The sequence below is a fragment of the Desmodus rotundus genome, chromosome 6, assembly GCF_022682495.2.
Source record: "Desmodus rotundus isolate HL8 chromosome 6, HLdesRot8A.1, whole genome shotgun sequence".
Lineage (NCBI taxonomy): Eukaryota > Metazoa > Chordata > Mammalia > Chiroptera > Phyllostomidae > Desmodus > Desmodus rotundus.
Genome location: NC_071392.1, coordinates 81,570,173 through 81,692,068, shown reverse-complemented (window position 1 = coordinate 81,692,068; position 121,896 = coordinate 81,570,173). Strand labels below are relative to the sequence as shown.

At 42.8% G+C, this 121,896-nt stretch overlaps 1 protein-coding gene and 1 long non-coding RNA gene across 5 annotated transcripts; one reads left to right on the top strand and one right to left on the bottom strand.

Moving 5' to 3' along the window:
* The first annotated feature begins 463 nt into the window (after positions 1–463).
* On the top strand, positions 464–97,664 carry PTN (pleiotrophin). Of its 2 annotated transcripts, XM_024555006.3 has the most exons (5): positions 464–837; positions 73,136–73,251; positions 74,105–74,278; positions 76,502–76,663; positions 96,920–97,664. In XM_024555006.3, exons 2-5 carry the CDS (start codon positions 73,137–73,139, stop codon positions 96,973–96,975), a joined length of 507 nt encoding a protein of 168 aa, XP_024410774.1. In that variant the 5' UTR covers positions 464–837; position 73,136; the 3' UTR covers positions 96,976–97,664. The 2 variants fall into 2 exon arrangements, with proteins under 2 accessions (XP_024410774.1, XP_053782689.1); XM_053926714.1 differs by lacking the exon at positions 464–837 and having other exon boundaries at positions 73,132–73,251.
* LOC139440983 (uncharacterized) lies at positions 16,405–26,440 on the bottom strand. 3 transcript variants are annotated; one of them, XR_011651346.1, is made up of 4 exons: positions 26,232–26,440; positions 22,690–22,925; positions 18,434–18,544; positions 16,405–16,589 (listed from the first exon to the last, which is right to left on the bottom strand). It is a non-coding gene; the product is annotated as an uncharacterized lncRNA (long non-coding RNA). The 3 variants fall into 3 exon arrangements; XR_011651345.1 differs by lacking the exon at positions 16,405–16,589 and having other exon boundaries at positions 18,301–18,549; XR_011651344.1 differs by lacking the exon at positions 16,405–16,589 and having other exon boundaries at positions 18,301–18,544.
* Positions 97,665–121,896: the final 24,232 nt, after the last annotated feature.

The window sequence follows — 121,896 nt, the reverse complement described above, 5'->3', positions numbered from 1 at the left end:
CCTAAAGGAAAATGGCATTTAATTGGGAACTCAGAGACATCTGTCACTCTTTGTGACAAGCGCAAAAAAAAAAAAAAAATCCTTCGCACATTTTGTGATGCACAGGTGGTAGGGACCAACAGCTGAAGTTACCCGGCGCTGTGTGTAGGCAGGGCCTTCGGGGGTGGGAAGGATTGAGAGGCTGATTTTGCAGGGTGTGCTTTTTCGTTCTGAATATCATTAGAAAAATGTCTGGGGCCAAAATGGTAACCTAAATGCCATCAGTGCAGCATTTAGGATGTCCACCTTGATGACCTGGGGTATGCAGCCACCTAAAGAACAGGTCGTGCGTAAAGTTGGGAAAAGCAATACTGTGTGGGTCTCGCTGCTAAAAACAAAGCAGAGTGCCACCTCTGGCCTCTAGGTTCAAGCCGGTGTGCTCGCCCCTGCGGGGAGGGCCTGCCCCTGGAGCATTCGGCTTTAATGAGCTTCCCAATCAGCTCGCGAGGGGCAGGCGCGCTCCCTCCCCGGCGGGTCTGCGTCCTCCCCCTTCCCGCGCGCGCAGCACCCCATCCTCCACTTCCCTTCCGTTCCCTCCCTGCCGCGGCGGAATTGAGTCCAAGGCAGGATCAGGTTCCCCGCCTTCCAGTCCGAAAATCCCGCCAAGGGAGCCGCCGCGCAGAGGAAACCCCGAACTGAAGCCAGGGGAAGAAAGAGACCAGTGAGTCAGTCGCCCGCCGGGAGGGAGGGAGCGAGCAGCAGACCCAGCGACTCGGGTACCTGGATCCCGAGCAGCCGCAAATCTCGCCCCTTTCAACAAAGGCAGCCTGAGCGCAGACGGCACGTTTGCAACTCAAAGTAAGTGAAAAGGGGTGCGCCATGCTCGCAGGTGTCTCCAGTCGAGTTTCCTGCGCCTCCTGCCACTTTTCGGGGCACCAGCAGGTGATGATGGAAGGAGTGGGAGAGAGCAGAGGTTGCCTCGGTGGCTTTCCTGGTGGGGCTGCTTTCAAAACTGATCTGCTCCAGAGGCAAACCGAGGTGTGTTTGGGGGAGGGGGGCTCAGGTCAGGATAGTCAGGGTGCCCAGAAATCAGTGGAAGGCAAGCAGCCTTGTGATCCCATGCGTGCGTGCATTTGGACAGTGTTTCTGCTACCGGCTGGAGGACACCGCGGGGGCTTTGCTCTTTGTAAAACATGCCCGACTAGGTGTGTCTGTGGCGGGGTAGGGAAGAGAAAGTAAGGAACCTGAGCCGGCAGGCCTCCTTTGTCACCCTTTCTCTCGGCGCCCCGGGACTTGCCCGCTGATGACTCGTAGCTGGCATTTCTAGATTGGATGCGGGGGCTGGTTCTTCCCAGTGCCGGCTGACAGTAAGCATCTCTCCCAGAGCATCCAGTACTCCCTGTCCTGCCTACCAGCCCAGGGATGGTTCTAGAAAGGGTTAAGTCCAAAGTTTAATAGACACACCTTTACCCCTTTCTCTCATTTGATCGCTAATTTGAATAACTGGCCCTGTACTCTGGCACTTTAACTTCGAATTTCACCCACACAAGGCTAGGTATACTTATTACTAATTTGCCAGAGTCTTAGTTTTTGAGTTGATGTTTCTAGTAAGTTCACAAAGTAATTTTAAAGGGAGGAATGTATTTAACTCCCTCCCTACTTAACACATCTAGCACAAAGCTGAAGACACACACACACACACCCCGTTGTCCTTAACACAACACACAGACAAACTCAAGAACACACAACCAGTTTCTCTGCGCTCTGTTGTTCACTCCCCCCTATCTCTGGTAACACCGCTTTGCAAATTTGGGGATGCATTGAAAGACTAGGAGTGGCTTGTTGGGGGAGGGGTGGGGATGAGGGAGGAGAATGAACAATGTGAGGGACCTCTTGGAGCATCTTTTATCTTAGGCATCGTGCTTTGGCCGCTTGAGAAAGGCGGCTCTGTGTGTGTGTGTGTGTGTGTGTGTGCGCGCGCGTGCGCGTGTGAGTGTGCTGGAGGAAAGGGCCTGGGAGGAGATTCAGGAACTACCGCGAAGAGCTCTTGAACATCATGAAGCGATTTCATGGTCTTGGTGACTTGATGAAGCAGTGGAGACCCATGGCCCCTCGGTCAGCTGGGGGATGGAGAATATGTGGAAATCCTGCGGGGCACCGGGAGGGTCTCCCAGCACAGAAAATCAGGCTTGTATTCCCCCTCTCCATCACGCTTCTTTTTAGGTAAATTGTGCATTTTAAAGACCAAGTCGCTGTTAAAAATAAAAACAAAAATCTTTTACAGTCCAGTGAAATTCAAAGGAAATGAGAGCGGATGTTAGATACCGCTTTTATCCTCCTGGGGACATGAGTGTTTCCGAGTGGTGATGTTTGTGCTTGTACCCATTGTACTCTCTCACTGTACTTTACAGTTCTAGGGGGTGATCTTTTCTCTCCTGCCATTCCAGGCCTCCTTTAGGACGTTTTTCTCCTCATGTAGTGAATGAAAATCCTCTGTAGTAAGCACTGCCCACCTGAAGCCATGTGTGTGTCACTAGGTGCTGTAATCCAGCTGTCCCCGTGTAGACACGATTGCATTATGTGTCCAAAGCTGGAGCTGTGAGAGGCCTGGAACTACTGTTGATGTATAACTATCTTTTAAATGAGGCATTTGAATAAGAATGCTACCTTTAAGAGTGTATACAGTATAGCATGCGTTATACAATCATACATACTTCTGTGGTTTCCTAGACCTCTTTCCATAATATTTGGAGCGATCCATTGACTTAATTTGTTGAAAGTTTCCATGTACCTTATTTGGCCTTTATAAATCGCAATATGTTGCAGTCCTCACATTTCTTTATGGGCATTTTTGTTTCACTCCAGTAAAACCAATGCCCTGGTTTGCATTTTCACAAAACCTGATTATTAGCAATAACCTGAAAGAAATAAGGTCTCCAAATAGTGTGTTTTATCAATAAAATCAATCTTAGAGATTAAATATTTTAAGTTTCAATGTTTTTTCCCCCATTGAAGATACGCTTGCTTTCTCACATGCATTTGGATCATATTCCTATTTGCCAGATGGTGGTTTTGTTACTATTCAAAAATTTTCTGCCCTGGCTGGGTTGCTCCATGGATTGGAGCATCGTCCCGCACACCAAAAGGTTGTGGGTTTGATTCCCAGTCGAGGCACATACCTAGGTTGCTGGTTCAACTCTTGGTCAGAGTGTGTACAGGTGGCAACCAATCAATGCTTCTCTCTCACATCGATGTTTCTCTCTTTCACTCTCTCTCTCCCCCCTACCTCTCTCTCTCCTTCCCTCCCTTCCTCTCTCTTTAAAATCAGTTAAAAATATCCGCAGGAAAGGATTAAAAAAGTAAATTCTTTTCCTAAGGAGACTGAGTTTTATTGGCTAACTCAAAATGGTGTATGTAGTCAGACAACCATAGATTGAGGGCCAGAAGTTAGAATTCAGAATATAAATTCCAGTTTTCCCAACATGTATGCACCGTGATAAGGAAAGTTGTTACTGACCCCTCTCCCGAAGGTAATGTCCACACTGAGACCACCCAGGGTGGCCAGTGAGCAAATGTGGTTCACACCTGCATGCCCGCAGCCCACTGTAAGGCGTGGTTCACTCCGGAGCATCGGCAGAGTCAGGGCTACCCACCTGCCCTTGTTCGGCTGCTTGCATGCTGAGCTCCTCTGGCTGCTATTCTAATGAATGATCAGGAGAACTTTTGCCTCCTCTTGGCACAAGGCCATGCCATTGCCCTGGGGTAAAATAATATTCAGATTTGGACCTTCTCTTTATGAGGTGGGCCTGCTTTTTTCCACCCAGAGTCAATTGGCTTGACTGCAATTTGGGCCATGGCCTCCCTTTGGAAAGTTGTTCTCCATTTCTGATGTTTTTGGACAATTCTAGTTTCCATCCACGGGGCCATTTTTTTCCATGCATTTCATGCCAAGCTGCTACGTGGCATAGTTTTCCAGGTGTCATACGCTCTTTCTAGATTGTAAAATATAACAAGCCTTTTGTTCCTCCTTATTTTAGCACTTGGTGAAAACCCAGACGTCGTTTTTCAATACAAAGAGAGTGCTGCCTTTTCCAACCTTTTGTTCCCACTTCTTCCAGCTCTTCTGCTCACCTGTTCCCCCTCTTCTGGCTCTCCTTTCTCTTCTTTCTGATCCAGTTGCCATCACTTCCCATCCAACAAGCCCCGTGATGACTTGCCTAATTCCTTTCCCCGATCTGGGATGGCAAATCTCCATGTGTATACATGTGTATCAGGGATGGTTGCCCATATCTTGGATTACATGGGAGGTTGACCCTGTAATTAATAACCCTAGATTGAAATTAAGGTTGAACTTGACTCCATTCGATTTTATTTTTTTTTTGACTCAGGCTCTGGCTAAGATCATCTGACACTTGCATCCCTACATTAAATGTTGCCTTTATTCTCTCCGCGTCTCAACTACAGTGAAGGTGCGGAGCCAGGATGACTCACCTGCGTGGCTTTCTCCCTGAGCCTGCCTCAGCCGTACAAAGTTTCTTGCTGCAAGGGCAAGTCAGTTCAATAGTGAACAATATTCACTAGATGGGTGCAAGAGGCCTGCTACTGTGCTGGACAACATAGCACATTTAAGAACTGTTTAAGTCCTAGGTTTTTTTTTTTCTCTAGGGCTCACAATTCCAAATACTTTGTGTTTGGCAAATGGGGCTAACTTGTGAAATCCTGCATTGGAAATCTATTTGAAAGACATCTCAAACAAAGAAAATCCGCTACATACCCACCCATCTCAGAGAGAAACACTTCAAGGGTCACATTCATTTTGTTGAAGCAGTCAGTGGCTTTTGCATTTCTTCCTTTCCTTTCTCACACAGTCCGTGGCCTGCTAACATCGCCTTCTTAACCTCCGTGATTTATTACAATCTTAATTTTTTCCAACGTCTTTGGTCACTCCTCTCATTTTTTTTTTTTTTTTTTGCTCCTCCCACCCACCTCAATTTCCAAATGTGGACATTTCTTTTTGTTTTCTCCCGCTCTCTCCCAGGTCCTCTCCCCTTCCCCGCTCTCTCCCCAAATGCTTCATTGCCCATCAGGACCCATCTTTGAGTTTCTTCTCCAATTTTCGTTGAGAAAACTCTCCAATCTCTCCATTCTCTATGGAGTTTTGCTCTCACATTTTTAATTGTTTTTTTGGATGAATACTGAAGGAAATAATTTGAGCACGATCCTGTTCAGAGAAGGAGGCTGAAGGAAAGGACTGCTTATTATTTTATTTGTATCCCTAACAGACCCCTACACATATCGACTGCCCTACAACTGTGTCGGGCTGGGTGCCAGGGCATTGGGAGGTAAATCAGTATGCCTTTAAGCAGCTCCCTGTCTAGCAATGTAAGTGTGGATACTAAGATTAAAACATGAATTAACACAAGTTAGAGTAAAATATGTACACACCAGATTTTTGTCTTAAGCAGTTCCAGTGACAGAGATAAAAATAAAACATTTTTTTTTCCAATGAGAAAAAGGAAAGTAACTCCTAAATGGCTACATGGGGAGAAGGTGATAATATTTATTTCAAAAGCATCACTGTCTTTTTGTTGCTTTCATGGCGTTTATTCTGGAAGAGCAATTGAGCTCTCCATTCCTCTGTGTTTTCGTTTCACATTTGCCACGTAATAGAGCAGAACAACAAGGATTGAAAGTGACATCTTAAGAAATCAGTCTGGTGGTTTAGAATAAACATAATTTTAAAGGCATGGCACCTCCCCCTAGATGTTCAGGAAAATTTACACCAGACGTAAGACGACTGACTGTTCTTCAGTGAAACTAGAGACGTGGAGGCGAAGGACGCAAATCCTCCAACGTCAGCTGCGGAACGCGCAGGAAACTGTAAATGGGCGGAGGTGCAGCAGGGAAGGTTTTCCCCGGCAAATCCCCCCTCTAGGGGGCGCTCTCATTCTCCCTGCCTCTTTTTTTTTCACCCTCTCCCCAACCCTCCCAGTGACGTCAATCCCTGCTTTCCCAGCAGAGTTGACATTGGAAGAATACACCTTTTACTCACCATTATCACTGGCTCTGCTCCATCCACACCACGCACCCCTTGAAGGCAGGGACCTCTCATTCATCTCAAGAACCTTAGAATATCCAGCATAGACCCTTGGAATGCCCCCTCCATGTCTGGCATCTAAGTGAAAAACATGAGTAAATGACTCTGAATACCATTCTTTCTGCCCCTCCTGCTCCAAAGGCCTTGACTGTCTGTCCTCAATACCTAATCCCCCTAAATATCACCTGGTGCCCATTTCCAGTGTACACCTGAGCACCCCCATCTCAGTCCTCACACCTCTAGAAGAAGCCTCTCCAGCTCCCCTTTCTTCATCTCCTTCATCCCAAAGCTCATGCATACCTGCCAGCTCTCTGGAGTGTCTTCCTAATCATATCCCACCTCCTTCACCTTAAGGCTGCAAAGCTTGTGCGGCCTCTGATAGAGAGAGAGAAATCCAGCCTCCCTCTGTGCCCAACCCTTGAATTCCAAGCTGGCAAGACTTGGAAGCCTGCTCACTGGAAGCATGCTCATCGTAGCTCCCATGTGGCTATAAAACATTGGCTTTTAGAACTTTTCACGTTTTTTTTCTCATTGCTTTGTTGTATCAATTCTGTTTAGGCTGGGCAAGATTTTTTAATTGATAGGGACACATAAGCTTAGAGAGGTTAAGGTGAACCCATTAAATGCCATTGAAACGAAGGTCTGACAATTCTTAATTTGGGGTTTTTTTCTTCTCTGTAATATAATGCCATCTCTTTTTTGGCCAGTTAATTTTTTTGTTCCAGTTGCTTTATGGGGAGACGCTAAACTCCAAGGTATGCTCAGGAAGAGCCCAAATAACCTAGGGTGGTGGTTCCCTGTCTTCAGTGTATATCAGAACAACCGGGGTCATGTCGAAGCATCCAGACTGATGCCTAGCACCCATCCCCAGAGATACTGATTCGAGAGGTGGAATCAAGGAACCTGGACATGTGACATCAGGATGCAGGTGACACATTAGGAACTTTAGCCCTGACACCCCAATATCTGAGCTTCAGGGCCCAAGTAATTGAAGTACAAACCGCAGCTACACTACTTCCTAGCTGTGTGACCATCAGCAAATATCATGGTCTTTCTTCAAGTTTCTTCTCTCTGAAGTGAGGTCGCTAGGGCTTACCTTCTGGGGTTGACATGAGCGTTAATTTGGAAAATGAATGTGAAATACGGACCCCAGTCTGATTGCTAGGGCGGCTTTGATGAACATGGTGAATATGCTGGTTATGGGGACCCAGCACCTGAGGAAAGTCCACCTTGCTCTGCTTCCCTCCCCCACTGCCTTGTTTCTCAAGCCCCTGTTGGTTCCCTAACAGACTGAGGGTCAAGGTTTGGATGCGGGAACCTGCCTTTATTTCACCAAAGTTCTGACTGTTGTTTGGTATGGGATGCAGAATATGTCACTGAACCTTCTGGAACCTCAGGTGGTCCACTGTGAGATGATGATGATGCTGATGGCACTTCCTGCTTTGCTTGCCTCACAGGTTGGTGGTAAAGGTAAATCGTGATGATGCACTGTTTATAAACCATAACCTGTTACCCTAAATGTGGCTATTATTAATAAAGTCAGTAGGGCCAGTTCTTCTTCCTTTTTTCCCAATTCTGCTGCTTGTCATTGTCATTTTTGCAGGACACCCAGAGATTGTTGGAGATGCTGGAAGGTAAGTTTGAGTAGGAGGGAAGAATTGGGACAGGGGTGAAGAAAAGGAAATCTGGGTCATAGTGAAAAATCAAGTGAGTAGACGATCCTAAAAATGATCTTTTGCTAAATATTATGTTATTGTTCTTCCTAAGAGTTGCAAAGATACATACCAAATTTTTCAGTTGGTTCTTTTCAGTAAATTTAGGCCTTCACAGTTGATTAGTAGCGCTTTGTTTATACTGTGAGCTGTGATTCTCACACTTTGACGAGCATCAGAAGTTACCTGGAGATCTGGATTCTGAGTCATAGGTCTCCTGTGGATTTCTAAGAGTCTGCATTTCTAACAAGCTCCCTGGTGACGGAGCCGCTGGCCTAGGGACCTCACTTGGAGTAGCCAAGTCCAACAGACCTGAGAGGATGGGAGAGAGATCAGAACTCTCTGATTATAAAATCCATCGCTTAATAAAAACAATGAAGGTCATGCACAATAACACTTCCTGCTATAAGCAAAAGCTGCTTACGCCTATGTCTTCGTGTCTGAATAATATTCACAGTGGTTGGTTCTTATAAAAGAAATTTGCAGTCACCATCTGAATTGCTGTTCACTCATTTGAAGCTTCTCAAGAGTAAAAGGCCCCTTCCCTGCCAGACATTGGGTCCTGGCCGAAAGTGCGGTCTTAGAAAATGCCCCTCAGGTCAAATAGCCCGTGATGCTTACCTGTGCTTTTGGTTTACAGGATTGCTACATAATAAATACTATCATGTTTTACTGGTCCAGTCAACAAGTGTGTTGTGGCTGTGTTGCCAATAATAAGCCTTCTTGCCTTGGTAGCCTAGCTGGTATCAGGTAGGCTACCAAGGACCAAATGCCAGGGGCCTTTTGGTGTGGACCAAAGGTCTCAGGACCAGATGTCCACTAATTGGCTTCTCGTGAAGTGTGAACTCAGCTTCCTTACTGGTACTTCCGCCAGAGCCCTTGCCTGTAGCGGGTGAATAAGTGATCCAAATGCTGCCTTCTTAATTTGCCCCACAAGCTAGTGAGAAATGTTTAGGAAACTCCATTCTTAATACAAAAGAGATACAATGCAGTATGTTTTCTTTGTGCCGGAGTATCCTCTTCTTTAGGTTTTTAACATCTATTACTCCCTTCGATTGTTTCCTTCCAAACTCGAATGGAAGTGGAGCAAGCATCATCTGTTCACGTGACTTCCTGGGGGACATTGGGCTGCTGGAAAGGAGCCAGAGCTTTTTGGATTCTGGATTTAATCAAGAAGGAACATACCTTGGTAGCAAGCTTGGAGACAATCTTTACTCTGACTAAAACAATGGGGGACCAAAGAAAACTTCAATACAATGCTTTCACAAGGGCCTTCCTAATTGGCTGATAGTAAGGCCTTTTCTAAACCTAGCTACCAGGCTCTAACTCCCAATAGCAGAGAAGCATCTCTGAGGTTTTAGCATGGAATGGTCTTGAATTCTGAGTGGGCGTCTGTCAGCCAGCCAGATGGGGTCCCTGTTAAGCTAAGAAATTGGATCTTTGGCTTAAAATAAAAGAATACCCTGCAGCTTTGGAGACTCTTATGCAAGGATCCATTTAGTTCTCCAAAAAATATTTTCTTTAAAAAAGAAGTTGCCTGCTGTGTGCACTGTATTTCTTTAGACATAGTCCAAGGGGTTCAAATGAAAAAGCCTGAAGCTGCTACGGGAAAGAAAGCAGGTAGCTTATTAAAATTTTTTAGTAGGTAGTTAAATTTTGAAACAGTAAAATAAAGCCTCTTTTCCCCATATTCTATTCTTGGTTATAATATCCATTTAACTATTAAATTCAGTGTTTCTGGCAGTGTGCAGAAATGTCCAATATAGCTCCATGCACGTCAGATTTGTGAGAGGTTAATTTTAGTCATGTAAAAATCATGAACGGGGGTTTTTCATTGTTGTGTTCGTTGTTAGGAAAACACAAATATGAGCACATTATTTTATCTCATTCTAAAGAAAAACAAGATTGAGGGTTTTTTTAAAGAAAAAGAAAGAAAGAAAGAAAGAAAAAACTCCTCATCCTGCTCAAAATAGACACCGCTATTAACATTCTGATACACTTTTACAGTTTTTCTGATGCAACTTTCAAAAATAGCTGTTTCAGTAATTGTGTCCTGCTTTTTCAGTCAACATGATAACTCATGCGTGCTGTATTTTTAATAGCTGCACACGCGTTAACATGTGCGCTGGTTTCTATTAAGGGGCCACTTAAGGTGTTAAGTCCATTTATTTTGCTTGACATGTCTAAATTTAAATCATTTTAAAAAATTGTAGTAAATTAATATTATGGACTCATAAAAAATGTTGGAAATAGAAGAATGCAAACAAACTTAATCCCATGAATCAAACAACCAAACAAAAAGCCCCTTTGTCTCAGCAAAGGATGTGCTGTTTTGATGGGAACAGATAATCCTGGGGAGCTTCACTTGTGCCAACTGGAGGTCAGGCTGAGTAAACATTGTCTTCCACTCTTAGCCTTGAGGACCCTCCCAGATACATCTCAGGGGTAAAAGTCTCCCCAGGGAAGCCACAGCTGCCTGAATCCACCCAGGTCCAATCTGACCCCGTGAGCAGGTCCCACGAGACTGGGGACCCTCTGAGCAACTCTGGGCTAGGAGGAGTGGGCCTAATGCAGGACAGGTGGGCACGCTGTGGGAGCAGTGGACCTCTTTGATTCATGTCCCTCCAGGGCTTGGAACCCTTTGGGTGGTGATTTATTTACTGTATTATCTGGAATGACTAGTGTACAGCTTGGCTCTAGTTTAAAGTGAGCCTGAGCAAATCTGGGTTTGTCAACCGCATTCCTGTTTGTAGAGGAGGGATGATTAAACTTAACTGCTGGTGTCTTCGAGGCCATGTTGGAACTCCCACGAACTTGAGCCCAAATGGTTTTGAGCCTTTTTTAATTGTTCTTCTATTACAGCTGCCCCAATTTTCCCCTGGTGCTCTCCCCTGATCCTCCCCCTACCCACCTCCCATAGATAATCCGCACTCTGTTGTCCATGTCCATGGGTCATTAGTACCTGTTCTTTGAATAGACCCTTCCCCTTCTTTAATAGCTGTGTTAGTCTGATGGTTGGGATCACCGACTTTGCCCTCTGATCTGCGATATCTGGGGATCTGAAGATGCACCTCAAGTTTGTCATCAAGGAATTGGGCTCAGAGAAATAGATCCAAAGCAATTCAGTAGGAATAAGTGGGCAGAGGTGAATTTCTCCCAGTTTCTCTCCAACCAGACCCACATTTCCTAACAGCAAGCTAAGTGTGGGTTTCTAACATCATACCCAGCGCTGTTCTCTTGCAGGAAATTAAAATGAGAGTGGTCAGCTTCAAAGGCTGCAGAGCCGAAGGTGAAAGAAACAGAAGTACACTTGAACTTAGACCTTAGGGAGATCCTCCAAAAATCTGATAGAAGCCCTGTGCTTGGAGAGAGGAACGTCAGACCTCGCAGGGAATTGTCTTAGACAGGGTTGAGGTGCCTTCACTGCAGGTGAACTTTGGGTCCTTGGGGCCTGTCTGGCTCTCATGGGGTTTGCTAGGAGATTTCTCTGGGGTGGACTTGTCTTGTTTGCTTTCCAGATCTGGATGCCTCAGTCCAGCCCTGGCTCCTTCTTGTTCTCCTCAGAGGAAACCTTTGAAGACAAAACACTATCGGTTGTTCCCGGCAAGTGTTCCTGCCTCAAAACAGGAACTCCTTCTAACCCATTGCTTCCCCATGTCTTCCCCACTTTGGGGGTGGGTGGTTAGGAAAGAGGGCCAAGGAGGAGACTGGGAGACTCCTTTTTAAGGGCTGGAGCATGACAAGAGTCCCTGTTGGCTGCACAAATGCCAGTGAGCTTCCTGAGTTAGTCTTCTACTGTGACATCTGTTTACCAGCTGCAAAGTGTCCCATTAAGCATCTTGTTTAAATCAGAAAAAGTTTAGGGTTGGACTTTTCTATCGAGAAGTTCAACTTCATTTTGAAGAACTAATATTTTGCCCTTGTCTGCTTCCTATCTCATGTTGACCCCTTCCTTATCTGATGTCCAGTTCCATACCAAGATGTAGCCAAGTTTATCATCCATTGAAACCTGAGCAAAAATAGCAAGTACAGGACAGGGGAAGGTGTGACCACTCTTCTTAAGGTGATTTAATGTTTCTTTGGTCAGATTAGCTTAAGTATTAGAAGGTATCTTCCTCAGAAGGGAATGGATTTCATTGCTTATCTACCCTGACATTGGATTGCTTATCTCCATTTTAGTTGACTTAGTAGGCAAAATCACACTTTGTTCCTTGAAAATGTCCTTATGTTTGTATCTGTCACGACTTATAATGTTGTAGTGAGACTGGAGTGTCCTTTGGACCTGCAGAAAGGCCAAGGACGTCTGAACTGGAAATGGTGAGAAATACAACCGCGAAGTGTAGACCGATTAGTACGGCTTTAAGAAGTAAGTAACCCAATTCTCCCAGAGGGTGGAAACGGAGAAACTAGGGGACAGTGGCTCATCAGATAGTTTGATTTTTACCAAAATGAGGACGAGGAAACACCCAATGAAGGAGGACCGTGTATAACTGAGGGTCATTAAGGTACATACTAGAAAGGATAAAACACGGAAATATGGAAGCAAATCTGCAGGCACAATAAATTCTTCAAGATGGCATGTAATGGACGTCATTTCCAATGGCGGTCTCCCAATGAAGACACTTCAGTTGTTAAATCATCTTGGATCATTGGTCCTTGACATGTAAGGGAAGTCGCAATATTAATTCTGAGTTTCAGCAGTGATGCATCTTGCCCTGGATCTCATTGTTCCTACTAGACTGCTAGATAATTGGTTCTAGTTCTTTTACTTCATCCCCTCCCAAATAGCAACTGGCACATAATAGGTGCTCAATTCATGCTTTTTGTTGCATAGAATTAGGATAACTTTTTACCTAGTTTCTACTTTTTCCCTCATCACCCCCTCCCCCCCTGCCAACCCTCCCGCCACCCACCCCTGGGAAGATTTCATATTAACTGGCTGCCCGAGCCAAACTCTGTGACACGAATGACTATTTTCTTTGGCGTCTTCAGGTTTTCTTTGCTGCTCTATCCTTCATACTCAGGATATTCCCCTTATCAATGTTCAGACACCCAGACGCCTGCCTACTGCAGTTTACTGTGTGACGACATCTTATATGCAGGCTTCCTGGTGGCCACTGGCATTGTTCCCGTCCCTTGAGGTACCCTGGGGACACATCGCGATAAGTCAAAGTTCAGGAACCCCCAGCATCCCCGAGGTTCTGAAGTTCCCGGGAACTTCTCGGGCCAAGGAGGAGCCTCCATCTCTTCTCACCGCTACTTCTAGAAGCTGAAGACTTGGCTTTGTTTTCACTGTTTCCTGTCCTTTTATCTGTGCACCATTTGTGAACTTTAATAATAATATCTAACATTCACTGAGTGCTTTCTAAAAAATGATGGGTTAAATGTTCCCCAGAACCCCGTGGGATAAAGACAATTTTCATCCTTAGTTTAAAAATGAGGCGGTGGGGTCTCAGAATGGTTAAGTAACTTGTCCAGGATCGCACGCTAATGAGAGAAACAACTGATACTGTAGTTCTGATTTGTCTAACCGCAAAGCTCTTAAACATCATGCTCTCCTACCTCCATCTCCCTGTTCCAGGACAAGGGCCCAGTGAGTATCTGAAGATGTTGTGGTTCCAAATTCCCTTCTTCCCCCAGCCAGTGTCCAGGAATACACCCTCTCGTGCACAAAGAGTCCCATCGTTAGATTTCTTTGATTGCATATTATTGTATGTCGTTTCATTCTCCATTGTTCTCTCAAGCATCAGTTGGCCTGGCCTGGTCAGTGCTGAAGAAGGGGCGGGTGGGGATATAGGCCGGAGGGTGTCTGGGAGATGCTCTGTCTGTTGGTCCAGCCTGCTAGCACCTGACTGAATTGTTTGTTGGACTGCTGTGTTCCAGCCCTGGGGAGGGGCTGGGGATGGGGGGCCCACAATGCTGTGCTTGTTGGCGTATGAGAGTCTCTGGCTTTGATTAGCAGCTAGCTCCAGTGCAGCTGAACATACAATAGGGAGCAAAGAATGGGAAAAAAGTCCTGCTGCAGTTTCCCACTGGAAAGCTTTCACTGAGGAGCTTGGGCAACCAGCCGCGGGGCACAGGTGGGAGAGGCTGGGAAAGGGTAGGTGACGGATCCTCCATGCCCCACAGCCTGTCGTGCATGATGAAGTCACTCCTTTGTGTGAAGGGTGGAGCCTCTGTTCCTCTAGATGTCTTTTATGATTAAGACTGATACTGATGTGGTTTGATGAGGGGCAATGGCTGGAAGGCTGAAGAGCGTGAAGGAGCGCCATGATGAGGAGATCCAGGGTCAGCACAGTGAAAAGGATGTGCCTCTCTTACAGGACTAGTCTCACAGTGAAAACCGCCTCATTACTTTGGGTGCATGAAAGAGGTAAAAATAACGGTGACAATAGTTCTATCAACTATAAAAAAGAGGGAAGTAGGAAGTTTTATTTCATAACAGGCTAAGTTAGTGATTTCATAACACAGACAAGCTGATCATAGAATTTTCTTTCTCCTCATCACATTAAATCTATGTATTATAAGCACCCCCATCTGCTGGTAGCTGAATAACAGGGTGCTTGCCTAAAGTAAAGCTCTCAACTTTTTCTTACAGGAGTGCTTAATTTTTTGAGAATTTTAAGCAATAGACTACTTGTCTGAGGTAAAGACAAACAAACAAAAAAAGCACCACGATCATCTTAGGCAGTGGGTACCTGATGTGGGTCTTCATAAGGGGGACAAAGCAGATTTATAGTTAGAAAACCATATAACGTAGTAGATGATTAATTGGTAAATGAGTGGTCCAAACAAGTTCTAGAAGCAGGCATTCTGGTCCAAGGGGAAAGATATACTGTGTAGAGGGCTAGGATTTCCAGAGACAGAGTGGTTTTGTGTACGGCTGGGAGGCAGGGGGAAAGCGCCCCAGGTGAGGGATGGAGAAAGAGGAACACCAAAGAGATGATGGAAATCAAGATGCTGGGGGTCAGAGGGCAGATGGGCCCGATTTGTGCAGAGAGTGGTTGGCCAGAGAGTGAAAGTTAGGAGTAGAAAGGAGTGTTGGGTAATAATAGCAAGACCTTTGAAGTGTAAGCTACTCTGAATTGTATCATTTTAGGTAGTGTGGAATCCTTGAAGGTTCTCCACAGCAAGGAAGGAAAGAAAAACTTGGTAGATTAAAGGATAACTTAAAAAAAAAAGATTTTATTTATTTATTTTTAGAGAGGGGGAGGGGAGGGAGAAAGAGAGGGAGAGAAACATCAATGTGTGGTTGCCTCTCATGTGGCCCCCACTGGGACCTGGCCCTCAACCCAGGCATATGCCCTAACTGGGAATTGAACTGGCGACCCTTTGGTTCACAGCCCGTGCTCAATCCACTGAGCCACACTAGCCAGGAGGAAAAATTGTTTTTAGAAAAGTAACAGATTAGGAGAGACTCCATTAGATTTTAATAAGTAATCCTTCTTTAACCAACCCCTTGATCTTTTCAAATTCTAGAAACGCCGTTCATGCTTCAGTGCTTTGCTTAGATACCATCTCCTCCATAAAAATTGTCTTTATTCTCCTAGTTAAAATGAATACTTACTCCTTTTACTGTTTCAAAATTTTCCATATTTTTGCTTTCAAAATTTTCATTCATTCATTCATTCATTCACTCATTCATTCAAAGAAACAGCATGAACCCAGTACGCTGTGTCTGTGGGCAGTGCTGGGAATATAGAGATGAAGACTGTCTTTGACGCTCACAGTGTTGCTGGGGGGCAGGCACATAAACAGCTGGTCCCCATAAAGTCCACGCAAGGATCTAGATTGGCACTTTGGAAAACCCTTAGGAGTGATAGCTTATTTAGCTCGGAGTGGATTCAGGGCAGGCTTCCAGGAGGAAGTGTCTCCCGACTTGGGTTTAAAGGCAGAGGAAGAAAAGGGAGAAAGTGGGAGTTCTGGGTAGAGTCAGTGCTGCGAGTCCTGATTTCCTTGTCATAAAACAATTACTTTAAATGACTTTATCTTTCCTACTTAACTCTGGAGTTCTTAGCCTGATAGTTTGCACAGGAAGGAAGTGTAGGAAGGAAAGAAGGAAAGGAAGAAAGAGAAAAAGAAAGGAAAAGGAAAAAAGAAAGGAAGAAAAAGAAAAAAAGATTAATTTCAAATGCCTTGGTGAAAGTAAATACTTAGGAGGAATCCTTTCTGGAGACACTACGAAGGAGAATAAAAGCTATTTGAAGTCTAGACATTTAGGGTAGAAGCTGGGTACATGGAGGGTGAGTGAAAAATGGGATGCCGGAGCAGGTGAGTTGGGGGGCGTACTAGTGCCATTGATAGAAGAAACTTAGAGAAAGAGCTGATTTGGGGAAAGAGGTGAGTGCCCTGAGTCTGAAGGGATTGTGGAGACAGGATTACCCTCGGAGCTGAGCACGGGCTGGACCCAGATTCTCGGGCATGTCTGACTCTGGGCAAAGTCCATGTCTGGGGCGGGGGGGAGTGTTTGATGAGAACAAGCCTCAGGCTAGTAGCATTTGGATGGTGGTGACCAGGCTTCCATGGAAACTCTGATTCCCTGCTCATTACTGTACCTTTCTCCCCAGGAGATCTTGCAACATACTTAGCTAGAATGAGGTAAGACTATGTGAACAGTTTTATTTTCTGGGAATATTTTTTATTACTTTGCTTCTTATTTTAAAGGTTCCTTGGAGGCGTCAGCTTTCAAGAAAACTCTCCATTCAGGTCTGATCATTTCACAAGCGAGTGGAACGGTTGAGGCCACATTTTCCAAACGAGATCAGTGGGCCGCCTGCGAGAACCTTCTGTAATTTGAGTGACTGCATTTTTAAAAAGATTTTATTTAACTTTTAGAGAGAGGGAAAGGGAGGGAGAGAGGGAGAGAAACATCAACGTGTGAGGGAAACATGGATCAGCCGCCTCTCGCACGCCCCCAACTGGAGACGTGGCCCGCAAACCAGGCATGTGCCATGACCGGGAATGAAACCGGCGACCTTTGGGTTTGCAGGCCTGCGCTCAGTCCCCTGAGCCACACCAGCCAGGGCTTGAGTGACTGCATTTTGGATGTCCACTGATCGTCCACACTGAGATGCCTGCTCATTCCTTGAAAGGGCTCATTTTTCTTTGCTCAAATGAATGATCTGCCCCTCGTGAATGTGTCTATCCCTCACTTCTGCAACCAGTGGCAAGTGTAGCTCCTTGTGAAGGCGAACAGCAGAGCAACAGTGAAAGCCGGGTTGGTAGGGCTCCACAAAAATGCTGATTAAAATATGTGGGGAGAAACAAGTACTGGGCCCTCAAAGCGAGAGTGTCTCTGAGGTACTTTGTTGAAAAGGCCTCTGTCCTAGGAGGATATTTTGTGAGGTGGTTGGTTTATTCTTTGCTGACCCTAGGAGTCACCTGCTTGTCACTCCCTGCTCTGGGACACACAGACTCTCTCTTCCCTTTTGGCATTGTTTTTAATCCAGCTCTAGGAATCCCCCATCACAGAGAGGGCAGAGTCGAGGGAAACGAACCACTTTTATTCTCCTTCCTTAAAAATTATTTTCGCAGCTTTGCTGAAAGGGAAGAAAGCTCAGGCAGTCCAACTGGTTTAGTTTCCATCCCCAATTCCATCGTGAATCAGCTATGTCCTAGGGACTGAGGGCAGACAACGTAATTTCTAAGAAAGCTTTTAGCCAGACTCTATTGTATTTACCACTGTTAATTTGTGGTCTGAAGGGGGCAGTCGTATGGTTTCAGGAAGGTTTTGCCTCTTCTGATTTCCTGTGACCAAGCAGTAAGCTTCTGCCGGGCTGAGCCGGTGATAATACAAGTGAGACTCTTGGGTGTGAATGACCCACTTGATACGAAAAAAAAATCATACTCTGTTTTGTAGAATAAGCTAACAACTAACATCCACGTAATGATTTTACTAGTTGCACATTGCTTTCACATGTCTTATTTTATCTCAGAATAATTGTATGAGATCAGTTTAAAATTGTGGCTCTTTGTGCAGGTGTGGAATGAGAAGTCTCTGAGAAAGGGAACTTGTGTAAGGTTTCTCCGAGGTGAAAGAATGATAATGGCCTTTTCCACCTCATGGAAATTTCTGGGAGTGTTCACAGTCTGTGGAAGTATCTGGTACAAAATTCAAAGAAAATTTGGTATTCTATTTCTCCTGTGTATAGATTCTCTGGCTTAAAACTTGAGCACTTTCTTCAAGGACAGCCACCTGCGTTTGAATCTCAAGGGAATGTTATCCAACAGTTCCTCTTCCTCCACCTGTGAAACCAGAGCCTTTGGTGAGGGGTGGTAATCTGTAATGGGGCCACAGGACTGTTTTTATATGCAGTAATGTTTGAGAACCCGTGTGTGTGTGTGTGTGTGTGAGAGAGAGAGAGAGAGAAACCTATTCGGCATGGATCTATTGTCTATTCAGATGCTAGTTGTCTTCCAGAAGTTACTGAAAAAAGTGATTCTAGGTTCTAGACCAGACTCTTAAGACTGGCTGACTTTACATATTAGTTAAATTCCTTGAGTTTGGCAGCCTTCTGTCCCCTTAACTATAAAACAAGGGGCCCAAACCGATAGATCTCTAAGATCCTGTGAGGCACTTTGAGTCATTGTCTGTGAACTTGCCAGGTGCTGGTCTCCTGGTTCCTTCCTCTCCCCCATGGCGTACCTTTCTGATTGTGCTGTCAGCGGTTCTCCAAATGTGGTTCCTGACTCTGTAGCACCGGCTTCACCTGGTTACTCCTTAGAAAGGCAAATTCTCAGCTACACCCCGTACCTGCTAAACTGGAAGAGAGATTCTCTAGGTGAATTCAATAAATGGCAATGTTTGAGAACCACTGGTTTAAGCATTTCTGATCCTGGCTAATAATGCAAATATATAACTATACAATTATAACTTTTTATTTCATAGACTTAGGCTATGTAAAAATCCACTATTTCTCAGTGAAAGACATTTTTAAAAGTATAATCTCTTTGTTTTTAATACAAGACTTCCAAGGTTAAGAACCCAGTTTTTCATATTTCTAAAGTAGCCTCCCAACATAAAGATACTTAAAGGCCATATGAAAGTTGGGCAAAGAAATTAAATTTTCAATTATAGGCATTGTTTGCTTTGCCTAGTTCCAAAATGAATGGATTTTGGTTACCACAGTTTAGTTAATTTGTACCAGTTCCCCCGACAACATGGTGCACATTTTATTGTGTGTGGGTATTTAATTTTTAAAATTTCTTCAATTATAGTTTACATTTAATATTATTTGATATTAGTTTCAGGTGTCCAGCATAGTGATTAGAAAATCATATACTTTACAAACTGTTCTCCCCAATAGTTCAAGTACCCACCTGGCACCATACATAGTTATTACAATATTATTGACTGTATTTCCTATGCTGTAATTTACATCCCCGTGACTACTTTGTGATTACCAATTTGTACCTTTTTCACCCAGTCCCCCCAACCCTCCTCCCTCTGGCAACATATTTTAGTATATTAACCATAAATAATTGCATAAAATACAAATTTTACTGCTAGCTACTCAGTCCACAAATCATTAAATAAATAAAAGATGTGCTTTATAACTACTGACCAGTTACATCAGTTCTTTCATAGTCTGTCCATAGTTGATCACTTTGCATCCGTTGTTCATTTTATGTACAGACGGTAAAGCATGTAGTTTTGTTGCCTCATCTCAGTATAAGCCTACATGGCATTTTTCAAAAGTGGATAATTAAAAAAAAAGAAATTGGCCAACCAAGATGCAAGTGCAGGTTATAAATGAGAAGTGGTTTAAAAGTGGAGTGAAACTCAGATCAAACACAAATGGAGTTAGAAGAAATAACTGAAGGTGGGAACATCAACACTGCTGCCTTCTGGGAGAATCTGAGTATGCAGCCAAAGACACTTAGAGAAGGCAAACTCGTAGCTATAAATGATGAAGGCAGGGAACGCAAAGCTGTCCCAGAGGAAATGATGCTGGCAAACCTCTCACTTTAATGGAATTCTTGGGTATATCCTACAACATTGAAAGCATGAAGCATAAAATACTGGAGGCTGATCCAAATCCAGAAAGGTGTATGACCGGTTGCCAAGGCAGAGTAAAGATGGCCGCTCTCACTGTAATGCACGCAGTGAGAAAAAAGAAAGTAAGCTCTTCAAAGTACCCCCGATGAATACTTTCCCCAAAATGAAGCACTTTAAATCTCAGTATTTTTAATGTTTTAAATTACAGTATACCAAAAAATCCCAGTTCTGTTGTGATTTTAAACTTTCCTATATATAACTGGTAGTGAGTTTTTAATGAATTGGCAAACCTTTGAAAGTTCTAGGAAAAAAATCATAATTTTTCTCATTGATTATTAAGGTTGTTTTCCATGGTTTCAGTTTACACGATCATTTTTTTGAACCCACACTATGTGAGAAGTGAGGACTGCTGGTGTTCTCGTGTATCCGTCCTGAAAAACAACTACGTGAGATTATATATTTTGAACTTTTAAAATAAATAGAGATGTCACCACTTGAAAGTACCCATCTGTTTTTTTTTCTTAATTTTTAAATTACTTTTATTTTAGGCTTATGAATTTATTGGTAACTATAGAGTTTTTTTTTCAGTACATGAACAATACTGAAAATAAGCAAATTTAAATTCTTATGGTAACACAGTTTCACTCCTCAGTGTACTTATTCCTTGCTGGCACTAAAGTCAGATGATGAGTTTAGTGGTTCATTTTTTAAGAATTTTTCTTTCTTTTTAAAGACTTTAAAAGAAAGCCATTTTAGGTTTGCTACCAGCAAAATTAAGAGGAAGGCACAGAGATTTCCTACATAGCCCTGTCCCTCTACAGGCTCCCCTGTAACGAAGGAGAGTTCCTGCCACTCCACATCCTTGTCAGCACTGGCGTCACCTTCCTGGATTTGGGGAATTCTAATAGGTGGGTCACTGTCCATTTTTTTCACTCATTAAATATTTATGGCATGCCCACATAGTATTCTTCTAAGCCCTGCTACACATGGGCAAACATATAAATGGTGCCTACTTTCACTGAGCTTTGGCTCTTGGTAAATGAAGAACCAAATAAATAGACACAATTTCAGTTGGTGGTAAAGGTTATAGGGAAATAAAAGGGGACCAAGAGATGGAGAAGGACTGCACATGTGCGAGGAAGGGAGAGGTGGCTGGGAAGGAGGGTGTCAGGAGAGGCTCCTGAGCTCCTACCAGACCCAAGGCTGGCCCGGGACAGGGGTAAAACAGCTGTTAAATCTTATCTCACACAACCTTGATGATGATGCCCAACCTTCTAACTGTGCAACTCCTGGTGATATATTTGACGCTAAATAGTTATTAACATTACACATAGTGTTTTATTCACCCAAGTCACATATGGCCTAGTTTAATAAAACAAATTTAAAAACCTAATAATGTTTATAAGTAGAATCTAAACTTAAGATGACAAAGCTTTTCTTCCATAACTTCAGCATTAAACGGTATTTTATTTCTACTGATCACATATAATTAAATCTGGGCTCATGTGCTTGAATTTTAAAGTCTGTGGTCATAGCACAGCTGAAAAATGAATTTTGGACAAGAATAGGAAACCACAAAAAAGTCACTCAAACATTAGACCCTGTCTAGCAAAAATAATATTGTCATGGAGAAATTATAAATCCACATGTAAAATGTCTTTTATCACCTATCATCTGAAAATTTGGCATCAATATTGAACACTATTAATGGCAAGAGATATTGCCACTGTTGCCATGTAAATTTTGTGGTTAGCACGCGGGCTTGAAAAAGGATGGTGAAATATGAACCTGTGAATATATATATGAATAGGAAGTATGTATGTTGTGTAAATACATTTCCTGTATATAAAATATTTCCCCCTATATAAACATATATATATAGGGTTGGCCAAAAAGTTCATTTTTTGGTAAGATGGCTCTAGTAGCGCTAAGTTGTCTTTAACTTCCTTTGAAACAATTTTGTTAGATTGCATTGTGACAGCTGTCACATCAGTGTGCATCTAAAAAATCTTATCAAAATTGGTGAATTTTTGTGTAACCACTTTAATATTGAAGGTGGAAGAAAATATGCAACATTTTTGGCATATCATGCTTTATTATTTCAAGAAAGCTAAAAACACAACTGAAACACAAGAAAAGATTTGCGCAGAGTACGGAGAAGGTGCTCTGACTGGTCGAATGTGTCAAAAAGTGGTTTGCGAAGTTTCGTGCTGGGGATTTCTCGCTGGATGATGCTCCAAGGTTGGGTAGATCCTTGAAGTTGATAGCTGTAAAATCGAGGTATTAATTGAGAACAATCGACAGTAGACCACATAGGAGGTGGCTGACATACTCAAAATATCCAAATCCATAAAGTTATTGGTGAAAATGAAAAATGTCTTTTATTTTATGGAAAAAACTGAAACAGACTTTTTGGCCAGCCCAATATTATATATAAAAGTATCTCTATCAGGTTGGAGAGAGAGAGAGGGAGAGAGAAAGAGAGAGAGACAAAGAGAAATCTATATAAATGTATCTGGTTAAAAACTACCTTAAAGCCAAACAAATCCGAAACATATTTGGTTTAAAAGGTTGTCTTCTCACAAGGCAAACCTCTCTTCCATTCTTAGCCAAGTTGCCAGCAGGTATAAAGCCTGCCCTGGAATTAGTTTGATAAGTACTATTAACCTTCCAGTTTGGAGGAGAGAGTGGGGGACTTGGCGCTTTGCTTGTTTAGCTGTGCATGTGTTAGAGAACCCATAATGCCTGGAGCAGGGTAACAGGGTTGGCCCACGCAGGGGGGGCCTTCCAGCTCTCAGGTCGTTTCCCTAACTGCCCATTGGCTTGGATGTTGTGAATGGCACACCTGTGAACACAAAGAGCGTTGAATACTCACGATGAAGGCACCGCACAGAACAGCTCACCTCAAAGCTTGCTTTGAGTCTGGGAAGAGTAAAGCCAGGGGCTCTAACACAGAGGATTCTCCCAGTCCCAGCCTGCTCTGCGAGATGAATAGGCTGCACGTCCAGCGGGGCGGAAGAGGAATAACGAGGTCTCCTGTGGGGCAGGCGGACAGGGAGCTTGGGACCAGAGAAGCCAGAGTGCCAGTTTGTGGAAGGCCACTGCTGTGGGGAAGGACATTCAATCGGCAAGCTGATGTCTGAAAACCAGCACAAAGAGGATAATGCCAACTGGAACCAATCCCCGAAGTGTCACGAAAGTTTATTTATTTTTCTCTATTCAGGGCCCAGCGTCGTATTTCTTTCTATAGTACTTCTCACGTTAGCTCTTTTTATTCTATCTGAACATCTTCCAGGTTTTTTTTTTCTTTTCTTTCTTTCTCCCAATGATAGGTTCACGTTTCCAATGGAGTACCAGTGTTCTGATCTTTATAATAAATGATATTTATGAATGTAAGGGTGGGCAGTAAAGTCGAACAGGAAAACAGAACTGCAAACTTTCCTAGAAGGGGGAAGCGATCCATTTACAATTGAATATAGTGCTAGCTGGAGAATATAGTCCACATTGCAGGTTTGACATGAAAATGTTCTTCTTTAAAGAAAGATTTTATCCCCCACATGTGACTCGTTCTTTGTGTCAGGTGAAGGAAGGAGCGAGTGTGAGCGTGGGGGAAGGTGTCTGTTCGTGTGAGTGTGTGTATGTGAATTGAAAGATGAGCAGGAAAAGAAAAAAAATAGACTATTTTGTTTCCCCATGGCATGGAATAATAACAATAATTAATAACAACAATAATGTAAAAACTAGGAGTGCTCATTGGTTGTCATTTAAATGCATGTATTTGTGCCCTCTAAACCAGCGAGCACAAATGGAGCATACACGTAGAGTGCGAGGGAAAGAGGGAGGGATTTGTTTTCTGCCGTTTAGAATGTCCCGGGAAGGCAGACGTGTGGATTTGTAACTAGTGGAATATGTGTCCAGGCCACATCAAGGAGGGCGTGGTATTGACCATGGACCGAAGATATGACCTTAGACTGTCTTACCATCCCCGTCGACACTGATGTCACTTAAATGTAGGAAAATGCAATGTCAATGAATCCTAGCAAAGCTGTGAGCGGTTGGGGGACAGGCATCCTCTGCGGCGGGAAGTCTTGGCAGTTTGTCCTTCTCATCTGGGCAGGTTTGAATACCCTTTGTGGAGGCCCCCAGACAGCCTGAGATCTCAGGCAGATTCTGATGAGACGGAAAACAAAACCCTACGGGGGAGAAGTTCTGCGTTTCCATTTCAATGACTTCAGACGCAGCTGAACAGCCAAAAAAGAAAAAGAAAAAAAAAAACCAACCCACCAAAGCCCAATCCTGGGCTGTGCAAGGAACATTGCTGGCTTGCTGAAATGACAAGGAGTGACAAGGAGGTGTCTGCTTTCAGTCCCTTGGAGTGTCTTGATTCATGTCGAGTTTTAAGGAAATCCTCAAAAAAGAACTCTCAGGTTAGGGGTAAAGTCATGCCCTCTCTGGAGACTGAAACTTCCAGAGAGGAAATGGAAGGGAAAAAAAGCTGAGCTTTGTAATATCTAACATTTTTGCCCGCTAGGAACTCTGGAAGATGCTTTATGTATGGGACCACAGTTAATTCTCACAATAATTCCATCACTAATTAATGCCATTTTACAGATGAGAAAACACTGAGGCTGCTGAGAGTTGTTAAGCAGCCTGCATGAGTCTAGGGTTAGCTGGTGAGCTTTGAAAGCAAGTGTGTGTGTTACTGCAGTTAATGCAAATCCGTAGAAATACACAGCCTGGGTGTTAGTAAGGTGGACTGATGAGAAATAGATGGATCGGTAGGCAGATGGGTCAGAAAGATTCTACCTTTAGTAATGTAAGAATGGAGAGACAGATGACACTAGTTAGAAACACAAAAAGAGAACAAACAAGGAAATGGGTGCTGGGGTGGGGGGAGTTACTTCTGTGTACGGGGTGCTATGCTTACTGCATCCACATACCTTATTTCACTGGAAATGTTATTGCCCTACTTTAAAAATCAGGAAACAAGTCTCAGAAAGGTTAGGTGGATTTCACAAGTCATCATCCAGTAATTAGCAAAGGCTAGATTCGAACTCGGATTGTCTGACTCCAAAGTCCGCACTCTGTAACCTCATGGCGAATGAAAGCAAACACCCTGGAGGGGGGCGGAATGGTAGCACACTGTGCAGAGAAAGCCCGGGGCCGTTTGTTCATCCACAACACACGCATTTATGTGTCAGGTCTCTGAGATCACTGGGGACACAATTACACGAAAGTTAGAGCCTATCATGTATCGTCTTAAAATTATACCTAATGAGCCCGAAGGATGTAACAGTTACTATTTCATGTGGAGCCATACATGCTGAAATGCTATATAAAAGGACCTGTGGAATTCTACCTGTCTTTCCCACTCTTTGAAATCTCTGCAGTTGCTGGGATTCTTATCAGGGCTGGCGTGGGAATGACACGGTGCTGAAATCCTTCATCCATTTCAAAGCCTCATTTCCAGTGGGCTCTCTGCCACTCCTTACTTCCTGTGGCGAAAGGTTCAAGTCCATCCCATCCAGGAACTCTTCTTTAAACCCGCCTGCCAACCTGACCATGCACACTCCTTGAGCTTCCAGGGTGCTTATTCACATGTCCTCTGCCCCTCAGCTTCTCTGGCTGCTTTTGCTTCCTGCAAAGACTGTAAACTATTCCAGAAAGGGACTACGTCTATTTAAAAAAAAAAAAAAAAAAGCACAATACCCTGAAAGGCAGAACTACTGATACATGGAGTACCCTACATCTCATCATCTCCCTGTATTTAATTATGGTATTCTCTCATGAAGGTCCCATAAAATCCAGAGACAGACAGAAAAGAAGCCATGGTTACCCCTCACTGCTTTTTGTTGCTGTGGGACCGGACTATTCTGAAGTTTCTGGGCTGCATGAAAAGGAGGTCAGTCAAGTTCCGACATCTCCAAGATGTCCCAAAGCTGGGACTTGCGTGAACGTGGTCAGGAGTTTTGGGGTGTATGGTTGCCACGTTAGCGACCTCTGGGCTTCCCCTCATCCTCTTCATCCACATTCTTATACCCACTGCACAGCTAGAAAGCTTAAAGAAGAAATGGTGTGTTTGGACACTAAAAAATTCTTGATATTCAAATTGAATGTTCAATTACCATGTGGGAAGAAACTTAAAAACCACATTCTGCCCTGAACCCAGGAGACCAAGGGAGAGCATGACAAAAGCCCTGGGGACCCGGAGGCCAGGGCAGGGAGGACAGACAGGACCCGGAGCCTGACTCCCCTTCCCAGCACTCAGCTTCCCAGCCCTCCGCTGTCTCTTTTCATCACGCCTGACGTCCGAAGTGATGGATTCGCTACCACGGTCTCAGAACCCCTCGAGGTGACGGATGTGATTTCTGATTAAGACTGCTATGCATGTGGGGACATGAGAGAGAGAGAGAGAGAGAGAGACCGAGAGAGAGAGACCACCAACCTGAGAGGAAGCCCATGTCCCATAGCGAGGCGCGCTTGGTGACAGACAAAGCCGTTAATTGTGAGCAGTTCCACTCAGGGGCCTGGGAAACTCGAGCACAGAGGGGTGGCTGTGACCCATTTGGCACAGGCAGTGCTGGCCTTGCATATTTCGCCCTCCGCCGTTGTCCAGCACCTGGGCTACCTCCTGTGTGCAGCCCTGTTCTGAGAGGTTGAGGGTGTTTACCAAATCTGGCAGCTGGCTGATGTGTAGGAAAGGTGATGCTTTGGGAGCCTTCTCTGTAACCCGATGCTCCCCAGGAGGGCTTTTGGCCCCCTGCTTATTGTTCTTGCTGAATTGCTGGCCAGTTTCGACAGCAGAGAAAGTGCTTTCCACTCTCCTTGGGGCCCTCTTGGTATCTGCCATGGGTCATTTTTGTAATCAGCCCCCTCCTCTTTGACAGCTCCCCCTTTTTTAATGTGACCTGTCTTTAGAAAGATCTCCTCTGTTGCATCACTTGGCATATGGAGGTCTGGAAAATGCCTCACTCTGAATTCCTCAGGAACACTACTTGTGTGTCCACCCAGGGGACTTTCTTGTGTGATTTGTGCTCCTTACTGTGGAGGGGGCCCTCAAGATGGAAATTCCAGGGGTGGAAATGAGAGCAGAGGGGAAGCACCTTGTTCCAAGTGAGTGAGGAGACAGGACTGAGCTCAGCTAGTCTGAGTTCAGAGCCTTGAGAATTTTCTTTTCTACCTGTGCTCCGGGTGCACAATGCCACTGGTCTGAGGATCACACTTAAAAGCAGGTACCCAAAATCAGTTGCCTTTCGAGAAAGAAGGATCTTAAGAGATGATTCCATTGAAAGGTTTACTGACTGTTTTCAGTATAGCCATTCGATTATGAAGAGGTGCCCAGGGGAGATGTGGTAGGCAAAGGGAGGTCCCCCATTTCTGTACAAGATCTAATCAGAGCAACTTATTTTTAATCTGTATATATGTGAGTGTTTTATACATGGTTTTATTCGATAAGAGGTTTTGCTACTTGAAACAAATGTGAACCCCCCAGTCTAGTCCAGTATTTTCGCGGCAATGTGCAGATGCAGAAACAGACTTCAGATCGTAGGTCTGCATAGCTAGGTCTCTCCGTGACGTAACGCTGCCTCTCACACTCTGCAATTCAGCTGCGTGCACGTGCCGGCCTCTTCTCTCTGAGCTCCAGCCCCCCACCTTCTGTAGTGTACCCTGCGAAGCTGGGGCGGGGGGTTTGGGGCACATTTCTGTCTGGCCAGTTGGCTTCAGGTTAGGCTGTCAATAATAATCACTAGAGGGGAACTCAGAGTAGCTCAGAGCTGTGAGACCCTGGGTTTAGTGGGAGTCCAAGCACGTTTTCCTTTTCTCAATGTCAAGAGCTCGGCTTCCCAAACCTTGTCCTGGCTTGCACACGAGGGAGCTGGGGAAGTGGTGACTTCAACATCATTTGTGATTCTGTAGCGCACACAGTGAAATGTCGTGCCCAGTTTTCAGTGAGATCAGTCCAGAGGTTATAAGAGATTCTTTCAGGCTGCCACCTAACTTCTCCTTGGTGATTTGGGATAAGAATTTAGCCCTGAGCTTGCCACTCCTTTCTCTCATCATTCCAGAGTACTCAGAAGAATCCCGCCCCCACCACTGCACTCCTCGTAGTAATTGGCACTGCAAGGATGGTCAAGGACAGCGGCCATCTGGGCTCCCGAGACCCTTTCTTCAGTAGATACTTTATCACAGTCAACCACAGGTGTTCATTTGATTAACTGTGATGCCATCATGTTGCATAATCATCGGCATCCTCTTTTCCATTGGCGTGGAGCCCATCACAGGTTCAGACCCAAGGACACAACTGAGCCGATCCCTGAGTGTCATCTAGGAGGGTCTAGTTCCTGGTCTCACAGCTGCTGTCAATTTCTGTATCGGTCAGGATTAACCAGGAGATAAACTGCACCGATTATTTTCACGGAGAGAATGACTGTCAATACTAGCTAACTGTGTATAACGTTACTAACTAGGTAACTACAAATAAAACACTAAGGAGGCATGGAGCATCACAGGATGGGTTTGGACCTAAAAGAATTAGAAATAGGCATAATGTGTACTGTACATTTGTATATATAACTTTCCCCCTGACTTCTAAGCCTAGCCAATCTCCTGACACAGTCTGTATTCTTATAGCACTTTTCACTGACTTCTACAATGCCAGCCTTGCATTGTGCTATAAATACCTTTATACTCGTCTGCCTTTGGTTTGCAGTGGTGAGTCTTTATCTGCCATGTGCCCTAATGCATGGAATAAAGTAGGTCAATAAATCTGAAAAAGAATAAGGAGTTCTGAAACTACCGAACCTGCTTTTGGCCATGGAGTACTTAGCAGAGACCCTATTCTAGACAGCCTGTCTTGAGTGTCTATTTTTTTGAGCGTTACACAGTCTTCTGGAAATATTGGCTATGTTGCATAGCTTAAAGAAGGTAGATACTTTTTTTTCTTCTTAATGTGATTCCCTAGCTCATTAAAGAGGCTGGATAATAAACTTACGACGAGACCAGCAAGATTGTATATGATGAATGTCCAACGCTGAGAAGACGTTGTATTTCAAGAGGGTTTAGGTTCCTGTTGGTTTCTGAAGGGGATTAATGGAAGCTTCACAACCCAACAGCTAGGGTGTCTGTACTACACTTGATGTTAAACCTTATTAAAGATACCATGAGTTGCCTCATAAATTTTCAGAGCAGTTATTTATTTCAATCTTAGAATTTATTTCAATCTTTGGCAGTTATGGAAGAGTTGGTTGAGAAAGAGTTAGTTTGGGTCTTCTTCTTCTTCTTCCTCTTTTTCTTTTTTAGTTGCCAACAACAAAATCCCCCTGGTTAATTTAAGCGGTGAAAAATCGAGTAAGGGATATAGTTCCCACAGTTGTTGGGCAAGTTGAAGAAATGGATTCTCAGATGAGCTTCTGGGAATGGTGCTTAAAACAGACTACGGGGCTGGGTCACAGTGGGAGTTGCTGCCGATGACGCCATGAAAACACTTAGATTCAGGAAGCTGCCCCCACAGCTGTGACACCATTTCTATCTCCAACAAGAAGGAAGGGAACCAGGACCCCGGTTGACTCACAAGGCAGGTAACAGAGCTGCTGTCTCCACATCCAGGTCTTCCAGCCACAGTTGGCACCCACACCCCTGACCTCTGTCCCCTGGTGACTGGACTCCCAAAGTCTCTCATGAGTACATCTGACTGGCACGTCCTTAAATCACCTGTGAAATGGCTCCAAGACAGGCTGGGAAATATAGTTGTTTTTCTATAAAATTTGTTTTGTTTTGTTACTCTTTCTGTGCTTTCTTTTCATTTTCTACTTCCTGGGAGAGGGTTGGGGAGGGTGTTGAGCAAGCCGGTTGATGATGTGGACTTGGGGATGGAGAAGTCAGCCGACTCTCACAGAAGGTTTCCATGGAGACATAAGTGGGGAGTGAGGTCAAGCAGGAGGGCTGTGGGCGTCAGCAAGGTGGGTGGGAAATGGGAAACTAAAAGGGAGAAAAAGAGACATTTACTAAAGTATAGTCAAGCACTTAGAAGCATTTTGTAACAGTATCATAGTATAAGTAACACATATGACAGGATAAACTTATTTTACAGTTTTTATTATGTTCGATCTTTTTTTATTGGCATCTCATAATCTTTTGAAGTAGGTGAAGAGTAGTTGAATTAGTCTTGATATCACCCAGCTCCTTCACTCCAAAATTGATCTGTTTTATACATTTGCTTTATTGTAAATTATTTTAAGTTAGAGTATGACTCTCTTTAAAATTCAATACTTCAAAGTTTTAATCAAAATATATAGAATTTTATAACCCTTTCCACATGTTATCTTCCCCCCACCTTAGACAGATGTTAAAAATCTCTCTAGTGCTAATAACTTCTATTTTCATTAAACATAGGGGAGGAGTGGGGGAGTAGTTAAAAAGTGCAAATTAAATAGGAACAGTTTTTCAAAAGATAGGTATCTAAACTGAAATTAAAGCTGACATAAAGAGTGTAGTTCAGGCCCTGGCTGGGTGGCTCACTTGGTTGGAGCATCATCCTGTACATCAAAGGGTTGTGGGTTCGATCCCAGCTAGGGCACATATGGGAGGCAGCTGATCTTTGTTTCACTCTCTCTCTCTACCCCCCCCCCCCGCCCCCGCTTCCCCCTTTCCCTTCTCTCTGTTAAAAGAAAATCAATAAACATAGCTGTAAGGATTTAAAAAAAGTTTTTAAAGAGTGTGAGAGGCTCAGAAACTATGGAGATTGCAGCTGAGCATCAGGTAAAAGAAGTAAATGGACAGACCAGACCACCCCAAGAAATGTCAAACGAGGCCAAGTGGTGTCTTCCATTGCTCATGGCAGTGGCATCCCGCTGCCTTGCTTCCTGTCTCAGTTACCCTGTTCGCTGTCATCGGTAGCAAAGCAAGTAAAGTACCTTCAAGTAAAACTGGCCTCCGCAGAGACCTCCAAAGAGGACTGGATGGACTCAGCCGGGTGCTTCATTGCTGCACCCCCAAGTTTATATTCATTTCCACTGGAGAATGACTATAGTTGTATCAGTTAAAAATCAGCTTTGAAAACGATCGGTCCCCAAGAAGACAATAATATCCTATCATTCAAATCAGAACACGTCACACTTCCCCTATGTTGGCCATGCCTGGTAAGTTTAATGGATTTCTTAGAGCTTCAGGATAGCCACCTGCATCTTAAAACCAGGTCCCTCTACCTTTGTACGACATGGCCATTCAACAGTATTAACCGGTTACCTGAGGCATCCCCACCTCCCAGTTCGCAGAGAAATTGGCTCAGACTCTCACTCTTTACTGGGCTTTAGGATCTGTTTCAGTGTCTACTTTGGATACTTTCTCTGTCTCCACTTCATATGGCCAGTTGAATTGCTAGACTAAGTCAACCTCTCAGGTCTGGAAGTAGCTTAATTTCTATGTGAAACTTTAAGGAGGCAAAATATCAATCTTAGACAATTCAGGGTAATCGAGTAAACGTAGGGCTAGCCAGTTGACTCAGACCTTCTCGCTGTTCCTTTATCTTTACAATCTGTAGAATAGTGTCTACATTCTAGGACCTTATATAAACCTGTGTGCTGGAGAGAGAGGGAGAGATGGAGCGTAGGTCATGAGCCCCTTATCCTTGGTCATTCTGTTTGCTACAAAGATTTGAACCTTCACCTCCCTTAGGATATACACTGATCATAACCAGATCACCCCAGTGGAGTCCTTATTGTAAGATCATAAACAAAATTTGCCTTCCCACACTCTGAACCCCAGAAATCAACAGCAACTTGGCATAACCTACCATGAAAAGGGAATAAGGCCCATGGCTAATCCCTTGGTTCAGTAGGTTTTGGTCAGCTGACTTGGGAATCTAATCACCTCTGGCAAGATGTAGGAATATACGTAGTATATATGCACTTCTATAGAGTAATGATGCGGAATAGAAACATGAGTTCTATTCTGATTTTTTTCCCTACTGGTAAATCTAATTTCTCTATATCTTTTCTTCTTTGAAGCAGCTAGACAGTGGTTTCATTATGCAATCCTCAGGAGAGAGTGGCTGTAGCAGAATACAGGACAAGAGAGCAAAATTTATGACTTTTGAGAAGCAGTCACTTTGGTAGCCCCCAAAGCCATGGCAACTCGGGCATAAAAGTTACTACAATATGGCGGCTGGTGGAAGAGCCAGAGGGATTAAGCACACCAAACCAAACAATCAAAAAACAAAACACCAACCAAACAAACAAAAACACCAAACACGGACAACAGTCTGGTGATTGGCAGAGGGAAAGAGGGGTGGGAAAGGGCAAAGGGGGGGTAAATGGGGGCGGAAAGAGACGTGACTTTGGGTAGGTGGCGAGCACACAATGCAGTGTGCAGGTGATGGGTTATTGACTTGTACACTTGAGACCCGTATGGTTTTATGAACCAATGAATTCAATAAAGAAGTTATAACAATAATCGATGAATTGGATCAATAAGAGATAGTGCTTAATCTCCCTGTACTAGATAAATGTTTTACAGGCTGGATGTAAAGCAGGTGCAGGGGAGCAGGACTACTAAGATGTAGGCGTGTCCTGCAGTAGGGATCTTGTAACTCCTCCCTTTCCGGGGGTGGGGGGGAGAGGACAGTAAATATAATCCTAGGTGGTTTAGAGAGCCCGAGAACAGAAGGAGCTGTTTCTCATTCCCAAAGAACAAAGCCAATCTTGGAATGTTCTCTCATGCCAACCCCTGGCACTTCCCATGAGCAAGGGCAGGGACAGAAGTGTGTAAGGCTGATACGCGGGGGGTTCATCAACGACGACGGGAAAATCACTCAGCATTCTTTTCCGTTGCGCAGTGTTGTTGGTGTTATCGGTAGGTTCAAGCACACTGAACTCTAATCTCAGAATTAGTAGCCGAATTACACATAGAAGACACCAAACTGGATGACCCACATTAAGTGTGTATACATTAAAGATACATGTACATTAAAGATGTATGCACATGAAATATATATGTAGCATATATTTAAATAAAAGCTTTTTACAGAATTAGAATGTGACCTGATAAAAAAGACCGTTGGCTATGTATCCTGAAATAGGACTTTTGATTTCAGCCCACCACAAGCCATATCGGTGATTTTGTGATTTTGAGCGAGTCATCTCATCTTTCTAAGCCTCTTACCTCCGAACGAGGGGCTAGACTGGGTGGCCTCCGTGGTCTGCCTCATCTCTTCTGTACCTCTATGCTTCTGACACCGTAGGCCTGTATGTTTCGTCCGAGTTCTTAATCAGGCCAAAATAAATTTTAATTAGTTGGTCCGGTCAGAATAAAAATAGGAAAAATGGATTATTGGAAAGAAAAATCAGTCTGCATAAGTCAGCCCTCCATCCAGTTGGAGGCATTCTTAAAAATATTTGCATGGCCTTTTTATTTGTAAATCGATATAATGATTTATTCTAGCAAGCAGTATTGAACGTTGTCCAAGCACCCAGGTTGGGAATCCACGTACCTTTCAGGTCTTAACCCTAAAGGAGGAACTTACATTGTCAGGAATTCAAAAGCCCTCAAATGCTATATCTCAGTGGATCCAGCAGGAGGCAGTATCACTGAATTGGGACAAGAATAGCAATGAAACTACCATGGCGGCAGAGACGACCTTTAGGGAAAGTAAGGTGTCAACATCCACCAACGTCCAAACTTTAAATATGATATTCCAAGTAACTGCCGTGCACACCATTGCCATCGGGATTGAATTGCAGTTGTGCTTCTGAGCACGGACCACTTGGGGCCTGTATGGAAAACTAGTACCACGCACAGATCAAGTAAGTGGTGCTAGTTGCTAGTGTCTGTCGAACCCATTGTTTTCATATGAGGGATCTGAGGCCTTGGAAAGTCAAGTGGCGGCCCCAGATTGCGCGCTAGCGAGTGCTAGCCCGAACTAAAGGTCTGTGACCTGTTACTCAGTGCTGCGGTTTTTCCAACCATGTTATCCCTGGCAGCCTGAACAGTGCCTATTCCCAGGCCATCCAGACGCAAATGCGATCTTCCTAAAACACAAGTCAGGTTTCATTTCGAGGAGGCATTTAGATGTCTGAACGTCTCAGGGGTTGTCCTATTTAGTGATATTTAGTGATGTGAAGTAAAGACAAGTCGATACGAGCAAGGAGGTAGATAAATTCAGAACACATTTCCCAATCTGCTGGAAGATGAAAACTCAGCTTTTTTGGTTATCCTTGGTCCAGATTTTTCTGTTTCTATTAAAAAAAAAAAGTGAGTTAAGCTGTACAACCATTGGTTTTGGCATTTTTTCAAAGGGTTTCTTTCATTTTGTAGAAGACCTCATTTATTCCTAGCTCTCCCCGCTCCCAGGGGTTCGGAAACGCAGCCAGGGCATCTGATTTATATAATGAGCCTTTCGTGAGTATGGAGGGCCTCTCACTCCAGCATGAAGTGAAGTGAATTTGAGGGAAAACACTCCTCCTTTATCCTTCTCCTTACCCTCCCTCCTGTTTCTAGTTCTCATTTGTAACCCGATTTACCAGGAAAAGCAATGATTCTACAGTCCAGTGTGATCTCACCCTGTCAGAGCTTTCAGCTCGAAAAGACTTAGAGCCCATCAATTTCATAATAATGAGTGTATAATGACGGTCCCTTTGGTATTGCACTCACCCAAATCCCCATTTAAAGATGGGGACTGGATGGACAAAGGCTAGTGTTTCAGGAAGCGCAGATTTAGGGTAGATCAGCCATGGAAATCGGCATTGGCTCACATGTCCAGGACCTAATGAGAATCTGGCAGAAGCCCAGAAGGAATTGAATCCACTCTGCCTCTGCATTCTAGTCCCTCTTTCAGCGGTTTTCATGAGAATCTGTAGAATTGAACAGAGAAGAGGTGAGGGAACAGTGCAGGGAGGGGGTAATCCCAGGAGTGCTTACTATAGGTTCGTCTCTGTTCTCCTTGGTGCAGTGACAACAGCCAGAACCTCTGATTGTTTCTTCGATGAGGGCTACTTCCACACTCACCTCTATGTCCCATTTTGTGACTTTGGGCGGCTCTCAAGGGCCTTGCCCTTAACGGTGGTAAGTATGTGTACTTGTAGTCCATGAGGTTTCCACTTGGGGATTCGGGCTCATGAGAATTTTCCAATTTTACTGTCGGCCTCAACCTTATTTTTTTCCCCACTCACATCACCTCCTTCGTGCATTTTCTTATGTTTAAAATTGGACAGTGCTAGAAAACATAGAGAAGTGTCACTAGAGATGAAATATATAAAAGGGAAAGTGCAAATAGATAGTTAGGATGAATGCCAAATTTTCTGGCACCATAGATTTAGAATTCTGTTTGGAAGTAGCTGGAAAATGTCAGCGAGGAAGTAGGGAGAGCATTTCCTGCGGATGCAGCTCCTGTCGAGCTCTCGGTGCAGCTGATGCCCTGTTGGTGGAAGAGGAATGGACCGAAAGGTTATAGAAACATCTTTTTGCCCCAGTGCTTTTATCTGGATGCATGTGGTGCTTACTTTGGCTCACATAAAATGAGAACTTTTTGGAGTCCTCATCTCAGAGATAGCACTCACATAAAAACAAAGAGGTTTTCAGGTAGATGACGAATACTTTAGAAAATGTTTATGTCTTGCAGAGGGAGGAGAAAATACGGGGGATGCTGAAGAATTATTGAAATCATTCTTGTTTGCAGATTGATTTAATTTAAATGTTGATTTTTTTCCTGCTTGGATTGAGAGGAAATACTCTTTGTTTGCCGGCCTCTGCACTGTTCTGAAGTTGGTAAGGCTGTTGGCCAGTCTGATCTGGGTCACTGTCTTCTATAGTGGTTTGATCTTGGGCACATTGAGTTGCTCGGCCAACACTGTGGGAATAAAATCGACTCTAGGTGTGATCTGTAGGTGCTATAACTTGCTTTCTGATATGTGAAAACATTTCCACTGGTGAGTGTGGGACTTTATGGGAGTGCTCAGTTCCCAGCTCTCTGAACAGGAACCCTATTTCCATGTCTCCCAGCTCCAAAACGGTGCCTCCACAATGCTCAAGGAAAGGGCGATCCCCTATCCCAGAGGCTCCGTGCCATCTCCTCTGACTCCCTTGTAGCTGCACTCTTTTGCTTTAAGAAGGTGTAGCAGAAGCAATAGGCATTCATTTGGAAACAGTTGGCCCCTTATAGGTGACTCAACCTGGGGAGGTGTGCAGTGCTGCTGTGCATCTGCTGGGTTGTTAGGAGAACTCACCCCTCGCATCCACGTGCGTTCCCTTACTCCTCTCTGTTTCTTTCTTGGCACCCTCCCCCACTACCCTTTTCCCCTCCCTGTTTCTTAGCTTGCTTTTCAGCCAGTAGTGCTTTCTTTTTCATCTCCTGCTTATTGATGAATGAGTTTCATTCATCTTTCTCTCTCTCTGTTTTTGGGGAGGAGGGGGCAGCGGGGTGGTCTGTGAATAGCTATAGACTTCGCCTGCTCCCATTTTTCCACTTGGCTATTCAGTTCCATGGAGACGGAAAATGGAGGGGAACAGCGGGGCGGGAGGTGCCAGGGTCAGAGGTCAAGAGTGGCCACCTTTTGAATGAAAGCTTCTGATTTCCACTGGGGATAACATATTGTAACTCAAAGTAACTGTGCAAGTACTTGGCTGTCAGAGGCTCAAAGCAAAGGGAGGGAAGGGGGGAGAAAGGAGGGAAAGATCAGAGAGAAAGGGAGGGGTGCAAACTCTGGGCTCATTTAACATTATTTGCAGTGTTTTTTAGGACAGTGTTTGGTGACTGTACGTGAGCCGTTTATGGCTTGTACCCGTCCGCATCTCTTCTCTAGGGCTGGACCTGGAATATATTGTGCAGGCTGTAGGGAGAAGATTACAGTCTTCCTACCTTAGAGACAGTTTTATTTAAAACTATTTAACTAGGTGACACACCATTGTGGAAGGTCAAAGCTTTTCTGGGGGTGGGGAGAGTTATGCTACATGGTAAATTTATTGCCACTTCTTTGTAAGACCTGCACTGAATAGGCTTTTTGTATTCTATTGAGTGTTATATATGCACTTAAGTTTATGTGTTTTAGTGTCTTAGTGATTGTCTTATGGCTGAGCTGCCAGGAATTCCACAGAAGTGGTGCAGTGAGTGAGATTTGCTTGGTTTCCTACTCATAGGTGCTGTTCAGTGCCCCAAACATAATTGTGATGAGGAATGGATTAGTATCAAAATGCGATCGTAATATTCCCACTGAAGTTTTAAGGGCTCGGTCTCCCTTCTCTTGGTCTTCATGCCCCTGGAACACCTTAGCTGTGTTCACTCACTGCATGTGGGAAGAGTGAATACACAAAGAAGATGCACAAAAGGGGGTTAAGAATTTTGGGGGGTATCTTTTGCCCTTTTTGTATGCCAGGATATTGCTCGGTTCCATCAAACGATCCCAGTACAAACGTAGAGTCATATACTAAGAGAAGTTTTTATGAGATTAGGGTTTAGTTTCGTCTGGGGAAAAGTTTACATTCCAATGGTACAATAATAGATGGAATCCTCAAAATACAAGGATTCAATCTACATTTACGATAAAATAGAAGAGGGATGCTCCACAGAACAGTCATTTCAGAATCTGGCAACTCATCAGAATCACGTGGGGGGACTTAAAAATTCTTCCCCCCGGGCTTCCTCACTGGTGATTCTGATGTCGACTTGCTCTGCAAACCGCCATAGCGCAGGGCAAGCAGAGGGGCCAGGCTTGCAAAGAAACCTCAAGTCTGAGACAGTGGAATTCAGAGCCATACATGACACAATTCCATTGTAACAAAACAATCCAAAGACAGTGTTATAAAACAGAGCTATGTCCATGTCTCATGCAGCTGGCCCATAGAAACAGTGTCTTACTGATGTGATTACAATAAATACCACACAATGAATAAACATGAACATCCAGCGCTTTCTTTCTGAGGCCATGTGAGTAATAGCTGTTGTTTCATGAGAGTAGTTTATGCTGAGAGTAGAGCAAACAGAGCTCAACTGATAAACTTTTTGTGATGTTTTGAGATATTTATATGACAGTGTCCTACCACTAAATGGCCTTTGCTATATAGTCCAACCACAAGGCAATGAAATGATATCATTCACATGGAAATGCCTTAAAATGATAAAAGCACCCAATAAGTGCAAGGTGGAGTCTGTTGTTGCATTCTTCTTCACAAAATTTTATCTCAGTTCGCTAACGGCAACAACAATATTGGATACCTCCGGACATTCCTTACTAAAAGTGCTAATTGGGAGAACACACCCAGAAACCATTTGAGGAGAGGGCGCTGATGGTCCAGGAAAACTCGCTGTGATCGTTGGCATTGGTTGGCAGTAAATTCAACTCCTTGGCATCCATTTCCGATTTCCATTCTTGATTTATCTAGTCTATGCTTCTGATTTTTTTTTTTTTACTGAATTTCACCTGACTGGTAGAACTGTTTATTTTCATGTTAAAAGCAGCTGTGTTCTTCCTCTTGCCAGCAGTTAAGTTTCGTGTTACAGCTCTGACCACGTCTGTGCTGTTTGGCGACCAGGGACTAGCAGACGTAGTACGTGGTCTGTGCTTTGTTTTTTTGGCTGGGTCCACAATTTCATGACATTTAGCTTCTCTGAGGATTAGGTTTCACCTCTGGAACATAGGGAAAATATAAATTGTCCTGCTTGCTTCACAACATGGTCGGGATCCGATAAGAAAGTATGTAAAACTTTCTTTGTAAGCCATAAATTACTAAACAAATGTAAGGCCTTATTAGACCTTATTTCTTTATTATATTGACTTCTCTCAAATCTCTGTATGACTTTCATTACACAGAAATAACTTTATAATATTTACTCCTAAAAAGAATGCCTTTAGCCTTTATTATTTGAGCAATCAAGCAATAACAAAGATAATAAATTACTAGAACTCTTAAGGGACGTATATTAATACAGTGATTCTTATCCTGGATTTGAGACAATCAAGAGTGAAGAGTGTGGGGGGTTAACTCTGCTTTGTTAGGTCTTGATCTTCAAGTACTAAGATATATTTCTTTGATTATGTCATTGATTAAAAAAACAAAACAGGACAAAACATACTGAGAATGAGTTCAAAGAACAAGAGTGGTTTGCATGTTTGGTTTTTTTGTTTGTTTTAATCTGAGTTGCTGGAATTCTGCTTATTCTGCATTTCTCAGGGATCTCCCTGGTACTTTTCCACGAGAATCCAAAACTGAAATGCTGTCACACACAGTATTCAACACCGAGCAGGCTTGCTACGCATGCTAATTGGCTTCATATACGTAGTTCTGAGACACTCTCGGCATCCTCCAGAGAAACCGGAGACTCCTCTGTTTGTTACTTACCGCCTGAGCTGACTAATATGTTCATCATCCCCCTCTTTTTTTAAACTGTTTTTTCCTTATTTTTTTATTACTGACACTATTGCAGATGTCCCCATTTTCTCCCCCTTTGGCCCCCACCCCCACGCCCTTCCCTCTGGCCCTCGCCACACTGTTTTCTGCGTCCATAGATTATGTGTATACGCTCTCTGGCCGATCCCTTCCCCTTCTTGCATCCAGTGCGCCCACGCCCTGCCCTTTCCTTCCGACAGCTGTCAGTCTGTTCTTCCTGTGAGTCTGTGTCTATTTGTTTGTCAGTTTGTTTTGTTCATTAGGCTCCACATGTAAGTGAGATTGTATGGTACTTGTCTCTCTCCGACTGGCTTGTTTTACTCAGCATAATGCTCTCAGGTCCATCCTTGCTGTCGCATCCTGTCCGGTCTTTCCACGAGCTGGTTGACCTGCAGAACTGGGACAACTCCCGCTGCACCTGTCTCCTGGTGGATTCGTGGGCTTTTACAGCGAAGGTCCCATGAGCCGCCCGCCCCACCCCCATCCTCAGGGTTCATTGTACCACCCATGGGTTCCTCCCGGTAACTCAGCGCTCTCCCCTCCCTGCTTCCTTTCCCGTGCCTTCTTTAACTGCAGGAGAGCCTTTGGGTTGTAGGTCAACTCCATTCCCCGAATTGCCTCGGTTCATTTCTCTCTCTGACACATTCTTCAAATCTTCTGGTTGCTATTTCGGAAAATCTCGTTCTGTGACGTTGATGGCAGGAGCCGCGTTTTTAGCAAATGCGGCACAGTACCCTTTATCCTTTTTTTCTGCAGAAGCTGGTCCTGTCTCCTCCATAATTATCTGAAACATCCTTGTGTTTGCACAACATTAAAAATGGGGAATGAGTGAGAATTCAGCTAAAGGTTTAGGTGGAAGGATTAAATTATAAAGAAGTCTAATACCTTTTAACATGCCAGGAACAGGTTGGACAGACTTTGTACTCTATTTAAAGTATTTATTTTGAAAATGGAACCTTCAGCTGGGCAAGTTAGTTCTCAGCAACTGAAATGATGATCCCTTGCAGTTGAAGCAAGATGAATTCAGGAAAAAAGAATCAGAGACCAGGGAGGATAATCTGAGACACAGGGTCTGCCTTCATGCTCTTATCGCCAACAACTTTCTCTGAACCCCTGTGGTCAGGAGACCCTGGTGCCCCTTTGACTCCGCCATTAATTCAGCTAACACTCATCTCTTCCAGGGTTCACCAGGCTTCACTGTCTCTGCTGCACCTTCCCCAACTCACCCCTGACTCCCAGGCAACAGTTGGGTCCTTGCTCTACCCTGTTTCCATAGTGCCCCCAGCCTCACTGCTACTATTGGCTCCGTCAGTTCTCCCTCCCAGGCTGTGGTCTCCCCAAGGGCAGGTTTTGTGCCGTACGTATCTCTGGTCTCGCTGACACCAACAAAGCGCTAGATTAATATTCGTGAGAATGAGCGCATGAAGAAATAAGGGGAAAATGATTCGTTTCTTTGAAATAGCTGGTGCATTTTTTGTTTTTGTTTTGTTTTGTTTTGCTTCTCAAATTATACTGTTGGAATCAACCACCTGTGACTTAAGCTGAAAGGTGACTCGAATGATCAAAAAATTCCGAGTCAAAAGGGATAAAATTATGAAATTGTTTAAAGAGTGGATTTTAGTGCAATACCAATGGCTGTTTTGTCTGTCTGTCTGTTGAGCCATCCATCCATCCATCCATCCATCATCCATCTATCTAGAAGGAGGGTTCAAGTTTCAAACACAGAAAAAGTAACATTGCTACCTTGGAGGTACAATCACCTCACTTGAGGCCTTTGGTCAGAGGTTGTCCCAACTATAAGACTTAGGGTGAATGGGCCTGGGCTCTCCATAAAAAAAGATTTTAAGCTTGAGCCAGAAGAGGGGGACTTAAGAGGATTTGGCTCCTATGATATACTTCGGGGCTTCTCTGGCCTTGCAAAGAAGCACTGCCCTTTACTTGGCCGCCACTGCAGTTCTAGGGCCTGGACAGGGTCTCTGGCCAGAAAGTCAGAAGATTAGTTCTTTAGGGCTGATTCCCAGGCAGAGAAGTTAAAAATAGCAGGCTACCGTTTCTCGACATCTGTCCTGTTCATAGGGTAGAATCAAGGAGGAGAGGCAGGGAAGATTCTCTGTCTCAGGGCAAAGATTTTACATTTGATGAAAGTGTGTTTTTCACATGAAGCAGGATTTTCAGTCATACGAACAATTTCTGCCTCCTCTTTGGAGGTGACTGCCCTCCATATTCAGTGGTCTGAAGAATATTCCTTTTCATTCTGCACGATGCCATTGTGCGTCCCTTGGAGGCCTCTCGTCAGGGCGTGCCACGGTGTGCTTTGCACTGGATGGTACAGCACTTACTAGTTTGGGCCCTCGCCCTGTCCCTTGGGAAACTTGCTGAATGACTTGCTCTTTTTAATACTCAGTGGTCCCATTTATAAAATGGGATGGACAGTGATAACTAATGGGGGCAAGGATTAAATGAGATCAGAGCCTATAAAACATTTAGTATTGTGCCCAGGACCAAAAAGAAAAGCATCAACAGCAGTAGCAATAAGTAACAACTCATGTTAAGAATTACAATTAGAAGTAGTCCGTTTTGGGCACTGGGGTGCCTGCATGACTTGACCTCAGGGGTTAGCAAAGGCTGGACGTGGGCTGGACATATTGCCGGTCAATAGTCTCCTGGCCGAGTGCGTGTAGAAAGGCTCAGTGCCCATTTACGTTCAATCCCAAAGGGCAGTGACCATTACCTTGCCTCTTCGTACTTAGGACGTATTTCAGAGTTCCCCGGTTGTTCCCTGATTACTCCGAGGCTCACTTTGCCTCCCCTGGAACTGATTCCCAAGACGGATCTAAGGGCTGTGGTCTTGCCCGTGACTTGCTGCTGTTAACCAGCCCTGAAGCCATCTCAGCTCTCCCATTCTTGGATCTGTTACCCATCTTGCTTCAGTTCTTTGCTCGCAAGCTAAGTTCTGGATAAGAAACCAACACCGAGTTAGCTTTTTTGAAATTCCTGGCTGTGAACCCTAACCCCTGCAGAGAGAGGTGCCAGAGCAGAGTGGGTTGAAAGAGTCAGCCACTTCCTGCTATTTTGGGCAGAAAGGCAGGAAATCGTCCTGCTTTACAATGACCATGGGCAGCGGGGCTAGGAATAAAGTGGGGCTGCTATGAAAACAATCAGTTCTCAGGGTGCTGTGCTGAGCCGCCTGGAGTGGGCATAGATATTCAGCTGGGTCTCACTGTGTCTCAGCACCCGGCCAGCCACCCACGGGCCATGTATTTGTGAACACGAATTATAATGAGAAGTGTATCACTCTTTAATTAACTTTTTTTAATGTTAAAACCTATGCAAGGATCAGAAACTTGGAAAAGAAAGTCAGAATAAGGAATTCTACTGTGCTAAATGGCTGGGACACTTTTTCTGTTTAATATCTACCCAGAGACTCAGTAAGCTTTTGGACATTTCAGATCAATATCTGGTTCAGTCAGGAAAAAAGATACTCTAAAGCATATTTACTCAGCTAATGAGTGCAGAGCTTGAGATTAGTTCAATCAAAATTTAATCGAAATTTGGATTAGTACACATACCTCAGGACTGTGGGAATCTCGAGATTAGAAACAATAATGTTTTTATACCTAAGCATTTAAAGTTGCACGTGGACCTGTTTCTTGTTTAGTTTTGCTCCTTATTCCTTGATCTAGGTGTTTACTGTTGAAAGTCTATGTCACGAGACAGGAAATAGATTCAGAGCAAGCTTGTGACAGCAGAGGTGGGTGCAGATAAGAAACAAACATCTCCCCCTTCCCGCCCCCCCGAAGGAAAGCTTCTAGCCCGATGATGCCCTCCTGCTCTAACTCATCAGCCCCTTGGGATTCATTCTATTTGTCCCTCCAGCTCCCCTCTTCAGTCTTCTGTGTTCTGCTCTGGGTACCAGGAGGCTGGTCCTTACGGAAAACGTCAATAGATGCCTTTGCCATCTGGCTTGGTGGGCACTGGCCAATGGGAGCACTGCCAGGAGATGAAAGAGTGGGAAAACAATGAATCTAGGCTGTTTCTTTCTCTCCCTCCCTCCCTGCTCTTTCGTCACCTCCCAGAGGCTGACGGTCTTCAGGCTGTCCTCTCCTCCCCTCCTCGCTCTCTGGAGGTTCTCGCAATTAGCACTCCACTTTCCTCCTCGGACCTGCCGGTGGTAAAATCGTCTTGTCAATTGCTCACCTCAGTGTGTTCCAACATCTCCCCTCGGGGTTGCCAAACTCTTCTCACCTCATTTTAAGTAATGCATTCATTAAATTCTCCTCAATGACTCCATTCGAGTGTGCCATCTGCTTCCTGCTGGGACCGGCCTCTCTATGTCGCTACAGGAAACCTCCTGTCTGCTCAGACGGGTTTGCTCATGGTGTCTTAATGTATCCTCTGTGGCTTTCTACCTCCACATGTGTAATGTCCCATGCCCTTTCGTGCTACAAAACCAACCCTAAACCAATCATGCTCACCTGGAGGGCCATTCCAGAGGAAAGGGATGGCACAGATTCTTTGGGGGGAAAAATGATCATGTGCTATTTTAGAGCATGCTTTATTTAAACAGATTATTCAACATCACTTATCTGTTGATGTCATATGGAAGCTTCCCTGGGCAGAGTCCATTCCTTTCAATTCTATACATTTCTCCACGCTGGCAACCTCTTTGTCATGCACCCTGGAAAATGTATTTCCTGCTATAAATGTGCTCTGATTGGGAACAGTTTTTAATTTTTTTCAGTAGTCAAGTAAGCATAAAAACAGCTTGCTTGTCCACGGCAAAGCAGGCTTCCCAGGCTACAACAGGCGTAGCCACATTAGGACTTCTGAGACCATCGGGTCTGCCTTAATTTTCAGGGTTTGGTGAAAACCAGGAATGTTGGGACCTGCTCAGGTACCCAGAAAAATAATCATGTTTCTGTGTTTTACTAGCGTGCAGTAATGGGCTAAGTGGTGTGGTGCCTGGTGCTGCTAAGCCAGAACTTGTACAAAGTACCCTCTGTGTGAACAAGCTTCATCTTGGGCGCTGGGAAACCAGAGGCCTGCCGCCCGCCTTTTTCTCTGCACAAATACTCACACAAGTGACCACAATATAAACAGGGAGAGTTTTCCTAATTTTTAAAAAGTTAGTAGGATATGTAAGAACATATTCATGGGAAAGGCAACTAGCAGCAACGTGACCTCTTGGCATCAGACCGCTGATGGAGATGGGAGCTCCAAACCAAGTTGTCCCGACTCTGTTGTGAGCTTCCATTCTAAGTCCCCCTCCCTTTAATTCACCTCTTCCTTGGACAGCCTTACTGTTTAACCATTACTGTTTTATTATTTCCATTTCCGTTTTTGTTGGTGGTGGAATTTCCCCAGAATTATGATGTTTTCATCTTTGACATTCCCCAAGTTTTCCCCATTGCTTATAGAAGTAGTTGTTATGATTATGATGATAAATGATTAGGGCAATGTGGTTTATGGTTTATCAGGTGGTTTCAAATGTTTATCTCACTTACTACAGTGCTATCTGAAATGGAGAAAACAGACTATTTTCATATTTATACCTAAAGTGATGGAGATTCTGCAGGAGCTCATGATTGGCTCTTGGTCTTTCTGTGAGTGAGAACTCTGAGGCCAAAGGAACCAGGGCTTTCTGATTTGTGGCTTCAGCCTCTCCACTCAAGGTACAAGTGATCCACAAACAGAAGAAAAGAGGGAGAAACTGAGGCAGCCTGGAGACCCCCGTGATGTTCAGCTTCCGCTACCCATCGCACACAGCTCCCTGGAGAGTTGAGTTCTGTCTGGCGGGGTTATTTGCACTGGCAGGGGGGGAAAAAATCGGTATGGACTCAGGCTGGCCAATGCAGATATCATGTGAGTCTCATACGTCATCTTAATGTCTTGTGTTCACATTTTAAAAAGTAAAAGAAACAGGTAAAATTGATTTTAATAACACATTGTATTTAATCCAATATATACAAAATATTATTTCGCCATAAAATATAAATGTAGTCAATGTAAAATATGAGTGAGATACTTATGTTCATTTTTTCATCCTGTCCTCAAAATCCAGTGTGTGTTTTACATCTACATCCCGTCACATATCAAGTGTCCCCCTGGGACAAGTGGCTATTTTATTGAACAGTAAGAAGTGGCACTTTTGCCAGGTGCCTGGCCTTGACGTTGCCTCGGGCCTGTCATGGTATCTGCCTTGAGAACGTCAGAACTACGGTCAGAGTGTTCCCTTGAAAGGCCAACCAGTAAGGGAAGAGCATTTTTAATGACTCTACTTTCAGCCCCGGGAAGGCCAGGCCCGAGCTCGTCTTCCTCATTGCTCTATGTTTAATGACTAGCGCAGCGCCCAACTCTTGAGTGCGTGAACGAACTGTGAATGGAATGGGTGAGATGACAAAATCGGGGATATTTTCACACTCTTTTTCGTTCATACCAAGTCTTTAAAACCTGGTGTGTTCTCCACATTTCCCCCACATCTCAGTCCAGACATCCCGCCGTTCCTGTGTTCAGCAGCCGCCTGTGGCCGGTGGCTACAGCGGGACACAGGGTAGCTATAGGTGGTTGGGCTGTAAGTCCGACTCTGTCACCGACAGAAGTCACAGGTTGTATGACCAAGAGCAACTTATGTCCTTTCATTCCGTTTGTTTGTTTGTTCTCCACCTCTCTGGAAGATGAGTTCCAATTTAACATTCTGAGTCACCTTATAAAAGAGGAGCCAGATGGCAGGGACATATCTTTCATTCGCACCTAATCCCACACTTTCCGGCACTTACCCAAAGCAATTACGTTACCTTCACGTAGCAATCCACGTGATTGCGCTGATGGGTGTGGCATACGTTTTTATATGCCTCCTCACCTTCCCCCAGTCTACAGATGCGGTACCAGAAGGGCTCATAACTAGAAGCACCGAGGGGAGACATTGAAGACAATAGATAATGGGCTTTTCAGTAACTGCAGCTTGGCCGATGCTCCAGTGGCTGGGGTGAATGGTAGGGAAACTTGCCGACCCGCCAAACTCTTGGTGGGGCATGAGATGTCCTGGTGGGGAGCAAGTGATCCTAATTTGGCTTCTGACTAGATACTTGACTGCCAAGCAAAGCAGCCAGAACTAAATAAAAGTAAAAGGAAACGTCAGCGTTCAGGGCTAAGGCTGTTGGCCATCTTGTGACATGAGGCAGACCTGCGCCCTGCACAAGGGCGCCCAGCGCAGGGGAAGAGGAGGCGGTGAGATGCTTGCGGGCCCTGCTGGGGGCTTCTGTTCATCCGGAGGGAGAGGCGTGTTGTTCAACTTTGTACGGGGGCACACTATGGGCCCTCAGCAGCCTGCATTGGGACATCAGCAACCGTCTCCAACACTCAAGCTATGACTAGAAGGAAGAACTCCCGCTAAACTGTAAAAACGTAAGAACAATAACAATAAAAAACGTTTATAGCTAAAGCCTCAAATATGGAAACCCATATATACCTGAAATTGGTCTAAATATGAGTGGGTATTATTTCTTTCTAGGAAAGGAAACAAAAGGCAACCTTAAGTACATGTATAAAGAACAGACTCTAGAGAATGTTCTGGCAATATGTTTGGCTTGGGTGGTATGCTATGATTTCTTTTCCTTAAGTATTTTGAAGCAAATCCTAGACCTTTGATGATTTCATCTGAAAATGCCAAGCTAAAAGCTTTTTAAAAATTATAACCATATTACCATGGTCACACCCGATAAAAATAACACTGAAGATTCATTGTTCTAGACTCAGAACAGACTGATGGTTGCCAGGGAGGAGGGAGGTTGGGGGACTGGCTGAAAGAAGTGAAGGGGATTAAGAAATTGGTAGAGACGGCATCGTCATGGGGATGTAAAGCACAGCCTGGGATACATAGTCTGTAATATTGTACTAACTATGTACGGTGCCAGGGGGTACTGGGAATATCAGGGGACCACTTTGTCAAGTATCTGACTGTTTAACCACCATGCTGCACTCCTGAAACTTAATACAAAATAATATTAAGTGTAAACTTCATTGAAAAATATTTTTAAAGTTTCAAAAAAAAATGTTTGTTGTTCTCTCCGTTCCTTAACAGGATCTTTATTCCCATAGCAAGTCGCACAGGTTAAAAATCAGGACACCCGTTTGCCGTCCGTCGTTGGGGCGCTGTGCTCGGTAGACTCATCAAAATCTTCGCTTCCCAGGATAAACTATTTCCATCTGCCCTCAGCACCCGGCACATCTAATTCATCCTTAATTTCTAGCATTTCATGTATGCCGGCCCAGGAAGTCAATCAATTGCATGATGAATGGCTTGTGAAGATACTTAGGGGTGCTTACCTTTTGCTTTTTCCCAGTAAATAGCTGCACGGCTTGGGAGGCGGGAGAACGCCGGCCCTGGATCAGCACAAACCAGTTTCAATGATTTATTTGCAGTCCCCCGAGTCAGGAAGTAGGGGCTGGTTCCATGCCACAGAGTTACAGACTCTTCTTTTTCTCTCTTATCTCTCGACACCGCAGTTAAGCAGTTTTGGGCCTGAATAAACTCTGTTGTTTAGCTTCATCACAAGACCCAGTTCACGTTAACCCATTCGTATAGATCCAGGAATAGCTGCAAGAAAGGAAAGCAGCCCAGGGCTGCCACGTGGCAGAGGCGGTCTGAAGCGACGGGGCTGCGTGTGACAGGGCTTGGCTGCCCGGGTATCTGTGCCTAACGCAGGCCAGAATCTTCATTTTGGGGAATTTGGAAAAGGCGAGAAACAATTGACATGACAAACATCTCCTTGGTAGGCATAACACTGCCATTAAAAATAGAAGACAAGCCCTGGCTGGTATAGCTCAGTGGATTGACTGTGGGCTTCAAACTGAGGGGTCGCTGGTTTGATTCCCAGTCAGGGCACATGCCTGGGTTGTGGGGCTAGGTCCCCAGTGCAGGGTGTGAAAGAGACAACCACACACTGATGTTTCTCTCCCTCTCTTTCCCCTCTTCCCCTCTCTCTAAAAAGGAGTAAATAAAGTCTTAAAAAACATAGAAAACAAGACAAACATAACAAAGAAGCATTAAAAAAATCTTATGGCTTGTTCGATTTTTGAGAAAATCCACCAAAACTGTAAATATCATGAGATGGTAAGCAGGAAGGTGGGGAAAGCATTGAAGATAATTGAAAATTGAAACAGTTTGGCTAGGGTGTTAGGACTAAGGAATCAGGATTTCCTTTCTTTTTCAACTTTTTAAAATATTGTTTCATTCCACATTGTGATTACTACTTTTGCAAACTGACCTCACCAAAATGCCAAAACTCACCCACTCACCCCTAAATGGGATATTTTTCCATGGCTGCAGTGGACTGAACCCACTCAATTCGTATGCATTTTCTTTGGGTCAGGGCCGGCCAAACACCCAAGGGCCCTGGTGTTTTATTAGAATCCTAGTTTTATTCCCCAGATACAAAGGAACACGGGGCGTGAATGACATGAGGTCACCAAAGAAGAATGCCAAGGACATAACTCCAGTAACAGAGGGCGGTTGAGACCCTGGCCAAGTCACACCTACTTTTTAAGTGCATCTATAGAATTCAGTCATTTTTATCCCACTGCCTTAGGCTAGAAATTTATAGATTTGAAGCTCAATTTCAAAAGAGTCTGGCATTTTCACAGCCCCTGAAGGAGAAAGTAAGGAAGAAAATTCCTTTGCATTTGCTTCAGTTGAAGCCTTGGGGAAATGGAGTCAGGGCAGACGAGAGTCCCCCGGGGACTTGCATTTGCTCAGTGTACCGGGCTGGTCCAGGACGCCCTGCGCTCGTTCACCCTCCAATACAAAAGTCACCAGTGGCTTTGGGTTCCGGTAAGAAGGGCGATCACATTTCCTGACCTAGGTTCTAATTCCACCGCTAACAGCCATGCTGGTTGTACTCTCTTATCAACCCTAAGAAAACAGGCTTAGAAGGGAGATACAGCACATTCAAATCTTGTTTCTGCCAAGACCTCTGTGAGTTGGGCAACGTGCTTAATCTGTGTCTGTTTTTCTACCTGTGAAATGGTAACAATGTGACCTGTTTGGCAAGGGCGCTGTGGCTATTGAATAAGCTCTAGTACATTCGGCTCTTGCGCTGAAGTGTAAAATAAAGAGTAATCTCAACATTATTTCAGTGGGGAGGGAAACCAAAAAATGCAGATTTATATTATTTTCTTCTCTTGGTCTTTTTAAATTTAAACCCACTATTCAGTGAAGGGCTGATTCTGCCTTTTTAGTGCTTTTTAAATGGAAAGTTATATCCCATACTAATATCATTTTAATGAATATATGATATATATTTTTGGTTTTCTTGAGGAATGATAGCTCCAAACTTTCTAAATGAAAGTTTTGTTTTCCCTAAGTAAAACTTTTCATCTTTATGTGCAAGTATATATTCTCGGTTTTGGGGTCACAGTGCGAAGTTTAAAAAAACCTGAAAAACACATTTGCTTTCGATGCTCTTTTCATGAGAAGCCTCTAGAATGTGGTGAAATATCTTTTAAAGGATCAACAATGATCACAGATCATATCTAACATGTAACAGAACTGGAAAGCGAGGGTCCCAGTGGAGAATGAAGCCAAACAGAGCTCCTGAGTTGCTCCCGTTATTCTGGGAAATATTTGACCAGGAAGGTTGGGCTGTAAAACCAACTTATAACTTTGCTGCTCCATAAAATTCCTGAAAGCCAATGTATCCAAACACAGAGCATACTGATATGAGCCAATTGCTCTCCTCTTAGAATAAGAGATTGCTTACCTGGGTAAACAGCTCACTTACCAAGACTCACCTGAAGACCTTCCCCTCACTCAACTGTACTCAACTGTTATGTGGAGAACTTCACGTAACCCTGGTCATGTCCCTGCCTTGAAAGATGTAACTTCAACCACTTGAGACCAGACCCCAAAGCCCTACACGTATCCTTCTGGACCTACTCCTTCTGAGGCCTTAAGATACAGTCAAGGCTCGAGTCTTCCTGGCTGTAGTAGGTTTAGTACAATTGGCTTTGCTTAGTCAATAGATTTTTCTGAGTAGTCTTCTCGAGGGGAGTTGACAGTTGATTTCGTTGTATACAGCTTTTGTGATCTGGGGAAAAACTTTATTGAAGAAAAGAAGGCACCTAATAGATCTCCCCAGCTTCACAGTGGACTGAGTTATAATTATTATGGAGAACTGCATACAACACAAGGCTTTTAATCCTATGGCACATTAGCCATATTGAGCAAAGGAACAAGGTTTCAATTGTCCTGAAAACCTTCGAGTTTTAGTTTGGGTTCTTTATGGATAAGGGTCACATACTGTGTTCATTTCTTATGACCACAGAGTTTTGTACATACCAACACTCAGTAAATTCTAGTTGATGGATTGGGAGCTGGAGGACTAATTGACGGTCACTCCCCATCCCCCCTTTCTAAAATTCTCTGAAAAGTGTACACTTTGTTTGTACTAAGATTGCCTCCTGAGTGACCCTCAGCAGAAAGGGACCCTGTGTCGTCCCCAAAACAGCTGACAAGCTGTAAATATACATAGTAATCAGATTTGGTGGTTCATAAATTACTTTTTACAAGTCTTCTGGAAACAGCAGCTGTGTTAAAGAAGAACTATAAGTAGAGGTTAACAGTGAATTCATTTACAGACTGTGTGTGCGGAATGTCAAGGGGGGAGACAGAAAAACTTTATTAGCAAAATAGCAAAAATTACCCCATTTGGGGAACAAGCCTCGTTTATTCAATCTGCTATTTTGTAGACACACAACCAAAAAGGAGATTTCAATCTATGAAATGGGACAGCTGATGACTTCATATCAGAAAACATGAGATGTATTACATAATAAATAGAACAATGGATTAGGATTCAAAGCAAGTTAACTTATCTGGCTTCACAATTAATTAGCTGTTGTTTGGGGTAAATTATGCAATCTATTAAATCTTCAATTTCATAGTCCATTAGCTACAAATTAACAAAGCCTGCTATTGTTTATCTCACGGTGATTTTGTGTAATTGAACAAGATGGAATCATACCATTTTGGGGTTGAAAAGTAGTTAATGGTTATTTAGTCTAATTAGTGCTTTAAAGGAAAAAAATCATCATATAGATAGTATTTTAGGCATATCAGACAATCTTGCTTGTTAACTCATTCTAAAACTGTTCCTCCAAATATTTGTTTATGTGTCTGTTTTCTTGAAAGTGTAGCTTGGTGTCTACATTTGCATCACCCAGCTTGGTGCCTGGTTTTTAGCACAAAGCCAGACGGTACATTTATGTACTCTAAATGATTGGTTAAGTGAAAAACAGAATCTTTACCTTTGAGGAGTAGGCTGGCCTCACTTCCTCCTGCTTTACTGTCTTCTGTGTTAATTTGGTTTACAGATCCATAAATTGGATATAATGTCCTCATTCCACCACTCAGAGGTGTTATGATAATCGAGGTGAAAATTGGAATTGCTAGGTGCTAGTAACATGAATTGTTGCAGAGTTTTCTAGAAGGATGATGAAAATGAGGTTGTCAGGGTCCCAGAGGAAGTAAATAACCATGAACAGTGGAGTCTGGGATTTTTTTAAAGAGAGCTGAGGATTTATGCCTTTCTGTACTAAGTGTTTCAACTAATCGACTTTGTAGATGTGTCCACAGAAAGCTGTTGTGCACACCTCCCTATATTGCTGACTGCATAATGCCTTATCAATATTTGTGTGCTTTGGTGACCTTAGCCATCTTACAGATGTCAATACTGTGAGGTCCAGCAGTGCCCTAATCAGGGAAAACTCAGTTGTTAGGAGTTATATGACTCTACCCTAAATAATTTATATGTGAATGAATTTTTAAAAATAATCTCCCCATATTTTCCTTCTTTTTATGCTGATACCAACCTATTGGACAGTAGCATTTATTTTTCTTCCCTTTCATTTACTTCTAGACCTGAAAACCAAATAGCCAAGCCTGTAGAATTATGTGTAGAATTCCAAAGATAATGAATCATATCCTGAACGTATTAACCACATGGTAGCATTTCAATGGGTTTGGCTGTCCAGCCTTCTGAATTTCATTCATTCATTTGGTAAATATTGGCATGGAGGTAGAAGGATCTCTCAATTTTTGTGATGCGTGAAGCTGCTGGATTTATATGCCAATGAAACAAGAGGGTATTTTATGGTTTTAAGGAAATAATATGATCACGGTGAGCAACTACTTTAAATCTAGTTAAATTCTGCAACTGCACGATACTAATCTTTCATCTGTTTGAGTATTGTTTTCTGCTGGCAGAGTCACAGTAGGTATATTAGAATCAAAGTTAATTTTGTATCCTGTCATCTGTGTACAGGTTGCCCAGAGTTTAGCTTCATTCCTTTCTGAGGACAATTAAATGAAATTTTCAGTGAATAGATTCTGGCTCAACATAAGGAAGAATTTTCTAACAATTCGAGCTTCTCGAAAACGGAATATACTGATTTTCATGTTAGCTTTGTTTCCTCACCCATTTTTCCCATTCCTCTATATTAAATTTTGGTCCAGGAGAACCGCATCTGTACCCTGCGGATTACTTTGAAGCAGGTTATCTTCTATTACTTAAATTACTGATTTAAATATATTCATATGCAGGATTTTACAGTTATTGTCACACTTTAATTAACTTATTTCAAGTCACTATGGTACCACAAAGAATAGAATTAATCTTGACTTTTTCATCAACATAACTTTATATTTGCCCCAATTTTAAGTAACCCGCACATTTAACTATTGTGGAATCCTTTTGATGTTTCATTTCAATTATTAGTATAATTTTTTACAGAACAGCGTTAAAGTGAGAACCTTCTGTGAATTTCTCATAAACACCTTTTCAGTGACTTCTCTGGAATGGTAGTTACATCTCTGTATATTCACCTCATAATGTTATTGTCTAACTTCATTCTCCTGTCAGCGCTTTGGTATCAGAAGGCGTCAAAATGTCCTGAAACCAAGATGCTCTATGGCCATAAAAATCGCCGTGATTAACCACTTTCTCACACAACTAAGTAAGGTTTATTTGGCATGACTGAACCATTTTGACCTCTTAGTTACTGTTTTATAAATTTCCATAGTAGTTTTAGCCCTTAGGCTAATTATTTCTAGAAAGGAGGCAGTTCAGTGAGTGGGGTGTTTGATGCTCTCAAAGAAAGGAGGGAAAAAATTAAACAACCTCTTCCTCTGACTCGGAAACTATGCAGAAGAACCTCAGAGGATCTCAGAAGGGACAAGGAGTGATTGGTTCTCACGGGCCATTACGGGGCCTGACGCTCATGCCCACGTTCACCCACCAACATCGCAGACGGTGAGTTGTGAGCAAGGAGAACGGGCGGGACCACGTGTACGAGAGAGCAGGATAGCAGAAATGAGGTAAAAATAACCACGGAAGCAGAAAAAGACAAGCAGGCTTTTAGAGGACGGGGTGAGTGAGCAGAATCACAATCCCTGGTGTTAGTGTTGCAAATTTCTAATAAGTCACATTTCTTTCAGCATATTTTTTAGTAGCAAGCTCTTCCATTGCTAAAAGTATGGTGAAGAATGCAAAGAATGAGGCAGACAGAATGGATGGGGATGGGCCATCCCTACCAAACGAGAAGGCCACTCGATGTTTTAAAGTAACCTGAAGGAATGTTCTGGTTTCAGATGTCACTAGGTCCCTAATGAAGTAGGTTTGCCAAGCTTCTAACAAGATTTTCCCCTTTCCCAAAGCAACGCTCTGCATAATCAACTAAGCTTTTCCTTGATTTCTTTTCTTGTCTTTTTTTTCCCCTCATTCTTCTTTATTTTTTTAGTCAATGAGCTCAGCCCCAAATGAAAGCTGGAGTTGTATGAAGTGAATCGGCTGGAAATAGTCACTGAAAGGCGTGCAAACCAGAGCTGGCAGGTTTCGGCTCTTCCGTTCTTGAAGGAGAGGCTAACTTCAATCCAAATGGCTTCCTGCGCAATTGTGCGCTTATTCGAGGGTTTTGTTCCTGGTATGGAACCAGGCATTAATATCCCAGCCTTTGCAAGCGATGCCCAGAAAATACACATCTCATCTTTACCTTGCGGTGGCTCAGTACCCATTTGGTCACGTCCTAGTAGCGTGGGAACTATGTAGGAAGGGGCTTTACATCACGGGTGGGATGCGGGTATTATAGGAGGTAGGCTTCAGGCTGTTTGATATTTCCTATTCCACCCTAACCCAGTGCAGACAAAGAAGAAAGTAGAAACTCGGAAGTTAGGCAGTCCATCTACTTTGTACTATTAAAGGAAGGGACTTCTAATATTTTTACAGGGGATAATATACACACACACATTTGGGAGAGGAAACATTCGTAATTTTGCTTTTGAAAATTCTTAGCTTTCCAGCAGTTCCTTTCTAGACTATCACTAAGTGTATTCAAGAGTAGGTGAGTGGATAAAAAAGCTGATACATTTACACAATGGAATACTACTTGGCCATGAAAAGGAAGGAAAACTTACCTTTTGGGACAGTGTGAATGGACCTGGAGTGTATTATGCTCAGTGAAATAAGCCGGTCAGAAAAAGACAAGTACTGCATGATTTCACTTTTATGTGAAATCCAATGTACGAAATAAACCAACAAACAAGACAAATACACTTACAGAGACAGAACAGACTCACAGCTGTCAAAAGGGGGGTTGGGGGGCTGGGTGAAAAAGGTGAAGGGATTAAGCAAAGAAAAAAGACCCTCGTAGACACAGACAACAGTATGGGGACACCAGAGGGAAAGGAGGTGGGGGAGGGGGGACAAATGGTGATGGGAGGAGACTTGACTTGGGGTGGTGAGCACACAATACAATATACAGATGATGTATTATAGAATTGTACCCCTGAGACCTATATAATTTTACTAACTGTCACCCCAACAAATTCAATAAAAATTCTTTAAAATAAATAAATAAATAAATTCCTGCAAAGGAATATGTAAAATTCTATGATTTTAGAAACAATCTAAAGGTTGTCTTCAAATACAGTGAATTTTTAAATTGATAAATATTAAACTCTATGAAGTTGACATCGTATTTTGTTTTTTAGTCATTCTAAAATGCTAGTTTTAATTTTTTAATGTTTTCTTGCTTTAGACACATCCTTTTTTCATGTCCCAAATATTTCTGAAGGCCTCCCAAAGCCTGCGGTGTTAGACGTCCTGAACCCAGGGGCCAGTGGGTACAGTGGTGCTGGTTCCTGCCTGTCTGCTCTGCTTCTACGCTGCCGCTCACCCTCGCTTCCCGGTTTTCTAGTTCAGCTATTAAGTGACCAGTCATCTGTGTAAAGTTTGTTCAAGATTTTGCTACAGTATTCAAAATTCTTTGGAGACATTGTTTATACGTATCTGCTAAGAAACAGGCCCTTAAACCCGTGGTGAACATGTCAGTTGGTTAAGGTTTTACATATTGTGAGAGCTCTGGTCTGCCACACAAATAACATTATGACAGAGAACTAAATACAGGCTGTGAACATTGTTCTTAAATTCGGTCTCACAGCGGCTTCTCGAAAGTTTAGAGCCAACGGAGGGTCAATCTTAGTAAGTGTATGAGAGTGTGTACCGGTCATTTTGTATTTTAACCTCACTATTCAACTCTGTGATTGTGAGCACAGATCTAATTTGGATTTCACCAGTCTAGGTTGAAACATTACTTCTAACTCTTTGCGATCTTGGGAAAATTATCAAAATTCTCTTGCATTTTTCCCCACCTATAAAATTGGAATAATATTGAGTGCCTTCTAAAATTGTTGTGAGGATGAAAATTAGAGAAAGCTCTTAGCTCCGAGCAGAACCTTTAATCCATGATGGCTATTGTTTTTCCATATTTTTCCTTGGCCTTTTTTCTCTACTTTCATTATTTTCATCTTCCTACAATGTATCTATCTGTAAAAGCTACTTTAAACTTACAGGAAGAAGTTGGACTATACATAGATGAAAGAAGTAATCAAATAATTAGCAAACGTTTAATTTTGTTTACTTCCTAAAAAATTTACGGTTTAGAAGAAGGGTTTATTAAACTTCCTTGTGCACAGACGCTCAGCTGGTGTGCCCTTGTTATAATGCATATCCTGGTTCAGCAGGTCTGGGGTGAAGGCTTCAGAGTCTGCATTCTAACAGGCTCCCCAGTTGACGCTGATGTAGCTGGTCCTTCTAGAAACACTTTGTGCAGAAAGGGAGTCGAAGGAGAGGCGTGGACGCCATCTTTAGAGCTTTATAAAGATGCGAACAATCCAGTGTCTAGGATTCCTTGAATCACATCCAAGAGCAATGAGACGATGTCTTATTCTCTCTTATTCTTTCATGAGTAAAAGCTTCCTCTGTCTAACAAAAATTACCTGAAAGCATCCCACGGGAGTCTGGTTCTGACAAGAGCCATAGTTGTTGACGTCCGTTTGAGTCGTCCCAGCGCCCTCAGCAGGCGTTTGGTCCCTTGACCCTTGGACAGAGTCTTTACCATAATATATATTTTATCAGCTCTCGAAGCCTTTCACGTCACACTGAGTATTAGGCTCTTCTAATGTAATAGCTTGGCCAAGTCACACAGGATACTCACTGGCTAAGACACAGTCTCTGATGTTATCTTAGCTTAATGATTGTTTCTAAAACGGCTATTTGCTTTTTATATTTTACAATGTTGCCAAAATGTACCTTGTTAAGGTTACTATTGACTTCTTATTGCTAATTCCTATGGGCACCTATCTAGAGTTTGACCTTACTCTTTTTTACTTATTGAAACTTCCTGAGTGCTTGGGTTCCACAGTTCAACTCTCTTTTCTTTCCTCTTTATAATCCTCACCCAATTATATGCTTACTGATTTTAGAGAGAGAGGAAGGGAGGGAGAGGAAACATCAATGTGAGAGAGAAAATCAATCAGGTGTCTCTCGTACACACCACAACAAGGGACCGGACCCATAACCTAGGCATGTGCCGTGACCAGGAATTGAACCTGTGACGTTTCAGTTTATGGGACAGCGCCCAACCAACTGAGCCACACCAGCCAGGACTGCTTTCCTCTTAATTCTTCTGCTGCTACCCATAATTTATTTATGTAAGATTTAAAATTCTCACCTCTTGCTACCTCTTCAGTTCTTACTGTCTTATTACTCTGTGGTATTCTTGGGCAATCCCAAGTCCTCGTACTTATTGAAATAGCATCTGCTGACTCTGCTTTAACTTCTGTTTCCAGACCAGAGTTCTCTTCTAGATCCGCAACTATTATCAATTCCAACAAAAACGTCCTACTGGTGCCTCAGATTCAAAACACCCAAACAGAACTTTAATACCATTTCCTAACCTTAGACACTTAACTTCTTTAAGCCTTAGTTACTGATTTAAAATGTGGGGATCGTAAAAAAAATCTAAACAGATTTTTCTGAGACATAAGATCACATTTAACGTATGTCAGGTGCTTAGAATACTGTCTTTAGGATAGATTGTAATTTGTATCTCTTACGGTCTGGTTTATGGACCTGTGTTCTCCTTGTTGGCACCCACTGTGGATTGGGGATCAGAATCATGGAGCTTTCTCCTCCCAAAGAATATTCAATTAATTTGATAAGTCCAATAAATGATATCTCTTAATCACTTGTATTTCTCTCTTCTCTCCTCCCACTTTCCAATGTCATAGTTTAAATGTCTGTAATTCCTCACCGGGGTTATGTCAAACTGGCTCCCCAGGCCTCCCTGACTAGCCTTGTCGTCCACCATTCACTCGCTTACTGCTTGCTGAGTGTCCACCCAGAAGTTCACAGCTGACCATGTTCCTCACATGGTCAAAATTCTTCATAGCTCCCTACCTCCGAAAGTAAAGCATCGCTATAATTCTCACGTGACCCTTACAGGTAATGAGCAAGAAACGTCCTCACCCGAGGACACGCTTACTGATTTCAGAGAGAGGGGAAGGGAGGGAGAGAGAGAGGGAGAGGAAACTGCAGTGTGAGAGAGAACGTCAATCAGGTGCCTCTCACACGCAGCACAGCCAGGGGCAGGACCCATAACCTAGGCATGTGCTGTGACCGAGAAAGAGAAAGTTAGTCTCTTCTATCTCTCAGTTCCTTTTCTACTTCTCAGCTTTGTTCCCACATGCTTCAGCCGTATTGAAGTACGTGCTGAGTCCTGGAATATATCACGCGTACTCAGATCTGCAGGCCGTGGCTGACTGTTCTTCCCTTCACCTAATCTGTTATTCGAGACTAAATCCAGAACAAGTCTCCTGTGGAAGCTTTCTTTAAAGCCTCTGAACATACGTGGGTGACATTTGTGTGCCCATTAAAAAAAGAACTACTATACCAGTTTTTTAATTTCAGTGTGTTATAATTTTATTAGGAAATAGTGTTGGATTTGATTCCGTTCTTTTACTGCAGGTGTTGAGATTGTCCTATGAATTTTCTCCATTTTTCTGGTATTCTGTTAATGCAGTGAAATACACTGGCATTCAGTTGCTAAAGCAATTGCATCCCAAAATGTGTGTGTGTGTTTATATATACATATGTATATACATAAATATATATACACACACATATACACATGCATATATGTGTGTGTGTATATATATATATAACGGGTCCACTGTAGATAGAATATGTTCCCATATTGCTTGTTCATCTAGCTTGACAATCTGAGTTTTTTTATTAATGTCTAGTCTATTTGCATTAAATGCAATTATTTATCTGTTTAGATTTAAATATACTTTCTTGTTATTTCTGCTTATCCCATGGTTTTTTGTTGTTGTTGCTCCTTTGCTCCTCCTTTCCTGATTATTTTGGCTTAATCAAACCTTATTTTCAATTTTAATTTTTACACCCCTTTTGACTCTAACTCCTTGAATTGTGTCTTTTAGAGGTTGCTCTAGGAATCACCCTACATACCCTTGACACGTAAGTTTCTATTTAAAGTGAACAGTTCACCACTTTATGTAAAATGCAAAATCCATCAAACAGTGTAATGCCATTTTCCCCATTTTCATTTCACTGTTGTCATATCTTTTACCTCTACATGTGCTATAAACCCCATAACAATTTATTGCTTTTACTTTAAATAATAAGCTATCAATTTAAAAAAAATAACAAAAAATAAACTTTTTATAATTGTGCACATAGTTTTCCATTTTCTATGCCTTAATTCTATCCTATGGATCTGAATTAAGTATACAAATTTATATGTAAAAAATATAAAGATATATTTTGTACATCTTTAAAATGTTAACATTTATAATATATAAAGAAACATGCTGTGTAATACAGCCATATAATAGTTTCCTTCAGTCTCTACAACTGCATTTGGAATGTATTGCAAAGAAAATATGCTGGCAGCAAAACTTGTCGGCTTTTTTCCCCCTGAGAATGTATGTACTTGCCCTCAGTTTTGACGTACATGCATTATAGTTGGTGATTTTTTTCTTCTGTCAGATGTGGTTCCACTGAGTCTTAGCTTCCATGTTTGCATTGGAAATGATCCGTTATTTTTATTGTGGTTCCGTTCTATGTGAGGTACCTCTCTCCCAGCTGTTTCTTAAGGTTTTTTGTTTTATTTGTTCCTTTATATTTGGTTCTCAGTAGCTTGAGTGCCTATGTGAAGCTTTCTTTGTATCTGGTATGCTTGGGGTTTGCTGAGCTTCTTGGTTCTGTGCACTGATGTTTTATAACAATTTTAGAAGTTTTCATTATTATTTCTTTAAATACTTTTGGTGGTAATTCCGCCCCTTCTCTAGTTCTGGAACTCCCTAATCAGAGTATGAGAGATTGTTTAACTCTATCCTAAAGGACACTTACGCACTATTCATTTTTAAAAAAAATAATGTATTGCTTCATTTTTAGGTTTAGATAATTTATATTGATCTATTTTCTTTTTTAAATCATTTTTATTGTTATTCCATCACAGTTGTCCCAGTTTTATAGTGATCTACTTTCAAGGTCAGCGACTCTCCTGCTGTATCGAATGCATTGTTGATCTGTCCAGCAAACATTTCACATGCATTTGTCAGTTCTCGAATGTCCATTTGATCCTTTTTACAATTTCTGTTTTTCTGCTGAGTTTTGCCATTTATTATTGGGCTGTTCCCACTTTCTCGTAGGAATCATTGCCAATGTGTCTTATCTACAGTGTTCTTGCCAGCTAATTCCAGCCTTTATGCTATCCTGGAATCCATTTCTACTGACTATAGTTTCTCTTGATTATGTCCTGCTTCATAGGTCTTTGATATCTACTATTTCTAAGTTTTTTGTTGTCGCTTAACTGACATACCACCAACTGCACATATTTAATCTGTCCATCTGATGGCTTTTGATTTATGTATATTCTTGTGAAACTATTGCCAAAATCAAGACGATAACTACGTCTAACAATTCCAAAAATTTCTTCATGCCCCTCTGTGATCTTTCTCTCATGCTCCTCCTCCCAAGGCCCCCAGATTCCATATCCAAGAAATCATTGATCTGTGTTTTGTCACTTTATGAATTTGCATTTTCTAGAATTTTACATTAAAATTGTATAGCATGTGTTATTTTTAATAACTTCCTTCATTCAGCACAATTATTTTGAAATTCATAAATGTTATTGCATGTATCAACAAATCTTTTTTTTCTGCTTAATAGGGTAATATACAAATATGCCACAGTTTATTTATTAGTTTACCTGTGTGTTGATAGGCATTTGGATTGTTTTCCGTTGGGGTTATTACAAATAAGGCAAGTCACTATAAATATTTGTTTACAAGTTCTGTGTGGCCCTAAGTTTTCATTTCTCTTGGGAAAATACCAAGTTAGTAGAGTAGCTGGGTTGTGTAAGTGTGTGTTCAAATTGTTAAGGAACTGCCCAAATGATCGCCAAGTGGTTACAACCAGTTGATAGTGGGAGTCGAGCAGGTACGTAGTAGTATCACGGTGAGGCTTTCCGAATAATGTCGAACAGCCTTTCGTGAGCTTATTTGCCATTTGCGTATCTTCTTAGAAAAGTGTTCAGTTCTGTTGCCCATAATTTCATTGGATTTTTTATTACTGAGTTGTAAATGTTCTTTATGTATTCTGACTGAAAAGCCTTTGAAATATATGTATTTTACAGATATGCAGTTATATAGCTATGTAGTTCTATAATGATGTTTGCATATTGATCCTGCAGTGTTACCGAACTCGCTTGTTAGTTCCGGCACCTTTTAGGTAACCCCACTGAATTTTACATAGAATCCTGTTTCTTGCAGACTCTTTGGTAATTCTGCGTATTAACTGAGAAACGTGGTACAGCCTCTCAGCTCCAATCAGGATTCATTGGATAGGCCTGGCTGGTGTGGGTCATCAGTTGGGTATCGTCCAGCAAGATGTAAATGTCCGGGTTTGATTCCCGGTCAGGGCACATGCCTGGGTTGCAGGTTCGGTCCCCTGGGGTGGATACGGAAGGCAACCAATCAGTGCTTCTCTGTCATATCAATGTTTTTCTCTCTTTTTCTCTCCCTTCCTTTCCCTCTCTCTAAAATAAAAATCTTTATTTTTGATTTATTGGGTGAAGATTTTCTATGATTTTTTTGGTGGTAACAAGTAATAATCAGTTCCTTTTCTGGTTCAAACTTAATAGTTTTCAGTAGAACAATACACACATTTAGATCCTTCTTAACAATTCTCACTTCCCTGGTGTTTGTGGCAAAGCTACCAGAGCTGCTTCTGTGAGTGGGTGCTCAATGCTGCCTCTAGAGGCCGCTGCCTTACATTGCCGTACAACCCTTATTCTTCACCTCCCCCAGACACGATGATGTGGTACGGTGGTCATTTGCGTGGCCCTGAAAATCTGCATGCTGCTTTGTTAAATTATATTTTTAATTGAGTCACTTCATCTGAACAAATCAAAGCACCAGTTATTAGAGACGCCATCTAAACTTGGTAGTTAATGAAGCTGTGCTGAGTTGTTTAGATGAGTATGAATCTTAGCAGAAGTACCTTTTTATTAGAGGTTGAGAACTACGTATTTTTTAATGGGATTTCTCACCGAGCTGGGGTGAATGAATATGGATTTGTCTTTTCAGTCAACATGGGGCATTTATCCATGGGATTAATACTATCGACTCTTGCTTTGAGAAATTAATTTAGTTCACCAACACAGATGCCTTTCTTTTGATTTTTTTTTTTCTGACTGCTAAACGTTGGGAAGTGGCCAGTTAGCTTCACAGAAGAGATTTTGGTGAGAATATTAGACACTCCTCTTTTATCATAAATATTGTAGCTTTTAGTCATGGCATTTTCGTATCTCACACAAAAATATGGTACATACTCTCATTGTTCTCCATTATGAGTTTCTAATCTTGTAGGACTCATGAGATTAAATATAATTTATACCTGTGTCTTCCTTATAACCTAACCTATTCCGTTCCCTGTAGTAACTACTCTCTAAATTCAGGGTCCGGCACAAATAACACCCCCTTTTATTACATAAAAATCTTTTATTACAAAATGATAAGCATGCAAATTTGTAACATAACAATATCACACTCAAGCACACCATATGACATAATAGGTGAAATGTTCAAATTACAATTATAGTTTATTACACTCATATTATTACCCTGCCAACCACATTCAAGCAGGCGTTACTTCTTAGACTTAGAGGAGAATAGATTAGAAGGAAATGGGCAAGGCAGCAGGAAAGTGAGTTGAGGACAGCACCGTCATCTGGGACGGGGAGAAAGTGGATCGCCATCTTTGCCCAGCGGAAATTCAGTGTTTCGCATTCCACTACAGGAAAAGTTCATCCAGAATGTCCGTGTGTTGTCTAGTTCAGGTAAAGGTGAAGGAGCAAGGGGCCTGGGCTCTCAGTCCGGGAGGCGGGCCGAGAGAGGACATCGTGGGCCTGCCATGGGCCAGGTCTGTGCTGCATGCTTTTCATAATCTCTCGTCTCAGACCATTGTGGGACAGACTTATCTTCATATCTACAGCCAAGGAATGTAAGTTTCAGAGAAATTAAATGTACCGCTTCATTATTAGCCAGAGTTGGGATTCTATCTTTGATCTGACTTACTCTAAAACCTTCACTTTTTCCTCTCTATGTCAAGTTGCAGCCCACAGATGTAAAGAGTATTAAATGGAAACTAGAAAATTCTAAAACTCTTTAAGTCTTTCTCCAGTTACTTTTGATTATAACAAGTGACCGCAGTAAAGGAATAATATGACCAACTCAACTCCCTTTGAACTCGTTTGGCTCCAAAAAATAATGGAATAAACAGACCACATCACAATCATATTAAGGGGAAACCAAATCCATTTCCATCGAATGCTTGTTTCACTTGATTTATTTTTTCCTTTCTCATTCCTGAATGCCTTTGTGTATTTAGAGTTGAATTTGAAGTAGAAGGCAATTTTCAAGCAACCTACACATCCTTGTAAATATTAATCGGGGGCAGAGGGCAAAAGGCTAGATGCTTTTAGTCAAAATGGATTTCCTACTATATTACCCAGTCAGAAAACATGAATAAAAGAGCACTCTGGGATATTGTGTTTAAGTGAAATAAACGATTACATTATTTTTCTTGGGAAACGTAAACATTTCCTAAAACGACACTTTGGTTCTTTTTTAATAAGACCTCAGCTATTTACACAGATGCTAAGCTGGTGCGATTTCGGGGTTGACTGGGTTGTTTCCCAGTGCGCCAGCCGCAGGGAGAACTGGCTGGTGTTGGCACAATGAAGGGGATCCGGAGACTGTGGCAGGGTAAAGAGAACGGGTCAGTCAGGAGACCTGGACAGCTCATATCAAATTCCTGAAGACCTGTGGAAGCTCAGGGGCAACAGGAAGACTGTGCCACCTCAGAACAGAATAGTGAAGAAGGACGAATGATAACTGGGGACCCCAGTGCACACTGCTATCAGTACAAGACATCGTCCTCCTGCCCTGTCTCAGTCGTAGGGACAAAGCCACCCATAACCGTGCTGTCCCCTTCTAGTCACCCTTCATCACGGCATCTCATTCATTTCTTTCACAGCATTTGCTGCAATCAGAAACCACCTTATTTATGAATTTCTTTACTTGTCCGTCTGTTTACATGCTATTTTCTAACTTGCCCACTAATGGAAGCATCGTGGGGTCCACTGTGTTCAGCTCCTTGTCTTCATTGCCTAGAACTGTCTATGCTATAAAGGATGCCCCCTTATATGTACTGCATGGTTTGTGAATAAATGGATACACTGTTCCTGATAATTCACATATCAATTAATATGAACATAAATTGATATTTATCAAGTATAGGCAAGGGCCTGTTTTAAGTAAGTGCTATAAATACAGGGTCTGGCACAAATCATGCCCCCTTTTATTACAAAATCATAAGCACGTCATTCTATAACATAACAATATCACACTCAAGCACACCATAGGACATTTTAGGTGAAATGTTCGCATTAAAACTATAGATTATTAGACCCATATTATGACCCTACCAACCACATGCAAGCAGGCGTTACTTCTGCCGGACCCTGTATATTGAACTAAATGAATACCTTCCGGACTGATGGAAACAGAACAATTGTCCTGAAACTAAGTTAAAAGAATTCATGACAAGTAAGAGAAGATAGACATTCGATTCTAGGACCAAAATTATGGGAACATGATTAATAGTTAATGCTCTTTAACAGGAGTTCTAGCTACGGTGGTTTTGTTTGGTTCATGGGGACCATCAGGGAAAAGAAATCTTTGGCCTGAATCCCTGTCTTAAGTTAGTTCCCTTTCACTTAATCAAGAAAGGGAAATGCAAACGTAGTTGCGCTTCCTTTGTACTTCACGGCATTTTATACTTTCTGTCACTGCATACGGGCTATACTGGCTGTTAATTTGTCGGTGCGGACTCACTGGCGCGCCAGCTTCATGAGGACAAGCAGAAACATCTGTCTCGGCCCCTGTCACTGCTGTGTCGGGAGCATGCAGCTCAGTGGCTGGCATAACGGCGATGCCCCAAGATGTGTAATGAAATAATGTGCTAATTTGAGGGGGGAGGAAGTGGCAGGAAGTTTTTGGAATCTTCCTGAATCCTAACATAAACAGGTGAGTTAGACAATCATATTACAAAGGGTTCGGCCTGGCATTTTCAGTACCAGCCGGTACTGTGCACAGTTATGTCCACAGTATCAACTATGTTCCCTGTGCTGCGCTTTACGTCCCCATGACTGTTTTGCAACTAATTTATTCTTCTTAACCCCTTCACCTTTATCACGCAGTCCCCCAAACCCTCCGCATCTGACAACCATCAGTCTGTTCTCTGGATATGAGACAGTTTCTGTTTTGTTTGTTTGGAAAGTAGATGGTTGTCTAACCACTACGTTGCATACCTGAAACTAATACAAAATAACATTTAATGTAAACCGTAATTGAAATATTAAAAAAAAACCCAGGTTTTATTATTCAAAATATAAAAGAAACACATGGGGCAGTGAGTGATAGCAAAACTAAAACCCAAGGACAAAGTTTAGAAGTAAAACTCAGGACAGATTCTTTTCTACAACCCTCAAAATAAATGAGGGGGGGAGCAAACCGCTAGAACCAGACCCACGTGCTCTTGGTGCCTGAGCACAAGAAGGCAGAGGGACGCAAGAGGCCATCTGACGGGTGTGACAGTGACAGAGCGCCACACAGCCCATCCACAGTCACCGTGAATTCTCTGAGCCAGTCTGGGAATAGACACACTGACCCTCACCCGGGACAGGAACCTGTAGAGAGGAAGTGACTGGTAATAAAGTCAAAATTGCTCAGGAGAGCAACAGTACAAACGAAAGAAAGAGAAGGTGCAGCTAAGAGTAGGGACAGGAAAACAGAACCCGGAGTCTCGGCAAGTTCGCTGTCACATGTTACCATTATACAGAAAGAACAGAAGGATTTTTGTGAAGCCCAAGCAGCTGTACACACGAGCGAGAGAACTGTATTGAGGGCAGATATTTTATAAAGTAACTAATAGAAAGAGAAAGAGAAAGATAGAAAGTAGAATAATATACCTAAAGGCAGGGAAAGAAACAGAAAAACCTAAACCAAAGCCTGTAACTTACTATTTCCAAGTGAATTTAAAAACAAGGAAATAATATAAGAGGAAAAAGAATCTTATAAATCATAATTAGAAAAGTGAAGGATTGAGGTGGCAGAACTAGTGAAAATTATAAGTAGAAGGAAAAATATGTTAGGAATGAGACTAAATTAGATGGGACACAAGATTGAATAAACATAAGTAATACTTTATTAGTCTCTTAATAAAAGAAAGCAATATTTTAAAAAATATTTAACAGAAACAAAAAGAATTTTAGACAAAATTACAAATATTGGAAACAGGCAAAGAAGAATCAACTGACAAATAATATTGGACCCTGAAGAAGTCAGCCAAGGAAAGGTACTAGAACTAACACTAAAAACTATCATTCATAAAGAATAAGATATGGTCTAAAGTTACATATTAAAAGAGCACTTTATTATCTGAGAAAAACGACCCCAAATGAACAATACCAAGTCAGATGTTAGAAAAATTATTTCACCTTAAAAAAATCCTTTGAGTATCTCAGCAAAAATAATACAATAAGGAAAAGAAAATTATTATTAGACTTCTCATTAGTAACACTTCATAGTGAAAGCAAATGGGGGAACGTAAGTATTTTTGGGGTATTTAAACAAAGAAGTGTAAGACAGAGACGTCACAATCAGCAAAACGGACCCTCACGGACTCAAGGGCTGGCTAGATAATCTGTTAACACGCAAGAACTCAAGGAATAGGCTTCCAAAAGCTTTTCTCAAAATTGTACTAGAGGATCCTTCCAGACCAGCAGAATGTGTAGAGAGGCGTCAACGTAGGACTGGTGGTGAACGCGGAACACGCAGCTGCTTTTTTCATGGAACTTGATGAGAATGGGAAAGGGGATGGCGGAGCACGCAATGACTGAAGTGTCTGACGACATAGATAATGAGCCATCACAGAAGTGGGAGCTAAAGGAGATGGTAGCGTAATAAAGATCATTGTAGCCGCTTTTCGGGTTCCTAGTCGGGAGCGTCAGTAGTCACGCTGTTATTCTGAGACGACTGTTTATACAAGGTGGGGTAAATCCAGTGATGAGTCTTCTGGTACTTAATTTTGTCATGCCCCACGTCCTTCCAGAAAAGGAAAAGGCCTGCAACTGAAGGCCAGCTCGGCAATGCCGAGCATCTCTAGGGCCCGGATTTGGGGTTGGAAATAGTATTTACCATGAAAACAAGCACGGCTCGGTGAAAGATTGATTGGTGTCAGGGCTGGGGTAGGAATGGTGCAGAAAGCTCTGGAACATCTTCCCAAACCAGAGAACAAGGGCATGTGAATGATTGCACGGATCCGGTGGGAGGAATTCAGGAGCCAACTTAATGAAGCTTATACTGATCAGAGATGGGACAATTAGAGCTTCGATAATGATAAAAAATGTGATGGCTCACAATCCATCAAATATGAATAAATTCATGAATTCATAGTAATATGCCAAAAGGGGCCAAATTCTAATAATAGTGAACAAATTCATGATCTTGAAAATTAGATAAATAAAAGAACTAAAAATCGATCCTAAATTTCTTTCTGAACTGTAAGCAGGATAACAAAATAATAGGTGCGGGGAAATATATCTTTATGAAATTATCTCAAGTGATAAATGAAAAGGAAAGAACAGGATTAAAAGGTCTTAACCAGCTAAGGCTGCTATAATAAAAGCACCGGGCATTGCGTGGCATATAAACAACAGAAATTTATTCCTCATACTTCTAGAGGCTAGAAGTCCAAGATCAGGGGGCTGGGACCCTTGGGATCTAGTGAGAACCCTGTTCTGGGTTACAGACTGCCAGCTTCTCATTGTGTCCACAAGTGGCGGAGAGCCCGGAGAGAAAGCAAGCTCTCTTGGGATTTCTATAAGGGCACCCATCCATCCATGAAAGCTCCACCCGCTGACTTCATTTGATCCTCATTATCTCCCAAAGGCTCCTCCTCCTAATTACCATATTGCTATCACGTGGAGAGGGGGAGGGTTTCAGCATATGAATAGGGGGGAGGACTCATAAATATTCAGTCCAAGATATCCCATCAATAATCATTGAATACGTTGGTTAACATCACAAAAGAGCAACAACCAAATATCATGTAGCTTCTGGGGAACAGCCACTTAATGCCACTTAAGTCTTGCCAAAGGGAAAGCACCTGAGTCCGAATAAACCTGTATCCAGCCGCCAGTGTGCATCTGGACAGAGGAGTTGAATTCACCATGAATTTGCAACTGTCAAAAATCCAGAACGTGGGATACTACTGAGGAAATGGCCTGGTTTTTGTAAAAACTAAGAGGCAAGAAAAAGAAAGGGATGGAGGACGCATGTATAATAGAAGCCATTTAAAAGACATCCGTTTTTAAGTGGGACATGTCTAGGGAAGCGCACTTGAAGAAAACCCTCAAGAAATGCAAAGAAGTAATTACTATATGAGTTACCTGTAGAGGGACAGAACCGTAATCGGGACAGGAAACAAAGTCTCAGATGTGACTGGAAAAATAATTTATCTTATAGTAATTCACTAAACTGTTTGTCTTTGTGGTTTCCTGTGTCTTGTGTTTTATTTTACAATAAAAAGGTTCACAATTACTATTTCACAGGAATCCAGGCAAGTAGATCCCAAGGTATCTAAAAAGGTTTGCACATCATACACTGACCGCTGTGTGTATGACTGCCTGAGATTCTGGGCAGTGTTCCAGCTGGGCTTCGTCAGTGCATGTCACACCCACAGGGACAAAGGACTCAGACATCACTGAGGCAGGAATGTTAGTTCCTCTGCTTGATGCCGTGTTTTGGTGTGGTTTTTTTCATTACCTAAATTTTACTGAATAGCAGCTGTGTGCCGGAGCACCGCCTTGGATATTGGGAATAGAAAGATGGGAGGGGGGGGGAATGGTTTTTCTACCCAAGGCCATAGAATAGAGTCGCAAAGTGGATTTTTCTTTGTCATTTCATACCAGTTAAATTGCATAGACATGTTTGCTAATTCTCGACATGGAACCTCTTGACTTTAGTGAACTCCAAGAAATACTGGGGTTGAAGGACCTTGAGTTTATTCTAGCCTTCCGGAAGTCAAAGGCCAGGATGCATTTGTACCTTGAAAAGCTAGTCTTTAGCTGACATTAAAATCATTAAAATCATCTCTCTCTCTCTCTCTCTCTCTCACTCTGGCTCTTTCTTGCTCTGACTCTCTTTTTCTCTTTCTCATTTTTGTCTTGTATTTTTGTCTCTTGCTTTTGGATAATATTAGAAAGCTCCAAGTGCAATGCTTCTTATTTCTTACTTAAAAACTACTTACAGTAATAAGAGTTTGAGGATGAATTAAATTTATTCAGCAACTAGAAATATATCTCAATGTTCTGGTTAGCTCTGTGTTTCTTACATTTTCCTGGCAGGCTTGTCAAGCCCTTGCTGTAATCACTCCCACTTTGCAGATGTCAAAACAGAGGCTCAGATGATGGTGATTTGGCTAAGAACATTCCAAAAATTAGATGATGGTGCTGAAGTTTGAGCCAAAGCTTTCGCCTCCGATGTTAGTCCTTCCAAACAGATCACAATGGGATAGATTCCAGCCTCCTTGTCTTCTGTTCACACCAGATGTCTTTAAAACTCCTGGATCCTGTTAAAATGCTAAAGAAAAGGGGAACTCTCTTTTCCTTCAAATCAGCTATTTCCTTAGAGAACACAGCAGGATTTTACAAATTAACACTTGTTCTCTGAATTGGTTTCTTTATTTCCTTTTATCTTTGAGTTTCAGACATATTAGTAATTGACAGTAATTTCCAGACAGCAGCCTTCACCAATGATAGTCTTCAACTTAACCATTAAATCCTACGAAATTAAGTCTTCCAGGGCAAAGACAACAAGAGATGGCAGGAGGAGGGACTGAAAATAAGTAAATGATTGAAAAGAACTGAGCCAATATGACAAGCATTCTTCTTCCACTGTTTTATTTCCCACAATATGAAGAATAAGTCATGATCCCCACCACATTTTTAAGATCAGTGCCTCGCCTCTGCTCTGCTGGAGAGCAAGCAGGGTTAATGATATAAAACCAGGTATATAGATGCTGAATATAGGGAGAGACTTTGCCTTTACTTGATGCTAAGGACAAATAATCAACCATACAAATACTGCCAGCAAGGGGACCCATTCTCCACCCACGTACTAGTTACTCAAGTACTACAACAGCAAGGCACGGGCATGTCAACTGGGTATTGTTTGGATACACTTGAATTTTTTGGATACTTTTAATCATCTCTTTTCTAACCCCCCTTACTCTCTTCTTTCAAATAACCTTTATTCATTTTCTCTACCCCAAAAATCTAAGCTATCAAAATATAGGCTTAAACAGAATGGCGACAAAACATAAGGAAGGTGGGGGGAGACGAGGTCGAGAAGAAGAAAGATACTCTCCCACTCAACCTATCGCTGAGCTCGTTTTACTCAGGTGACCCCTGTGCGTGTGGACTCGTGCGCATTTTTTCTTGGAACTTCTAAAGTTGAAGTTCACCATTTACTCACTTCTTAATTTCTGAATTGTTATAAATTAGTATCAAAAGCAGATAGAGTGAATTTCCATTCCACTAACTCTCCATCCAGCCCTCGTCACAACTTGTATCTCTTCCTCCCTCCCTCCTTTCTTTCTTCCCTCCCTTCTTCCCTCCCTTCTTCCCTCCCTCCCTCCCTTCCTTCCTTCCTTCCTTCCTTCCTTCCTTCCTGCCTTCCTTCCTTCCTTCCTCTGGGCTCACACTGCAGTTATGATAATTCTTTAATAGACCACTCTGTGACTCAGAAATAATTTTATGGTTAGGAAATGTTGGCTTATGTGGGATTTTTTTCCTTGAAATTAAATGAATTTAACTTATTATGAGAAAGATTTTTGAACATAATTTTAAAATAAAAACTTGGCAATGTAAAAGTAGAAATGCCGAGGTTAAAATTAGCCAGTAATAGCACCTTCCTGTTAGTAACTGTGTGTGTGTTGTTTATGGAAGGAAGAGTTCTGCCACCTGGCTGCTGCTTCAGGGGGCTCCACGGTGCACTTCACCTCTCTTCCTGCTGCGTGTGTCACCAGATCCACAAGGATCGCCCATTGTTTGTCAGGAAGACCTCTCAAGGACTGTGCTTTTTCAGTAGGAATTTCCGAATTCTCACAGTAATCTCATTCACAATCTAAATACTTTAGGTATTCATAGATAATAGTTAATCAGGAGGGCAAATTCTATCTTGGCAAGAAGAACATTAACATTTAAAAGTTCTGAATTTAAAAGTTAACTTATCTGTTAAGAAAATTTAAGTGAGAAGTTTCTGTCTCCAGAGTGGTTAGTTACTGAGAGTAGGTCGTGGGGCAGCCTTAAAGAAAGCACCAGAAGACCCCGTCTTTGGTTCACGTTACATCTAATAGTTGTAAACGGTATTTGAATGTGTGATGAAAAACTGTAGTAGTATTAATGCACTAGGGTGCTGAATGCTGAGAACACTTGCCAGCAAGACTGGCTTCTCCTATCATTCATGCCCAATGGGAGGCATGGGAAAAGTGAGAGAATCAATAGGAACTTTGCTATGTGCTGCCAGTGAGGTAGAGGTATACATGTTTTAGCATTAGGAGGAAGAACAGACAACCCAATATTAGATTTCAGAAAGTAACGGAGGTGGTAAGTAGCTAATTAAGACACGTTATTCATTGAAAGGACTAAATGACCAAAATATTAATTAAATTGATAAATGAAATATACTTCATCCATACAATGGAATCTAAAGTCATCAATTTAAAAAACCATTGATAAAGGATAGCATTTCCAATGTCAGAGAGAGGGAGACAGGTTCACTGACAAGGATAACATTTCACAGATACTTCTGAGTGAGAAAAACAAATTGCAAAACTGAATGATCTCCACCATATGTGTGTGTGTGTGTGTGTGTGTGTGTATGAGGTTTTATTGTTCACACTCTAGACAGTGTAAAATCATCTAAACTACTCTGTTACCGCTTCTGGAAAGACAAACCTCAGAGCTAATGACCATAAATCATTCCTGTTGTTTTAATCTAAAACACCAAGAACACACCAGGTGGAGATAAGTAAGTGCCCGGTGAGCTGCTGCAGCCTTTGGCAGTGTAGCCATGGGGACGTGGGCTGTCCTGGGGCTTGGACAGAGGCGTCTCAATTTGCTTTGGCAGGGTGACCAGGCTGACACTCAGCTGTCACCCGTGACTTTAAATTCTAAAGGGGTTTTTCTCATGTCATTCTGGGATTTCGATTCATATCAGATATGGAGAATTTCAAATTATGAGGGAGTGTGAATGCTTTATTATCCTACAATTCAGAGGGGTTTTAGCACATGTGAGTTTGATACGTATATGAAGGTGTGCTCTCCCTCCTTCTGTTCTGTGCTTCACTCTTTGGGGAGCCAATGAACAATGAATAGTGCCGATAAGATAATTATGATCATGGGAAATGATAAGAAATCAGAGGCGTTGGTCGATACCGATGCATCTAAAGATACCAGCAACCCATACGTGTGCACAGATAATCCCTTCATTGTGTCCGTTCAAATTATCCACCGGACAGCGACACCGTGGCAGCTTCTAGGGACTGTCAAGACTTATGAAGATGACTGTGGTTACTGACATTACCAAGTGTCACTCTCAGCAAGACTCACTGTAGGAGTCTGCTCAAATGCATGCCACCAAAATCCCTGTGCTTCTGTCATTCTTGAGTCATACTTAGCAAGTGGTTGTGTGTGAAGGCTCACATGGACACTGTTGGATTTTGTCAGTGACGATATGACCGATGGCAAAAGAGCACTTACTTCAGTGGCTGTTGGAGAGAAAAGAGAGAATTGCACAGAACTGATATAAATCTTCTACCATTGAATATTCCAGAAATGGAAGATGGAGCCCTTCATTCCAGAGTCCTCGAGCCTTCCTCTCTGACTTCAGTTGACACCACCTTCTTCTGTTTCTCTGTTTATTCCTAGAATGCAGCCCCAACAGTACCTGCAGCAGCGTCGAAAATTTGCAGCTGCCTTCTTGGCATTCATTTTCATTTTGGCAGCTGTGGGCACCGCTGAAGCAGGGAAGAAAGAGAAACCAGGTAAGCAGCAGGGTTGGGGAGGCAAGACGCTCCATTCATTCATGTCCTAATCCAACTTGGTTGTTGTCTTTCCTCTCTTCCTCCCTCCCTCCCTGCATTTCCCCCCTTATCTCTTTTCCATCCCTCCCTTCCTCCTTTGTGTCCTTCCTGCTTTCCTTCCTACCTCCTTCGCTCCCTTCCTCCCTCCCTTATTTTGTGTTTTGAGGAACCCAAGTGACATCTCCTCTCATTTCCTCCTGACGCTAAGTCTTGAAATACAAGTGATGATCATTAACATAATGATTATTTTAGCAGCCACTGTGTACAACTGACCAGGAATCAGGTGTTTTACTGTGTTGCCTCTCTTCAGATAGAGTCCTTCAGGAATTTTTGTTTTATCCCATATTAATAAAAAAGGGAAGCAAAGCTCGGAGAGGAGAAAGCACCTATTCTGTGTCACTCCCAATCACAAGTCGTCTGTGGAGCTGGGACTCCGTTTCCACCACATTTATATTATGCTGTTCTATCTACAAGATGGGGAAGGAACACCGCCTTGCACTGGAAAAGCTAATGTGACAACTGTCCTTTCTAATGGAATGCTTTCTCATCATTTTAGGTTTAATTGGTTTTGACCATCTTCTCTTTTATGGAAGTGTGTGCTTCTGAGATGTCAGTAAATCACTTAGGACAGTCCCTGGAACATAGTAAGAGTCAAATTAATATTAATTCTGGCTCCTTCCTCAGTTTTTCTTCTCTCTTCTCATTCCAGTAACACCTTCCAGGTTCCTTTTATTTGCTCGACACTGAAGACCTCTGGGTGTTACCTAGGTGTTAAGGAACTTTCTGCATGCTGATTATTTGTCCTTCCTTCCAGAAAAAAAAGTGAAGAAGTCGGACTGTGGCGAATGGCAGTGGAGCGTGTGTGTGCCCACCAGCGGCGACTGCGGGCTGGGCACCCGGGAGGGCACCCGCACCGGAGCTGAGTGCAAACAGACCATGAAGACCCAGAGATGTAAGATCCCCTGCAACTGGAAAAAGCAGTTCGGAGGTGAGGCCCACCCTGTGGTCCCATCGGTTTGGTCTTCCACTCCGACGTAATTCTTTCCTTCTCCCACCAAATAACCTTTCTGAGGTTGACTGACATTTATTTTAAGTAAGCTTATTTGATCTGATACAATATAACAAGACATTTTGCCTACCCCCAGGGTTTGTCAAGTTCAGCACCGCTAACATTTTGGACAAGATAGTTTTTGTTGTGGGTGTTCTGTGTGTTGTGAGATATTTGGTGCCGTCTCTGGCTTCTACCCACTAGTTTCCACTAGCACTGCCTGCCTCCGCAAACTGTGACAACTAAAATGTCTCCCGATATTGCCTAATGCCCCCCGTGGGGTCAGAATAGTCCCTTACTGAGAATGACTGCCTTACCAATAGGGACAAAAAATAGACTCTTGATCTGCTTCTAATAGTGTTCATTGACCTACCTTCTCTTTCCTCTCTTTTCTTCTTCTAAGTTCCTTTTATCTTTCTTTCCCCTTTTCTTTTTTATTCTCCCCACTTTCTGGGTCTCTTTCTGTTACTTTCAGGCCCTCTCTCACTTTTGATCCCTCTCCACCCTCCAACACTGGTTCATAAACGATCAAATCCAGAAGGGCTGATCGCAGCCAGTTTTTGTAGATTTTCCTCCCGCTGACCATGGCCAGTCTTACCGGCCTCGTCCACCTATTTGAGAAGGAATTTTTCAGCACTTCTAACTTTACGCCCACTCTTGCACACCTAAATTACCTGTGTTTTTATATTCTTGAATGTGTGTCTTTCTTAGCCATGGTAGGATGCGATGCCCCAAATATCCTCACTGTTCTACAGAAATGTACTCCGGGTCACAGGCGAGTGAAGAAGGACAGTGAATCTGTACACTATAATTTTCTCATTTTCTATACCCTTAGGGGTACTTTTTATGAATGGAAGTAAGTCCTATAAAAGCTGGATGAAATTTAGGTACATTTGGTTTTAATTGTATATGGTTACCATGAAGACCCACTTACAAAAAATTTAAAGAGTGTATATAATTATAAAGTGGGCAAAGGACATAAATAAACATTATGCCAAAGAGGATATAAAGGTGGCAAACACCTGAGAAGGTGTTCACCCTCTTTTCCGAGTGGGGAGATGAAAATGAAAACTAAGGAGCTGTCCCTGTACAGTATACACCTGTCAGGGTGGCTAAAATTAAAAAATAAAAACACCAAATAGTGGAGAAGATGTGGAAAAACTAGATCACTCATATATTGCTGAAGGGAATGGAAAATGGTACAGTCATATTGGAAAAGTATGTGGCAGATTTTTACAAAACTAAACATGTGTTTACCCTGCGATACAGTGGTTTCTCTCTTGAGCATGGGTCCTAGAGAAATGATAGCCTATGTTTCCCCAAATACCTGTACATGAATGTATATAGCAGCTTCATTTGTAACAGTTAAAAGCTGGAAACCACCTGGGTGTCCTTCAGCTGGTGAATGGTTAAGCAGATTGTGGCACATCCACAGGGTGAGGCAGAGATAAGTTTACAGTTGTGAGTACGTGAAACACAGAATTTATTCATAGATTATTATGTATCAATTATCGTATTATTTTCCATACTAACAACTGTACACCTACTTTAGCCCCACCCTGTAGACCATGGAATACTGCTCAGCAAGGAAAAGGAACACACTGCTTGGATGACCCAGGAAATTATGCTGAGCGCAAAAGCCAATCTCAAAAGGTTCCATGGTGCTTGACTCCCTTTGCATAGATGGATGACAAAATTAAGATGACAAGAGATAGCGGTGGAGCACGGAGGAGTGGTTGCCAGAGGTTAAAGACGTGGGAAGGGTGGAAGTTAGGTGGGCTCTGAGCGTAGAAGGGTAGATAGCCCGAGGGGCCCTTGTGTTGGAACGGTTTTGTGTTTGAATGGTGGTGGTGTTCCCTTGTATCTACACCTGTGATAGAGCTGCACAGGACTAAATCCCTCTCCCCCGTAGACCCACATGAATGCACGTAAAACTGGTGAAACCCGAATAGGTTCCGTGGAACGTGTCCCTGTCGATTTCCTGGCCTGCTCCTGGGCTATAGCCACGGAAGAGACCGCAGTTGAGGGTACACGGGATCACTCTCATTTCTTACAGCCGCGTGGGAATCTACAATCACCAAAGAGTTGTAAGGGTGTCTTTATTTTCACGGCACTATAGAAGGATCTTTCAGAGATGTCTGTTTGGTCCTGCCCTGCCTGCAGCCGAGTGCAAGTACCAGTTCCAGGCTTGGGGGGAATGCGACCTGAACACGGCCTTGAAGACCAGAACCGGAAGCCTGAAGCGAGCCCTGCACAACGCCGACTGCCAGAAGACGGTCACCATCTCCAAGCCCTGTGGCAAAGTGACCAAGCCCAAGCCTCAAGGTAGGTTGCTGCTCTGTGGCCGCAGTTCTAATAGGGGTGGATGCAGGGACTCAGGCAGGATCTTCAGACGTGGAAGTGCAAGTTTTCCAGAAGAAAATCTTAGGTGAACGCCCTTAAGAAAGAAATTGAAAAAGCCCCGTATAGTTAGCTTTTCAGCAGGCAACTGAAGTCCTCTGCACAGGTAGGGGGGCTGGAATAGCCTCCTAGCACAAATACACAGTGTAGCAAAGCAGGCCAGCGAAGGCGGTTGGATGGAGACTGTGTATTCCAAGCCCTAAGCTGGGACTACGTTCTGACAAGTGTGAACAAACTTATAATGGTTATGAGGCAGAAAATTTAAAATCAAGTCTTTCCTAGATTATCTAACATAGTTTCCAATGACATCAGCTGAATTATTTTACATTTTCCTTTTTCAGTGCATACCTTGGTAAGTTCTGTATTTCTTGTACTTCTCTCAGAGCCTTTATTTTCTTTCAAGTTTGATTAGCTCACCAACTGCATTTATCATGGAATTTTTGAATTGTGTAGAGCTATCTTTGTGTTCATTCCCAGAAAGTCCAGACCCTGTTCTCATGCTGGAGAAAATAACCAAAGCCAAGGCCATGGCCATGGTTTCCTACAAATAGACTCCCAGCTAGGTGAAGACAAACTCTTTTAACTCATGGGTATTATGGGGTCCGTTGTGTTCACCCTCCAAATGTAAATATTGAAGTCCTAACCACCAGTGCCTCAGAATGTGACCGTACATGGAGACAGGGCCTTTACAGAGACAAAAGTGAAATGAGTCGTGTGGGTGTCCCTAATGCAATCTGACCGGAGTGTAAGAAGAGGAGATTAGGACACAGACAACACAGAGGTCAGACCGTGGAGGATGCAGGGATAAGACGCCATCCACAAGCCAAGGAGAGAGGCCTCAGAAGAAATCAACCCTCTTGACACTTTGATCTTGGACTTCTAGTTTCCAGAACTGTGAGAAAATAAGTATCTATTATTTTAGCCAACCCCCCTGTGGTATATGATGGCCCCACCAAACGAATACAGTGGGCCTCAGTGATGTCTAAATCAAAATATCTCCTTGGCCTTTGCTCAGATTTGAGCTCTAAAATGGACCTGAAATTTCATTCTGGCCACATTAACTATAAGGAAAAACTTAGAAAAATGAACACGAAGCTCATAATAGTGAAAATAGGAGAAAGAAAGTATTGCCAGCAACCAGAGAGGATTGGCTGGTGTGCTGCTGGTGGTCAGAAAGGCCTCATTTCACAGCGTAGCTCTTTATTCTCCGCTGGAGTTGTCCATGGAAATGGTCACCTCCACCTTCGGGACTGCCAGGTGCAGGCTGGACTGCAGGTGGCATGCTGGGACTCAGGCCGCCGCCCTCCCCGGGTCCTGGGAATCTCGGCTGGGTGTAGTGTGCATTTGGAAGGTATGACGTGGGGCTGGGTGGGTATGCTGTGTGTGTACACTGTGTGCACGCACCAACTTTACAAGTATCACCTGTCCGGAGACAACTACACAGATCTAACGAAAATTAGTGGCCATATCTATTCAGTGAGACTTCTCCAAAACTGGAAGAACTCAGAGAGACAGTTTTCAAATTAATTTATTTTTAACCAAAATATTCAACATAAATATAGAATGAAAAAGAAAAGGGATTAAAGATACCTCTACAGCAATCCTCAGCCTGGTTGGTACTGTGGGATTTTCTATAAAAATGCCAGTGCCCAGGTGTAACCCATGCCAACTAAGTCATCATCAGAAGCTTTGAAAATGAAAATGTTCTTTGGAAGATTTCAGTATCAGCCAAAATTGAGAGTTACTACTGTAGTATGACATCCATAGAGACCCCCCCACACATGTGTACACATACGCACACACGCTCTCTGGTTCTCTCCTGTGGGTGAGGGACACGGCTACCTAGTTGGTCGGGAGGAAAAATGGGAGAATGATTGTGTGCGGGATGGCACGGGGAGCTGAGCGACTCTGGGCAGTGTTGAAAAGTCTGGAATAAATGGGGCACAGCTGGGCCATGACTAAGGAAGACCCCTCAGGATATTTGGTAAGTACATGCAGTGAGGGCTCCTTTTCAACCGGACTGGGGGATGATTCCCTTTTTTACATTTTCCCATGTGGAATGACGGTTAGCAGTTTGGTTCAGGCTTGCACCCTACGAAGGGTGGTAAAGATACTTTGAGTGGGTAGACTTGTTTATATATCGAAAATCCAGGTATAGAATTTATTGGGAATGGGATTCCCGGGCGTGAATTGTGTATTTCACAACCAGTTGTGCAGTTTGGTGACATTCACATGCAGCCTTCACTTTGTGCATAACACACCTTTGCGAAAACTCAGTGCGTGGTTTTGGCGCCATGCACTCTGAACAAAGAAAACTCTCACCATGGGAGCGGAGCCAGGGAGATGCGTCAAATAGATTTTCTTAATGAGACTCCCACGCCCTTTCCATGACATGTGTTTCCTGGTCTCAGGAAGCTGGAATTAGAGGCATATGCAGGTTCTGTGTATTTCTGTACCGCTTTTCTGAAATAACCGTGAACAGATATTGCATCTTTCCCTTTGTGAGTCTCTACCACTCAGATAATTTTTTTCTGATCAGTGGAAAAGCATTTAACAATAAAATGGAATCTATGTCATCATTGGTATCGTTCTGTTCCCACGCGCATGGCCCGATCTAGGTGTTTGACACGTGTTATTTCATGAAGTCCTATGTATTCCTCTGCAAGTGGGTGTACTTTTGCAGGAAGCTGAGGCACACTGGGTAATTTGCCCGGGGTCACGTCTCTAGTGGATGACAGGGCCGAGATTTGGCTGGCTGGCCGCATGTTTTCTTCTGTGCCCCACTGATCCCTGACATAAATCACACCTGGGTATAAGCTTACCTGCATGGGTTCCATGTGCCTTTGCATAGGAGAAGGTAAGCCTCGTAAAGCCCAGTACTGATACTCAAGATGACTCCCCAAAGGAAGAAGACATTTCCTATACCATTACTTCTAAAGCTGTTCTGGAAGACATCCATCAGAATAGAAACTGTCAGAAGGACAGGGGTCTGGCCTAGTTTGTTCTCCACTGTATCCCTGTTGCCTAGAACAAGGAGCAGCACATAGTAGGGCTGAATAAATATTTGCATAATAAATCATGCTGAAGGGAAAAAGGTTTCACACACTAAATCCACCAAAGACTGATAAAAGAGGTCATGTAACTAAACTTGTCTCAAAGTTTTACAATTATGAATTATTTTCTCCCTTTTTTCGGGAATGAATAAGTCATCAGTGCTTTTTTCTATTTTAACTCAGTACATGGAAAGCATAGAGGGAGGTAGGGACTCACTAACATTGAATGGGGCACTGTGATAGGTACTCCTCATTTAAGCTTTAAAGCAACTCTCTGCAGTACATTATGTTTTTTCTACTCTCTATATGAGCAAGCATAGGCTCAGAGAGGTTAAGCAACTTGCCCGAGGTTTCACAGCTTGTAAGGATTCAAATTCAAAGTCAGACTAACACCAAAGATCTGCTGCCTTTTTTAAGGCCACCACACTGCCTCTGGGTATTTTAAACTATGGAACTGTGTCCATATTAGATAAATCTCTATGTCTAGAATCATTAAATAGCAGCACTTCTGGTGACTTTGCCTGTCACCTGCTGTTACCTTCATAAAACAGATGAGGACAGAGAGAATCAGTGAGTCATCCAAGTTCATCCTGTTGGTTAGCAGTGGAATCAGTTCTAGGGTTCATCCTCTTTTGAGGCCACTTTCTGCCTTTTTTTTTTCCATACGTGGGGATTATGGGAAAGGGACCTTCGATAGCTGCCAGACTTTCCCAAGAAAATAGCATAGGGTATTGTGCTTGAGGAAACTCAGTAGTTTGTTGAAAGATAAATTTAATTATTTCATAGCACAGCCACTGAGCTTATGGCAAGAAATTCTCTTTTTCCCCCATTATCCTTCTCATCAAACACGTGATCAGGCTTTGTTTTATTTGTCTGCTCTTTTGTTTGTTTTATTTGCTTTAGAGAACTCCTCTTGCTTGGCTTTGTTTGTTTGGGGAAATGGTAGTGGATTAACATGCAAACCATATGATTTTTGGTGTGAAAACATATGCTTTAAATTTGGGGATGGAGCATAAAGGTGTTGGTAAGGCTGAGACCACCCAGCATTAATTGGAGGAAGGACTGGAGATATTGTTGTGACGTGATTACTAGTAACCAGATTAAAATATTAAAAGACTTGCTTGGGGAGAGAGAGCGCTTAATACCCAGAATTGCCATGTAAACTAGGAAGCTACTACATATCTCACCTGCTTTGATTAAAAATGACCTTAAAATTCATCAGACTAAAAATGGCCTTAAAATTCCAGTGTGACAGCGTTGCCTCTTGAGGAACAGAAGTGTCCCTTGCTATTGCTGTCAATTTTGTACGAACTCTAACTTTAGCATTAATCCACAGTTTCAATATACCAGATGTCAGCTTGGAAATGCTTACCTAATGGTCCCCTTGTGTTGGAACCCCAGTGAATTCGAGGGAACTTTTGTCTTCCACATCTATATTCTATGCCTAGAAGAAGAGTCTTGATATTTTTATGCAGACATGAGAACTGAGAACACACAGTTGAAATAGAGCTGTCTTGGGGACAGGGACAGGCTTACTCTGGGGAAGGTCATTGATGGACTGAAAGGCTGTAACCAGAACTTGCTTAATTGCTGCCAGAATCTAGCTTGGGATAAACTGGTGAAATGATTGATTGTGTTGGACACTTGAGATCTTCATTTCTTAAAAGAGATGGAGAGTATTAAGATTATTAAGAACACCCTGTATCTGTTGGGGATATTTTGCATCAAGATCTGCTCTAGCTAGTTAAGTAGAAAAGGGTCTACATAGCTCATAGAATCTCCAGGAGGGCCAGAGAAGGTGCCCTGAATACTGCATTTCCAGGAAGAACACAGCAAAAGGCAGCAGATCCAAGAAAAAATGTCTAATCACAACCCACGTGGCTGATGGAGCAGACACCCAGCTGCTGGGATCACTCACTGCTCGGCACGCGGATGCTGAGAATCACACGTGGGGAACTCCGCCATGGCTACCCTCACTCACAAAACCAGACATTCCCGTCTCCTTTCTTACTGCTAATTTCCAGTCTCTCCAAATTTGGCCTTTTGTTTATTTGTTTGCTTGTTGTTTCTGGGTCCTCATTTCTGTCTCTAAGACTCATTTATGTGCCTGCTTGATGGAAACTAAGTCACACATAAACTGCTGCAAACAACAAAAAAAAAATACATAAATGTTGCTGCAAGGGAGTCAGGGAAATGTGTCTTTACCTTTCCAAGCTGTAAGGGCCTTGAACTGGTATTTGGTGAGCCAGGGGCTGTGTAGGGCTGTCGGACTGGAGAATAGTGGAAGACCTCAGCCTCTCTCCCATTGGGATCAATGGGCATTGATGCCGTTACATGGAGAAAACGTTGCTGAGTGTTATCTTATATTGGGGACCATTGGGTACTCCACTGTGGAGACGGTAGGTCTCTCCTCTTTGGAGCCATTGGTAATGTGCTTTTCCACTCTTCAGTGATAAATGCACTGTGCACAAGTGGAGAATTTGGAAACGTGGGTCAGCCTGTGCTTGACAGCTCTGTATAAAATGTCAGAGCAGGTGTTTCTCAGTGGTCCCCTTGGAGGATGAGCTCCCTGTAGAACCGAAAGTTGGCCATGCCAGATGGGGCTGCCAGGGTGGGGAGCCGGGGCCTACAGGCAGTCCCATCTGAGGGAGCAGGGCAGCCCCGCGGACCAGGCTTCCAGTGGTTTGCCACTGGAGTGAGGAGTCTGGCATTTTCCCAGGTGCCACAGGCGACATGACTGGATGATCATGGTGGAACATTCTAGAATCTTGAGTTATTGTCAACGTGGAAGTTATTAGTTGTTACTTTTTAAGTAAGATCCATCAATAAGGGGTATTGTGAAGCTCCTTTTGATACCAACAGGGCAGCGTGGCATAATGTCAGCCTCTGAGTTTGCCTGGACGAAGGATTTTCCCAAGGGGTTTCTGGTCTGGTCAGTCAGAAACAGGAGCCCATGGATGGAAGCCTGTGTTACAGGTGGTCCAGGGAACAGTGTTAATCCCTCCTGCGGTCCCGTCCGCCAGTTCATGCTCTGCCCTTACCAGGCCCTTGTTAAATTCCCCTGCTCACGATGACCCCAGTTCCTTTCATATCTTCCCAGACCCTTCTGAAAGCATTGCTGCCTTGCTGCTCTTTTTTTGGATGGCTGCCTGACCCTCTCTTAGGTTTGACAATCCGTCTTCCAAGATCAAAAGAACGGCAACTCTTTAAGTGCAAGACTCAGCTGTGTGCGGGACACAGCTTTTGGCAGCTGATTATTAAATGGAAAAAGGGGTCAGGAAAGTGATATTCCCAGCATTCTCAATTCTCTCCCCACTAAAGAGATTCTTTTGTTAGTTCTTTTAAAGATAAAAGAAGTTCCCCCAACACTTTTTTCCCTATTTTCTGGGCTCTGACATCCCTTAGGAATGAGCATGGCAACCCTCTGGGTGAGCTTTGCTGGGCTGGGGACTTCTGACTGTGTTGAGAGAGGTGAAGGGGCAGAATCCCACCACGCACAGCCAGCCTGAGACCGGCTCCCTCCCTCGAGGCTCTGGACCAGGCGGGGGGGCGGGCTTGATGGCGGCTGCCCTTGCGTGGGACCAGAAAAAGACAGCCAGGGGTGCCTTGTTCAGAGGAAAACATTCTTGTTCAGTTTACTTTCAAGGTTTTGATCTTTTGATTCTGCTTGTGAAAATCTTTGAACATCTGCATTTTATTTTATTTCATTTTGTTATTTTTGGTTTTGTTTTTAAGGCTTTCATCCACGTAGAGTTAATTCTTGTATATCGTGTGAGGAAGTGGTCCAGCTTCATTCTTTTGCATGTCTGTCTGGTTTTCCCAACACCATGTATTGAAGAGACTCTCCTTACTTCATTGTACATGTATTCTTGCCTTCTTGGTCGTATATGTGTGGATTTATTTCTGGGGTCTCTATTCTGTTTTATTGATCTCTGTGAACATCTGTATTTCATTTCCCATCCGTGCTACTGTCCGTGAAGTGAGGAGATCTAATTCTGCTCTTGTTATTAGAATGGTATCTGTTTTGTCTTCTGTAAACAAGAATCTACAATGAACACCTCCTAGCACTGTTGTAAAGATGAAATGAAGTCATGTGTACAAATATGCTTAATAAACATGCAGTATCTTTAAGATATTTCCCTTCTTTCATAATGAACTTCCTGAGGTGGGTTTTCCCCTCAGAACCTTTTCAGGCAAAAAAACCTTAGAGTGATTACAATAATAGTAAGCATAGTTAATATTTATTGAGAGCGTAGTACGTTTTGATTATAGTTTAGTATGTTGTTTATAATATTATGTGATTGAATAGGCATAGAAACTCTGTGAAACAGTTGTATTATGGCCCCCACTTTTACTTTTGAGGAAAATGACGCTTAGGGAAATTAGATGCTGGGCACGTGGTCAAACAGCTGATCAGCAGAGGGGCCAGGACTGGTCCCAAGGTGGTCTGACTCTAGACCTGCGGCTCTCTGCACAGCTCCTTCCCCTGCGTCTGTTCAACACGGTGATCTCAGTTTCTTATCTGAGAAGAATAATGAATGTCAGACCCACTTATTCTTTTCTAAAATTCCTCCTTGGTCACAGCTTTCCATCAGCAACAGAATCCGATCCTGGCTGCAGATGTCGCCCAGGTGCTGTGCGCCAGCCCCACCAAACTCCAGGGAGTGGCCACTTGGGCCGTGACTTCTTATACGTCTATTTCTCCATGCCTGTGGCTCTAGAAACGTGGAACGTGTTCTCCTTCTGTAGTTTATATATTTCCTTCTGTAAAGCCTACCCTGTTCGTTCAGTAAGTGTTTATCGATGGGTGCTGTCTGCTGGAGTTAGCACCGGGGCCGAATTAGTGACCTGTCTGGACCTATAGTGGAGCAGGAGGTGAGAAGGACAAACCTCAAGGGGCTGCCCAGAATGACAAGTGCTGTGAAAGTCCTTTGGCATTGCCTCCAATTTATTCATTTATTTATATACTCTATTAGGATCCTTCAATGGAGCCCTGGCCAGTTGGCTCAGTTGGTTGGTGTTGTCCCACAAACTGAAAGGTCGCAGGTTCGATTCCCAGTCAGGGCACATGCCTGGGTTGCAGGCCAGGTCCCTGGTTGGGGATATGCAGGAGGCAACCAATTGGTGTTTCTTTCGCACATCAAACTTTCTCTCCCTCACTCTCTCCCTCCTTTACCCTTTCTCTAAAAAATAAATAAATAAAGTCTTTAACAAAGGACTTGAGTGAAGCAGACAGTACATTAGGAGCTAGGGATACTCCTTTCCTCTCAGTACTCCACTGTAGTGATGGTGATGGGTCGAAAATAGTGACAAGTACAAGTAATTAAAATGATAACTACATATTGGAGTGAGTGGTCTTAAGAACTGAAGAGCCAAATGCTAGAATGTCTACAGTGAGGTGGGAGAGGGGTGCTAAGTGAGAGTAAGCAGGGAAAGCTTCTTCCAGAGGTAACTTTTGAACTTGGAGGAGGAACTAGCCATACTAGTGTTCTAAGTGAAACAAGGGGAAGTTCAAAGTCCCTGAGGCCACAGAGAGCTTGTGTTGTTCAACACTAGAAAAGAGATTAGTGTTAAAACTTCCAGGGGGGAGGGGGATTTAAGGGAACTAAATGGTAATAGGAAAAACTACAACCCCTCAGAAAAACTTACCAGAGTTCCCTTCTCAAGCATTAAGCTGCTGGGATGGCCCACCCCGCTGATAAGACATTCTTTCATTCATTCCTCTGTAGCTAGGGCCTATTTGCTGCTCACACCCATGAACACCTAGAGGTCGGGAGCCGTATCTCACCTTTGTAAGTTACTCTGTCTCAAGGTCCCTTGCGCATGACGGGAACTCATTGAGTAGTACTTACTGACTTGAATGAATGAACGCTGTGTCCAACTAAATTGTCCTGGTCTGGCGCCCTAGGACCACCACTCGCTCCTTGGATGCGCAATGTACAGAGAAATTGCTGTCAAAGCGCAACCCGCTCACCTGGAAGAACACTGACTCATCTGGGTGACCTACGCCCGTCCTGACTAATCAGCTTTTAGCCCTAATTGCGGGGACAGATGTGAGAACTAGGAACTGTAAATATTTGTAGGGTTCGCTTCACCCTGTGTCTGCTTTCGTGTCCCTTGGTAAATTCCACGCTCAGAGGCTCGTTATCTGACCATGCACAACAGCTATATAATAATTAGTCTTGAGGAAGGCTGCATAATAGAACGATGCTCATACTAATTAGGTGCTGGGTTGAGGGAACTTTTCTGTTTATTGACCCCAGACGCTTTTTTGTGTTTCTTCCTCTAACTTCTACCAGATTGAGAATTCCCGCTGTGTGTTTTAATTTGTAGCTACTGTCATCAGCATTTCCTGAGCACCGGAAGCGCTGTTCCCATCGATTATTTATGATGTGACAGGCATTATACTAACAACCCCTTAGACTACACTGTCTTGCTTAATCCCCACAGCAGCCTCGAGGAGGTTTGTTCACATTTTGCCAATGAGGACGCTAAGGTTGCGACTTGCGAGCCAGCGAGGACTCGGAACTTGAGGTCAGGACATTCCACGTCCAGACGACTTTTCTATTATACCAGCGATTCTGAAACTGAGCGCCTCCTGCTCTTTGGGTATTCTGAAGAAAATAAGTTTGGTTTTTGTTTCTATGATAATCCTAAGACATTAATATGAGCATGCTTGAGGGCATTTATAATGGAGTCATGGCAGATAACTTTTGGCCCCGGCTTGTCTTGTGTAATAATTGCATTGAAGCAAATAACCCCTAGTGCTGCATTTGTCAAGCTGGGTTCCTTTCAAGGGGCCACGTTTTTTGACAGTGAGACAAAGCTGTGCAATGTACTTGTTACACCCAGTGGCCTCGCAGGCAGGACCCAGGGCTGGGTGCTGGAGGACTGCCTCCTCCCCGCCGGGAGACGCAGAGCCACTCTGGTGCTCCTCAGGGTCCGAGGCATCGCCGTCCTGGTAACAAGCACTGTCAGTTGGGATGCTTCACACGCTCCTAGTGACTCCAGCTGGCTTTGCACTGATGCAAAACCTCCGGGGAACCTGCAGGGAAATCAAAGCAGGCTGGCTGTTGCTCAGCACGCAGAGGCAGGGAAAAGAAAAAGCTAAAGACTTTCTCTAGAAGTAAATGCTATTTTTAGAAGAGCTCATTAGAAATCCAAAGAGCAGGAAGCAGATAAAAAATGTTCCTGGGGTCCTCCTGCACACCAGGTGCACGGCCCAGAGCTACAGCTTGGAGGTGGACACCTTCACAGTACTCGCTCTGGCGAGGCCTGCAGAAATTATTTTTATTCTACAGAAAATAGAAAACATGATTTTTAGATCTTCACTCAGATGCAGAAGCTAATCGATTAAGCTGCTATGAAGGCTGCTGTTTAAAAAATGTGGGCAAGTCCAGGGGAATTCCTTCAGCTCTAACCTTTACTGAGCTGCAGTTGGAACATCGGGTGCATGGGGGTCTGAGAAATCAGGTGTCTGGGGCGGGCAACATAGCTCACCTGCTTGAAATCTGGAAGACAAGTGTGGAGAGGGGTGAAACCATTAACGAGTATAGAATCCCATGCTCGTGCGTAGTACCAAAGTCACATGTTTAAATGATCACGTATTTAAATTTCCTGAGGACACAAACAAACTCACCTGTATTTTGCACCTCTAAGATATGAAGGTGGACCGAAAGATATGAAAATTAAAGATAGTGCGGATGTAGCTCACTGATGTATTAGTTCACTAGAGCTGCTGTAACAAAGTACCACAGACTGGGTGACTTAAACAACAGAAATGCACTTCCTCACAATTCTGGAGGCTGGAAGTCGGGGATCAGATTTCTGCAGGGTTGGTTCCTTCTGAAGTCCACGAGGGAAGGGTCCATTCCCGGCTTCTGTCCTCGGTTCATAAATGTCTGCCTTCTCCGTGAGTCTTCACGTTCTCTTCCCTCTGTGGCTGTTTGTGTTCAAATTTCCTCTTCTTACAAGGACACCAGTTATACTGGATTAGGGCCCAGCCTAATGACCTCCTTTTAACTGAGTTACCTCTTCGAAGGGCCTGTCTTCCAATATGCTCACATTCTGAGGGATAGGGCTTAGGAATTCAACACGAATTTTAAGGGGAACTTAGTTAGCACGTCACAATTGAAAAGAGAAATCTATCTGGCAGCAAATAAAACATGATTTATGGGGCTGTACCTGCTGAAATTTTAAATATTTGAGAATTCATGCCTTTCCCCTTTTTCATAAATCATGATTTAATTTTTGATAAGTGCCAGTCATGTATGATTAAGCATCAGATATGATAGAAAATAATGATGTGCCAAGTGCAAACTACTTATTATTGTTCATAATAATACACTTTCATTTCTGCCTTAGGCTGCTAATATAATTTATGAAATTTTATAAGATTTCTGTGTCCTCATTATTGCAGAAACAAAGCTTTTAAACATTTAACATCATGTCAGAAGCAAACATTTCTCTTTCCTGTTTGGGGGCGGAAGAAGTCAGTGAATCTGTGTGTGGGGAGTTCACTGTCAAGAACGTAAGGTCTACACGTTGAGGAAGAGGCAGGTGCTTTTGCTGAACAGAGGAAACCCAAACATCAGTTCCCCCAGTCCATGGTTCTGTGTGCGTGTGTGTGTATGTGTGTGTGTCACACACTGGCACCACCAGGTGTGACAGCCTCTAACAACTGTCACACCAGCCACGTGCACACACATCCTGAATCTCTACCGTAGCCACGAGAAAAGCGTGCTGCTGCACCTATATGTTCGCAGACAAAATTACACTGGTGTTCTAGAAGCTACCTATATAAAGTTGTACATTCTTTTGCAGAATTTACCTTGTTTGAACTATGTTTGCTTCTCTTCAATTTTATTTAATGCTTAAAAACATTCCTTTCGCCAAAGGTGAAAAAGACAAAGTCTAGCAGCTGAATGTTGAATACACACACATGTGCACGCCCCCCCAGCTTTGGTTCTTCTGTGACTATACAAGAGAGAAAGCCGTGGATTAAAAGCCCTGGATTAAGCACCTCTGATTCTCATCTCCACTGCTCTTCTCTCTGACTCTGAAAGGAAAAATCCACAAAAACTTTCAGCTTTGTATTTTATGCTTAGTGTTTGCACATTCCGAAATGAATGGCTAGGTTTAGCTAATACATCAGCATGCTGTGGATGTGTTGAGCTAAAAAACAGGGGTTTAGCTTGGTGAGTGTGTACCTGGTATACCTATGCATCAGACACCAACACACGCCTGACTCTGTGGTACATTGAAGTGCACCCTAAAGATGGCCCCTTGTTTGATGGGTTGGAGGAGCTAATAGTTACCTGAAATGTTTCCCACAAGAGAAGGGAAATGGAGAAACAGGAGGGAAATAGGCTGAAAAAGCGGTGGAGAGGAGCCTTCAGGTGAAAGAACAAGGACTTATTCTACCGATACGGGGTTAGCCGCTTTGGAATGTAACTGACATATTGAAGGACTGTTATTAAGCTTGCTCTGTGTGGTTGATGAGATAATTTCCTCATGTCCTCCACTAAACCTTCGGTGCAATCCACACTACTCACCGGTGCTTTCAGAGCTGAAAGTTCTATGTGCAGGAGACGCAGTTAAGTGCTGAGTCACCTCAGAAGAAAGTGGGGGCAAAACAGGTTCCTTAAAGGGTCTGAATGTGTTTCGCTTGCGTCTAGACTCCGATGCATGATGTCTTCTGTTCCCATTTACTTGGTTGAGACGGAGCAGTAGGTACGGTTACAGAATAGAGACCGATGAGCAAAATAGTAGGTGGATGGTGAGCTGAAGGACAGGTATTAACCTGTGGGCGGCGTTGAGCACAGCTGTATGTATGCAGGTGTGTCTTCCGTTCGTAATTCTAGTCAGGTGTACGTACGTATTCCATACATAGTTCTAGACATAAATGCATCGAGTCCATATAAGAAGAAATGAAGTGAGTGATATTGCAAACTACGAAATCAAAGATGAAGCAACAAAACGGTAGGAACAAAGACATCAGGAAGCCTAGCCAACTAGTACCTGGATTCCAGGCAGATCTCTGAGCTGCACGTTCATGGTGCAGAAAGCTTTACCATCCGTTCTGAGGCACAGCAGTCACGGTGCAAGGGATTCAGTGGCTGGGCAGGTAATGCGTAAGCACAGACCAGTTCTTTTCAATAGATTCATGAAGCTTGAGGAGGACCTCGGTGATACCCAGGATTGGGGGCATGTTGACACGGTGGAAGCACTATTTGACAGGGATGTGATCCCTTTCCTGACTCATCTCTCATGGTTTATTGGATGAGTCCCCGCAGGCAAGCTGGCCTGGTCTCTGTGGCGCGCCTCCATCTGTCCCTGTCTGCTGGCGCTCTTGACTTCTGAGTCTGCAGTGCCCTTTATTGAGTGTCCACAGCTTCTTCACATATGGATTCTACCTCTTCCTATTCTGGTAGAATCTCCTCTTCCTATTCTAGGGAATAATTCTTCCCATGGGTTTACTAACCCAGAGCCACTTCATTTAAGTCAGTAGCAAATAGAGGTTGACTCATTTTAGGTAAAATCTGGGCTCCTCTCAATCACTTAATCCCTTCATTTAAAAAAAGAAAGATGTTTTCTATATACACAGCAGGCCATCTGGAAAAAAAAGGAAATAAGATAAGCTTATTCCAGAATTCTCAACTCTTCTACTTTTGGAATAATATCCCCACTCAAGGTCTTTGAAAAACCTTTAAATTGACATCTTTCTTTCAGTGCCAACTCACAGCCCTATTTCTTTGCAGATGTTCCTAATGTTGAAATGGGGACATTCCCTGTACCTACTACGTGGCAATCCCACTGCTAAAAAGGCCTGTGAATTGACGGGAAAGAAATGACGCACATGCTGTGTGATTATCTTTTGTCTCCTGAGAAGAGGTTTGCTGGGACAGGCTCTTATATAAGATGCTGATGGAAATTTAAATTAGTACTTCCTTTCCAGAAAGAAGTTTGATTAATACACACCTAAAGCTTAAAAAATGTGCTGGCCTCCAATCCAGGAGCCCTTCTTCTAATAATATATGCTAAGGCAAACCTTAAACATGCGATGATTTGTCTGCAAAACACACATTGCATCACCATTGGTAACAACAAAAACGGAAAACACGCCAAATGACCAACAAAAGGAGAAAGGTTATAAAAAATATGGGCTGGAATGTCATAAAAAAATGCTACTTGCTCATCTTTCAAAGTACACAAGGCAATGATGGAAAAAATAGTACAATAGAATTTTATGTATAATATGCTTCATCAACTGTCAGTGTGTTCCTAGTTAAAATATATATTACATATGTTCATAGAAAGAAAACATAAATTGAAGCTGCTGTTAAATCTCCGTCTTGTGAAGCTATGAGTAATTTGTTAACATGTATGTGTTTTTAAAATTTTTCTATATAAGCCCATATTACTTGTAAAACTGGAAAATGAATATGTTTTAAAGAAGAATTAAATAATTATTTCTTCCCTTAAGGCTAAATCTACTACAAGCACACTTTTTCTCCCTAGTAATTCATTCTCCATGTGGATATTCTTTTACGTCATTTTTTCTGCAAGGTCATAGTAAACTATCAGGAAGAGCAATCGGCATTGAAGCCGTTCAAATAGCAATCACATACCCATGGTCTTCCATATGATAAGTACATACTGTGAAAGTACTTTACAATGTTGAAAGACCCTCAGACAGGGCAACCTTGAAAACATTACTGTCGCGGAAGCTCTGTGGGAGCAGAATTTAATCTTGTTTGTTGTTATATCCCAGCAGCTAGAACAGCACCTGATAAATAGTGGATATAGAGCATGCGTCTGCTAAACAAATGTTTTGTTTTGTTTTTTTTTAGTAGCAGTAGAATGGGACCTTAGAGGTTGTAACGTCACATGATGTTCTGAGAGTCCTCTGAGGGGGACATACGAGGTTTTACTATCCCCGGTCTAAAGGAAGCAGATGCAGAATGATTGATTTGCCCAAGGTCCCAGAGCTGGTATATGGCAGACATCGGTTAAAGGCAATTCCCTCGGTGAAGACTTGGTTCTCAGCCCAGTCCTATCGGACTCGTCTCCTCATTGCCTTACTGAACAAATGGCCATGGCGCCTCTTACTACTTCAGTGTCCAGCAGGATTTTATTCCATTCAGAATTTAAATATTTATGGGCTCAGAACGTATTGTAGCGTGGCTCCTCTGCCTTCTTCTTACTGCCTCTCTTCTTTACCGTCACAGTTGCTCTGCGTTGAGCGAATTGTCTGGGTTTTGAGTTTTTTTACATAGGACATGGTAGAGATGGTGCTTCAGGTGCTAGCATTTATAGCCATGTGAGCAGCAAGAATCCTTTCTAGAATATTTCTTTTTAGGAAAGTCTTAGGACTTTCTGAACACTTTCAAACATATCATAAAACAATCTGTTTCTAATAAAATAATGAAAAATTTTACCTACTTACTATGAGAGAGATGAGCACTTTCTTCCAGCAACTCAAAAACTACCCACCCCAAAGGATACAGGCTTGTAAACCAAAATAAACTGATGAACAAAATAGAAACAGAGGCATAGATACGGCGAACAGACTGACAGCTGTCAGAGGGGAGGGGTGTTGGGGGACTGGATGAAAGAAGGTAAAGGGATTACGTGAAAAACATAAATACACAGAACATATAGTGTGGAGATAGCCAGAGGGAAAGGGGGTCGGAGGCGGGTGGACCAAGGGAGGGAGTGGGGACAGAAACTTTGCTTGGGGCGAGCAATGAGTGCATAAAGCAGTGTGCAGATATTTTACTGAGTCGTACACTTGAAACTTGTATGGTTTTGCAAACCAATGTCACCCCAATAAATTCAAAGAAAAGCAAAAACAAAAATGAAGGGCACCACTGTGAGTTTCCAGGACAGCGATGTGCTGGTTGGGATCATCCACAGGAACAAGGTCAAGTCCCTTCTCAGGCCGGTGCCCGTTCCTCTCACGTTTGACAAAGGCTCGTTTCCTGTTTGTATCCCCTTTTGCTTGGAGAGGAGTGGTGTGAACCCTGGGGTGTTATCTGATGTGTGGCGTGTATGAACCTCCTTCCGCTGACGTGTCTTTTCAGTGTGAACTGAGGCATCCTACTGCGTCACATCAGGATCACAGTGTCGCACTGACTGATAAAACCTTTGAGCAGAGCCGCTGCCGTGTGACTCGATGGCAAAGCGCTTCCCTTTGCCCTGTTAGAGCCCTGCTCCGGGCCAGTTCATGACCCTCCTGTGCATAGCAAAGATTTCTTTCACTGTAACCTTGAGAGGCTGCTAAAATGGGCCGTCACTTTCCCCCGCAGCGTTAGTTCAGGCTTCTACTTTAAAGACCAAAAAAAATAAAAGCATTGAGAATTCATGCATTTATGTTTGTAATTTTATTCTCCACAAATTATTTCTGTTTGAAGAACTGAAACATTACAAGATTCTGATCGAACTTACACTCCTTACTTTCCTTGGGAAATACTATTTTTTCTATATTAATGGAGTGACTTTTTCTAATTCCAATTCAAGTGTTCATTTCTTCACTCTGTGTGCAACCAGGCTCATAATGGACCAGGCACTGAGAAGAAAGATGCAAAAGGACAGATATGGTCTCTACCCTCCTGCAACAGAGGAAATGCCTATTAAATACTTAGATACAAAAGTAATAGTTCAGTTCTAATTTTCATAAGAGCAGCGAGAGTCACAATGGAAGTATCTAACTGTGGGTGGAACCTGTTTTGTCTCGGAGCTCTGGGAAGGCTTCTTAAGGAAGCAAGATTGAAGCTAAGGTCTTAAGGATGAATAGATGTTGGCTAAACAAAGGTGAGATGTAGGAGTGAAAGACACTCAGGTAGGCAGGACATAATATGCAAAAGCTGAGATGGAAATAACCCAGGGAAATTCAAAGGACCACTGTAAGCAAATTGGTGAATGGTGAGCCAATGAGTCGTGTGTTCTTGCATGCTACAGATTTTATTTATTTCACTAAACATTTACTAATCAACTATATTGCTACTGTGCTTTGGGCTGGGGATATAACAATGAGTAGAGATTATGCCTTCTCACTACAGATATAAGTGCTCTGGTAGGAAGAATAAAGAGAACAGGCTTCCAAATAAGACCAAGAGGTCAACACATTGGAAGGGCTGTCAGAAGTGGTACCTGAGAAGCACTCAGAAGATGGAGGTAGAAGCAGAAGTGTGGAGTTGGTGGAACAAAGCGTGGGTCTGAAGACCAAAGCCTAGGAGAGAAAATAATCACATGCTTGGGAAATTGAAATGAGCATCAGTGTAGAGAATCCAGTAAATAGAGGTGACTTAATCAATGAGAAAGATAGAAGCACAACCTAAGACCAATAGGAACTTACTCCAGATGTAATGATCAGTGGCTACAGAGGTCAGGCATCAGGGAACAGCCCCTTATCTGGTTCTGCTGCTGAATCATTGCAGACCTCGAAGAGTCACTGACACTCCTTTGGTCTCTATTTCTTCCTTCTTTCCATGGGGCAGTTGGACTAGGTTCTTTCCATAATACTACTAGATCGTAGTAGATCATAGATTCTATACTACTGTATAAAAACTCTCAGGCAGACTGGGTAAAGCTTGAGAAGCTGTTCACAAGTTTTGGAGGACACAGAGACAAGCAGTCCATCAGTAAAATGTACATACAAGTCACACACACACAAAAACCCTGCTTTTGATGGGAAGCAGTATTACCAACCCAATTTTCTTTTTTGTTCTCAAACATTTGAATACTTTGTTATGTAAGAAATCAAATTAACCTCATGCAAATGCAAATTCTTTCATCTTCCCCTGGATTTTTACTGCAGAATCCTCAGCTTTTCTATTTAGATTGAATGCAAAGTGGACTTAAGCTCTGCAGTGTGTCCAAGGAATGCTGTAATGACCTGCCAATTGCATCAAAAACATAAATTGATTGGCAGGGTTCAGATTAAATGGGCAATTGCTTGATTTCTCGGTATTTAGCAAGTTGTTCATTAATGAATATAAAATAAATGTCAGGCTCAGGTAACAGAGAGAGAGGGTGCACTCTTGCCTTTACCTGGGAGAATTGAGGAGAGAGTCCCATCCCTAAAGTGTTGCCTGAAATGAACAACCTAAATTAGCTAGATCAAATAGTGTTTACTGCTCAGAGTAAGTTCAAGTTTTCTTAAATAATTGTATTCAAAATCTCATCAGTATGGCATCCATTCCGATTTATGTATGAAATAGGGAAGTGCTAGCCAAAATAGGCAAGTTATTGCTGCAAACACCCACTTTTGCCCAGGAAGGAATTTGTAGAAATTGAGACAAGGGAAACCAGAGTCATATCCTGGTGAGCATCCTAGATTATTCCCTGAGGATACCATTCTAATTTACAGCTGTTGCCCAAAATGTCAGTCAAAGACTGGGAATTATTAAATGTTCAGATATTAAACAGAAAACCTTCTTTGACCTTCTGGTATCTTTGAACTTGGGAGTTCTGGCAGGTGTCTTTGAACTTGGAAGTTCTGGTTATCTCTCCTTTTGTGGATCAAAAGAAGGAGACATGATGATAGGCAAAAATAGCGAGAGTGAATGTGTAAGTCTCCTTGGTATAGAAAGGGGAAAGCTGGAGATACGCATGAACAAACTGAATATGCATGAGCAGCAATTTAGCAGGATTTGAGCAACTACTGACCTGATTGTGGAGGGTACAGCCCTAAAGCTTGAGTAAAGGCAGCTTAGGACAGGTGCTTGGTGCAGAAACGCTCCTTTGCCTATTTTATGCTGAACTTTAGAACTTATCTGAAGAGATGGTGAGGATGTGAATGAAAACATTCAAGCTCTGCTTCAGTATAAACTGGGGTTTGTGCTTTGGGATTGGCAGCATGTCCCCTCTCAGGACAAGCTTTTGTGCCCTTTTGGACACAGGACCTATGATCCAGGGAACAAAGCCCTGACCCCTGCTGGCCATTGCTTTTGTCCCGAGGTTCCTCTGTGGTTTAGCACACTCAGTGACCTGCTGAGCCAATATATCTTGATGATGGCGAAGAATATGAATTATGCAGTGAAATGACCTCTTGTTCTTAGTCTATTATCATGTTAACGATAAACTGCTAGCCTTTACTGAGCATACGCTATTTTGCCATGTTCTGTTTTCAATGGATTTTATACAGCTCATCTCATGTGGGTGTTCACCCTACGAAGTGCTACTATACATATGCCCATTCATAAGTGAGGCAGCTGAGATACAAATACATGGGTTAGCTTTCTCAGAGTCTCATCATGACTTAGGGATGGAGCCAGGATTTCAACTCTGGCCATCGGGCTCCAGAGCCTGTACCTAACCCATACGTTTCTGCCACTACTGTGGACCAAATGGGGGAAGGATCCTAGAAGCATTTAGCCATATCCTGGCACTGGCCAGCCCCGTGATTCTGACCAGTATCATCTTCGGGGCCGAAGTTGACATGTCCTATTCTACACTGCATTCTCCTTACGAAAAGGAGATGGCAAGATGGTCAACTGGAAAAGGAGGAAGTCTTTTGAATTAAATCCTCATAGTTTTATTCACCTAGTGTGGACCAGATAGATACACTCCATTTGCTTCACCCTGGAGTAGGATTCCTTACAGGGTCAAAGCTCCGTGTGTTTCATGGCTGGTCCTTCATCTAGGAATACCTGGCCCAATCCATAAGCAGAGGGCCCATCAGGAATGGCAGCACCTTGACACTGCTCATCAGAAAAGATGCCCATCAGCTGTCCCGTGGGAAGGGAAGGTGGGAAGTGGGGGGCTAAGCAAAGCTCTTGTAGTGCGCCAGCGAGTGGTGGCCTGGCTCCTGCTTTGGAAACTCCTGTTGTGTTTCTATTTTTTAAGTCGGACCCCAGGTGGTATTTTATCTATTCAATGGGGGCAACCGATAAGATCCCAGGCATTTGGAGGTGCTCCCCTGCAGCCAGACTGTGTCCCTCCTGCCTACTCTCATCGGCACGCCCCTGGCTACAGCAGGTGTGCACCTGTGTGTTTACACGCGCACACACGTACATTGTCCATCTAATCATTTCATTCCTGGCCAATGATCAGAAAAGTGGCTCGTCCCTGATGCTTACTAATGTGATGCTTTTCTTTCTCTTCCTTTTTATTTGCATTGCAGCCGAATCTAAGAAGAAGAAAAAGGAAGGCAAGAAACAGGAGAAGATGCTGGACTGAGAGAGGCCACCTTCGTGGGACATGAAAAGGACATCAGCAAACAGGAGCAGTTAACTCTTGCATTTATACCTACCGTAGGCTTTTTATTCAAAAATTATCTATAGCTTAAGTATACAATAGGCAGAAACAAAAAGAAAAGAACATTTTTGTAGTAGCATTTTTAAAATGTATACCATAGTACCACTAGGGGCTTATAATAAAGGACTATAATCCTATTTAGAAGTTGACTTATAGTACATGATAAATGGTAGAAAATTGAGGTAAGTTTTTTTTTTGAAATTATGTGGTATTTTCCATTTAAAATCTTTTTTTTTTTACATTTTTTCTTTGGCAGCAATTTAAATGTTACAACCATGTAAACCACTTCTCTTATTAGGTAATTTTCCACCTAGACTTTTTTTCCCAACTGAGAAAAATATATACTAAACAAGGCAGCAATAAAATATAATCATCCTATTTGAGGAAAATACCTTGTTTTCTGCCAGTGATTTTAAAACATTTTTAGTCAGCAAAATGGGGTGGGAGGGGCAGAGCATGAACTAGTTCAATGGTGATTTTTTTAAAGAAAAGCATTAAAACATGAGATTCTTTCACTTTGGCAGAAACATTTGTTTTCTCGTTGAAACTATTTTTCCATCTGAGGAAAAAAAAGAGACTAGGAAAATAAATCACGGTAATGATGAAAAAAAGGTGTTTTGTGTGCAATAATTTGATATTGTCACCTGCCTGCATTTGTCAACGACACCGCTCCAGTCAACCTGTTAGCGAGTTTATCCACAAACCAACTAAATCACTCTTGAGCAGAAATGCTGTAGAGGGATTATAGAGATGCGGACCTAGGTAATGCGTAAGTCTAGAGGTATCTCTGTGTCTACATCTCTGTATTTTTAACTTCCTGTCAATAGTTAGTGGCTTGGTCTGGTGGCACTGAATTGAATAAAAGTCCCAAAGAAGTCGAGTAGTTAGGAAAATGTATCTTAATATGGAACAAATTAGCCCAAATCTGGGCTTCACAACCCAAATCAGGATCAGAGTAACACAATGCAAGCAAGAATTCCTACTCTAGTATCCGCCATAAGTGTGCCAAGGACTCTCACACCATTCCCCTTATCTGCTGGGCTTTAAGCAATAATCTTTAAGTAAGCAACTCTGTGTTTGTATTATGCAGAGAAATAGTCTCAGAAATCAGCTGGGATTAGCTTCAGGGCACTTCTCCTGAAGGAGCCACCTCTAATTTTAAAGTGATAAGAATAAGCAAACACCTATCTACTGTATTTTTTGGGCTATATGACACACTGGACCATAAGACGCACCTAGGTTTTAGAGGAGGAAAATAGGAAAAAACATTTTGAAACAAAAAAATGTGGTTTTGCTCCTGCCTCCTGTGACCCCGCTCCACCGCCTTCCCCCGCCAGTGAGCCAGGTAAGCTACATTTGGAATATAAGATGTACCTCCATTTCCCTCCCAAATTTGCGGTGGGAATGAGTCTTACAGTCTGAAAAATACGGTACTCAGTTAATTGTAAGTCCATTTCAAAAATGATGGTTTCAACACACCTCGGGCGAGCCGTACAATAATCACAAACTGGTGTGATGATGCCGCCAAGGTATCTTCAAAGCTAAATTGTTTCTGCTGTCTAGTTGAAGACTCTACTCAAGTGAAGAATGAATATTGAGGGCATATCAAGAGAAGATACCCATATCACCCCACTAAGTCCAAGCCAACTATTAGTGGGAAGTAGAAAAAGGGGCGGGCTTCTGGCCACGTATACTGACCATTTAATGGATGATGCTTAATACAAGTAGAGTACCTTGTAAAGTGCAAATAACAGACACATGAATAGTGAATGCAGTCCTTTTACAAGCAGACTGTACTAGGAAAGAGCGCTCATGAGGATGGATGGAGGAGATGAAGGAAAGGCATTGTCTTCAGTGGATGTTTTGACAGCAATGTCCCCTAAGGACAGGGATGATGGAAGAGTCCGCAGCGAATTTTCTTAGCTTCTCACACGATATTGCGTCTCCATCAGCATTTAGCTAAAATAGTGCCCATGAATCAGAAATGAACTATGGTGAACTGGAACAAAATCTCCCAAAGGGAGCACAATCCTGTAAATAATCATGGCATCTATCTTTGTTCAGGCGTGGCAGGAAGCCAGGGGTTCTTCGCTGCGTCGGTGATGAATCCTAACAAATCACATAGTAATAACTCCCTGATTCTCTGTTAAAGGCAAGGGTTGGAATGCTCATCTCCATCACCTAGGGTATGAAATTAGACCTTCTCTAAGTCTGAGAATTATTCGACCCCAGCTCAGCTTTAAACACCTTGCTAAATGGCCCTAACCTGTCAAAAATGTAAATACAAAAGGGCATACTTCAAAAATCACTGATTCTCACAAAAAGGAAAAGAAAGGACCATTCACAAGCATCTCATAGAGTTCTCCAGCAAATTCCTCTCTTCCCAAATGTTCTAAGTTTTATGAACTTTACCCTTAAGTTCAGTAAGCCTTGAAGAAAGAGAGGGACATAGGAGAAATCAGCACTGATTTCTTCAATGGCCTTACTGTGAAATAAGCTTTCCTTCCAATAATTAGGAGGGTATAAGGCAGCCTTGCCCAAACCCAAGTGACACAGTCCTTCCGTGACCAGAAAGTGTCCTTGTTTAGCTCAGTGACTGAATCCACCCCACTGGACTCTGGATCAGAGTAGACTTGCAGATTTGCCCTCAATATATGGATGCTGTTACACATGTTATATATAGATGTTATCAAGAAGAGGAGCTAGGGGAAGGACACTTTGACTTGATACATTTCCGGGATGACATCTTAATGTCTTGTTAACTCTGTAGGAGAGGCACTCCAAACAGAATTTAATACTCTGAATATTTATTAAGTAAAGTTCTGCTAAATTGTACCAGTGAGAATTGAGTGAAGTTATTAAGTCTAATAATTAAATTATTTAATTCAAAAGTTAAATAATTTCAGTTGTTTGCCCATGACTGGAAGGAGTCTTATTGAAAGATTACAATTCTTTCCCCATTGAGATGATAGATAACTTCTTTAGTAATAAGATATACACATTTTTCCCTACAATGTGTAACTCTTGGCTTCATAATTCTGAACGTCTAATTGTTTTATAACTTCTTTAAATGAAACAGAGGCAAATAGGCTTTAAGAGGCACTGAATGAAGCAATAGAAAACAGTACTTTCACAAATGGATTATTTTGAAATAGTTCTCAAACATTAAAATCAGAACTTCATCAATCTTTAGTCATGGGATTTTCTAATAGAATCAAGCAAAGGGCTTTCTTCCCATTAATCTCCTCCCAAAACAATAAGATAGACACCCTCGGAAGTAGAATATCAACGCATTCAATCTCCTTTCATTTTTTTCTGGCTTGCTTTTAATTTCATTTTAACCCTTAAGCTTTTAAAAACAGAGTCAATCAGAAAGTGAGGGTGTAAGGAAATCATTTTCCAGGACTTTTCATAAAAACTTGAATTTTAGATTCTTCTTTGGGGTAAAACAGACAATTCCTTATCTGCAAGGCTATTTCTAAATTGCAAAGATTCTCTCCCCATATGTCCCTGCATCGCCATGGTTTCCTCCTGTTCCCCCGCCTCAATCCCGGCTGCCACTATCAGACAGACAGACAGTGAGATGACCCTTTCTTCTCGCATCCGGAAACCTGAGCAGCAGCCTGTAACTGCTCCAGGACTGTCAAATAGATGCATTGTCAATCTACTTTTCAAAGATGCAGAGTTTTGGAAGACAGGAAGGAACACAGGAGACAAGGGCACAATGTTATTCTGAGCACCCTGCAAGACATGCCTACCTCAGCCTTGGGTGCACTCCACTGCCCTGGAGAGGGAAGACTTTAACCAGCGAAGAACATGCCCCTCCTAGAAATCTGCTCCTGCCCTCCTGTCTGTTCTTCCCAGTCTTTCACTTTTCCAAGTACGGCACCGGAAGTCCAGTGAAATGCTCGGTCCTGTGAGGGTCTCCTGTAAAGTAATGCCATTCAATAATATCTCCACACAAAGGAATGCAGGCTTATGTGTGTTTGCTTTTTTAATTTAAAAAGAAAAATAAAGAACAGTTAGCTCTCGGTGTTTAATTTCTGTAAAGTGATTTTTTAAAAGGAAGGACAAAACTTCAACAGGCAGAACATTGCTTGACGTATGTCTTATGTACGTATTCATTACAACCACTGTATTAAGTTACTCATGGGGTTAGCGAAGGAGGTTATATATCTAGCTTATTGCCACATAGTTTCTTTTGCTCTTTGAAAATGTGCATGGAAGCCGTAGGCTTTACATAAAGAATAAAACCGTGGACAGTCCTGACATCATATCGGAGGGATGTCTTAGAGACCATACAGATAGAGTGTTTGTATTCAAACATTCAGCTTGCTCCTAGTAGAGCTGCAAATGTTACATAAAACAAACTTATCACAGAGAATGATTTCCTCCTCCTGCCTTTAATTATCAGATTCATCAAACACAGAACAAAAAAAAATCTTCAGGTATCACAATTTATGAGATTTTTGGAGAATTACATGAATACCTTAGTTACTGTAGATGATAAGCAGATTGCGGTAAATCCAAAAGGTGTATGCTTTTAAGGTAGACATAACTAATCATTAAAATTCTTACCAATTTATTTAGAGATTTGCCAATCTGCTGCCTTGTAGCAAGGGTGAAGGAAGAGCTATCAGAGATCTATTCTGGGATCTGGTGAGGAGAAGAGGAGGGAAGATGCGGGTAATTGCTCTAATCAAGCATTTTTGAGATCTCTGAATTGCTCCCCTCTATATTGAGCTGAAAGATATTTGGCCATCTACGGGGATGTTCTTTGGGCAGCATTCGGTTTAGGTTAATTAAACTAGGAAACAACTGGTGCTGGAAATTTGACTTCTCACTTTCTGGTGAATGCACCCTTACCAAGAAACTTAACTACATCCAATATAAGATTCCATTTTCCAATGAAGTCCAAAATCTGTTGGAACAAATATTCGATCTTAATTATACAGATTAATTAATTCCTGAAAATCCCTTTGGGCATATTTCCCATTCCAAATTCTGATTATACGTTTCACCCCGTAGGCTGTGGCTAGTTTGAATTCATTAACTAATTTATGCACATCTTCCCTCAACATGATTATCAAGTTCTCAGCACTGTTATAGGTGCCAGAGATGCAGCAGAGAACAAAATGGACAAAAACAAACCCCAAACAATCCTATTTTCATGGAATTTTCCCTCCTGCTAGGAACACAATGAACACAATGAATGATGTTTGCTTTTATAATTTTTAATTGATTTGAGAGAGACAGAAACATTGCTTTGTTGTTCCAATTATTTACGTATCCATTGGTGGTTTCTTGTATGTGCCCTGACCTGGGATCGAACCCACAACCTTGGCGTATTGGGATGATGCTCTAACCAACTGAGCTACCTGGCCAGGGCCAATGATGTTTTGGTTATATGTCGCTGCATAACAAACCACCTACTGACTTAAAAAAATGATTATTTTATGATTTCATGACCCGCATGGTGGGTTGACTGGGCTCATCTGGGTGGTTCTTTTGCCCCATGTGGTGTTAGCCTGAGGGGCTGGTGTGTCCAACACGGCTCACACACGTATCTAAATTCTTAAGTAGAAATATCTGGAAAATTGGACCCAAGTGAGCCTCTTAATTTCTCCCTGTAGTCTCAAGGCCTCGCTCTTTCTGCTTGGCACTGTCTCTCTCTACAAGGGCTATCCAACAGTTAACCAGCCTTCTGGCAACGCAGAACTCTCCAAGCACAAAGCTGGAAGCCTCGAGGCCTTCCTAAGGCTCAGGCCAGGATCTGGTCCAGCATAATTTCTGCCACATCCTAATGGTTAAAGTGAGTTGCAGGGCCAGCTCAGATTCTAAGGGGGGGGACTACAGTAGGGAGTGAATCCCAGGAGGCATGTATTGTTCATGGGGGGGAGCCATATTTGGGGACAAAGTACATAAAAAAGTAAAATATATATTAGAGGGCAGTAAGTGCAACAGAGAAGAAAACAGCAAAGGGCAGTGCACAGTGTTGGGTGTATGTTGAGCAACTGGGAAAGGCCTCCCGGTGAAGGTGACATTTGTCAGCAGCAGCCTGATGGAGGCGAGGGAGCAAGTCATGAGTTACCTACAGGGAGAATATCACAGTACAGGCAGAGAGCAGTTAGGGCAGTGAGTGCAACAGCTCTGGGATGGGAGTTTCTAGAATATTCCAGGAGTGGCAGGGAGCCAATGGAGGAAGAGTTCAAAGGGAAAGGAATAAAAGATCATCAGAGTTGTGGGAATTGAGGTCAGCACCAAGGAAGTCTGGGTGCCAGAGGAATCTTTTTTTTTTTAACTCTTTTTTTTATCCTTACTTGAGGACATGCGTATTGATTTTAGAGAGTGGGGAAGGGAGGGAGAAAGAGGGTAAGAGAAACATCCATGTGAGAGAGAAACATCAATCGGTACACATCCCAACCAGAGACCCAACATGCAATCCAGGCATGTGCTCTGGCTGGGAATTGAACCCATGACCCTTCCGACTACAGGAGGGAGCTCCAACCAACTGAGCCACATGAGCTAAATGATCCATCTTTGAACTTGATCTATATTGGTCCTTTAGTATGACAACTCATAAAAAGAGATGTTTGACGCATGGTGACAAGAAGACTCTGGATTTTAGTCCATGCCTCAAAGTGAACGTTTTAACATTTGAGCTCTTAACTCCCTCAGATTAATTTATCCAGGCCAATCGCTAAACCACCAGCCCCTAAGAGTTTCACTCTCAGTGCCCCAGGCAGCCCAGCTGGTACCTTACTATCAGCTTTCCACTGTGTAGTGTAGATTCTTAATTTCCCATCTTAGAATATTTGTGCCAGTTGCATTGATTATTATGCCATTTCAGTTCAATAATTAATTCCATTTACTCCATAATTTGTGGACATCTAAGCCCTACTCTCCCCCAGCAGACCTACCCCATGCTTTTATACTCATTTCTGCACCATTTAGTGTTCTTTGGTGGCAAGCAATAGAAACTACCCTTCTTAAATCAAAGTGGATGTGGACATGCGCAAAATGATGTCTTCAAAGGATAATCAATAGTAAAATTAATTGAGCAGAAGAGCCTAGGGAAGAATAGAGGATCAGAGGAACATTAAGAAGGACATAAGACACAAATACTCTGAATCCCTCACATGACTCAGCTCCAATCACACTTAGCCCCTCTGTGTCCTTGCATTTCTGGGAGGGACATCGCTGCAGGGAAAGGGACCCTAGAGAGCCTAACTTGGGCCACATAGCATTCCTGCTGTCAAAACCCCGTGGTCTTCAGACTGGCAGCCTACCAGAATCACACATAAATCAAGTAGTCAATACTTCAAGGGAGGGCACCCTTGTCAGAAATAAGGAAATATGGAAAATGAAGTAGTAGAGTATTAGCTATTTGAATCAATTATTTTAATTATGTTTAATATTAAACTATTATAAATAAGGAGAACTAGGAAATAAACAATGTCATGGGTTGGAACCATACAGTACAAATTTTTTTTTTCATTTTTTTTATTGTTCAATTACAGTTGTCCCCATTTCCCCCCATTACTTTCCCCTGCCCTACCCACACCCACCTGCCACATTCAATCCTCCCCCCCGCCCCCGCTGCCGTTGTCTTTGTCCATGGGTCCTTTATACGTGTTCCTTGATTTGAGCCTTAATTTGAATGCAAAGAAAAGGCACTTGTTAGGCAATGAAGAGTTGTTGGTATTTTTTATAGAAGACTGCAGTAACAGTGTTTACACTTGAAGAATGTTAGTCTGTCACCTGGAAGTGGTTTATAAGATACATTTAAATAATGAAGCACTGAAGATGGCGAGGCAATTTAGGAAGTTATTGGAATTTTCCAACTGAGACATGATAAAAGCCATTTGGATCTGTCATACAACTTTGCCGCTGGCCACCCAGAAATACTCTCTTGACTATTTCTCTTTCTGTTGTTCTGTCACTGTTGCCTTATTATTTATTTTGTCATCCAAGGACAGCTGACTTAATGCCACCTTTTGCTTCACGCTTTGGGAGCCTGACGTCACGTAGAGTAGGTATCTCTCAAGGAGAGAAGCCGATCTGGAGCTGACGGTTTGTCATAAGCTTCCCGGTTCTCTGGCGTCATAGCCCTCCATTGCCATTAGCGTAAGTCAGCTCACCTTGACTATCGGCTTTATGAACCATCCATCCTCTTCTAATTATTTAAGATGATCTGATTCGATTCAATAATAAGAAATTCAGCAGCAAGCCAATCTTCTCTCAACTCACCTTGCGTCCCAGGTGCAAGAATTAGGATCACGCCTTACAGCTGAGATAAAGCCTTAAACTCAGCACCTTTTCCCCTGTCCTTCATTAGCTCCGTACAGTCACCCCAGTATTCTAGCCCTTACAAGACTGGACTCTGTTATTCCTTCTTGATTCCTCTCCCCCATCACACCATCACCATCCACATGTAGTTGTACTCTGAACCCCTCACCACCTCTGATGCAAATCAAATCTCCAGGCCAAGGTGTATGTCCATACTTCGCTTCATCGTAGCGTACCTGCTGCTCTGTTCACCAGGCTACATTTGGGCATTTGCACTTTTTTCTGGACTTCCCGGTTGCTAGGCTCTGGCAAATCTATGGCCTATACTTATATCTTCCAGATGTTGCTGGCTGGGCTAGCCTTTCCTCCTACCATCTGCAGCTTTGTCTCTTTCCCATCACCTTCCTTTCCTTTCCTTGCTTTCAGCAGCTCCCTTCCATGTGGGAAAGATCTCTGCTTCCAGATTTAAGCCCTTCTGAACCTTCCTACCTGCATGAAGTTATCCCCTTCAACTCCAGGTATGTGCTGAAATAGGGGAATACATTGAAAGGTTAGAGAAATGGGCAATGGGGAGAGTAAAGAAAACAATAAGACAAGGGGAGGTAAAATTCTTTATCTCACCCACACAGATAAGGATAGAAACCCTCCTCGATACCAATTATGTAGGAACCCTACAGAGAGTTAATAGATGGAGCTGTTTACCTGGAGACTATTGGAGAACTAACTTGATAGAGAAAGGGGTGAGGAAAGCTAAAACCGAAGTTCTACTTCTACACATAGGGGTTCTTAACAGTTTTCGTTCCATAAACTTCTTTGGCAGTCTGGAGAAGCCTGTGGACCCCTTCATGGAATGGTGTTTTAAAATGCTTAAAATAAACTATATTGGATTAAAGATTATTCCAATTATATTGAAATATGGTTGTCGTACTAAGAAAAGGGAAGTTTGATATGGAAATATTTTGCTTTACTGTTTGTACCTTAAATAACAGGATCTAGAGTTAGGTCTAATAACTAGTGAAAGTAGTGTTCCATGTAAATAAATGATACTTGTCGATTGGCAACAACTGATTGACACGATGAGACCATCTGGGATTCCTGCTCACGGCCAAGTCACACATCCTGCTAATGCTGTTGTGGTTTGCTGCCCACATTTGCAATGGAAGACAATGTTCAATTCTGGTTCAGTTAGACGTGAGTGAAAATAAATGTGATTTTTCCCCCGTATTTAAGTCAAGCACCTCCGGATTCACTTAGGTACTCACTAGTTAAGAACCCTATTCCAGCCCTGGCCAGTGGGGCTCAGTTGGTTGGAGCATTGTCTGGTAAACCGACAGGTTGCGGGTTCGGTCCCTGGTCAGTGAGCATGCGTAGGTTGCTGTTTGGTTCTGGTGGAGGTGCTTAAGAGACACAGCTGATTTATGTTTCTCTCTCACATTGATGCTTGTCTTCCTCTCCCTTGCCCTCCCTTCCCTGCTCTCTAAAATCAATAAACATGCCCTCCTTTGAGGATTAAAAAACCCCTATTCCAATGGCAGTCACAATCATGGGCAAGACTAGATGGGTGGAACAGATCTACGTCAATTACACTCCTCAATGGACCCAGCAGGAATTGACTAGACTGGGATTCACCTTTCTTCCCAAACACTAGGCTGCCCATTCTGCCGAGCTGCACACACAGACTTTTCTTTCTTCAGGTGCCTTTGTTTCTGCTGCCTCCTGTGTGGGAAATTCTAGTCCTCCTTGTGTTACTGTAACCACGGGGTGGGTGCTGGGGTGGGTGCTTAAAGGCCAGGGGCCAGGAAGCCGGGATTACGTCAATGATCGGAAAGACCTGAGAGGCAGACAATTCGACTTTACCTTCACGGGGTTTTGGAGATGAGGAGTGTGTTTCCAGAGACAAAATGGTCAGGCGAGGCAGCCAACGGGGGTGATGCTGAACACCTACAACCAGGGAAAGGGACGAACAGAAGAACAGGAGGCTGAGGGTGTTTGCCCCCAGAGTGGTTATGATTCCTTGTTAAGTTACTCAATCCGAGCTTGTTTTTATATTCAGAACCCGATGACTGAAAGGATGTTCAGGTCTCAAGAAGAGTGACTGCAACACTGTGGCAAGAAAATACTAGAATGATTCCTTTAGTCCTTCCCTGAATGAATCTGTGGACACTTGCAAGGGTGACTACACTGGGGAAAAGAGAATACCTGGACACTTGGAGGAGTACTGACAAAGTCTCTGACTTGAGATTGATACCTAGAGACAATCGTCATGATTCCCCTCCCCCACCGCTGGCTGGAGTTGGGGCTTCAAGGGAGTAAGTCAAAATGGTGCTTGGTGCGGCCGCGTCATCTAAAGACTCACCCAGGGGTCATTTTTCCAGTCCCAGATTGGATCATTGGAATCGATATCTTGGCAAAGGGAGCAGCCCCCACATTGGATCACTGGCCTCGAGCAATAGTATCCTAGGAAACCTCTGGAACTGCCCTCCTCCTGCAGCCAATATGGTTATTCAGTGACAGTATCACATCCTCGGGGGGATAGTAGACATTCTTGCTATTCCTGTGAGCTGAAAGGACACAAGAGGAGTGGTCCTGAGTCTATCCCTCTTTAACCGGGCAGGATTTTGAAGAACTCTTGTAGACTACTGCAAGTTCAGCCAAGTCACAGCCCTGGTCTCCCTGTTGGAGCGGGCCGATGGTGCTTGGTAGGGGGTAGGCTGTAGGCAGTCATTGATTTGGCAATGTTTTCATTCGGAATCCAATGAGAAAAGAGATTCAGACGCAGTTTGCACTTGTGGAACAGACACTATTTATTATAGTTTTGCCTCAGGTCTGTATTAATGCCCCTATTCTCCGTCCCCGTCTAGTCTGAAGAGATCTGGGCCACCTGGACACCCTACATAACACCACACAAATCCAGCAGGTCGATGACGCCACACAAATTAGGCAGGATGAGCGATGGGTGGGTCCTATGTGGGAGACCTTGGTCAGACACTTGTGCTCCAGAGAGTGGAAGATAGCCCTGTGAAAACTGAGGGGACTGACACGTCGGCGAATTTGGGGGAGTCCAATGGTAAGGGGACATCTGCCACTCGGAAGTTAAAGGCACGTGGCTGCAGCACAAGGCCTGGTGGCCTCTTCGGGTTTGCAGCGGATACATTCCACACCTAGCAATGCACTGCTCTGGCCCCTACAACCAGGTGACACAGTACTGTCAACAGTGAGTGGGACCTTCATAGTGAAGGGCTCAGTGACAGGTCCAGGCTGTGGTCCAAGCAGCCCCAAGCTTGGGCATTGTGATTTAGCAGAAACCATGTCAACCACGGGAAAGACGCAGTAGGCAGCTACGGCATCCCCAGGGGAGCAATTTCAAGACAGGCTCTTGGAATTCTGAGGCAAGCCAATTCCTGCAGATTCATTGAACAAAATCGCCATCTCCCCTGGCGGACTGTGGGAGTTTCCATGGCTCCTTGTTTTTGTCGATACTTGATGTGGTTGAACTCTTTGATTATCTCAGATAAGAAATATAAACTATTTTCAAATGATGAAGTTTTAGACTATTTCATACTACTCATATGGAAGAAATAGAAAATACACTGATTTTCCAAGCCTGTTGTAGATGACAGTTTTTTGTAAGGTAGAAGCAAAGCAGCTGAGCTCCAAAGGCTCTTCCACTCAAAATAATAATTTTTTAAAATTAGGGAAAGTAAATCTTTATGATATGGAAGGAAGGAAGCCTCAGGAGTTTTTATAACCTTTATACTGATTGATATTATATCATTTTTTCTATATTGTTGATTACCCCTACCTCATAGTTCTCAAAATACATGGTAGTACCCCAATTCTTTTTTTAAAGATTTTATTTATTTATTTTTTAGAGAGAGGGGAAGGGAGAGAGAAAGAGAGGGAGAGGAACATCAATGTATGGTTGCTTCTTGCGCACCCCTTACTGGGAACCTAGCCCACAACCTAGGCATGTGTTCTGACTGGGAATCGAACAGACGACCCTTTGATTCACAGGAGGGCTCTCAACCACTGAGCCAGACCAGCCAGGGCCCAGTTCTTGAGATTAGACCTTTAAATAGTAAAATTGGGGGGCAGTAAAGAAAGAAAAAATATATAAGTAAATACATACATACATGCATACATATATACATAATAAATTTAGGTAGCTGATTTTTACATATTCAGGACTATTGAAGCTTACTTATCCCATGCTGCTATATTTGGCTATATCTATGAGGTATTTAAATCCAGAGGATGCAAAAACATCGGAGGAAAATTTTAAAATTCCACTCAAATCTTAAATGGAATAAAAAATGAATGATCATATTTTCTAGCTTTCTCCCCAGTGCCCGTTTTTATATTTAATGCCCCTTTCTGTGGCTGAGATTCCTTCACTTAGCAGGAGTCTTTCCTCTCTGAAATGCTGGTACTCGCCATCCCTCCAGTTCTGCTCGCCCATGTCGTCTATGAGTTTAAGGAGCCTGCAGCTACGATGTGGTGGATAAGCTTAGTTTAGTCTGCAGAAATAGATACTCATCTCGACATCAGAGAGAAGGTGAATTCCCTGTCAAACCGATCACTCCAGCCTGAGATGTTGTCATTTTTCTTCTCGCAAATTAATGCTAAGGTGGGAAAACTGTTACAATATGGGTTTTCACTTTTTATAATCTACTGTCATTTGTCTGGTGTTGGTGATGAATGTGTGGCACTGAAAAGGAAGTCACACGATTTCCAAGAATCATAAAGATTTTTTCCCCCTGACATCTATCTTGAACTTGGCTTCTTTAATGACCGTCTCGCGTGAACTCTGCTTCCTAAGCCCTAATTATGTTTCTCTTTTCAGACCTGTATTACATGACCACATTTCAATTTCTAATCAATTATATAATATAATAATAATAATAATTACATGAGTCTACAGAGAGTCAGATTCCAACAATTTGAAAATGTATTTTTAAAAAAGAAATGAATTACCATTTGAGAGTGAAATAAGAAATCAACATTTAATAGGTCACATGCAAAGGCGACTTAAAAAGAATGGCTATTAAAACGAGGAAGTGGGTGGTGCAAGGTTGATGTCATACACGGAGTTACCAAACATGGATGTGCCTATCAGAACAAGGATACAGGAGGGTGGGAAGGTGGTAAGGGGTGGTCAGCATAAGGAAAGGGGGCTGCAGGGCCATTATGAGCATCTCAGGGGAGAGAGAAACTTCAGCAAAAAGACCTACCCCATCCACACTCACTCACCGGATGGGACTGTTCTCACTGAAAAAAAATATTTGTACCCCATTAAGGCCTACTCATTTTCTGTAAGATAGAAAATCAATGTCATGTCAAAGTGAATATTGTAGCCTAAGATATGGTCATTTTCATCACTATAAATTAATACGTGGAGATCATGCTAAGTATCTCATACATACGATGATAATTCAATCTTTCAGTCAGTAGGGGTCCGCCCTTGAACCATGAAATCCTAGTCAATGTTTTGTTGTCCCGTGGGATAATTTCTAGTGTGCAGCTGCCCTTTTCAAGTGATAATTCTGTCTCATGTAACTGGTTTTTGTTTTTTGGTTTTTGTTTTTGTTTTTTTTGGATTTTCTGGTTGTTAAGGGTCATTAAAATTCCTGGAGTAGAAAGTGCTCTGTATTAAATTATTTAAAATATCATCAACTTCATAGTAATACAATATATGTTCACAGTAATATGTACTTCTTTACCCTGATATCTATTGGGATGAGTAGAATCACAGCTGTTAAGAAACCCATGAAAATTAAATTACCAAGAAACCTCACTCACAATCAGTGGACTGCAAAACAAACTTTAATAACCTCCTGAAAGAAGCTTCTTTTCTCATTTTATGAGAGTAGAGAAAAGAGAGACGTCAAGATAATCAGTAAGGGCAGGAGAGTTCTTATGTATCAAGAAAAATATCCAGGACTGGAATGACATTTCATATTATTTATATGAGTTGCATAAAGGCTCGCTGAAAGTGTGTGTATAGATTGTGTCATTATCAAAACGTCTGGCCACGTTCTGACTTCCTGAAAGGTCAATTTGAGGAGGGAAAATTAACAGGGGAAAGATGGATAGCATGTAGAAATGGAGATTTCTCTCTGTGATCCTGTTGTATCCTGGACTTGTTTTTAGTGATACTCCAATATACACTTAACCCACTAAGTATTATTAAAAAATAAAACATCTTTGCAATGTGGACATCATAGAAAAGGTGCAGTCTTTCTATCAATATCTTAATTAATTAAATGGACCACATGACAAAGTCAATTTGCCTTTTGGCTCTTCCAGAAAAATCTCACATTTTTTTTTTCTATCTGGGAACTTAAATGGAACTGTCCTGTCTTAAATTTATTTATTTAAATAAGTGTTCCAACATATTGCCCAGTGAACGTTCCTGTTCCCATCCCCCCACCCAACCTCCATATCTGGCTGCCCCAAGGAGCAAGGTGTGACCTGTGTGGCTGTAATTGTCAGCCTGGGCTGCTCTGACAAAGTTCATGAACTAAGTGACTTAAACAACAAACATTTATTTCTTACAGCCCTGGAGGTTGGGAAGTCCAAGATCAAGGTGCCTGTGGATTTAGTGTCTGGTGAGGGCACTCCTCCTGGTTTGCAGAGAGCCCTCTTCTTGCTATATCCTCATGCGGCAAAGAGAGGGAGAGAGAGAGAGAGAGAGAGTTCAGATTCTAGTCTTTTTCTCTTCTTAGAACACTAATCTCATGGGCGCTCCACCTTCATGACCTCATCTGAACATGACTACCTGCCAAAGGCCCCACCCCCTGATTCCATTCCACTGGGGGGTAGAGTTTCAGCACAGTACATTGGGCAGGGGGCACAGACATGCAGCTTGCAGATGCATCTCTGCCTAGTGGTAACAACCTATTTGATACCATCAAAGCATTGCCTAGCAGTGCTGAACAGCAAGCAGACCCTTAATATGCACTCAATACTGAGAAAGCTCCTAACGACCTCCCGGATGAATTTTAGAATCAACGATCCTGGAGTTATTTTACAATAGTTACAGGAGGATGGGATTCTTCTAGTAACAGCTTTTATTAGACGTGAAAACAACAAACACTTATCAGGATATAGGGAAATCTCAGCAGAGTAGGACCTCGCCAGGATTAGAACTAAAAAACCTTTGTTTATTGGCAGTTTTGAAAACCTGAGAAGCAGCCGGTCGTGGAACGGTATGCTGCACAAGGAACGTGAAGTCGGACATTCTGTCGAGCTATCCCATATCTTTCAGTTCGCTCGGTTTTGTATCTGTGTGGTCCGCGTCACATCAGTAGGACTCAACAGGTCCGCAGTACCCCCGAAATTACTGAGTTCACAGGCTCGGCTCGACAGGTAATATTCGCAACCCCAAATTATAACCTTGGGCTGTGACTTGTTCAGTGGTCAAACAGCTCTTCCACCAGTGTGGGGTTGTGCTATATGGCTAGTCCCGGTCTCCTGCAACTGCTTGTCAATTTCCGTTACAGGTTGTTTTGAACTCCATGACAAACGGTACCGTGAGAGGTACCCCCTCACCTGAGGTAGCTGGGGACGGTGCCTGTGCAGCCCAGGTTCAATTCAGTAAACTATCCGATCCCTTGGGTAATGGTAGTGATTTCCGTTACTCCTCTGTTACCAAACCCAGAGCTTTCTACTTACACACATTAAGTAAAACTCTAGTAGGCTGCTCATTTAGATCAGTTCTAGAAACACCAGGATCCCTTAGCTAATACCAAAGTGTTCTGCAGTGAGACCATGTCTAGTACTGCTTTCTGGCTCTGCTTCTAACGCTAGTATTCATACATTTCTTGCCTTTGGTGATTTAGTTGCACTACGTGGCCCGTGACACCCAGGAATCCCCTCGTGTTCACTAAAATCGGGCAATCCAGTGTGATGGCAACAGTCCTCGCTGCCCACCCTGGCCTACGGAAGCCGCCACAGGAAGTCCGGGCTCCTCTCACTAATGTAGTTGGCACAGCCCCAGCAAAGGAAGTGTCCTCTGGGCCCTCGGCGGGATGTGCTCAGTGAGTGGGTGAGCGAGTCTTACTCTAGTCTAGCATTCCAGGCTTTCGAAACTTTTGGATATCTTTTTCTTTAAGGCATAACAAGGAGGGTCTAGCAAGCATTGTATCTCCACTCTATGTACATCACTTTTGAGTCTAGGTGTTAGTCAGTCAAGGAAACTGCTAGAGTACCTAGGCAGGCCACTCCCTCGAATACAGAATTGGGTCCTAAATCACCAGTAGCAGTATATGAGAGCCAGTCCAACAGCATACCCCTGCCACCCTCACCAAACACTTTAGGGTCCATTCCCATATGTGTTTCCAAGGTTTCTGTTGCTATAAATTGGCAGACTTTTGCAATTTTCATGTGTATTACATCTGTTCAAAGGTTACACTTTGTACTTCACACTGTGGGGACTGCCCATACTTGACTCTGTTTATAGGACTAGAAACAATGGGAAGTGTTGGGGGAAGTTCCTAAGGAGGACCAGTAGTCTCATGAACTTATAAAATTCTTACATTATTATGAAATTATATCTGAGTAGGCCGTGAGCCCAGGCCGTAGAGAAGCCCAGGCCATAACAGGGTCTTCAGGAAGGAGGAGACTAACTCTCCTGACTGGACACAAAGGGCTGTTTCATGAGCAAAGGAGACTTTGCAGAAAATAGGAAAAGCCCCCCCACTTTGTCAGATTCTGCTCCCATAACCCTGTTCCAATTTTTTAGAGAATCCTCTGCCTCTCTTAATAGCCAAATTCTAACATGAGACCATAGGAGATTAGGAGTTCAATTTGTGTCATAATTAATCCATTTTCAGAATTAAACATTGATTTGGTTTCCAGAATTCTATGCCCTGAGGCTACAGGAAATAAGAGACACTTTTAAAAAGTAAATAATAAAATTAGTTTGATCCCTAACTAGAACCTTGGCCTAAGGATATTCTTTCCCCAAGTCCTCTAACACAGAAATACCCAACCAACCAATCTCATTTTATTTACTTTTCCCAACATGCTCTATGGCCACCACCACTTGGTCTATCAAAATTGTATCTCCTGCGGGGGAACCAAGACGGCGGCGTAGGTAGACACACTGCGCCTCCTCGCACAACCAGAACTGACAGAGAATCGAACAGCAAGGGGGATCGACACCAAGGATAGAAAATAAACATTCATCCAGACTGGTAGGAGGGGCGGAGATGGGCACCGGGGTGGAGAGGACTCACGTGGCTGTGGCAGGACTGAGACTGGTGGAGTGTGGGACAAATGGCGCAGGCAGTCCGAGCACTAGCAGACCCTGCGGCCCCACATTTGCACAGATAAACCCAGAGGGCTGGACTCAGAGTGGCGGAGAGTGGGGCAGGCAGAGTGGCAGATAGCACCCTGCAGCACCACATTCACCCACAGATAAACCTGACGAACGGCGGGCAGCGAAGCAGACCGCGAAACCCAGGGCTCCAGCTCCGGGAAATAAAGCCTCAAACCTCTGATTGAAAGCACCCCTGGGGGTTGGGGCGGCAGCAGGAGAGACTCCCAGCCTCACAGGAGAGGTTGTTGGAGAGACCCACAGGGGCCTAGAGTGTGCACAGGCCCACTTACTCGGGAACCAGCACCAGAGTGGCCCAGTTTGATTGTGGGTAGCGGAGTGAAAGATTGAAATCCGGAGGAGAGTGAGGCGGGCGCCATTGCTCCCACTCGGCCCCTCCCCCACGTACAGCGTCACAGCACAGCGACCAGCATTACCCCGCCCCGGTGAACACCTAAGGCTCCACCCCTTAAAGTAACAGATGCGCCAAGACAAACAAACAAAATGGCCCAAATGACAGAACACTTCAAAGCTCCAGAAAAAATACAACTAAGCGACGAAGAGATAGCCAATCTATCGGATGCACAGTTCAAAGCACTGGTTATCAATATGCTCACAGACTTGGTTGAATCTGTTCGAAAAACCGATGAAAAAATGAAGCCTATGCTAAGAGAAACAAAGGAAAATGTACAGGGAACCAATAGTGATGAGAAGGAAACTGGGACTCAAATCAATGGTATGGACCAGAAGGAAGAAACAAGAACTTGGAAAAATGAGGAGAGGCTTAGGAACCTCCAGGACACCTTGAAACGTTCCAACATCCGAATTATAGGGGTGCCAGAAGGAGAAGAGGAAGAACAAAAAATTGAAAACTTATTTGAACAAATAAGGGAGAACTTCCCCGATCTGGCAAAGGAAATAGACTTCCAGGAAGTCCAGGAAGCTCAGAGAGTCCCAAAGAAGCTGGACCCAAGGAGGAACACAACAAGGCACATCATAGTTACATTACCCAAGAATAAACGCAAGGACCTACATCCAAGATTACTGTATCCAGCAAAGCTATCATTTAGAATGGAAGGGAAGATAAAGTGCTTTTCAGATAAGGTCAAGTTAAAGAAGCTCATCATCATCAAGCCCTTATTATATGAAATGTTAAAGGGAGTTACCTAAGAAAAAGAAGATAAAAAATAGGAACAGTAAAAATGACAGCAAACTCACAGTTATTAACGACCACACATAAAACAAAAACGAGAGCAAACTAAGCAAACAACTAGAACATGAGGGTTGTCAATAAGGGAGTGGGAGGGGGAGAGGGGGGTAAAGGTACAGAGAATAAGTAGCATAGATGATAGGTGGAAAAGAGACAGGGGGAGGGTAAAAATAGTGTAGGAAATGTAGAAGCCAAAGAACTTATAAGTATGACCCATGGACATTAACTATGGGGGGGGAATGTGGGAGGGAGGGGGGTGGGAAGGATGGAGTGGAGTGGGGGGGGAATGGGACAACTGTAATAGCATAATCAATAAATATATTTAAAAAAATGAAAAAAATTTGTATCTCCTGTAGGCACTTCATTACAGTTATTTATAGGTGAAAATGTAATTACTGTATTTTGCTGTGTATAATGTGCACTTTTTTGCCCAAACTTTTGAGGGAAAAATAAGGATGCACATCATACATGGGTATAGTGATTACCTAACACAGGTATTGCAGTGGGTATAATAATCCCATATAAAATGTGCCCAAAACATGTTGTTGCACATTATACACAGCAAAATACAGTAACCGTTTTGCTAGCCAATGGCACGGACTATCAGTATCTCCTTTACCACTTACCACTGGAAACAGGGTCATTGATGCTTTTTGGTCTAATCAGAACACCGCCAATGACAACCTAAGTACAGATAACACAGAAGCAGTGCAGAGAGCCCTTCCTCAGGGACCGGTTTCCCTGGAACCACGTTCAGTACCCGTTTTTGAAGGGTTTTTATCAGAGAAACTAAACTTATGAGTGATACAGTGCAAGAGAGTTAGACTGTACCCAACTGTGGAAATCGAGCAAATCTATGCCCACTGTTGACTCTGAGGTTGGGTGGGGTTTGAAGTCTTTCTGAAGTGGGGAGAGCAGAGAGAGTGTGGAAGTGAACCAGAATCCATAAAGACAGTCTGGAACAAGAGTCCATCTCTGACCCACACTGATGATGCCGAGGGATTCATTGTGCTAAGTGAAGTAAGTCAGACAGAAAAAGACAAATGTATAATCTCTTACATGTGGTGTCTAAAACACACACACACACACCCCCCAACCCCATGGGAACAGAGAGCACACAGGTTGTGGCCAGAGGCAGGGGTTGGAGGGGTGAGAGAAATGGGTGAACTGTAGCTACCTACACATTGCAATTACCTAGATAGGAAAAGCAAGCCAATATCCAACCCACCCCCTGCCTCCTGAAATGCTGACGATCATGATATTAGGGCTTACTGCAGAACAATCGGATCAGACCAGTATGGCTTTGGGCCAGGAATTAGTGGTTGTAAGCATAGTTTTGTCACCCAAGAACCCTTAGTTTCAAATAACTGGGGCTTCGTGCCATTCAGGAGTGTTGGGTGGACATACTGATTATGAAAACACCTAACCATATTAGCCCACCATTCAGCTAGCTGAATACACCCCTCATGACAGTCCAAGAACCTCCCCCTCCCCTGTTCATACCCATTGTATGTAAAATAAAAACGGTCATTTTCTCAGGGAACATTTCCCTGTGCATTTGCTTTGTTCTCTCCTAGGTCACAGAGCGGAGCTAGAAGAGTAAGTCTGATGCGATGTCTTGTCCCTGGAATAACCAACGTCCTTTCGATGAAGGGCACAGTCACGTGAGCTCAGGGATTCAGATCTTTCCCTTGCGACTACCCAGCTCTCTAATCTAGTGGTCGCCTACTGGGGCAAGGCTGAGCATCTTCATCCCTTTCTTGCCAGGGTTCCTGGACTAGCCTGCATCTCCTGTCGTCCCCTCCTGAAGCAGAAAATGATACTAATGTAGGAAGAGAGTAGCAGGAAGGGAAGGGTGAGGAAATGGAGAAAATTTTTGTTGTCAACACATTCATCTTTAGATTAAAGTTGTGGGATACATATATTGTAGGGAGGCTCCTATAATTTGAAAGGAACCTGAACCTGAAAAATATATGCAAACGTAAGTAGATGTGAACAATGAGTCTCTTTTTCTTTCTTTCTTTACTTTTTTTTTTTGTGTGTGTGTGAAGTCAATTCAATTCTTTCACAAGGTAATGAATAACTCATTTGTTCTGGGCCTTGGTGAGAGGCTCCATTTTAAATAATTAAGACATTTTGCTTTTCATAAAAAGTTAAAGCCCTTTCTTTGTACTATCTTCAATGGCTTTGGGAATAGGGCCACTAGACAATTGGATTAATATACCAGCTTCTTCCATTCTGTCATGACTTTGAACTTAAACTCAAGGAACCGAGATTTCCCTATACGCAAAGTAGTGACGATAACATTACTTCTCTCAGAGTTGCTGTGATATAATCTATGAAAAGTTGTTTGCACTATTTGTGATGTCTAGCAGATGCTTCAAGATAATGTATTTAGTTACTGTCATTAGCTCTTTCTTAGTATGTTTAAGTAGCATTATTTTTAAAAGTAGCAAGTGAAATTAATTAGAACATATTTATTTAATCTTATATCTTCCAAATTATGACCATTTTCATGTTAAATAAACACGAATAATTTTATATTATCTTTAGTTGGTGTTAGGACTTCGAAATGCTGTGTGTTTTACACTTAATGCAAACCTCAGTTTGGACATGAGCTTGATTTAAGTTTTCACTCTGCATCTTCATTCTCCATCCTCAAAATACGAAATACACTAGGAGAATAATCAACAGAAAAATCAAAAGCTAACGCAGACAGGGTCGTGTAGATACGAGAAGCATTTGAAAATGTTCAGGTATTCTCACTGCTCCGCCCGGGCATCATGGGGCGCACAGTCCCTGTGTGTCGGCCGCAGGTACAGAGCCCAAGCCAACAACCTCAGCCATTTGACGAGGACTCTGGCAACTCGACAGCTGCTTTATTACCGGCGCTGGAAAATGAGGCCAGTAAACTGGAACACAGAGGGAACTCAAGTCCCGTTTGTGGAGACAAGGCCACCATCCAGTGGCGCCGGAGGGAACTGCAGGGAGATTCACGTTCCCGTTGCACCCGGGAGCCTCAAGGTATATCCTCAGCGCCCCGGATTCAGAAGGAAGGAAACGTCAAGGATGCCTGCTCAGCGTTCTTAAGAAATGTGACATTAAGCTGGTAAAGATCCAGAGAAGGTTCAGAGAAGACCCGTTACTATTTCAAAAGAAATAAGTGGAAGACCGACACGCCAGATAATATGTGATCAAAATCAATGAAATCATAACATGCAAACTGGGCCCTTGCACAGACATGCCCAGGCGCTGAAAGCAGGTTCACATGGGAAAGTTTAAGGCATAATATCGGGTGAAATTCACACTTTTGAACGGGAAACTCTGGAAACCTTTATTGTCAGAGGAGGCAGAGATTTTGAATAAAGTGCTATGGGGTGATGATTTATTCTTTTAGAAGAATATTCAAGACGGTGTCCTCAGGCATCAGGAAGATCTGAAGTGACAAGATGCCCTCCAAGTGTCAAATTACTTTGGCGGTATTAAGGAACTTAGTCTATCAGTAAGAAAATGCTACACATACTCTATCTTTCAGTTTGAAAAAAAGAACTGTAACATTGTATATAATACTTTTGAGAGCTTCAAAATATTCAAACATACAAAGTTTGGGCTCGTGCAATTGTAAAGTTAACGAAAGGACCCAGATGTGCATGAATTAAGAAAAATGGGGGAAAAATCATGTAATATCCCAAAACACTGTACTGCGAATAATCTCATCGTGGGTTTGTGCCACATCATCTATTCAAAGACCAGTGTTTCCCTTCCTGAAATAAGATACTCATAAAAAATTAGATAATACAAACAAAAAGAAGAAAAGAAAAATCAACTGTAGTCACCTTTTACACAGTGATACCGTGAGCCCAGTGGCAAATAGCTTCTCAGACATTTTTAAACACGTATATGTAAAAACAAAAACAGATTCTAAAGGTAGTTTGTTTTCCTACCACTAAATTTCATTTTTATCGAACAAACTTAGGTGCGTTATTTAAAAAGGGAAGGGAAGAAAGCTCCTCGGGCTCACAGATACCTGCCCCTTGGACAATTCCAGGACGTGTAACCATGTGCGTTCTGAGCGGTAGGGAAGGTCATGTGACTGCCAGGAGCCAATATGGCAGAAGGAATTAGCCTGTTCTGATGGATTTGATGGGTAAGGCGTAAGGATTTCTACACAGCATTTAAACAGCTGCGACTCTTATTTCCTGGTTAATAACATGGTAAAATATAGTCTGACTAGGGTCCAGCAAACCGGGGAGCAATTTCTCCGGGATTGTTTAGTTCTTCCTATTTTCAGGGGCATTTCTAATAGGCTATTGCTCAACTCTGTGTTTTATCTTGTCTTTTTAAATATTTTAGCAATGACATGACAAAATGCTCAGAAAATGCGGTAATTAGACAAGATGTGCAGACGACATAGCGTTTGGAGGCCAGCTAACATGATGGATGTCAGCATCAAGTTTCAAAATGACTGTGGCAGGCCTAATTCAAACTGATAATATTTAACAAAGATAAATGATCTTGCATTTTTAGTTAAAACGGTAAATTTTACAAGTGGCTTGGGAAGGCCTTTCTTTGAAACAACTCATGCAAAAATAATCAGGAATTTTTGTTTGCCACAAAATAAAATAGAAGTTTTGTAACTCCCACAAAATTTTATTTTACTGTAATGGAACTGTCGGGTCCAAATCGGATTTAGTATAGCTCCATGGCATTCTGTGTTAGCCAGATAACATCTGAGATGTGTTTATTTTTCTGCTGCATTTTGAGAGAGAGACTGACAGATTAAAGGATATATGGAGGACGGATTTTGAGATAGAAACCCTTTTTTTTTAAAGGTCCATCATAAGGAATTGTAGTTATTTTCAGAACAGCAGAGTGGTTAAGCTCATAAGTTATGGAATCAGAAAGAACTAAGTTCAAGTCACAGAATAAGCATTAACTCTGACTTTGGGCAAGGTATTTAGTTCATTTGAGCTTCCATTTCTGTATCCAGCAATTGCTAATGAAAATAACAACAAAGACAAATGTTAGTGGAAGTTAAATTTTAAAGAAGGAATACGTAGAAGTCAACATATTTCACTTAGCTTTATAAGGTAAAATCCATAGAAGAAAGGAGATTTTAAGTTAACATATTCCAATAACCAAATTAGCCAATCGCAATTTAATTAATAAATTAAATGAGCCAATTGCATTCCCCAATAATCTAAATTACCCAAATTGCCTTGATAAGTAATGAGCTATTCAAGGGAGTGTGAATTACCAGCTCTCAGGGACAGCCTGCTCTCAGAGTTTTGCTCTATGTGTGATCACTGATTCTCTTCTATACAAACAACTGTGTTATTTATTCTTTCAACCAGCAGTGATAATCGCCCAGCACCACGCACCCAACAGACAGGCAGGTGGCCTACCTCCGAGTCTCTGAGTCTAATAGAAGCAGACACGAGGTTCAAACAATCACATTACAGTGGGTTAAGGGACAAGCATGGAGCCTACCATGTAGCACAGAAGGGACAACTCATAGAGCCACAGTTCAGTCACCTGTACAGTAATAGTTGTTGAGTCCCATTGCTCATTTTTGTTCTTCTTTGAAGCATCACCCTTGAGCATTAAAACACTATAATAACTTGGTTTTATATTGGTCTGCCACAGATTCTCTTCTCCAAAACCCAGTTCTGGCTGTCTGCATATTTCTTTCTTCCCCAAACCCTTCCTGAACACTTCCTCAAGTTTGCCCATCTCATCTGTCTCAGGGCATGGAACCACACTTGTGCGTGTTTCCTCCGCACAGGGCATTTATTAGTAGTATATTTAATAGACCCAATCTCCAGGCTTGCTGAGGAGTGAGCAATGGTTACTGTGGACCTGTGACTGAGGTCCCAAATTCGTCCTGTGGACAACCGTTTCTTCCAGTTATCCAAACAGTCCCCACTCCAGGGCGGAGTGGCGGGCTTTCTGTTCGATGGAACGCAGGTGTTCTACACTTGCTTTGCTTGTTCAGAAACACTCATAGTTTCCCCAGCTGTGTGGA

Bases quoted from the DNA above. Each gene is read 5' to 3' on its own strand.
- PTN (XM_024555006.3), top strand. From the start codon at position 73,137: ATGCAGCCCCAACAGTACCTGCAGCAGCGTCGAAAATTTGCAGCTGCC. The intron at 74,279-76,501 runs GTGAGGCCCACC...CCCTGCCTGCAG, and splicing joins CTGGAAAAAGCAGTTCGGAG to CCGAGTGCAAGTACCAGTTC. The intron at 76,664-96,919 runs GTAGGTTGCTGC...TTTGCATTGCAG, and splicing joins GACCAAGCCCAAGCCTCAAG to CCGAATCTAAGAAGAAGAAA.